General features: G+C 39.0%; 6 protein-coding genes across 10 annotated transcripts; 3 read left to right on the forward strand and 3 right to left on the reverse strand.

The window, feature by feature from the left end:
- Nucleotides 1-1,097: 1,097 nt before the first annotated feature.
- Nucleotides 1,098-41,862, forward strand: LOC126379173 (scavenger receptor class B member 1-like). 5 transcript variants are annotated; one of them, XM_050027836.1, is made up of 13 exons: nucleotides 1,105-1,235; nucleotides 1,568-1,672; nucleotides 23,412-23,632; nucleotides 26,813-26,923; nucleotides 27,706-27,850; nucleotides 32,155-32,296; nucleotides 34,110-34,310; nucleotides 35,127-35,246; nucleotides 35,726-35,849; nucleotides 38,998-39,141; nucleotides 39,773-39,891; nucleotides 40,933-41,061; nucleotides 41,385-41,862. In XM_050027836.1, the coding sequence occupies exons 3-13, from the start codon at nucleotides 23,425-23,427 to the stop codon at nucleotides 41,640-41,642; spliced, it is 1,701 nt and encodes a 566-aa protein (XP_049883793.1). In that variant the 5' UTR covers nucleotides 1,105-1,235; nucleotides 1,568-1,672; nucleotides 23,412-23,424; the 3' UTR covers nucleotides 41,643-41,862. The 5 variants fall into 5 exon arrangements, with proteins under 5 accessions (XP_049883797.1, XP_049883793.1, XP_049883795.1 ...); XM_050027838.1 differs by having other exon boundaries at nucleotides 1,139-1,195; XM_050027839.1 differs by having other exon boundaries at nucleotides 1,177-1,195; nucleotides 1,578-1,672.
- A 367-nt stretch (nucleotides 41,863-42,229) lies between these two features.
- LOC126379107 (uncharacterized) lies at nucleotides 42,230-60,610 on the forward strand. The gene is made up of 15 exons (XM_050027712.1): nucleotides 42,230-42,458; nucleotides 42,738-43,896; nucleotides 44,408-44,547; nucleotides 45,303-45,435; nucleotides 46,314-46,457; nucleotides 47,132-47,226; nucleotides 47,770-48,495; nucleotides 49,574-49,733; nucleotides 50,778-50,857; nucleotides 51,710-51,860; nucleotides 53,383-53,483; nucleotides 54,149-55,179; nucleotides 55,969-56,091; nucleotides 56,915-57,013; nucleotides 57,900-60,610. The coding sequence occupies exons 1-15, from the start codon at nucleotides 42,336-42,338 to the stop codon at nucleotides 58,042-58,044; spliced, it is 4,410 nt and encodes a 1,469-aa protein (XP_049883669.1). The 5' UTR covers nucleotides 42,230-42,335; the 3' UTR covers nucleotides 58,045-60,610.
- Nucleotides 60,602-67,344, reverse strand: LOC126379134 (coatomer subunit gamma-like). Its single transcript, XM_050027770.1, has 2 exons — nucleotides 66,732-67,344; nucleotides 60,602-64,710 (listed from the first exon to the last, which is right to left on the reverse strand). Exons 1-2 carry the CDS (start codon nucleotides 67,275-67,277, stop codon nucleotides 62,662-62,664), a joined length of 2,595 nt encoding a protein of 864 aa, XP_049883727.1. The 5' UTR covers nucleotides 67,278-67,344; the 3' UTR covers nucleotides 60,602-62,661.
- A 4,754-nt stretch (nucleotides 67,345-72,098) lies between these two features.
- LOC126379226 (transcriptional repressor protein YY1-like) lies at nucleotides 72,099-85,585 on the reverse strand. The gene is made up of 12 exons (XM_050027917.1): nucleotides 85,326-85,585; nucleotides 82,597-82,699; nucleotides 81,571-81,673; nucleotides 80,884-80,989; nucleotides 79,533-79,600; nucleotides 77,824-77,961; nucleotides 76,900-76,986; nucleotides 75,718-75,819; nucleotides 75,167-75,268; nucleotides 74,630-74,750; nucleotides 73,579-73,698; nucleotides 72,099-72,787 (listed from the first exon to the last, which is right to left on the reverse strand). The coding sequence occupies exons 2-12, from the start codon at nucleotides 82,684-82,686 to the stop codon at nucleotides 72,658-72,660; spliced, it is 1,167 nt and encodes a 388-aa protein (XP_049883874.1). The 5' UTR covers nucleotides 82,687-82,699; nucleotides 85,326-85,585; the 3' UTR covers nucleotides 72,099-72,657.
- Nucleotides 85,586-85,935: 350 nt separating this feature from the next.
- On the forward strand, nucleotides 85,936-98,484 carry LOC126379224 (isocitrate dehydrogenase [NAD] subunit gamma, mitochondrial). The gene is made up of 8 exons (XM_050027916.1): nucleotides 85,936-86,281; nucleotides 86,941-87,055; nucleotides 87,772-87,923; nucleotides 89,558-89,702; nucleotides 90,551-90,693; nucleotides 91,952-92,103; nucleotides 93,023-93,161; nucleotides 94,182-98,484. Exons 1-8 carry the CDS (start codon nucleotides 86,043-86,045, stop codon nucleotides 94,261-94,263), a joined length of 1,167 nt encoding a protein of 388 aa, XP_049883873.1. The 5' UTR covers nucleotides 85,936-86,042; the 3' UTR covers nucleotides 94,264-98,484.
- A 13,769-nt stretch (nucleotides 98,485-112,253) lies between these two features.
- On the reverse strand, nucleotides 112,254-126,158 carry LOC126379249 (CUE domain-containing protein 2). Its single transcript, XM_050027944.1, has 7 exons — nucleotides 125,786-126,158; nucleotides 120,554-120,685; nucleotides 119,923-120,004; nucleotides 118,213-118,339; nucleotides 116,075-116,238; nucleotides 114,975-115,104; nucleotides 112,254-113,455 (listed from the first exon to the last, which is right to left on the reverse strand). Exons 1-7 carry the CDS (start codon nucleotides 125,949-125,951, stop codon nucleotides 113,393-113,395), a joined length of 864 nt encoding a protein of 287 aa, XP_049883901.1. The 5' UTR covers nucleotides 125,952-126,158; the 3' UTR covers nucleotides 112,254-113,392.
- Nucleotides 126,159-130,937: the final 4,779 nt, after the last annotated feature.

Here is a 130,937-nt window from a genome sequence, read left to right on the forward strand (position 1 = left end):
TATCCGCCTAAAAGGAAAGGGACGGGTAATCGACAAGCATAAAATTTATGGAACACACGTCAATGTAAGCACAAATCTAAACCAACCGTCTAAAAATTTTACACCCGTCAATAACCCGACATAGTTAAGTAGACAGCACGTCAAACGGATTGCATACCCGCGACGTACCTTTTGATTCGCCCGGGTATTCATTCAATTACTCATTCTTCCTAAAATTAAGAGCTGTGAATCATCCGTCCCTTTCCTTTTCGACGGATATGAAAATGACGGATATAACTTAAAATAAAATTAGGCGGTGTCTGCAGGAATCGGGGTCATTGACGTTAAGATTAGAAATAAATAATACTCATAGGGTTTTATTAGGGGTTTTTTAGTGATATCGTAACGAATACTTAGGGGGATGATTCAGACCATGATTCTGAGTTGATATCATTTGAAATTCCTTTTGAAAAATTTATGTAAATTTTTGTGTTTTAAATTATTTTCAGTTCTATACATGGCTACACATTGAAGTTATCGTACTTACACGTGCAACTGTGTGTGTGTCGTCTGACGCCATACGATTGAAGACTAAAGTACTCGTAAGACCGAGGGGGTGAGGTAAACCAAGCTCAGACGCTGGTGGGGAACGGAGAGTTGCCGTTTTATACGTAGTTAGTATTATTCCTTATTCTATGCCTCAGCGCTCCCCATTTGTCCGGTTAAGTAGTAAATGCCATTTGCGGGAAATATACAATAAGTCACGTTAAAAAAATAAGATAAAAACTACCTTATGATCTTCCCCAAGGTCTAATCTGTCTCTGTGCCAAGTTTTATCAAAATCGGTTAAGTAGTTTTGGCGTGAAGTGCAACAGACTGACAGACAGAGTTACTTTCGCATTGATAATCATTTATAATATCAAAAGTACTTACCTAGAGATGTAAATGGTCCTGCGTTTTGTTTCTTTATTATATTCCTGTCATTTTTTTAACGTCTTTATCTGTCTGTCTATCGATCTATTCATAGACTGACAAATGCATCGTATGGAGACGAAATCATGGATTAGTTATAATGTATTATTGAGAGGCAAAGGTCGTCTACGAGTACGGTAAAGTAAGGTTACATGTAGTTTCGCAATCGTGCGCGGCGCGCGTCTTTAGCGCGCGTATCCGAATTTAAAAATAAAATATTCGAATAAAAGAATAAGTTTAAAAAGTTAGTAATAACTTTTTAAATGCATTTGGCGGGATTTTAGGTTAGTTTTGACGTGATTTACCTATTTGTTAAGTATTTTTTGTAAGTAATAAGTTTATTTGGAAAGGAATGAAAATATTGTAATAATAATGAATTATTATTTTTGGAATATTAATTTAAAAGTAATAAAAAGTTTTTTTTTTAAACTAAATTTAATGAAAGAAAACGTAAAGAAATTTTTTGAAATTTAAAATGAGTCATTTCGAATAATTAATTAAAATTATTGATTTTCTTAAAGTTTTTAGGTAAAGTTTTTACTAGGTAATGTTTATTTATTTTAATAGTGATTTTAGTTTAATATTTCATTATTATTACTATTTTTAATAAAATAAGTGAAATGTAGATAATCAAATTTATTTTGGACTGTTTTAAAAAGACTGTTTTTTAATAAGTGAATGAAGTTTGAATACATTTTTTGGAAGATTGGGAACACAACAGGTATGTCAACTTTTTTAATTAATTTAAACTGTAGGTACCAAAAAAAATATTTTGCTTACTAATTTTTAATTTTCTCAAATGACTACTGGGCCGGACAAATGGGGAGCGCAGAGGGATCTCACCCGGTATAAAATTTAAGACAACAGAACATAATTCTACTCGTATACATAATGTGATCCAAATATCAAACAACAATTATTTTTATATAGTAATTAATATTTTTCTGAAATTGCATTATAATGGCAGAGGCATATTACTTATTATAAAAAAAATTGTTGCCTGATATTTGGATCACATTATGTATAGAATTATGTTGCTACCTATATTGCTTCTCTTTGTTTTATGTACCAAGGAATGAGAATATTGGTGCTAATTCCTGCAGACGCCATCTAATTTTATTTCAAGTTACCTATACCTGTCATTTTCTTATCCGTTGAAAAAGAAAGGGACGGGTAATCGACAGGCATAAAATTTATGGAATACACGTCAGTTTTAAGCAGAAATCTAAAACAACCGTCTCAAAAATTTACACCGGCCAATAACCCGACAGAATTAAGTTGACAGCACGGCAAATGGATTGCATAACAGCGAGATGCCTATTTTATTCGCACTGGTTATTCATTCATTTTAAAAATAATTGTTGACAATCATCCGTCCCTTTCCTTTTCGGCGGATAAGAAAATGACAGGTATAACTTAAAATAAAATTAGGAGGTGTTTGCAGGAATCGGGGCCATTAACACATTAAGTCTATACAGCGCCATCTATATTGCTTTTGGGGAACGTAGCCTAGAAAGTCACTCATTAAGACGTTTAGATTCGCTATGTTACGTTTAAATAGATTGGTACGTGCTTCGGAAGTTACTAAAGAATGTACTTAACGCTACACTTACTTGTATGTGAACATCAATTCCGAACGTTTAATTTTCCGTTTTTGTGGCTTAATTAGCAGTTCGAACTAATTACAAGCGTTTAGGTTACACGGAGGTTACACGGTCGCGGGAAGCCGCTGGATGCAGGCAGCGCAGGACCGATTGTCGTGGAGATCCTTGGGGGAGGCCTATGCCCAGCAGGGGGCGTCGTACGGCTGATGATGATGAGGTTACACGGAATAGAAGAAAGAGGTTGGAAAGACCTTTTTTTGACGTGACTTATTGTAGATTGCCGCAGATGGCATTAACTACTTGGCTGGACAAATGGGGAGCGCTGAAGGCTCTCACCCGGTACAGTCATGAGCAATATAATGTACCCACTTTAGGACTCTGTCGCACTAACATATTTGACATTAGTGAGACTTGACAGTTCAATTTGTCAAAAAAGTTAATGTGACATGGTACCAAAGTGTATACATATTAATGCTCGTGACCGTACAACGTTTAAGACAACAGGCCTGAGGGTGCCCAGTTGGGCGCGTACCTCGGCTCAGAGCGTCTGAGAGGAAAGAAATAATCGACCCTAGTGGGTCGATAGCGATAAGCGCTGATTGAGGGAAATCTTCGACCACACCTGCGGGGTCGGTATCGGGGTAATGAAGTGTTTGGTGTCGCGAGCTGATTGGCTGCCTCTATGGCTAGAGTAATCGAGTCGTCGGGAGTTGGAAAAGCCCTAACGCGCATTTTGTATGAGAACTGCTGTCGCCTATTCAACCCCACTCTCTTTTGCTACTACTCCTGCAAACAGATAACTACGATAGCTCTACTGCTTCTCAAATTCCATAGCCACTTTACCAGCAAAATATATTTTATGTGATTTATCATCACTTTTCGTAAAATAATGCATACTTACTAGAGTATTTTTAGCTTTCCTGTGATAAGGAGAGATCTCCTTGCACGATAGTCGATATTAGATTGTTTGCTCTGCAGGTTAAAATGCACACAAGACGACCTTTTAATATACTATCGCGGAGCTCCGTGCGTCGTAAATTTTGCGGACGAGCGGAGTGTAATATTAACTATTTGCTCATTATTTGTATTGCTATTTGTCCATCTTTTTTTGAAGTCGGTTAAAAATTTCGAATGTGATTTTTCAAAAAGGCGGTTACGTCGTTTTGACTATAAGGCGACGAAATAGTGCTAATGACTGAGAATTTACATCTCTGTCCACCCCGCTAGGGATTCATAACAAGAGTCTATAAATACATGTACGCGCTTACCTAATTTGTAGAACCGATAGCTCAGTTGCAAGTGTACTTGGCTCGCAAGTCAAAGGTCCAGAGTTCATTCCGCGCACGTATAAATGGTCGTAATTTTCGTAGTGTGCCGAAATGGACGAGAACACGTCTTGCATTCAGATGGCCTCAGCTTCGTGTCCCGGTGAGGCCTCATGTTTTAGTCAAATCAAAATCAAATCAAACCAAATATACTTTATTGCACAGAACTAAAATTTCAACAAGCAGACAAAACTTATATTTTTATATTTATATACGTAATTATTATTATATCACGTGGTTTCCAGAATTTGTGTCCGGTTAATGGTAATACGCTCGCTACCTACTACATACTTATACTATAACATAACATAAACAGCCTATACATGTCCCACTGCTGGGCACAGGCTTCCCCTCAATCAACCGAAGGGGGTATGGAGCATACTCCACCACGTTACATACCCTACATCTCTATTACATGGGACTAAAAAAAATTAAATTAATAATAATTAGTGTCTAATTAAATTGTACGGATTCGAACCCAGGACCTCCAGATCGTGAGCGCTCAACCACTGAATCACGGAGGCCGTTAATTATCTCTGAACGCCGAAATGTGTATTTTTTTTGTCGAGACTTATTGTAGATTTGCCGCAGATGGCATTAGCTTGGCCGGAAAGTAACGTGTATCAAACGTTGATTGAAATGTACGTAATTTTAAAATTACTGTCTGTCTACACCGGAAGGAACAGACGAAAAGCAATCATACTAAGACCGGGTTTCCACTGACGCGGAGATGGGCGGAGAAGAGCGGAGGTGTGCGGATTTGACCAATCACAGCGTTCGAGAGAGCGAAAACGAAGACGCTCTGTCACCCTCTCCCTCACGGTGATTGGTCGCTTCCTGCACATCTCCGCTCAGCTCCGCACAGCTCCGCGTCAATGGAAACGCAGCTTTACTTAGTCACTGCTTAGCACCCGTACTAATATTATAAATGACAAAGTGTATGTGTCTGTCTGTCTGTTTGTCCGTCTTTCACGGCGAAATGAGGGTGCGACGAATTGACGTGATTTTTAAATGGAGATAGTCGAAAAGTTGGAGAGTGATAAAGGCTACATTTTTGTCTCTTTCTAACCCCTCCTACCTAATACCCTACCTACTACCCACTTCCCAAAAATGGAGGGTGGAAATTTGTATGGAGCATTCAAGGTAGAAAGCTAAAAATTGGTACGAGGTACATTTGTGACTAACAAAAAAATCGTACATCATTTTTTTTTTGGAAACATGCCCCCAACCCCTTCAAAGAGAGGGTGAAATTTTATATAGGAGTTACCCCGAATTCAAAGCGAGCGAAGCCGCGGGCAAAAAAGCTAGTTATTAATTTATTTATACGTATTAACCCTTTCACGGGCAGAGACCATGGGACATAGATAGTTCATAATAGATGGGACATCGATGGTTCATAATAGATGGGACATAGATGGTTCATAATAGATGGGACATCGATGGTTCATAATAGATGGGACATCGATGGTTCATAATAGATCGGACATCGATGGTTCATAATAGATGGGACATCGATGGTTCATAATAGATCGGACATTGATGGTTCATAATAGATAGTATGACACCTTGGAATCGGAACGTCATTAGACGTTCTGTCCTTGAAAGTGTTAAAGAGAATCCGTCAGCCCGCCAGAACGCTTGCCTCTCACTTTGAGGTCGCAGGTTCGAATCCAGCTCAGGCCTAAACCATTTGTCGAATTTTTTCGCATACGTTTGGATCATAAATGATTATCACGTGCTCAGCGGTGAAGGCAAACATCGTGAAACACATTCCCGAGAAATGCATTTTCGGAGGTATGTGCCCTTAGGCTGGTTTTCCCTTCTACTTGAAAAGTCAGACAGGCAGTTGCTTCTGTAAAAAACCGGACCTGTCAAATCTTCAGGTTAGGTAAGCGGACCGTGTGAAAAACGTGATAATGCTAGGGAGATTTTTTTTTGACGTGACTTATTGTAGATTTGCCGCAGATGGCATTAACTACTTGGCCGGACAAATGGGGAGCGCTGAAGGCTCTCACCCGGTGTAATGCTAGGGAGATTATTATTATTGCGTATGGCAATAGGCTAGTTTCCAACTAGTCAAATCAGTTACTTTTTACTAAACGTCAAAACACGAAATTACTATGGAATTTGTATGAAAAAGCACTCTGTGACGTCATAGAAAAACGTGACAAAATGTCGGACTTATTATTACGTTTTTCTTGATTAAAATTCATAAATAAGTTTAATAGAAAAAAGAAAATGTTTTTCGTTAGTTTTAGATGTGTCTTTATTTAGTAATCAGAATTTCATAATTTATCTTGAACCTAGTACACGACCCAATTGTCAAGAACTGTGTGGGGTGGGAATTGGTCAAGAACTACCTCCTCGCGGTCCACCCTGGGCAACGGCTTAGCCGGCTAAACGTACTCGACTGAAATGGCTCACCGGACTGTTCCTTGCGAATCTCCCGGTGCTTTATCCTGCGATTACATCATGGATCCCCAAAACAGTCCTTTTCAGGACTCGACCACAAACAGCTAGGGACATAATGAGAGAGAATCCGTCGAAAACTGATGGAGCTATTTTGTAAAATGGCGGATTCCTGCGACCTCTGTGATGTCACAGTCGGCCAAGGTTGATGCCGTCACGAAGCGATGCGTTTTAAATATTAAAATAATAAGTATCACGCCTGTCTCCCCGAAGGGGTAGGCAAATACCTATACAGTGTTAGTGACATCGTAACGAAAACCTTGAGGGATGATTCAGACCGTGATTCTGAGTTGTATCAAGTGGGATTTTCCATCGCAAAAGTTTCATGAATTTAGCAACGGAAAGTTCCACTTGATATTAACTCAGAATCGTGGTCTGAATCATCCCCCTCAGTATTCGTTTTACGGTGTCTCTAACACCCTGTACTACGAGTATAACTAGGTACTTAAGTTAGAATATGCAACGTTAACATCTAATATAAACATCCTAACAACATATTGACAGAATAAATATTAGTGTATACCTTATTAACATCAATATAAACGAATGTACAAATATTATATTTGTATTTCTTGCTTTAATTCACACACACACACACACGCACCTCCTGAGCATTATCCCGTTTTTCACAGGGTCCGCTTACCTATTATAATCATTTATAATACAAACATGAATTCGAAAACAAATTCGAAAATTATAAACACACACTTATGTGTGTAATAAGTAGGGGCTCAGGGCTAGAAGTACAGGGAGCCTTGTTCTTCTTGCCGAGCCCCTACTCATTTTAGGGTAATAATTAAAATACAATACGTTTTTTCTCAAATCTCTATAAAATTGGTTTCACATTTATTAAGGACATAGCCGCATAGTCAGTCTCAATAGGTACCATTAGGCCTGAGGGTGCCCAGTTGGGCGCGAACCTCGGCTCAGGGCGTCGTCTGAGAGGGGAAATATTTGAAAGAATTAATCGACCCTAGTGGGTCAATAGCGATAAGCGCTGATTGAGGGAAATCGTCGACTACGCTGGCGGGGTCAGTATCGGGGTCCTGAAATGTTTGGTGTCGCGAGCTGGTTGGCTGCCTCTATGGCTAGAGTAATCGGGTCGTCGGGATCGTATATTACGTCCTTCGGACGCCGATACTATTCAGTACCGTCCCTAAGCGGGCTGTATTCGGAAGCCGCAACTACCAGGGGAGTTAGGTGGTGCGGAGCAGAATGGAAAAAACGTTTTGAAGCTAATTTGAGCCATTGGGCAATGGTTGGCAGACCTAGGTCAATGTGCAGATTTTCATTGTGAAGGAACCACGGAGCTCCCGTGGTTTTCCGCGTGAAACGATTTTGTATTAAGTACCTGTAGACGATGGATTTGAGAGGGACTCGCATGAGCGAAAACTACCCCTGCATAGGTCATGATCGGACGGTATATAGGTCACGGTTGAATCAAATCAAATCAAATATACTTTATTAGAACTAAAATTTCAACAATCAGACAAAACACATGAATACAGTACAATTTGGGCGGCCTTATTTCTTCCAGGGAACCAACAAAAGGAAACAAACATTTACAACTTGGATGTGGGATGGTGCACCAGCGACAGCGGTTCCGATAAGTACAAAATGCGCGTTAGGGCCTTTCCGAACTCTTTCTTCCATTCTGTGGGGCTAAGGGCAGTGTTGAAATTATGGTGTAATATTAAGTTGTGTTTTCCTCAAAGCAATGTATCTTTTGCAAGAATATTTAAAGTAAAATATTATGCATTTGTGAGTACGTACATACAATACATATTTAACTATGTTGTAACGGCGTAAGTAGACACGATTGGCGATTTCTGAGGTATTGTGAACTAACCTGCAATTGGGTTGGTTTTCCCTTCGGTTTGGAAGGTTGGTAGTTACGACGTACAATAAGTACTTTACTTATACGAGTGCTTCTATGCTGTTCTTGGAGCAAATAAAAAACATAGAACACGTTCAGCTGCTTGTCTTCCCGGGCATGTCGTAAAATCCGACAGAGGGATTGTGTCCTCTAAATGACGAGCTAATGTTATGGGCGATAGGCTGATCCCTTATCACCATAAGGTTCATCATAATCCATCTTAGGACTTCGTATCAACAGTGGCTGCAAAGTTGTCTTTGAATACTTTGAGTACTTGGGGCGTGAGTTTATGTATGTATGTATGTATGTATACGAGTTTTTTTTTAAAAGACTTGACTGCGATGTGGTCTAAAGGTGGAGACGAAACTCAAATACTGCATATTCATTCTTGCCTTGAAAATCCCCAAATTATACAGGGTGTCAGTGACATTGTAACGGAAACTTTGAGGTACGATTCAGACCATAATTCTGAGTTTGTCAAGTGGAATTTTCCGTCGCAAAATTATGAAACTGCCAATATTTTAAAAAAAATTTTCGTCACGAAATTCCACTTGATATCAATCCAGAATCATGATCTGAATCATACCTCAAAGCTTTCGTTACAGTCTCACTAACACCCATACGTACTCTTATGGCTACCTGTACGTACTTGTACGGGGTGTGAGGAGTGTAATGAGGGGATGAATCAACTCATTATTTTGAGTTAATATCAAGTTGAATTTTCCATCGCTAAAGTATGGAATTGAAAATATATAAAAAAAAACATAAGTAAGTACATACAAAAACTCACGCCTATTTCCCACCAAGGTAAGCAGAGTCTATGGAATTCCATTTGCTTCAATCCTAACACACTTCTCTTGCTTCCTCCACATTCATCAATCGTTTAACGACCTATGTAGTACAGTGGTTAAGTGTTATGTTCACGATCCGGAGGTCCCGGATTGGATTCCCGGTGGGGACATATCACAAAAATCACTTTGTGATCCTTAGTTTAGTTAGGACATTACAGGCTGATCACCTGATTGCCCGAAAGTAAGATTATCCGTGCTTCGGGAGGCACGTTAAGCCGTTGGTCCCGGTTACTACTTACTGATGTAAGTAAGTAGTCGTTACATGAGCCATCCTTTGGCGGCTCAATTGTAACCCTGACACCAGGGTTGATGAGGTTGGTATTCCACCTCACAACCCACACGATAGAAGAAGATCAATCGTTTCATACATGCGCGTTACAAATTGACTTCTGATATCTGATCTCTTGTGTCTGCCTGCCTCGGTAGAGACGTTAGGCGTGAATCTTTGTACGTTTCCTGTTTGATCTAAATCAATATTGGCCATACCTTTTAATAACAATTGGGTACTAGTCACTAATCATTTTGTATTGGTGCCAATGCTTTATTTAGGTCACAACAATGAATGATCATTATAATAATTGACTTCTTAGTCTGTCTGTACGTAATTCTGTATATAAGCACGTGTGTGCACTTACATACTATTTCGGATATAAATTATATAGTTCCACTCAATGATAATTTTAAATAACTGTAAAAACTGAACACTGCCTCTCAAGATACAGGTCTCCTAGTTTGAGAGACAGGGTTACCTTCTGCTTTTAAATAGCCACCAACAAAATTATATTTTATTGTAAATGTAATGTTTAATAATATGTAAATTGTTGTTGTTGTGTGAAATAATTTATTTATTATTTATTTATACGCTCACGCCCGTATCCCTTAAAGGGGTGGCCAGAGACAAGTAATTTGGTATTATATTATAATTTATGCATGGTGTAAGAAGATCAGGCGTGCTCAGTCTTATTATTGAAAATCAAGTGAATTACTTACTGACTAATTGTATTGTATAACAGCCGTCGTGGTCTAGTGGTTAGAGCGTTAGGCTCACGATCTGGAGGTCCGAGTTCGATTCCCGATGGGCACATTGTCGAAATCACTTTGTGAGACTGTCCTTTGTTTGGTAAGGACTTTTCAGGCTTGAATCACCTGATTGTCCGGAAAAGTAAGATGATTCCGTGCTTCGGAGGGCACGTTAAGCCGTTGAACCCGACTATTAGCCGTGAAAACACCTTCACTAACCCGCAGTGGAGCAGCGTACCATACCCCCTCCGGTTGATTGAGGGGAGGCCTGTGCCCATCAGTGTTATGTGTATGTAATATATTTAATTACTATCACTTGTCACATATAAAAATCATTAAAACAGTAAGTACGTAAACTCTCATTAATATCATTAAGAGTGTACTTTTACTAAAAGTGCAAAATTTCCTTCGAAAGTAAATTAAAAATATTGGTCGTGGGTAATTTATTTATTAAGAAATGGCAATACAGGGCGGGATGAAGTCAGCTGGGCTAACCTTGAAATGTTAGCTGTCACTTTTGAGCATACCTGTAGGTTCTGCACAGCAACCGCGCCAAGCGCCGCGCGAATTATATCGAGGCCTACGACCAATAGCCGTTTGACGTCCATCGTAGACAGCATTCGTATCGTTTATTGATCGAAGCGCTCAATATAATTCGCGCCGCGCGCGGCGCGGTTGTCATGCAGACCCGGCTGAGGGGTTAAAATGGCCACATCGAAACAATTCATCTAAGAAAGCAATATTGCAATTTTGCATTGCGCACTTACTTTTATATGCGCAAATGTCAAATTGCAATATTAAAAAATAAAAAAATAAAATCTTTATTCGTTTTAGACAATATTTTCTTTTAAATGCTAGTTGACCCAAGCCCCCCTTTAAACTGGGAAAGTCTGTGTTAGGAGGCTTGGCTCTTCCTTATCTTAACTTACTTAATTAGTGACTTATTATACCAAATATGTATGTATTATATCTATGTCTTTCCTTAATGTATATTTTTATCATTGTTTTATATTTTTATTTCTGTACTTAGGAGTGCAGATGGATGTGTGTGTGTGTGTGCGTGTGTGTGTGTGTGTGCATGTAGGCAATGTGTGCAGTGCATGCATACGTGTGCGCGCTTATGTATATTTACAATAAAATTAAATAGAATTCATTAACAAATAATACTAATTATTGACCGACGATCTGGTGAAGGTCGCGGGTAGCCGCTGGATGCGGGCAGCGCAGGACCGATCGTAGTGGAGATCCTTGGGGGAGGCCTATGCCCAACAGTGGGCGTCGTACGGCTGATGATGATGATGTATATATATATATATGCATGCATGTACATGTACACACCTGCACCCATACATATATATACATAAGTACAAGCGCACACACACACACACACACACACACACACACCCACACTACTCCAAAACAGAAACTAGTGTAACCAATGTATGACTGAAACATTTTATGCTTGGCATTGTAAAATCTTTTCAGTTTCATCATAGTTTTTCGATTTTAGTAGTTTAGTAGTTAGTATTTTACATTCCCGGTGTATCATTGAGTATATAGGTATGGACGAGTTTATTCCATTGTATATAAAAGCCGATAGCCAGTTGTACTGATGTCTAGCAAAAGTTGTGCGTACAATGGGTACATCTGCTACCAAATTAATTCGCCTCTTCTTTGTTTTATTGGGGTCGTATTCTAAGGTTGAGTGTTTTCTTAGTACAGAATTTAAAATATATAGTTGACGTACAGTAAGTAGGTTACATTCTGAATACAGTTGTTCAGTAGGGTACCTTTTATTTTTAAAATACATGAGCTTTATCAAAGCACGTTGAGTTCGCTCTAGGTGAAGAAACTGGGTTTTAGCAGCCCCACCCCACGCGGGGATGCAATACGTTAGTATGGATTGCGCCAGAGCAAAGTAGATTTCATTAAGAAGATTTCTTGTAGAGTTATGGTCACCCAAGGCCCGTCGGGGCACCACATACCTAAGCGATTTAAAAATGTAAGTTATTTTTCGAAGCCTGTTAATGACATGATCGATATGCGGGTACCAGGACAGACGTTGGTCGACCAGAACTCCCAGGTATTTCATCACACTAACTTTTTGAATCACAGGGCAGTTACAGTTATCAAGTTGACAGAATTTGTGTATTTTAATGTTAAAATCAATTGATGGCTGAGCATTTGCATATGTACTAAAACAGACGTAATTCGATTTAGTGGTATTTAAAGTAAGGAGATTGTAATCTAGCCATTGTGCCACAAGTGATAATCCATGTTCAGTATTTGACTTAACATCGTTCCAGGTTTTACCAGTGAACACTACAGCGGTGTCATCGGCGTACGCAAAGATGTTGGAGTTTGGTATATTGAGATTACACAGGTCGTTGATATATATTAAAAACAGAGTAGGCCCCAACACACTGCCCTGGGGAACTCCGTATGTCACCACTGACTCATCACTAACAATATCCCCAAGTTTCACTCGTTGTTTCCTATGAGATAGGTAATCTGTAAACAAGGATAAAGCCCTTTCCCTTATGCCAATCTTCTCTAATTTACGCATAAGGATAGGAACAGACACAGTGTCAAAAGCTTTTTTAAGGTCAAGGAAAGCTGCCAAACATTTATTAGACTTATCTATTTGGTCCACTACCACAGAAGTTAGAGCTAGTACCGCATCTTCTGTAGACCTACCCTGTCTAAAACCAAATTGTGACTGTGACAATATATTAAACCGAGTCAAGTAATTTAAAAGTCTTTTATTTAGGAGCTTTTCCACAATTTTTGAGATACCAGTTAGTACAGATATAGGTCTGTAGTTGCTGACTTCGTCTCTGTCCCCACCCTTGTGCACTGGTGTTATGATAGCTTGTTTGAGGACAGATGGAAAAACACCTTTCTCAAAACAAAGGTTAGCAAGATGCGTTATGACCGGTATAATTTCGTCTTTTGCATATTTTAGGAATGAGGTAGATACATTGTCCCAACCCGGGGCACTAGTAGATTTTAAATTGCATACAATATGATTTACTTCATCATTGTCGGTTGGTAGTAAAACAAAGGAGTGAGACAAGGCAGGGAGGTTTTGAATATACTTTTTGGATTCACCTGTAACACAGATTTCCTCAGCAAGATTCTTCCCAACATTAGCGAAAAAATTATTAATGAAATTGGCTGAAGCAAAGGGTGAACTTTTAATGTGCATTAAATCAGAATTGCAAGTACTGGTTTTACTGGTATACGTAATATTTTTTATGTTATTCCATAACAATTTTGTATTATTAATAGATTTGGCTAGTAATTCCCGTTCATAATTTCTTTTAAGTTTTTTTATCAAATTGTTACAATAATTTCTGTAGCGACGATAAGTGATTTTGAGTGTCTCATTAAATGGATCTTTACGAAGATTTTTCTGAAGATTATTCCTATTACGTATACAGCGAAGAATGCCATGGGTAATCCAGGGTTTCAAAATTATTTTCTTATTTGGAATCCGGGTGACAACAGTGCTAGCTAATATCGAGTCTAGTATTTGTTGTGTCAGATTTTCGATCACATATGATGGATCGTTATTGAGCAAGAGAGTACCGATATTTTTTGTCATCAAAAGTTGAAGAGCTTCTTCGAAGTTTACGGTCTTTTTGGATTTAATCACTTCTGAGCGGGTTTTGATTTTGGCTAAGGAAAGTAGTATAGTGTTATGGTCAGTAACAGTAGTGGACAAAATTGCAATAGTTGCATTGAATTTCCGTTTGTTAAGGCGAAGCATGAAATGGTCGAGGCAATTTTTATCTCTCGTTGGAATAGTATGACCTGATATAATTCCATGAGCAGAGAGAGCACCCAAGTAGCTAATCCTATTTCTATGTTCATGGTAGGGTTCATTCTGTTTCAGATGAATATTAATGTTGATGTCACCAGTGATGATAATATTATTTTTAGATTTATTCAGTTTGTCTAGATGTTCGCTTAGGCTCTCCACAAAACCGTCAGCATAGGTATGGGAGGGGGATCGGTATATACACAAAATTATGTTGTTCATAACCTCAAGTTGTAAGCAGGATGCCTGTGATAAATTTACTTCAGAAACTTTATGTTTTAAGTTACTTTTAATATATACCACAACTCCATCATTTTGGTTCAGGCAGCGCGTACTACAATATGAAGAGTAGTTATTGAGTTGCGGAATCTGTTTATTTACGTTAAGCCTACACTCACTTAAAACGATTATATCCGTGTCGAAAGTAAAACCAGAAAGGGTGAGCAAGAAGTCATCAAAATTTGCATAAATACTACGAATATTTTGGGATATTATAGTTAAGTCACTCTTGTTTACCTGCAAGTATTGTTTGAGTTCATTGCAGTCAGATTCTAACACACGCGCCACCTCAAAATTATCTATTTCATTTGCTGTGTGCAGGATGTCATCCATAATAATTACGAGTATGTGTTATATATAAGGGTGGCTATGAACGAGTAGTTGTATGTGAAAGGTAAAACGGATGATCCTAATGTAAAGTTAGTGTTTGTATGGGTGAACGCTTTGTAGTCGAAAACGCGTAACCGACGCGTTTGGCATGGCGGATAGTACCTTTTGGGCGCGGCGTTATACAGTGCGATATCGGAGGCGGCGTAAATTTGAATAATTGGAATTGAAGGTGGCTTAAAATCAACTTCGCAGTAATGTTGATGGATTATTAAGTATGTTGCATATTTGTGAGTATTAAAGTTAGTATGTAAAACAAAGGTGGATAATAAACAAATAATTCGTATATATAGGTAATAGGAGGTGTAAATATTATATTGAGTGTGTGTTGAATTGTGTGTAGAAGCTATATTTGCAAGTATATTGTGTGTCGCGTGTAAAGATATACAATCATCCATTTTAACTTCTTGTTTATACAGCCATAAGTACGCACAAACGAATGAATAACGAACTATTGTGTAATATAAACTCGAGGGAACATATTTTTCTAACATTTTGGTAGTTAAGCGAATACAGAATGCCATAAAATAATAAAGGTTAACAATACATAACGATCCAGGTAGTCAATTTTCCATAAGTAGGTGATGCACCTGATCAGCGTTCTTTATCATAATAATAGGGGTTTGCTCAGTCTTTCTGACATACACCTTTCCATATGCTGTCCAGCAGAAGCGGTAGTTTTTAGACTTAGCCAAATCACGGGCCAAAAAGTGCAAACGGGCTCCTCTTACTGTCAGATTTTCTGACAGAAAAACAGGGGTGTCTTCGTTTGTTTTCATACCCAGATGCTTAGCACATAGTTTGGTCTTGTTTTTTATGTTGTATGATTTGGCCATCCTTAGAAAGTCAGTCTTGAGGAGACCAGAGTTTGTTTCCACAATAATTGGCGTGTTTTTGTGATCAGGTTTTTTCCCTCTAACACGATAAATATCTTTGATATCCTTTATGGACATCTTGCAGTCGATAGTTTCGGAGAGGTGAGTAACCATCTCAATAAGGTCGTTTTTTGTCTCGTTATCTTTTTTAGGAACATTCTTAATCTCAAAGTTTGTCTTGCGGATTCCCAACTGCACATCCTCAAGTTTATCCTCAAGGTACGTTATGTATTCCCGATCTTCCCTAATTTTATTCTCCAGGTCCACTATTCTTTTATTAAATTCTTCATTTTGGGCCGCCAGGTTAGAAATTGAGGCGATTATACTTTGATTGGATTGGACGACATCCTTAAGTGTGGCTTTCAGTTCTTTAAGTTCACTCTTATGCGAATTGGAAATATAGGTCATGTATTTCCTCATTTCTTCCTTGAAGCTTTCGAATTCACCAGATTGCTGGGTCTCATGCATGCCTCGTCGTCTAGTCGTAACAAAGCTTGGATTTGGAGGCGTATCATCATCACCTGCAGAGAGGCAGATTGACATTTCCGGGTCTGGTGAATTTCCGCCCAACATCGTGTCTCGTAACGTAAGACAGTGGAACCAGTTACACAGCTATACGGAACAAATGTAGGTATGCCTTGTGACTTGCGCGTGCTTACTCAAAGCTACTCGGCGTGCATAAGCGTAGTACCCACCAAAGATTTGAAGTACTTGAGTGTGCGTGAAAACTGCTACACAGGATGTGTACGATGTGCTCACAGTCGAAGATTGAAGACACGCACTTCTTTAACTTATGCACTCCTAATTTTTAAGTTGATTTTTTGACAAATAATTGAATTTAAATGGTTTAAAAATACAGTGACGCGGATTCAGACACGTTTACTCGCAAGCGAGGTCCGAAGCGAAGAGGATATTTCTTTCTTATATGAATTGCTTCGATGTGGCAATTTTAACCCCTCTGGTCTTCTTATACTATGCAGTAACCTAAGTTCAGCGTCATCTATACCTTTTGTTTCGCCGTCCGAGAGACCTCCGCCAGGTCTTGATTTGCCTTGGCTTACCTGGAAGTCTCTAAATAGACTTCGGACTCAGGTGGGCCGAAGTGAGAACAATTTGTTCAGGTGGGGTTTCTCGGATGGCTCGGACGTAAAGTGCAAGTGCGGCACTGTTCCCCAAACGATGGAACATCTTACGTCGTGTCCTGCGTGCCCGAACACCTGTACGCAGGAGGATCTGATGAGCGCTGCAGATAGCGCCATACTTTCCCAAGTTTTGGGCCGATACAATTTAGTTTGCCATCGACACGATAAGAAGAAGCGTCATCTATCCAGCAGTTAGGACAAAATTAAAAAAATAAAAAGGAAATCCTTCATTTAATGTCATGTGCGGCAAATCTACGATATAATGAAACTGTAATGTAATTTACGAGTTACTCCATCGTATTAACATACTACATTGAACTATTTAATGAATAATTAAGTTAGTCTGACCTTAGAGCGTTTCAACATTTTAAGGATCTAGTGAAAATAAAATATGATAGATTTCGGAAATAAGATCTAGGCCAGGGTAAAGTTGATTTGTGAAACGGAGAATATCAAAAAGAGATAAAAAAATACATACATACATAAACTCATACCATCATATCCATCTTTGGACTTCGTATCAACAGTGGCTGCAAGTTGTCTTTGATTACTTGTGGCTCTGCCCACCCCATTAGGGATTACGGGCGTGAGTTTATGTATGTATGTATGTACATACTTAAACTCACGCCTATTTCCCGTCGCAGTAAGCAGAGACAATGGAATTCCATTCGCTTAGATCCTGACACACTTCTCTTGCTTCCTCCACATTCATCAATCGTTTAACTTCCTCCGTGGTCCAGTGGTTGAGTGGTCGGTTCACGATCCGGAGGTCCCGGGTTCGATTCCCGACATATCACAAAAATCACTTTGTGATCCATAGTTTGGTTAGGACATTACAGGCTGATCACCTGATTGTCCGAAAGTAATATGATTCGTGCTTGGGAAGGCACGTTAAGCCGTTGGTCCCGGAAAAGTAAGTAGTCGGGAATCTCAATTCCTGATTTAAACGCAGTAAGAACCCGTTATTATGTGTTTTAATGTTGTTTTTATTAAAAGAATACAATATATTATGTAAGATATAAACAATAAACCTACTTTTTTAATTACGAGTAATCACAACAGAAGAAGAATTAATCACTTGACCCTTATTTTTATCTTTTATAATAGCAATAAAGTATTATTTATTTACTTATTTATTACGTATAACGACATATTTAATGATCAATATAATGAAGAGACAATAGCAAATAAATAATATAAGAATATCAACAGAATACTCTAACCACCTCCGTGGTCCAGTGGTTGAGCGTTGGGCTAACGATCCGGAGGTCCCGGGCTCGAATCCCGGTGGGGACATATCACAAAAATGACTTTGTGATCCCTAGTCTTCTTCTTCTTCTATCGTGTGGGTTGTGAGGTGGATTACCAACCGCATCAACCCTGGTGTCAGGGTTATTATTGAGCCGCCATAGGCCCCTGACATGACTCATGTGACGACTACGTACTTACATCAGTAAGTAGTAACCGGGACCAACGGCTTAACGTGCCTTCCGAAGCACGGATCATCTTACTTTTTGGACAATCAGGTGATCAGCCACAAAGTGATTTTTGTGATCCCTAGTTTGGTTAGGACATTACAGGCTGATCAGCTGATGGTCCAAAAATAAGATGATCCGTGCTTCGGAAGGCACTTTAAGATAGATAAAATACTTTATTGAGCACAATGGACACAAAATACAGAGATAAGGACAACATATACAGAAAAGCACAACAGGCGGCCATATTGCTCAAAATAAGCTTACTTGCTTGTTTGTTAACCCGTTGGTCCCGGTAATTACTTACTGATGTAAGTACGTAGTCGTTACATGAGTCATGTCAGGGGCCTATGGCGGCTCAGCGACCCTGACACCAGGGTTGATGGGGTTGGTAATCCACCTCACAACCCACACGATAGAAGAACAGATCGCTGTGTTTTTCTGTGAAAGACAAACATGTTTATTTGTTTTTTTTTTAAAGAACGTCTAGGGCCCTGTGCCGAGGTTTTTCTTGCAGCTTCTTTTCCCCGGCTATACAGGTTGTGAGAAGCTGCAGTAGTTTTAGGCGGATGAGTGTTAGAAATTGACCGTGTATGCATCACCCTTATAAGAATTTTTATACGGCTTTTTATGTGGACGTATTGTCTTTGCTCTCTACTGTCATTCCTTCTTTGCTCAATGTCCGAACTCACTAATCGACTCTTACGCCAATTTGGTTTACGTGATTGTATCGTGAAATATCGTACAAGCAATATTGTAATCTCCAGTGCCCTAAACGTTTATTACACGCAGATCAGCTTCATCAGCATATTTGTATTTTTATTTCATCAAACCAATCGCCGGTCCACGATTTACCTCGCCACAATGAGACGTTCGTTATGTAAAAATTGACGATTCAAAGTGTAACTATGTTACCTACTGAATAAAGATATTTTTGAATTTGAATTTGAACAAACAAACAAACAGTCACACACACTTTCCCATTTATAATATTAGTCTGGTTTGTAGTGGCTGTTCTTTTAGTAAATAAACGCCCCAATTTTATGTTTGATGTATCACGGTCAAGCTATAGTAACCTGACCCAACGTAACCTAACACATCACAGTGAGAGGGGACCTTGAGACTGCGGTTACTCAGTGGAGACACCTAGAGCCAAGTGCTAAATTGCTTCTATACTGGACCGAGCCTTTTTTTAACGTGACTTTTTGTAGATTTGCCGCAAACAGAAAGAAGGAAACCTTCTTCTTCTTCTATCGTGTGGGTTATGAGGTGGATTACCAACCCCATCAACCCTGGTCTCAGGGTTATTAGTGACATTTATTATACAGGTTGTTAGAGACATCGTACCGAAAACTTTAACGGATAATTCAGGCCATGATTCTGAGTTGATATCAAGTGGAATTTTCCGTCGCAAAAGTCATCATCACGGGGTCCGCTTACCTAACCTGTAGATTTGACAAAATTTTCGTATGAACCTAAAAATAATTGAAAAAAAAAAAACACTAAAACTTTACACTGTTATGGCGAAACATGTATTGTACCTACCTCTAATACCCATTTGTCACCTTATTCACCATGTTTGACGCAAATAAAGTTTCTATTCTATTCTATTCACTAAAATTTTCATGAATTTTCCGACAAAAAAAAGTAGTAGAAGTAGTACATAGTTTTCATGTTATATATTCGTTTTGTGTGCTGTTTGTTTGAATAAACGTTTTCTCTCTCTCTCTCTCTCTCTCAAAAAGCCGCGATGCGATTTTCTGAAAGTTTTTCTAGCGATTTTATTTTTCGCACGTTGACTCTTTGACCACAAATTATGAGAGGCGAGCTCTACTGAATTCTGTTAGGTAATCTGTGGTTAGGACTGTCTGATCCAAATCGACCATACTGTTCTGTGGTCTGATGTCATAGACCGGTGAATACATAAGCAGCCTATACACGTCCCACTGCTGGGCACAGGCCTCCCCTAAATCAACCGGTGAATATAAAAAAAAAAGGTGTGAGGTATGGAGCATACTATACCACGCTGCTCCACTGGGGGTTGGTGGAGATATTTTTAACGACATACATAATAATAATAACCTTTATTGCACAAAATAAAAGGAATACAAAGTGCAACACGTTTTTACATTAACTTTTGTAATGCATTAGATTGAGAAACTTAATGACTGGCTGTATAGCTGTATTGACATCATCAGTTGGTCGGTAGTACTTCCCAAATCTATTACATTTGCACGATTCTGCACTTGCTTAATACTTTATATCTTAGACAAAAAGTAATTTGTAATAATTATTTCAAAACTCTATTATAAGTATTACATTATCAATTTCATTATAGAATAGAATAAGTAATAGAATTCTTCTATCGTGTGGGTTCTGAGGTGGAGTACCAATCCCATCAATCCTGGTTTCAGGGTTACTATTGAGCCGCCAAAGGACCCTGACATGGCTCATGTAACGACTACTTACTTACATCAGTAAGTAGTAACCGGGACCAACGGCTTGACGTGCCTTCCGAAGCACGGATCATCTTAATTTTTGGACTATCAGGTGATCAGCCTGTAATGTCCTAACCAAACTAGGGACCAAAAAGTATTTTTTGTGATATGTCCCCACCGGGAATCGAACCCGGAACCTCCGGATCGTGAGCCCAACGCTCAACAAGACCACGGAGGTCGTTAATAGAACAGAAATAATTAACACAAAAACAAGACAATCAGCTAACGACACCAAATACTTCAGGACCCCGATACCGACCCCGCCGGCGTGGTCGACGATTTCCGTCAATCAGCGCTTATCGCTATCGGCCCACTAGGGTCGATTAATTCTTTCAAATATTTTTCCTCTCAGACGACGCCCTGAACCGAGGTTCGCGCCCAACTGGGCACCCTCAGGCCTATTGTCTTAAACGTTCATGAGAAATATAATGTACCCACTTTAGGACTCTGTCGCACTAACATATTTGACATTTAGTGAGACTTACAGTTCAATTTGTCAAAAAAGTTAATGTGACATGGTATCAAAGTGTATACATATTAATGCTCGTGGCCGTACCGGGTGAGGGCCTTCAGCGCACCCCATTTGTCCGGCCAAGTAGTTAATGCCATCTGCGGCAAATCTACAATAAGTCACGTCAAAAAAAGCTTAAATCGGACATGTCGCTGGCAAATTAGAAGTGAAACTTTTTTATTGGCTTCACTAAATATGAAAAAACCGGTTGGTATATTGGTACTTAGTATAATATATCGTATAATATCCTTGGCCATCTGGGTCGACCGTTCACCTCACTCACGCTTGTATTATACAATAATCTTAGATGAAAAAGTGCATCTAAATCTATTGTTTAAAAAATGTATACAAGTGTTAGTGGCATCGTAACGTATACTGGATGTGTAGTAACTAAAATTTATTTTATATTATGGCAACACCGAATTTCATTCTTCCTTCTACCCTTTAACCATCATGGCGATGTGTGTTGCATTTTCCATATTTGTACATTTTATTTAAATACAGTCCGTTTCTAAATATTCAAGCATGTGTTTTTACTTATATTTAACACCAGCGACGCACACTGGAGATGTTTCAGACCACGATTCTGAGTTAGTATCAAGTGGAATTTTCTCTCGGAAAATTCATGAAATTGTTTGTGTTTTTATTATTTTCAGTTCCATAGTTTTGCGACGGAAAATTTCACTTGATATCTACTCAAAATCATGGGCTCAATCATCCCTCAAAGTTTTCGTAACCATAGTTTTTTTCGTTGGTCTAACAGAAAGCTCGGTGAGGCGTGGGTATTTTCGAAGGACGTAATATACGATCCCGACGACCCGATTACTCTAGCCATAGAGGCAGCCAATCAGCTCGCGACACCAAACACTTCAGGTGCCCGATACCGACCCCGCCGGCGTGGTCGACGTTTTCCCTCATTCAGCGCTTATCGCTATCGACCCACTAGAGTCGATTAATTCTTTCAAATATTTTTCCTCTCAGACGACGCCCTGAGCCGAGGTTCGCGCCCAACTGGGCACCCTCAGGCCTGTTTGTTGTCTTAAACGTTGTACCGGGTGAGAGCCTTCAGCGCTCCCCATTTGTCCGGCCAAGTAGTTAATGCCATCTGCGGCAAATCTACAATAAGTCACGTCAAAAAAAAAAAATGTGGCTATTTAGTTCATCTTGCGACGGATGTACCTCTGACAATTGAATTAGTAGCGATTGATGAATGTGGAGGAAGCAAGAGAAGTGTGTCAGGATCGAAGCAAATGGAATTCTATAGTCTCTGCTTACCCCGGTGGGAAATAGGTGTGAGTTTATGTATGTATGTATGTATACAATATAGGTTGCAACATAATTCTATACATCATCATCATCATCAGCCCATTAACGTCCCCACTGCTGGGGCACGGGCCTTCCCTATGGATGGATAGGGAGATCGGGCCTTAAACCACCACGCGGGCCCAGTGCGGATTGGTGGTTATTAACGACTGCTAATGCAGCCGGGACCAACGGCTTAACGTGCCTTCCGAAGCACGGAGGAGCTCGAGATGAAAACTTTTTTTTTTGTGGTCACCCATCCTATGACCGGCCTCTGCGAAAGTTGCTTTACTTCAACAATCGCAAACCGAGCTATATCGACGTGACTTACGATAATTCTATACATATTTTTTTCCAAATATCAAGCAACAATTATTTTTTGCTTCTGCCATTACATTATATTTTTGAATAATTATGTACCCGAATAATGGGAAATGGGTAATTATCACATTAGTGCCATCTATATAGTTTTTTGGAGAACGTAGTCCGGAAAATCTCTTATTCTGGATTTATAAAAAAAAGAAAAGAAAGGAAAACATGAAACAGTAGGACTAGGGCTCTGTGCTGGGAGGTTTTCTGGCCACGTCTTTCCCTCAGCGTTATAGATTCCGACGTGGTAGTAGTTTTACAGCTAGTTACATAATAACATACATAAACATAAACTGCCTATATACGTCCCAATGCTGGGCACAGGCCTCCCCTCAATCAACCGGAGGGGGTATGGAGCATACTCCACCACGCTGCTCCAGTGCGGGTTGGTGGAGGTGTTTTTACGGCTAATAGCCGGGACCAACGGCTTAACGTGCCCTCCGAAGCACGGAATCATCTTACTTTTTCAGACAATCAGGTGACACAATATGTAACAACAACACAATATGTATGTATGTATGTATGTAGTTATATGTAATTTAATTTTTTTGACGTTCTAAAAGCGCTAACTTTGTTTGTAAGCCAATTTTGGTATATAAATATTTTTTTAATTGTTTTTTTTTTTTAATTCTTATTGTTCCCGCTTTTCCACAGATAAAACCAAAGAATGATGGCGTCGAGCGAATCCAATTCGGCTAGCGAATCCGATACCGCCGACACGCAGACGACAGCAAGCGATTCGCTAAACAGCCTTATTGCTAGTACGTCAGACAAGGCTGAATGCGCTGATGTCCAGTGCTCGCTCGCCAGCCAGTGTGCCATGTCCTGTGAGGATGGGGAATTGAAAATGGAACAACGGAAGTCCGTTTGTTGCAGTAAGTTTATTACTTTAGTTTTTTATTGCTTTTTTTTTAATTTGGCAAGGGATGTGAGCTGTTCAGGCTGTTTTATTGCCAACAATACGCTCATATAAGATCACGACGATATATCCCAATTGGGGTAGTCAGAGGTACATCTGTCGCAAGATGATCTAAGTACCCGCACCTCACCGAGTTTTCTGTTAGACCAACAGCACGGTTGACAACAAAAAATTGGATTCAAACCTTTGCAATGCAAAAGTTACCTACTTACTTTGTAAGCATATACCTACATGTAAATAATAGCATACATAAGCTCGCGACTATATCCTAATCGGGGTAGTCAGAGGTAATCCATCGCGAGATGTGTGCCAAGTACCCACACCTCACCGAGCTTTCTGTTAGACCAACGTGGTAGGTGGTGAGTCGTATCGCCGTCTATACTGGTCGAGACAACTTTATTAGGTAAATAAAAACTATTTTTTGTTTTTATTTTCATATGATGAAGTGCCTACTGAAACAAAGTAAGTATGGAAAATTTGCTTCTAAAATAAATCATTCAATTATGCGTTGATGTCTTTTGTATCAAAAATATCTTTATTCAGTAGGTAACATAGTTACACTTTGAATCGTCAATTTTTACATAACGAACGTCTCATCCGCCTAAAACTACTGCAGCTTCTCACAACCTGTATAGCCGGGGAAAAGAAGCTGCAAGAAAAACCTCGGCATAGGGCACTAGACGTTCTTAAAAAAAAACCAACGCCAAGGTCTTACATAATAGTTATAGATTAAAATCTATAACAAATCGTGATCAATTCCAATCCGTTATGACAAAAGCATCACTGACATACAGCCAGGTGACCAGGTCTTTTATAGTACCAACAGCTGTCTATGACGCTTTGACAATAAGCACGAAAAACGCGTTGAGAATACTAAATCTTATCCTAACTACATGAACGGAATGTTAAATTATATGTGATGTCTTGAGCTATTTAAATAATTATTAAATACTTATGTTTATTTTTAATTTCCTGGTATGATCTGGAATGTGGGACTTTCCAGGCTAAGTTCCTTAAGACAAAATATTGATGGCGTTGAACAGATTTTGTATGTAATTATACAAAAATATAATGTAAGTATTGGAAGAGGCATTAAAAAAATAACTGTCGTTTCGCCGCCAAATTTGGATCAGATATGGTAGATTTTGAGGAGCTCGGTGGCGCAGCGGTAAACGCGCTCGATCTGCAATTGTTAAAGTTAAGCAACATTCGCAAAGGCCGGCCATAGGATGGGTGATCAGATCACAAAAAAAATAAATTATCTCGAGCTCCTCCGTGCTTCGGAAGGCACGTTAAGCCGTTGGTCCCGGCTGCATTAGCAGTCGTTAATAACCATCAATCCGCACTGGGCACGCGTGATGGTTTAAGGCCCGATCTCCCAATCCATCCATTGCCCTGGGAAGGCCCGTGCCCCAGCAGTGGGGACGTTAATGGGCTGATGATGATGATGGTAGATTCTCTTTAATTCTGATTTTTTTTTCTATTGACGTGACTTATTGTAGATTTGCCGCAGATAGCATTGACTACTTGGCCGGACAAATGGGGAGCGTTGAAGGCTCTCACCCGGTACGCGTTTAAGACAACAGACCTGAGGGTGCCCAGTTGGGCGCGAACCTCGGCTCAGGGCGTCGTCTGAGAGGAAAAATATTTGAAACAATTAATCGACCCTAGTGGATCGATAGCGATAAGCGCTGATTAAGGTAAATCCTCGACCACGGCGGCGGGGTCGGTATCGGGGAACACAATGAAATCATTCATACAATATCTTTTACTGACGTTTAATAATATATTATCTACGTCATTTCCATTGTTGTATGTAGGTATGCATGTTTCTATTGTTCTAAGTTCAACCTCAAATCTACTAGACCAAATATGACGTGCTGTCGTTACCTGCGTATGTTGACATGAAATATATTTACACAGAACATAGAAACCAGGGAGATCTTTTATGATGACCCTTGTTATTATACAGAAAAAAAAAGTTTATTTACGTAAAACCTACGACACACATATAGAAAGAAAGAAAGAAAGAAAGAAAATATTTATTTCCATATTGGACGCCACATTTACAAACTTACATTACAGAAATAAAAAAAAATAGAAAAAAAAAAACAAAGACAAAATACAAATAATACAGACATTAAATACACAATGGAGGCGCCCAAATTAAAAAAAGGATCTCCCTCAGCATAATGCCGTGACACGTGCTTAGCACGGGCCGCGGCGCTGGTATTATACATTTACAACATTACACACACAGGACCCCGATACCGACCCCGCCGGCGTGGTCGACGATTTCCCTCATTCAGCACTTATCGCTATCGACCCACTAGGGTCGATTTTAATCTTTCCAATATTCTTCCTCTCAGACGATGCCCTGACCCGAGGTTCGCGCCCAACTGGACACCCTCAGGCCTGTTGTCTTAAATTTTGTACCGGGTGAGAGCCCTCAGCGCTCCCCATTTGTCCGGCCAAGTAGTTAATGCCATCTGCTTCGGAAGGCACGTTAAGCCGTTGGTCCCGGTTACTACTTACTGATGTAAGTATGTAGTCGTTATATGTCATGTCAGGGGCCTTTGGCGGCTCAATAGTAACCCTGACACCAGGGTTGATGAGGCTGGTATTGCACCTCGTAACCCACACGATAGAAGAACTGACTTTATACGTACGGTCACGAGCATTAATATGTATACACTTTGGTACCATGTCACATTAACGTTTTTGACAAATTGAACTGTACTTAAGTAAGTCTCACTAAATGTCAAATATGTTAGTGCGACAGAGTTCTAAAGTGGGTACATTATATTGCTCATGACTGTACCTATGTATGTTTGAGGAGCTCGGTGGCGCAGCGGTAACGCGCTCGGTCTGCGATTGTTGAAGTTAAGCAACATTCGCAAAGGCCGGTCATAGGATGGGTGACCACAAAAAAAAATGTTCACCTCGAGCTCCTCCGTGCTTCGGAAGGCACGTTAAGCCGTTGGTCCCGGCTGCATTAGCAGTCGTTAATAACCATCAATCCGCACTGGGCCCGCGTGATGGTTTAGGGCCAGATCTCCCAATCCATCCATTGGGAAGGCCCGTGCCCCAGCAGTGGGGACGTTAATGGGCTGATGATGATGATGTTTGCCACCAGATGCAGTAGCTCAGTGCGTGTGGGGATGTCTTCTGCTGGTGGTGTCGATCGGGGGATTCCTGTTCACCCCCCTAGACGTCATGTTGAAGGAGAAGCTAAACATGAGGCCTGGTGAGTATATATAAAATGTTTCGGCACGTTAAGTAACAGAAAACGATGCATCAAAACTTTCGTATGGAAATAGAATAGAATAACTCTTACTACATTATAGAACACGACGACCCGATTACTCTAGCCATAGAGGCAGCCAATCAGCTCGCGACACCAAACACTTCAGGACCCCGATACCGACCCCTCAATCAGCGCTTATCGCTATCGACCCACTAGAGTCGAATAATTCTTTCAAATTTTCCTCTCAGGCGACGCCCTGAGCCGAGGTTCGCGCCCAAGTGGGCACTCTCAGGCCTGTTGTCTTAAAAGTTGTACCGGGTGAGAGCCTTCAGCGCTCCCCATTTGTCCGACGCCATACGATTCAAGTCTAAACCATGGTATAAGAACACAAAGTATGCTCAATCCTATGACAAGCCGCCATTGCTAGCCACGTCCAATGTTTTTAATTTAATTTACTTTGCAAGGAAATTATGTAAGTACTTTTAGTAGAAGATTTACGTACAGTGTCAGTCACCCATTTTTATATATGTGACAAATAATAGTAATTAAATACATTAGTCAGTAATTCACTTATTTTTCAATAATAAAATTTACGTCCTTGGAAAGTTGGAGATACCAATTTAATGGTAACACTTACGTTATCAATGGCCTAGCTATGGCGGCTTGTCATAGGATTGAGCATAATCATCTTAAGATGATTCCGTGCTTCGGAGGACACATTAAGCCGTTGGTGACGGCTATTAGGTCAGAAACAAAATCTTACATGAACTTTTCTGTTCTAGGGTTCCCCCCCTTCGAGTGGTGGGCTGACCCCCCCGACGAGGTGAAGCTCAGGGTCTACGTCTTCAACGTGACCAACCACGAGCGGTTCATGAAGGGTCTGGACTCCAAGATGCATATCAGCGAGATAGGACCTATAGTTTACTTGTAAGTATTAGATTAGTTCTTCTATCGTGTAGGTTGTGAGGTGGATTACCAACCCCATTAACCCTGGTGTCAGGGTTACTATTGAGCCGCCAAAGACCTCTAAGACGACGCCCAGAGCCGAGGTTCGCGCCCAACTGGGCACCCTCAGGCCTGTTGTCTTAAATTTTGCACCGGGTGAGAGCCGCAGCACTCCCCATTTGTCCGGTCAAGTAGTTAATGCCATTTACAGCAAATATACAATGTCACGTTAAAAAAACTTCTTCATTATAATAGTTTGGATGTAAAAATAAGCTTGTTATGTCTATGACTTCATAATCAATTATTCCAACATGTAATATTGAGGAAGGTTTGTTTATTACCTCTGTGTGAAGGACAGAGGCTTTACACTGTTTTGTAAAGTGAACTTTTTGCTTGTTTCTTATTTAGGGTTCCGTAACCAAATGGTACAAACGGGACCCTATTACATACTAAGGCCTTTGCCACACTAGACGCAAGGCAAGAGTGAACAGGCACCTTCTGGGCGAGCTCCATCTTAGGTCTCATCAATGCCTTCTTTGACGCCCTGAGCCGAGGTTCGCGCCCAACTGGGCACCCTCAGGCCTGTTGTCTTAAACGTTGTACCGGGTGAGAGCCTTCATTTGTCCGGCCAAGCAGTTAATGCCATCTGCGGCTAATCTACAATAAGTCACGTCAAAAAAAAAAACAAGTCTGGGGCCAAGAGCAAACCCATCAAAGGTAAAAAATATGTATTCCTTTTGCCGTTTCTTGTCCTGTTTTGCTCGGTTTCAATAATGACAACAGGTGGGCCATATGAAATTTCTGTACTTACCTACTCTTGTTTACCTAGCCAATGGTACGCAACCCTTCGTATGCGAGTCCAACTCGCACTTGGCCAGTTTTTTTATAAATGCTACCAAATACACCTTCACTACCGGCTTTGTTCTTAATCCAATTTGACCGGACTTGCACCAATGAGTTATAAATTTATCTTAAGTGCAGTTTTCACTAACACAGTCGGCTCGACCATTATAGACGGCGATGAGTGAATATCAGAATGTGTCAAGTTTGGTGGCGACTGTCATATAATTTTTTCGTGAAAAATTGGGGAAATTGGGAATTGAAAAATTCCTTTTTCATGTCGGAACCGAGGATCCTTTTGGATCTTTTTCATGTCGGAACCCAATTTTTCACGAAAAAATAATATGAAATTTCGCCACCAAACTTGAAATATTGAGATTCACCCCGATACGGCTTACCTATCACAATAGAATAAGGAATAATACTACGTAAAGAACGACAGGAGGAGCTCGGTGGCGCAGAGGTAAACGCGCTCGGTCTGCGATTGTTGAAGTTAAGCAACTTTCGCAAAGGCCGGTCAAAGGATGGGTGACCACAAAAAAAAGTTTTCATCTCGAGCTCCTCCGTGCTTCGGAAGGCACGTTAAGCCGTTGGTCCCGGCTGCATTAGCAGTCGTTAATAACCATCAATCCGCACTGAGCCCGCGTGATGGTTTAAGGCACGATCTCCCTATCCATCCATAGGGAAGGCCCGTGCCCCAGTTGTGGGGACGTTAATGACGAAAGAACTGCAACTCTACGCCCCCCACCACCGTCTGAGCTAGGTTTACCTCACACCCCTCAAACACAGTTTAGACTTGAATCGTATGGCGTCAGACGTCACGCACACAGATGCGCGTGTACGATAACGTCAGTGTGTGGTGTCTGTGTAAAACGAGGTGTTTTGTATGAAATGTCCAGGGTGTGTGTTGTTGGTCTCACAGAAGGCTCGGTGAGGTGTGGGTACTTAGTTCATCTTGCAATGGATTTACCTCTGACTACCCCAATCGGTTCTCTTGTCGGTGGAGTAACCGCCATTCCTGTCTTCTTCCCGCCAAAACCTGCACCTCCCGATACGACACGACCTGCACCTTCTCTTTTATTTGTTTCATAAATGTTATCCTAGGTCTACCCCTTCCTCTCTTCCCTTCAAATTTTCCTTCTATAATGTTTGTTATAAATGAATCGTGTCGTATCAGGTGGCCAATCATATTTCCTCTCCGGTTCTCTATAGTCTTCAGTATGGTTCTCACTAAACTATTAACAAGAAGCTATTTAAAGTACCTGTTATGTATGTTAAATACTTGTAATAAGTACTTTTTTCCTTACTTTATAAGACGGCTAAATACAAATATTGTCTGTGTAACACATTTTATTTGATCATAACTTATTTTTAAATAAGTACGTAAGTATTAGAAAAAGCTGGTCAAATGCGAATGGGACCTGCGCACTTACGCTTCCGTACAGTTCTATCACTTTGCTTTATGTAATTATGACTTTCAACATCATGCGGGATCTCGCAAACACCAGGATCCCGCGGGACCGAGGACCCTTAGTCCCGCAAATACCGGGATTGAAAGTTTGGTGCGGGATTGCGTTCCCTAGACATGCCCGTGTCTTTATTGCCTCATATTGTATACATGAATTAAAGTAACGACAAGAAAACAAAAAATAGGTACAAAAGGTGGAGTTATCTCTAAAAGAGATCTTTTCCAAGCGACCCCGCATGGCGTGAGAGATCATATGTGGTTCATATGCAGTGAACGTGTTAAGTCCCATGTGATAGGGGGCGAATCTATTGTCATTAACCGGGCGCGAATCGTGAAAACCACGCGATATATATTATGTATTAAGTATCTATAATCCAAACATGAATTTAAATTCAAAGTTTATAGTCCGAGCCCAGATTCAAACCCGTGAAAACACGCATTTTCCGAACAGGGCAACCACGGATTTTATGTATGTATGTATTGTTCTTCTTCTATCGTGAGGGTTGTGAGGTGGAGTACCAACCTCATCAACCCTGGTGTCAAGGTTACTATTGAGCCGCCAAAGGCCCCTGACATGGCTCATGTAACGACTAACTTAACGCTTAACGTGCCTTCCGAAGCATGGATCATCTTACTTCCGGACATTCGGGCGATCAGCCTGTAATAAATAAATAAATAAATAAAATCTTTATTTCAAGTAACCATTGACTCATATGTAATGTCCTAACCAAACTAGGGACCACAAAGTAATTTTTGTGATATGTCCCCACCGGGAATCGAACCCAGGACCTCCGGAGGTCGTTATGTATTGTTTATACACAGTTATTCATTGACCATGAACTGCAGACCTTAACACGGCATATAGTTATGATTATCTAACCAAGCTTAACGTAACACAAAAGATGGTGATGTGTTGGAATCAACGTTTAAGTAATAACGTCGCCTAACCTTTCATTCTGATGTCACGTGACCGAAAAGTTCCCGGAAATGTACATTCTGGGAAAAATAATGGGATCTTAAGATAAATCCAGTTATTTTGTGTAATTTCTTTAATTTTGATTTTATTTACAATTTCTTGCGTTGGACGCGTCTTGCTTGGCCGAATGATGAAGTAAGAGAGAGATTATTGAGGTAGTTGCACAAACATAATAAAAATGAAACGCCTGACAAAACTTTTTTAGCATGGGCAATGTAAAATGCTTGCTATTAAAATACTCGTAGGCGCTTGAGCCGGAACAAATATATTATATTTTTTTATTATTTATAATTAGGCAATAATAAGTGTCTGTTCTGGTTGGACTCAATAAGGATTCAACTAGAATAGACTACATATAAATATGTATACTTACTTTTAAGAATACATGTAATTGTTTAATTTAATTCGATGAGCCCTGTCAGGGGCCTTTGGCGGCTCAATAGTAACCCTGTCACCAGGGTTGATGAGGTTGGTAACCTTACAAGCCACTCGATAGAAGATTTAATTTGTTACTTACTTTAAAATCTTCAGGTTACGTAAGCGGTAACTAGGAATTGCCGGGTACAGGTCCGATTTTGATGATAAAAAAAAACAAATCAAAAATATTTATTTGCACCACTCTATGTTTCTGATTTTAAATAATATAAAAAATTACATTTACAAAAGAAGAAATCATCAAAATCGGTCCTGTCCCTGGCAAGTTAGTTAGGAAACTTCTACTTTATTGACTCGACTAAGTAATTATATCTTCTTAGACGCCCTGAGCCGAGGTTCGCGCCGAACCAGGCACCCACAGGCTTGTTGTCTTAAATTTTGTACCGGGTGAGAGCCATTTGCCGCAAATATACAATCTTCTTCTATCGTATGGGTTGTGAGGTGAATTACCAACCTCATCAACCCTGGTGTCAGAGTTACTATTGAGCCGCCAAAGGCCCCTGACATGACTCATGTAACGACTACAATAAGCCATAATGAAAAAAAAACTTTCTTTTATAATTCCAGAGAGAAACTTCTACACTCCAACATTCGTTTCAATGATAACAGCACAATGAGCTACACGGCGAAGCGCTTCCCCATCTTCCTGCCTGATGAGAACACCGTCGACCTCAACTCTACCATCATAGTGCCAAATTTAGCTGTACTGGTGAGTAGTTGTTTAAAACTAAAACTGTTTTTGACGTAACTACTTGGCCGGACAAATGGGGACTGGAAAATTGGGGAACGGGGGGGGGGGGTCAAATTCAATTCAAATTCAAAAATATCTTTATTCAGTAGGTAACATAGTTACACTTTGAATTGTCAATCTTTACATAACGAACGTCTCATCCGCCTAAAACTACTGCCCAGTTGGGCGCGAACCTCGGCTCAGGGCGTCGTCTGAGAGGAAGAATATTTGAAAGAATTAATCGACCCTAGTGGGTTGTTGGCGATGGCAATGAGGGAAATCGTCGACCACGCCGGCGGGGTCCGTATCGGAGTAAACCGAGATGCCTACCTATCTTGGGTATTCGCCCGGGTCTTCCATTCATCATCACCAGCCCATTAACGTCCCCACTGCTGGGGCACGGGCCTTCCCTATGGATGGATAGGGAGATCGGGCCTTAAACCACCACGCGGGTCCAGTGCGGATTGGTGGTTATTAACGACTACTAATGCAGCCGGGACCAACGGCTTAACGTGCCTTCCGAAGCACGGAGGAGCACGAGATGAAAACTTTTTTTTTATGGTCACCCATCCTATGACCGGCCTTTGCGAAAATTGCTTAACTTGAACAATCGCAGACCGAGCGCGTTTACCGCTGCGCCACCGAGCTCCTCAAAGTCTAGTTAGTAACATACCCAGTTTTAATCAGTAAATGTTAAGTAGCACCAATATCACTCTTATTACGGAAACCAAATATTATTACTACAAATTATAATAAGAAATATTATACAAAAGAATACAGCAACTAGTCTTTCAGTTTTCGCTTCTCTCGACAAATATCGTCTTCACTTGTTTTTTTCTTCGTAGTCCCAGACGGAACACCCGCCAAAACGTTTTTCTCTTAAAATGTGACGTGACGTTCCTTTTTTGAAATTTCCAACAGATGTGTCTACAGGAATCGGGGCCAAATTTACTTATTGTTAATTCTTTGGCTTAACTATGAGAATGTCAACCGTAATGGCTGTATGCAAAAATTGTGTGTCAAGGGCGGTCCTACTATTTGTAGTAATTGTGTTGTTTACAATGTACGCTGATGTTATCGCGGAGATAAAATCAGGGTGAGAAACTTGACAGGCGCATCTTTGGCTTTGACACAGAATAAATAATAATAACTACGTGCAGAGCGGTAACTGCAGGCTGAATCATCTGATTGTCTGTTCTATTGTTGACGGCCCCGATTTCTGCAGACACCTAATTTTATTTCAAGTTATACCTGTCATTTTCTTACCCGCCGAAAAGGAAAGGGACGAATGATTGACAGCTCTTAATTTTAGGAGGAATGAGTAAATTAATGAATAACCCGGGCGAATCAAAAAGGTTGCTCGCTGGTATGCAAACCGTTTGACGTGTGCTGTCAACATAATTCTGTCGTGTTATTGGCCAATGTAAAATTTTTAGACGTTTGTTTAGATTTCTGCTTAAAATTGACGTATGTTCCATAAATGTAATGCATACATGTATGCTTGTCGATTACCCGTCCCTTTCGTTTTCGGCGGATAAGAAAATGACAGAAATAACTTAAAATTAGATGGTGTTTACAGGAATTAGCACCAATATAAGATAGGTACCTTTATAAAAATATTTACGACAAATAAAACAAAAAAAAATGTTCATAAAAAAAAATGTTGCCAGCATAATAATAACAATTACCCCAAAACATTTGAAAAATTGTATATTTTATAAGTAATTTATTTCCCTTTCCTTAATATTTTGATTTTATTTACATAATTTCACGGTTTATGTTTTAATTACAGGGCATGGCGTCCTTCCTGTATGACGCCAACTACATAGTGCGGACTGGTTTTCGCTTCTTAGTAAATTCACATGGTAGTGACTTGTTTTTGAAGAAGACTATCTATGAATATCTCTGGGATTATAAGGAGCCAGTTTTGGATACTTCTAAGCATTTGGTGCCTGGAATGGTACCTGTCAATAACATGGGGATGCTTGCGCGAGTAAGTTTACACACACACACACACACACACACACACACACACAGCCACACCTCACACATTTTAGTTTTTAGATTTTTTTTACAAAAAAGTACGTACGTAACGTAATTAGTAAGTAATTCTGAGGCCAAGAGCTTTTTTTTTGACGTGACTTATGGAGATTTGCCGCAGATGGCATTAACTGCTTGGCCAGACAAATGGAGGTTGGGGGAGGGGGGGGGGGGGGGGGCAAGAGCAAACCCGTCATAGGTAAAAAAAATGATTGTTTTTATTTTTATTCTATCGTGACGGTTGTGAGTTTCATGACCAACATGATCAACACTAATTTTATAGCGTAACAGAGCATCACGCCTGTATACCCCAAGGGATAGGCAGTAGTGTATATACTAATATGCCCACTTCTCGCCAGCTGTGTTTAAGTCTTAAGTAACAGGGGCGCTATTGCATTATTGTTACTATCGACCCACTAGGGTTGATTAATTTTTTCAAATATTTTTCCTCTCAGACGACGCCCTGAGCCGAGGTTCGCGCCCAACTGGGCACCCTCAGGCCTGTTGTCTTAAACGTTGTACCGGGTGAGAGCCTTCAGCGCTCCCCATTTGTCCGGCCAAGTAGTTAATGCCATCTGCGGCAAATCTACAATAAGTCACGTCAAAACAAAAAAAGCATTATTGTTATTGTGTTACATTATTTGTTTGTTTTTTGTATTATTATTTTATAATGTAATCACACGGACGGACTCACATTGTCAGGATCGAAGCCAATGGAATTACAGTGCCTCCGCTTACCCAAGTCAGTAATTGATAACTTGATTTGCAGATCTATTCTGACTTCACGGATGAAGTCACAGTGAAAATTGGGCAGCAGTGGGGCCATAGTCAGTTCTTCCACATCGATCGCTTCCGAGGACAGCCCCAGTTACCCGGATACGATCCTGATGTGAGTGATTTTAACTCATTACATAACATAAACAACCTATATACGTTCCACTGCTGGGCACAGGCCTCCACTCAAGCAACCGAAGGGGTTTCTTGTAAGTTTTCTTTTAAATTATTTTGTTTAATTTATTTTGAATCATTCAAAATGTAAAAAACGAAACCCTCTGCAGTTTGAGGTGTCTACACCTTGGCTATCAAACCAAAGGGACCTATTTCAATTCCCGGCCCAGTCAATTTAGAAAAAAAGTATCTTTTAACTACATTTTAGCAGCAAGTTGTAGTGAAGTATACTTCTTATTCTCTACGACTTGGAAATCACCGATCTTTAAAGTGTTGCACTTCCTACTATCTTTTGATGCTTAGTTGATTTATTGCTCATAAAACCAAAGTATTGGTGACCTTACTGCTTACACCTTGTGGTGAAAGAAGGTATTATTATAGTTAATGGTTTACACATCCGACTATATCTCTGTGTTCCAGCGCTGTCCAGACAGGATCTTCGGCTCGACAGAAGGTGTGATGTATCATCAGCATTTGACCAAAGAAGACATCCTCATGTATTGGAGGAAGACTGTCTGCAAGTCCATGCCGCTTTATTTTGATAGTAAGTTTTGCAAATAGATCAAACACACAAAGATAGTCCCGGAAGGTTTTAATTGGCAAGAGTTTTTTAATATCATTGATATAACACAGCTTTATCTCTTACTGCGTGAACCCTTAACTTTTAATATCTTCCATCATGCAGGAAATCTCTTTTAGAGATAAGCCCACGTTTTGTTACGAATTTTCATTGGTTTGTGTTATTTTATTATGTATACATATAATAAGGAATTTAAGATCCTTATTTGTTATTTGTTATTATAAATATGATAGTTACTTTTATCTGACTGTTACCTTTTCATCCATAAACAACTGTTTCGATTTTTATGATTTGCACATAATATATTGAAACTTAACAAAACAGAGGGATAACAGGTCACGCGGTCACGCCTGACAGTAGAAACTGCCTCTCACGTCATACTGGAATGCGTGGGAGTTGCAGCACATCGGACACAAATCCTACAGCAAACAAGGTCGCTTCGTGAAGCCTGTGAACGCCCCAGGAGGCTTCTGAGCTTCTGGAAGAAGCTAGGTTGGCTAGTATAGCCAAGACTTATTACACGCATAATGGGCCATCCATGTGTCTAAATGAGGAAAATAGAGTCCACTACCATACTACCATACCATAGGGCACGCCTGAGAGACTGACCTAGGTTCCTAGTTACCAAGATATTATACTTAATTTTATTTACTTACTAACCGAAGTCCCGGAAAACAGATACATACACATACATACATAAACTCACGCCCGTAATCCCTAATGGGGTGGGCAGAGCCACAAGTAATCAAAGACAACTTGCAGCCACTGTTGATACGAATTCCAAAGATGGATATGATGAACCTTATGGTGATAAGGGATCAGCCTATCGCCCATAACATTAGTCCATCATGTTAGAGGACACAGATACACAGATACCGGAAAACAGATAGCTACTTATAATTTCAACACAAATCTATAAAAGACAAAGTCGTGGTCAATAATTAGTAATAACTGTACTTAGTATTCACATTACAATGTTCAGCAAGGTTTATTACCCTGGCCTTGACTTAATACGCCAATGAGATTAATAGATAAACTTTATTGCTCAAAAGTAATTATATTAAATCGTCATGAATTAAAAACGTTGCTGAGGAATGCCAAGTAACGGGTAAATTTAAATTACCGTCTTGTTTATATTTATATTTTTTTATCCATCATGTGACCTACGCGGGCTCACGCTGTTATATAAATATGACTTTTTAAAAGCATAATTTTTTTTTTTTGTTTTGGTTTTCCCCGAAGGGTAAGGCAAAGGGAACTATGCCCATACAGCCATGTCTGACGTATTTTTTTTCTTGATGATTAATGAAATGATGAAAGGTGATGATGATGAAACCTAAGCCCCCACCCTCGGAGTAGACTCCTACTCCGAACCCCAAACGAATTAACTCAAAAGTCCGCATAAACTTTTGAGTTATGAAGCGGCTTCCCAGCACGAAGCGAAAATAGGCAGATACACTTTGTTTATTGAATACTCCAATATAATAACACTCGCGAATGTCTTCCGACTAACTTAATGCGATCATTAACCACAAAACACCACTTCGTATTAATTATTTAGATTACTCAATGAAGAAAGCAACTGTCCCGTTCCCGTTTCCCGCCGAAAAGCCTTTAAAAGCATAAGCCTGACCTAGGACAAACGTACACTATTCTTGTTTTTTATTATTGTTATTTTAAAAAAATAACAATTGAAAGACCAGTTGATTGTCGTGTGTGTATTCTCTGGAAAAACAGTAATGTTGTTTTAAGTTTACTCGGTTACTATCCCTGTTTTAAATATAAAAGCTGGTTGATGGAGACAGAGGGTGCAAGCATTAAAACAGCAGGGCTTCACAGACGAGCACTACGTATATTGTCTTTGTAAACACTTGTTGTTAATACGTCACATATATAAAAGGAATTGTACTGAGATCCAGGATTACATTGAGAGAGAATATAAATTATCGATGTATGAACGGCAGACATAATTGCAGAGAGATAATAGGAAGAAGTAAAACGTCACCTAGTTTGACATTATGGTAAAGGGTTGCCATATTTAACATTAAACGCGGTAAGAACCCGTTATTAAAACAGTAATGATCTTATGGGGATTAGACAGAGCAGGAGGAAAAACATGAGGGTGGGCTTTGCCCAGCATTGGAATCAAATGAGCTATGCGATAGAAACTATACCCTTTTAACATAGCATGACTAGATTGACTTTCGTACTAAGCTGTTATACCCTTAGTGCGAAAGAGATGTTATCTCGTCCCTTCGCGCTAGATGCTATATCTCTGTCCTTCTGCCGCAATTCTCTCTCTGTCAAGGACAAATGAATAAGTAGAATTATACTTGTATGCGGGGCGGTTGATGCCGGTGCCGGGCAGCAGCGGCATCAATACTGGTTGGAGGCCAAGGAAATGGATCCTGGTAGAGCTCTAGCTAGAACATCACCGATTGAGAAATTGGTCGGTGTACTGCGGAACGGAAGGCGATTGGGGCAACCACCGTTCTACACGCCCTATCTATGGAGTAATGGCGATTACTCCACCGACAAGAGCGCAGCTCGTAAATAAAGAGAGAGATACTTATATAGTATTACATTTTTGACCGATATTTCTTCACGATATCTCAGACTCCATTAAAGTGGTGTACTAACACCTTTCGTCAATCATCGTAGTCGTGATCGTGGTTGGAATAATCCAACGTGTAATTACATTATATCTTACAACTTTGAGATATAAAGACGTGCTTTTCGGTTACTAAACCAATACGTCACTTTATTCTTTTTACTTAAGGAGCTCGTTGGCGCAGCGGTTAGTGCGCTTGGTCTACGATTGTTGAAGTTAAGAAACTTTCGCAAAGGCCGGTCATATGATGGGTGACCACAAAAAAAAGTTTTCATCTCGAGCTCCTCCGTGCTTCGGTAGGCACGTTAAGCCGTTGATCCCGGCTGCATTAGCAGTCGTTAATAACCATCAATCCGCACTGGGCTCGCGTGATGGTTTAAGCCCCGATCTCCCTATCCATCCATAGGGAAGGCCCGTGCCCCAGCAGTGGGGACGTTAATGGGCTGATGATGATGATGATGATTCTTTTTACTTATAATAATCAAAATTATCAAATTCCAGGTGAGATGATGCTTGACAGCGTGCCGGTGTACAGGTATAACTTGTCAGAAATTGCCTTCGAGAGGGTGAAAAACGGGACCGACTGCTATGACACTGTGCCCGGTTTGCCGTCTGGGCTCAGCGATGGGTCTAAATGCTATTTTGGTCAGTACCTATATACTTGTTTATTAAAGTTGTAAAATTGCGTTATCTGCTTATTAATCATTATCGTCCCTTCCGGAAATGTTGTAAAAGTTTATAGTTAAAGATCGTGTTTATCGTTCTATCACTCGCTACTTAAATATAATTAATTACAGTTTGAATCATACATTTTTGTATGTCATGTCTTAAGCTCACGTCTATCCTAATTGGGGTAGTCAGAGGTACATCCATAGCAAGATGAGCTTAGCACCCATAGCTCACCGAGCTTTCTGTTCCAACGTGATAGGTGGTGAACCGTATCGCCGTCTATAATAGTTGAGCCCACTGAAATGTTTATATGAATATTAAATATATTTTTGTCGAACGTTAGTGTTTTTTCCGCCTAAATCTACTGCAGCTTCTTAACCTGTATATTGTCTGAAAGTATCTTCTGATTACTTGTAGCTCTGTCCATCCCATTATGTAACATTGGCGTGATTATATATATGTATGTCAACAACAAGTAAGTTGGTAAACAAGTAAGGCAGTAAGTTGGTAAGTCTTCTGGTTCTGTCTACCCTGATAGAGATAACGCGAGGGTGATGTCTATCTAACTGTAGGCAACCGCAAGTTATTTATTTTAATTTACTTACAGACTTCCCAATGGTGATATCGTATCCGCACTTCTACACCGGCTCGCCGCCTAAAGACATGTACGTCACTGGCCTAGTACCCGACCGTGAGAAGCATAGTTCGCATGTTATAGTGGAACCTGTAAGTAACTTCTAGTTTTATTCGTAACATAGCATCATACATGTAGGCATAGGTACACCTATGGTGTATACAGTACATTGTATACACCCACTCTTCGCGAGCTATGTTTAAGTTCCATATAATAATAGGCGGAGGACAGAAGTCCTAGTATGGCTTTCAAATAGACTACTCTGGGCGCCATCCTACTCGCGTCAGACAGAGTACCACGGCGGAAGACAAGAGGGAAACCACTGCCCTGTTTCCCTAAGAAGTAGCATTAAGTATGCTACCCCGACACGAGCGTGGCTCTTAGATTAAGTAGTGATGATAATAATAGGGGGCGAGGCTATTGCCATCGACCAGATACAAATCTTCGAAATTACGTGATATCAATTATCCAAATTCATTAAGTCGAATTCAGTGGTTTAGAGACCGAGGCGAGATTCGAACCCGTTACACTACAATGTAAGTCGAACAGGGCGATGACGAATTTATATTCGTGATCTATTTAGAACAAAACATGGGATTACTCATCCTTTGTTTGAACGCATGTAATTAACTTGAACGAAATATAACTCATAGATGAAGATTAATAAACGTTCCAGCTTTACACTTAGTTAAAAAATCACTTTGTAATCCCTAGTTTGGTTATACATTACAGGCTGATCACCTGATTGTCCGAAAGTAAGATGATCCGTGCTTCGGAAGGCACGTTAGGCCGTTGGTCCCGGTTACTACTTAAGTAGTCGTTACATGAGCCATGTCAGGGGCCTTTGGCGGCTTAATAGTAACCCTGATACCAGGGTTGATGAGGCTGGTATTCCACCTCAAAATCCACATGATAAGAAAAGAAGACTTAGTTAAATTGGAAAAATGGTACATACATACTCTTACTATACGAGTATGCCGTTTAAACTTACATTGAAGTGAAGTGTGTTCAAGTGATTTGCTGTTAATTCCTTAACCATACAAATTTTATGTTTCCTGTGTCACATTCTGTTTACAATGACGTTAAATAAAACCTAACTGAATGCCTAAAATACGTGTCTATTTGATTTTCAGATGACCGGGATCCCATTTCAGTCTGTAGCGAGGATGCAGAGCAATTTACGAGTGAACGACATGTCGGGATTCGCCGGAGAATACACGCGTTTCTCCAACCTGGTCGTGCCATTGTTTTGGGCTGAATATGTAAGTACCACCCTAATTATTATACGTTGCATCTGCAAACAGTAAAAAGAAGAAATAGATTTGCGAATCCGAATTTTTTATAACGTCTTTTTATTGTTTATATAGTAGTTATTATTTTTTATTATTATGTGTATTTTATTTAGGGTTTTAGGGCCTGTTATTTATATTTCTCTCATCTTATAATCGTATCTCATCTTATGATAAGATGAGAGAAATATAAATAACAGGCCCTAGGCCATTTGTTAGATTATAATCTAACAAATGTTGGTAGATCAATTGCATACACTTGCTTAATAAAATGTTTTTTTTTTATCTTGTTACAGAATCAAGAAGGCCTACCACTGCACATCAGTTGGACAATATACTTCATGATAGTAATCCTGCCTCCGTTATCTTCAGTAATGCTTACATTTACCCTTCTCTTAGGCTGCTATTTTATAACCAAACAGATTTATATACACAAACTTAGGAACGATAGCCTAGATTCCATTTTACATTTTAAGAGCAAAAATGTTAATACATTAGCCAAAAATAAAATATTTTTATATGAAAAGGAGGCCTTTATAAAAATGCCTAGCTAATTATAGTATAATTGTACGCATATTTAATGAAAAGTACCAAAAAGACTGACCGTATTTGATGAATTTATGCGTGGAGGTATAAAATGGTGTATGTAATCCAGTGTAAAGGGTAGATTTAGCTGTGATCGTTCCTATATAAACTATTAATTAGCATTTTATAACGTTTTGCTCACAATATAGCTCTAAGGTATTTGTAATAAAGATATTCTAAAATGATTAATTTGTGTTTATTTTCCATCACTCTAGGGAAAACAATTTTAACTGGCAACATTACAACGTTTTGTTACTGCAGTTCATTACAGTCACACTTTACTAAATAAGTTAGTTTTGCCTTTATAAAAAAATATTGATAAATCTCGACGAAAATATGCTAATATGCTTTCTAATTATTATTAATAATAATAAGTAGTAAACATATTCTTTCTATTGTGATATTTAATGTAAAAAATGACAAAACATTGCAAATTGTCAACAGTGATGAATGCAACATCGAAACGCAGCTCAGAAGTTCAGAAAAGTTTTCGCGCGGTACCTACCGGCCATTTTTTTCTTTAGCAAGTACTTTTGTTTATCGTTGTGAACTTGAGAATACTTTTGAGTCAGCGTTAGTTTCGAGTTACCCACCTCGTGGCTACGTAAACAATTCATGGAAAGTTATAAATATTATATGATGTGATTGTGAACAGCTACGAAATGAATCCTAATAAACGCGACTATAATGGATGGATATTGTGTCCATCCACTAGATTCCCTGGTAAATTCTATTATTTTAACGTCGTAACTGGCGAGGCAGCTTGGAGTTTATCCAATGTCGAGGTTAGTAATTGTTTTTATTAGAAAATCGTGGAATAAATCGTATTTATTGCAAGCGTGAAGACACGTGCGTTAATCAAAATTATAGGACTCCGATGAATGAGACACCCTCTGCCTACCCTGTATAGACACTATAAACATTATGATTATTTTATTCATATCGTTATGAAATGGATAAACCTTTGAACTTTTGTAAAATAAAGATTATATTATGCACACTATATTATTTTAGTTACAGAACTTATGTTATCACCAAGTCAGTTCCTTGTTGCTCCTTTTCAGAGAAGAATGGTGTCCAGACCTAGCTTTCCGCAATCTGACAAATGGCAAACTTACCCTGAGCCTGAGAGTCCACCAGAAGAGACCAGTCAACTCTGGAACTACCAACCAGAGCCCAGAATGTACCACCAACCAATGCCAGTATTTGGCCAACCTGCATTCCCAAACTATGGGCCAAGCATGGTAGAGCCAATGTCTCCAAACATTGGCTGGACTCCTGTACAAATACCAACATCAATTTACAGGCCAATGAATGTCCAAACATTTGATCCATCGCCACAAAGCTGGCCCAACTTTGGCCAACATAAATTCATGTACCGAGATCCTATGAAAAGAGATTTCCAAGAACACAAATATTTTGACAGTAACAACAGATATTTTGATGTCAACAACAAGTTTCCAAACTTCAACAGCCAAAGACAGGTATTCAGTCAAAAACCAATGAATTATCCAGTCCATCCAGGACCTTTCATGCATCCAAAAGACATGTTCAATGCAAAAGGCACTATGCCTTATCCTGACCAGAGAAATACTTTCAAACCACACTTTAGAGCTCCGAATGAACAATTTAATGAAAACATGTTCAGCCAAAATTCACTAGCAGCTCAAGAATTGAACAGGCAAAGGATTTTAAACCAGAAATTCATAAGTAACTCACAAACATTTGGCCATTCTCTGTCAAAATCACAGGAAAATTTGGCAATGTTTAACAGTTACAACAACTTTAATACCATTCAGAAACCAGATGCTGCTAGACCTAAGATAGGCCTTGGACTCCTGAGGTCAAAATCTATGAGCGACTTGAAACAAGCACCTAAACATGATAACCCATTTTTGAGCCCTAAGAAAAACATTCCATTTCCGCACTTGGCTAATCAAAATTTCTCAACTTCAAAGTCTTTTGACAACCTGTTGAATGTCCATTCTACTACAGAACCAGCATTTAGTCCGGAGAAAAAGGTTCAGAAGGTATCGAGGCAAAATGTATCTTTTAGACCAGCTGCATTGAAAAATAGGCTTGTTTTCGTAGACAATAAGGGTACTAATGAAAAGGACAGTCAGGATTCAGAGCAAAATTTAAGTGAAACTGACTTGCGATACGTTCTGATGGCTCGGCGACGCAAGTCTTCTCTGAGCGAGCATGAGGATGGACATAATGAAGGTAAGTTACGTAAAGTTTCCTATACAGGCTGTTAGTGACACCATAACAGTAACTTTGGGGGATGATTCAGACCTTTTATAATAAGTTTTTTTTTTATTAGATATATGGTTAGTAAGTAGATTTATATTAGTTAATTTAGTACCTACCTACTTACCTCCTAAAATGTGATACTTAGAACATAAAACCTACCAACTGTTTACAAAACCATGAATCCTATGCAAATAAATGATTTGATTTGATTCTGAGCTGATATCAAGTGGAATTTCCTAGTGTTTTTTAAATTATTTTACAGTGCATAACATACATATCTATAACATAAATAGCCTAAAATATATGTCCTATTGGGCAGAGGCCTCCCCTCAACGAGTGGTTATGTGGCATACCCCACCACACTCCAGTGTGGGTTGGTGGACTTGGTGGGCTAAAAGCCCGGGACCAAAGGTGTAACCAAAGGATTAACGTGCCTTCTGAACCACAGAATCAGCTTAATTTTCCGGTCAATCTTTTGCAGTAAAGAAGATAAAAACAACTTACTCAGAAGAATATATGCAACCCCAACCAGCTAAGAAGAAGAGAGTTACATTCAACCTCGGTGTTGAAGACGACCGAGAGATCAGTGTTGCTGAAGATTGCCAGAATCATATGGATATTGTGAGTAAACATTTACGCACGCACTCACAAACAATCGCACTCTCAAACACGCACGCAGAAACAGACGTTCGCACATACACACGCACGCACAAACACTCACGCACATACACACGCACGCACGCACGCACAAACACACGCACTCACAGACACTCACGCACATACACACGCACGCACGCACAAACACACGCGTTCAAAAACACTCACGCACATACACACGCACGCACGCACAAACACACGCACTCACAGACACTCACGCACATACACACGCACGCACGCACAAACACACGCATTCAAAAACACTCGCGCACATACATACGCACGCACACACAAACACACGCACTCACAGACACTCACGCACATACACACGCACGCACGCACATACACACGCACGCACTCACAAACACACACGCACATACGCACGCACGCACGCACAAACACACGCACTCACAGACACTCACGCACATACACACGCACGCACGCACAAACACACGCACTCACAGAGACTCACGCACATACACACGCACACACGCACAAACACATGCACTCACAGACACTCACGCACATACACACGCACGCACGCACATACACACGCACGCACTCACAAACACACACGCACATACGCACGCACGCACAAACACACGCACGCACATAGAGCGCTACTACGTTGCTTGATAACGTTTGGGCTAGTAACTTGTACAATCAACAACGGCTTAACCTGCCTTTCGAAGCACAGAAACGTCTTTTTTTTTCTTTAGGTGGATACTACAGAAGACAATTGTGAAGCTGAGACTGACACCGCACCTGAGGAGCAGGTTCCTGTGTGTGTGATAGCTGATGCTGATGTTCTTCTGGCGGAGTTTGAGCTCATTGACGAGTTCGTGCAGTCTGGTGAGATATTAATCAGTTACTTTTTACTAAACGTCAAAACACGAAATTACTATGGAATTTGTATGAAAAAGCACACTGCGACGTCATAGGAAAACGTGATAAAATGTCGGACATATTACGTTTTTCTTGATTAAAATTCGTAAATAAGTTAAAAAGAAAATGCTTTTCGTTAGTCTTAGATCTGTCTTTATTAAATAACCAGAATTGCCCATATAATATTGCCCATATATGAGGAGCTCGATGGCGCAGCGGTAAACGCGCTCGGTCCGCGATTGTTGAAGTAAAGCAACTTTCGCAGAGGCCGGTCATAGGATGGGTGACCACAAAAATAAAAGTTTTCATCTCGAGCTCCTCCGTGCTTCGGAAGGCACGTTAAGCCGTTGGTCCCGGCTGCATTAGCAGTCGTTAATAACCACCAATCCGCACTGGGCCCGCGTGGTGGTTTAAGGCCCGATCTCCCTATCCATCCATAGGGAAGGCCCGTGCCCCAGCAGTGGGGACGTTTATGGGCTGATGATGATGCCCATATAATACACTTAATAGGGGGCGAGCAAGTCCTATCCTTTCGGATAATACGGGGCGTAACATCGTAACGAAAACATTGAGGGACGATTCAGACCACGATTCTGAGTTGATATCAAGTGGAATTATAATGACAATTTTAGTTGTTTTTAAAATTATTTTCAGTTCCGTACTTTTGCAATGGAAAGTTCCACTTGATATTAACTCAGAATTACGAGCTGAAACATTCTCCAAAGTTTTCGTTACGATGTCATTAACACCCTGTATATAAGATTTATGACACTAAGTAATAAAGTCATATTATAGTCAGTGGTATTATTCCTTAATCTATGTTATAGTGTCAATATTGGTTTCAGATGAGACCTACACACTACTGGTGCCGCAATCAGTAAAAACCGAAGTGGAGGCCTTAGGACAAGGTCTATGCAATGGTAGACATCTAGTGCTGAGCGCCAGACATATAGTGAGGAAGCTGGCTGACCCACCGACCCATATCACTGGTGAGTCACTGTTACTGATTACTTCATATCTCGGTACTGGTGACTCACTATCACTAGTCACTATTATATCACTGGTGAGTGAATGTCACTGGTTACTAAATATCACTGGTGAGTTATTGTCACTATTCACTACATAACTGGTGAGTCACTGTCACTAATTACTACATCAGTTCTCAGACAGTTAATCCCATGCATTCATATCTTCTAAATAATCACTAACTTTCTTCCAGGCAACCAGTGGCGAGAAAACATTTATCACAATACAAAGAAGATATAATAAAGATAAATATAATTATTTTTATCTTAACAGTCTCCGTGGTCTAGTGGTTAGAGCGTTAGGCTAACGGTCTGGAGGTCCGGGTTCGATTCCCGATGGGGACATTGTCGAAATCACTTTGTGAGACTGTCCTTTGTTTGGTAAGGACCTTCAGGCTTGAATCACCTGATTGTCCGAAAAAGTAAGATGATTCCGTGCTTCGGAGGGCACTTTAAGCCGTTAGTCCCGGCTATTAGCCGTAAAACACCTCCACCAACTAGCAGTGGAGCAGCATGGTGGAGTATGCTCCATACCCCCTCCGGTTGATTGAAAGGAGGCCTGTGCCTAGCAGTGAGACGTATATAGGCAGTTTATGTATGTATTGAATTGTATTATTCTTTCCTTTTTTTATTTTCAGTTGAACCCAGAGACTCTTCATTTAAATGTGAGGAATTGACAAAAAATCCGATACTGAAATGCTGTCTACAAATGTACGATGACGGAAATTATGTGGTATGTATATATGTTTAACATAACATAACGGCTTCCGTGGTCCCCGGTTCGAACCACACACAATAATCACTACTTCTATCGTGTGGGTTGTGAGGTGGAGTACCGACCTCATCAACCCTGGTGTCAGGGTTACTATTGAGCCGCCAAAGGCCCCTGACATGGCTCCGAAAACCGAGAAAATACCGAGCATAGCTCTCTCCATGATGGGAGGAATGGGGTATAGAATATAGATAATATATTTTAATATTTTTATTTTAAATATAATATTTACATGACAATAGTCCCGCCAAACTGCAGAGGCAGGTTACTATTGAGCCGCCAAATTAATTAATAAACGAATATCAACTGAGACTGCCCTCAAGATCATGTCAATGTGACAGTTCTCACATAAAAACAGAGACTTGAGCATTAACTTGAGAGCAGTCTCAGCTGAGATTCGTTTATTAATATCACCCTACATACTTAAGTAAACAGCCGGGATCGACTACTTAACGTGCTCTCCGAAGCACGGTCGTCACACTAAATTCATTTTTTAATTTTCAGATTTTAGTTACTGACAACGAAGAATTGTACAAAAACGCAACAGAATTAGAATTAGAATGTTACACGTCACAACAAATCAAAGAATATATGGCAACACCAAAAACAGAGGTCTCTTTTGACTTGAAGAAAGTCGAAAATGGCGGTTATAAGCTTAAAGAAAATCTAGGAAAAATCCCTTTTGCTTTAACAAAAGATGATAACGAAGTTACATTTTCGAAAAAGGAAAAAATCCAACAGAATTTAGCAAAAAAGATTGATTTCGAAGAAGACGACGCGTTTGATATTCAATCTAAAACAATTAACCAATCGAATGATAACTCGTTTTTTCACGAGAATGACACAATTATAGCAACACAAATAAGTAACGACATAGAAAACTTAAACTTGAAAGAAATCGATGAAAAAATCGACTCACGAAAGCCGAAAGGAAAACAATTGAATAAAGAAAAAGAAATACCGAGTTCTTATTTTAAAAATGACAGTTCGGAGAATGTAAATTTTCAAAATGGCGGCCTGTCTAGTTTCTCCGACAGGCCGCAGGCAGCGGACTCCGGTGTGGCCAGTAAGAAGAAAATAAAAGATATAAATGTTTATAATCTCAGCGAGCATCTAAGGAGTTTTTATGTGAGGAATAATGTTGTTGAGGAGAGAATTGCTACTAGAATGGACGAGTGGCTGTGTTTGTTTGTACAAATTATGGAAGCCACTCTGTTGGATGCTTTGAGTGTAAGTATTATTATTTGCTTCTATGCTGGAGTCACAGAATGCGTTTAATGACGCCCTTTCCAGACTATGTTCTTAAAAAAAATATAGATGGCCCTGCAGATTTAACGGCGGGGATTTTGTTTTTTTAGGCACGTTAAGCCGTTGGTTCCGGTTACTACTTACTGATGCAAGTTAGTAGTTGTTACATGAGCCATGTCATCATGTGTCATGCCATGGGCCTTTGGCGGTTCAATAGTAACCCTGACACTCGGGTTGATGGGGTTGGTAATCCATCTCACAACCCACACGATAGAAGATTTAACGTGATAATCGCCTATTTTCTTATTACTCGGGTGCATAAATTAATCAAAAATACAATGTAATAGCAGATTATAAAAATAATTGTTGCGTGATATTTGCACGCTGTTACATAGCTGCCCGCGGCTTCGGTGATTCGGGCCGGTCTCGTGTAGTTTATTTTTATGTTGTCGTCTTTCGAATAAGCTTTTTAATAAGCTTTTTGTTACTTATTTATTTATTTATTTATTATGGACAACTTACAAGCTACACTCTGCACATGCAAAGTTACAGACAATAAAAAAAAGATTAAGAGCTAGCTCAATTACAAGTAGTCACAAAATATGAACTAGTTTCCGAAATAAATATTTTGAATTTGAATTTGGATCACATTATGGATACAATTATGTTGCTACCTATATTGCTCCTGTTTATTTTGATCACAATAATAATGGGTAGAAGATGTGTCTGGGTGTATTAAAAACGGTCATCATTTATACCCAAAAACAAAAATAATAGATGCATATGTCTGTTATCCATGAAATTAAAAGGTAAACGAAGGCAAATCTGTACAGCGCCATCTATATATTTTTTGGGAAAGTAGCCTGGAAAGTCGCTAATTTCTTATAATACGGTATTTTTTTTTTATTAGATTGGTACACACCTATAACTCACATAACTCTCACACTCATTGACCTTCCGTTCTCCAGTATTCTAAGATACCCACACACCAGGGTTGATGAGGTTGGTAATCCACCTCACAACCCACACCCATAAAAACATCATCATACTATTCTTTCAGATCATCAAATCGCCGCAAATAGAGGACTGTACAAATTTCCCCTTACGCGATTTGCTACAGAGAACACGGGACGTGTACGCCGACCACAGGACTGTTAGGGTCCTGATAGACAAACTGTGTGCCGCCCTGGATTATGGTTTTAAGAACGCTGGGAAAAACAGTAAGTGTACCCATTGATATACAGGATTGTAGCAGAGTACAAACTCTGCACATACTGGCCTTTCGTTCTGACCGTCAATCATTTTAAATTATGAAATTCTCATTCCATTCCGCATTTCCTTTCATTTTACACTGACTCATTGCATCCCCGACCTTCAAATAATTAATTAATTATTTATGTTGTTCTTATGCCTTCCCTATGGATAGGGAGATCGGGCCTACCATCACGCGGGCCCAGTGCGGATTGATGGTTATTAACGACTGCTAATGCAGCCGGGACCAACGGCTTAACGTGCCTTCCGAAGCACGGAGGAGCTCGAGATGAAAACTTTTTCTTTGTGGTCACCCATCCTATGACTGGCCTTTGCGAAAGTTGCTTAACTTCAGCAATCGCAGACCGAGCGCATTTACCGCTGCGCCACCGAGCTCCTCAAATCGACCCACTAGGGTCGATTAATTCTTTCAAATATTTTTCCTCTCAGACGACGCCCTGAGCCGAGGTTCGCGCCCAACTGGGCACCCTCAGGCCTGTTGTCTTAAACGTTGTACCGGGTGAGAGCCTTCAGCGCTCCCCATTTGTCCGGCCAAGTAGTTAATGCCATCTGCGGCAAATCTACAATAAGTCACGTCAAACAAAAAGAAAAAAAAAGGCGGTCGCCCTCTTCCACACGGTCGATCAGGTATGTTTAAGCCCTTCTTGACGGAGTGGTCGTCTTCGTGTATCAGGATATGGCTTTTATTATTTGAAAATTGTGAGGGTCGGACTGAAAAACAGTCCGAGAGATCACTGCGACCCTGACAGATCTATTGTGACCTTAATCCCTACATTTAAATATCCTCCTCTAGACCGATCCGTTCGAATAGATCCAACATCTTTTTGGGAGAAAGCTCCATGACTACCTGGGGGTCCATTATGTGGCCCTCAAGTGTACGGCTTCTACTATGTATAATCTGCATAAAGGAGGATATGGCTTTACCGGATAAAGAATTTGAATTGAAATAAAAAAATAAATGTTTATGTTATGTATGTTTTTTTTTATTGCAGATTGTCCTACATTTTCAATGAAGCCAAATGAATTCATGCAGATGTTTGGATTTGGTGTACTGCTTATTAAAAGTCTCAAGGTAAGTCTGAATGCCATGCCCAGTTGGTAGAACTCTTGCCTCTCACTTTGAGGTTGCAAGTTCGACTCCAGCACAGGCCTAAACCAATGATTGTCGAATTTGTTTTCGAATTCACGTTTGGATCATAAATGATTATCGCGTGCTCAGCGGTGAAGGAAAACATCGTGAGGAAGTCCACATTCCCGAGAAATGCAATTCAGAGGTATGTGACCTAACCTGTATTGGGCTGGCTTTCCCTTCGCTTCGAAGGTCAGACAGCCAGTGGCTTCTGTAAAAAACGGGACCTGTCAAATCTTCAGGTTAGGTAAGCGGACCCTGTGAGAAACAGGATAATGCTAGGAAGATGATGAAGGTTAGTCGGTTCTCCTTCGAATATAGCTTTAGAATAAAATCATCGCTCAAAATTTTCGTTACGGTGTTAGTTAATGACACCTGGCTGGTTTTGAGGCGGAGGACAGGAGTCCTAGTATGGCTTTGTAATAGACTACTCTGGGCGCCATCCCACTTGCGTGAGACCGCACTGCGGGGCGGAAGGCAAGACGGAAACCACTGCCCTATTTTTACCGACTTCAAAAAAGGAGGAGGTTCTCACTTCACTTCACTTTTTAAAGTTTATGGCTGCATCGTTTAGAAACGATGATTCTGCCAACGTCAAGGTACCGAAGAAAAAAAAAATCATAAAAAAAATAGTCGGTAGGTTAATTTCGGTCGGTAGGTTAAATTCGACCGTATATTTTTTTTTTTTTACCTAAAAAAGTAGCATGGAAAATGCTGCACCGACAAGAGCGTGGCTCTTAAATTGATGATGATGGTGATGTGTCGTTAACTCTCTGTATACTTGACGCATTCCAGAACATTCTACAAGAGAACCCAGCACTGTCGGACGGGGAGGAGCTGCTGGAGAACTTGCACCGCGACGTGCTGGAGGGCCGGCCGGAGCCCGAGGGCGCTCCGCCCCCGCCCGCGCCGCCCGCAGCGAGGGACCTGTGCCCCCGGCCCGACTGTGAGGCTAACACCCGTATAACATGATAACTCCAACCTTCCTCGACTCATCCTCATGTCGCGACAAACACTTCAGGACCCCGCCAGCGTGGTCGACGATTTCCCTCATTTGACAAAGTGAACAAAGTGAAGTGGTTTGAAAGTGAGGACTTTTCAGACTTGAATCACTTGATTGACCGAAAAAGTAAGATGATTCCGTGCTTCGGAGGGCACGTTAAGCCGTTGGTCCCGGCTATTAGCCGTAGATACACCTCCACCAACCCGCAGTGGAGCAGCATGGTGGAGTATGCTCCATACCCCCTCCGGGGAGGCCTGTGCCCAGCAGTGAGACGTATATAGGCTGTTTATGTTGTTATGTTATGACAAAGTGAAAGCCCAGAACTAGAAATCGGCTGTAAAGGTTGGTGAGAAGCTGCAGTAGTTTTAGGCGGATGAGACGTTCGTTATGTAAAAATGATCCAAAATCAAATAATTTATTGTGACACACAGGTACAGTGGGTAGATGTTGATGTGGGTAGACCGCTGTGATCTGCCGGTAGGCGTACAATTAAATTAAATTTGGTGAGACGAGAATTTACTCCCAAGCGTGTCTCCTTTCCAAAGTGTGTTACCTATTGAGTTTAGATAGTATTGAATTTGATCACTGTGAGCTACGATGGTAGCTGATCAAATCAAATCAATTTATTTGCGAGAACGCAGAATACAAAAAAGGTGGCAAAATATCAACTGATGTATATGATGTGGACTGTATTACTATAATATGAAGGAATAACAAATACTTAGCTTATGAGAGAGTTATTTAATGTATTTTCACGAACAAGAACAAGACGTAAGCAAGAAAACAAGATACAAAAACGTTATCAAAAAAGAAGAAATATAAAAAAATATGTAAAAAGATTATAAAATCTGCGAAGAGTTCGCAACAACCACAATGTAATTTTTGTGATATTTCTCCACCGGGATTCGAACCCGGGACCCGGAGGTCACGATCCCGAGATCGTGAGCCTGAAGTGGCTGGAACCACCACTCTTTTTTTTCTTCTTCACTTCTTTTCTCTTTTTCTTCTTATTTTCTTCTCTTCTCTTTTGTGTCTTGTTATTGTTATAATTTGTTAATCTGTTACCTATTATAATCGACGAATCTGCAGTGCACGGTAAAACTTTAAGTTTGTGATGTACAGTCATGAGCAATATAATGTACCCACTATAGGACTCTGTCGCACTAACATATTTGACATTTAGTGAGACTTACAGTTCAATTTGTCAAAAAAGTTAATGTGACAAGGTACCAAAGTGTATACATATTAATGCTCGTGACCGTACTGTACTAAACATGATAATGTACTTAGCAATTGTTTATACATAACATACATACATAAACAGCCTATATACGTCCCACTGCTGGGCACAGGCCTCCCCTCAATCAGCCGGAGGGGGAATTGTTTATAACAAATAAAAAAAAACCACTGGATCACTGAAGCTGTAGTCGTAGTAAATGAACTTTACCTTATTTCTCCATTACAGTTGTCAAGAAACCGTCTGAGATCCTGCAGTATCTGAGGGAGCATTACCCGGAGTGGAACTCTTACAGGACCCCGGAGGACAACCCTGAGGAAGCACCACCGGTAAGTTACACATTATATAGTTAGTTACTCATTAGTATTTACTATTTAATTATTTGCCGTCAACTAATGCCCACACAATAGTATATATTATACAATATAATACATATTATACAATATAGGTTGTTAGTGACTTCGTAACGGATACTGAGGGGGATGATTCATTATTCTAAGTTACTATCAAGTGGATTTTTTGTCGCAAAATTCATGTTTTTAAATATATTCAATTCCGTACAATTGCGACGTAAATTCCACTTGATATCAACTCAGAATCATGGTCTGAATCATCCCCCTCAGTATTCGTTACGATGTCACTAAAACCTAATTTTAATCTTAACATATAGCGAAAGAGGTGTGTCTCCGTGGTCTCTGCCTACCCCAACGGGGAATAGGCGTGATCTTATGTATGTATGTGAAACTGGCGTGTACCTGCGCATACGCGTCGCACCCCACCTTTAACTCAGTAACTAACAGGTTACTAAGCTAAACGGTTGTTTGTTTATCGAATGATTCAGCTCATTATTCTGAGTTAATAATATCAAGCGGAAATTTCATCGCAAAATTAAAAATTAAGAATAATTTTAAAAAAAGCGACGAAAAATTCCACTTGATATTAACTCGGCAATGGTTAATGATATTTAATTTTAACTACTATTTCATGTTTCAAGGTTCAACCGAAATCGACCAAAATCGCCCGAACTTTCGGAAAACATCTCGGCCTACTAAAATTTGATTCATCCAAAAACATGACGCTAGCCAAACACAATCAGAAAGACACGAAACACCTTAAAGAACACAACAATGATACTCTAAACGCGAATAAAGAATTTGAAAACTCTGAACTGTTCAAAGAAGAACTTACTGGGCCGAAAATGATAAAAAAGTTAGCTTTACATCCGTTTTTACCGCCGAAAATGAAAGAGATAGACGTCGAAAAGAGGGAAACCATAAACAATGAGCTAATAAACATGATTGAAACTATGACAGACAAGAAACCAGCGAAATGTGTGACGAAATATTACGATTTAAACACAATTATAGTCAATAAAAACGCAGACAACAATCCGAAGAGTGATCCTTGCGTCAAAAATTTGAAAGATTTCCAAAAGAGCTTGGAAGCACTCGCGAAAATTTTACCGCACAATTCTGATGATGCTAAGAGAAATAAGGACAGTAATACAGCAAAAAACGTACAAAAAACATCAAAAGATACTGAAGTAGAATTAGAAGATAAATTAAGTACAAAAACTGATGTAAACCTTAAACAGTCATTAGATTTGGACATGTTAGATTATTCTGATATACAAAGCACACCAGACACGATATCCGAGAGGACATTAGTCATTGACACTTCATTTGAAGCAACATCTCCCAATGATAAGGAAGTCGAAGAAACTATTTTCAATGACAGACAGAAAGAGAATTTTGATAACGCTGATGAAAATACTGAAAATGATGAACGAAATCATGATGATGAGGAAAATAATGATGTCGCTAAGGACGATGATGCTCAACAGAATGATGCCAGTAATGTTAATGATGAAACGAATGCAGAAGCGGCATTAAATGGCATTAATCATGATTCTAACGAAGTTACTGATGACAGCGGCATTGAAAGCGAAAGTCAGCATGCTTATTCGTTTTGCCAGAACTTTTTGTGTGAACTTAGCTGTACATATAAAACTGTTTATTACTTCATGTAAGTTATCTTCCTAGCATTATCCCGTTTTTCACAGGGTCCGCTTACCTAACGTGAAGATTTGACAGGTCCGGTTTTTAAAACGACTGCCTGTCTGATCTTCCAACCCGCGAAAGTAAAACCAGCCCAATACAGGTGGTGACATACCTCCGAAAATGCATTTCTCGGGAATGTGGGTTTCCTCACGATGTTTTCCTTCACCGCCGAGCACGTGATAATAATTTATGATCCAAACATGAATTCGAAAACAAATTCGACAATCATTAGTTTAGGCCTGTGCTGGATTCGAACCTGCGACCTCAAAGTGAGAGGCAAGCGTTTTTCCAACTGGGCTACCACGGTTTATTATTTTATGGAAGTATTTTTGAATATTGGCCCCGATTCCTGCAGACACCTTCTAATTTTATTTTAAGTTATATCTGTCATTTTCTTATCCGCCGAAAAGGAAAGGGACAGATGATTGACAACTGTTTTGTTTTTTGGAGAACGTAACCTGGAAAGTCCCTAATTGAGAATACAGGGTGTTGCTGACATTGTAAGGAAAACTTTAAGGGATGATTCAGACCATAATTCTGAGTTGATATCAAGTGGAATTTTCCGTCGCAAAAGATTGGAACTGAAAATAATTTTGAAAATCACAAACATTTTCATGAATTTTCCGACACGAAATTCCACTTGATATCAACTCGGAATCATAGTCTGAATTATTCCCCTCAGTATTCGTTACGATGTCACTAACACCCTGTATAGTCGAGGCTTTTTTTATTTATGGATAACATTTTCTTTCAGCAAATCAAGTTTGAGCGAACTAAAACATAAGAATAATATTAGAAGTGGCAGAAAAAAATTTTTGCACGAGAACGCAGCGAGTACCTATACTATTATGGCCACCATTATTAGGAATCTAAAATTGTAAGTATACATATACAGGCTGTACACTAACTGTGTTAGTTAGTGACAACGTAACGAAAACTTTGAGGGATGATTCAGATCATAATTCTGAGTTGATATCAAGTGGAATTTTCCATCGCAAAAGTACGAAACCTTTAAATAATTTTAAATAACACTATTTTCATGAATTTTCCGACAAAAAAATCCACTTGATATCAACTCAGAAACACGGTCTGACCCATCCCCCTCAGTATTCGTTACGGTGTCACTAACACCCATACGTACTTGTATGGCTACCTGTATGTACTTGCACGGGGTGTAAGTGACATCGTAACAAATGCTGAAAGGGATGATTCAGCTCATTATCAGAATAATACTTGATATTAATTAATTCAGAAGTTAATATCAAGTGGAATTTTCCTTCTCAAAAATAATCGAAAACAATTTTAAAAAACTAAAAAATCTTGATTTTATGTGACGGAAAATTCCACTTGATATTAACTCAGAGTCATGGTCTGAATCATCCCCCTCAGTATTCGTTACGGTGTCACTAACACTCATACCTACTTGTATGGCTACCTGTACGTACTTGTACGGGGTGTAAGTGACATCGTAACGAATACTGAGGGGGATGATTCAGACCATGACTCTGAGTTAACATCAAGTGGAATTTTCCATCGCAAAAATATAGAATCTAAAACAATTTTAAAAAACTAAAAAAAATCTTGATTTTTTGCGACGAAAAATTCCACTTGATATTAACACAGAATAATGGCCTGAATCATCCCAGTATTCGTTACGATGTCACTAGCACCCTGTATATTTTATCTTTTTTTTCTTTCAGCATTATTGAAAGAGAGACAAATGATGGAACGAAAGTAATTCAGTTGATGTTCAAAGAAGGAACTGAACCTTGTAAAGATAAAAGGATTTCTAGGTACAGGTATGTGACAGTTCAATAGAAGGGTGGATCTTGAAACACATTACCGCTCGCGACTATATCTCAATAGGGTAGTCAGAGGTACATCCAATTTATGTACACCATTAACACGTTTATGGAACACGATGTTTGTGCGTCACCCAACAGGGTCCACTTAATACCAGCGTCGTGGTTCACGCCGCGACTTGTGCTGAGTGAGGCCCTTTTATCTCGGGACGTCCACCACCACCTTATGGTCATTTCGACAAACATCCGTCTTGCTTTTTTGTTTTAGTGGAAATTTTATGTGATGTTGTTGTCTTTTTTTTTGTGTGGCGCTTTTGTATAATAAACTGTGTATTTCTATTCTATAAGATGAATTAAGTACCCACACCTCACCGAGCTTTCTGTTAGACCAACGTGATAGGTGGTGAGCCGTATCGCCGTGGTGGAGTATGCTCCGTACCCTCTCCGGTGGATTGAGGGGAGGCTTGTGCCCAACAATAGGATATAAAGCATGAATTTCTCATAAACATACATAAAAATCATAAACAGCTTATAACTTTATGTAACACTGTCCCACTGCTGGACACAAGCCTCCCCTCAGTCAGCCGGAGGGGGTATCGAGCATATTCTACCACGCTGCTCCACTGCGGGTTGCTGGAGGCATTTTTATGGCTAATAGCCGGGTCCAACGGCTGACGTACCCTCTGAAGCACGGAATCATCTTACTATGTTCTTATCAAACAAAGGACAGTCTCACATAATATTTTTTTATTGACCACAATGGACAAAAGATACTGCATTATTGAATGTGGCGCCATCTGTTGCATGTGGGCGGAACTAGCTGGCCAACTATTTGGGTCCGCCACACCTAAACAAGTAAATAACACGTAACTTTATTTTTCAGACAGGTCATAGTGAAATGTTTGGAACAGGCCAGGATACTGCAGAATGCGTTGAAATTGCTGCAGCGGGCGACTGGGGATGAAGATGTAGACTCCGTGTCCTGCAGTTCCATGACTCCTAACGAGTATTACAACGTTTTTGAATAATTCGCTAATAGGGTTGGCAGGCTCGAAATACAAAAATTCATACATACATAAACTGCCTATATACGTCCCAATGGGCACAGGCCTCCTCTCAATCAACCGGAGGGGTGTATGGAGCATACTCCACCACGCTGCTCCAATGCGGGTTGGTGGGGGTGTTTTACGGCTAATAGCCGGGACCAATGGCTTAACGTGCCCTCCGGAGCACGGAATCATCTTACTTTTTGAAAAGTCCTTAACAAACAAAGGACAGTCTCACAAAGTAATTTCAACAATGTCCCCATCGGAAATCGAACCCGGACCTCCAGATCGTGAGCCTAACGCTCTAACCACTAGACCACGGAGGCTGTTCAACAAAAATTCAAATATCTTTATTTTCAGACTTGTCCAACATAACGAGTAGTGAGGGGGATGATTCTGAATTGATATCAAGTGGAAATTTTCCATCGGAGAAGTATGAAATGAAAATAATTAAAAAAAAACACTATTTTAATTAATTTTCCGACAGAAAAATCCACTTGATATCAACTCAGAAACATGGTCTGACTCATCCCCCTCAGTATTAGTTACGGTGTCACTAACACCCATACCTCATTGTATGGCTACCTGTATGTACTTGTGTGGGGTGTGACATCGTAACAAATACTGAGAGAGATGATTCAGCTCTATTCTGAGTTAATATCAAATGGAATTTTCCATCGCAAAAGTATAGAATTGAAAAAAAAAAATGAATTTAATGACGGAAAATTCCACTTGATATTAACTCAGAATAATGACTTGAATCATCCCCCTTAGTATTCGTTACGATTATTGTCCAGTCATGACCAATATAATGTACCCACTTTAGGACTCTGTCGCACTAACATATTTGACATTTAGTGAGACTTACAGTTCAATTTGTCAAAAAATGCTAATGTGACATGGTACCAAAGTGTATACATATTAATGCTCGTGACCGTCCATAGATGTTAGTAACGTAAAAGGACGTAAATTTTATTATTGAAACTTAAGTGAATTACTGACTAATGCATTTAATTACTTATATTTGTCACGTACACAAAAATAATTAAAACTGTACGTACTTTTACTTTTTTTTGACGTGACTTATTGTAGATTTGCCGCAGATGGCATTAACTACTTGGCTGGACAAATGGGGAGCGCTGAGGGCTCTCACCCGGTACAACGTTTAAGACAACAGGCCTGAGGGTGCCCAGTTGGGCGCGAACCTCGGCTCAGGGCGTCGTCTGAGAGGAAAAATATTTGAAAGAATTAATCGACCCTAGTGGGTCGATAGTGATAAGCGCAGGCTGTTAGCGAAACCGTAACGAAAACTTTGAGGCACGGACGAACGGGAGTTACCGGTCTATACGTAGTATAAGTCTAATGAAGAACTAATGAGAACAAACACCAATAAACTGTCTGATAAGTTCTGGATAAAATATCAGACAGTTATCAAGTGGTGCAATAGACCCCAAGTGCACGGCGCATCGCCTATTGAGGTAGGCAGCGCAATATGTTGACATTTAAAATATTTTCTGTTGATAATTTAATTTTTGAGTCGAACTGTGTTAAAATCAATAAATATTAGAATTAAGCATTAATCTTAGGTTTAAGTAGACATTTTTGTATAGCGTTAGTGACACCGTAACGAATACTGAGGGTGATCATCAGGCTATGATTCTGAGTTGATATCAAGTGGTAATTCCTGTAGAAAAATTGTAGTCTTCTTATCGTGTGGGTTGTGAGGTAGAATACCAACCTCATCAACCCTGGTGTCAGGGTTATTACTGGTTTGGCGGCTCAGTAAAATTTTAGTGTTTTTTGTGTAAAACTTGGGTTTTTGTTACGGTATCACTAACACATTATACAGTCATGAGCAATATAATGTACCCACTTTAGGACTCTGTCGCACTAACATATTTGACATTTAGTGAGACTTACAGTTCAATTTGTCAAAAAAGTTAATGTGACATGATACCAAAGTGTATACATACATATTAATGCTCGTGACCGTACCTGTGTAAGCGCTGAAGAAGTACATAATCCCACTCGTTTTTCTAGTTATTTTTTTTTTAAATATTTTTTATTCTATGTTTCAGTGACATGTCATTTCATATAAGTTAACTCTCAGGGTGGTATTAATAAACTAATCTCAGCTTCGAGACTGCCCTCAGGATCATATCAATGTGACAGTTAATCAAATCAAATATACTTTATTGCACAGAACTACATTTAAACAATCAGACATTAACACATGAATACAGTACAATTTGGGCGGCCTTATTGCTCTAGAGCAATTTCTTCCAGGCAACCACCAAAAGGAAATAAACTTGGATGCGTTCTCAGTTGCGTTTACAGTTCTCATATAAGAACAGAGACTTGAGCATGATCTTGAGGGCAGTCTCAGCTGAGATTCGTTTATTAATACCACCCTAAGGGCCCTTTGATACTAGCGATTGTTGCTCGGCGCGATACTGGGTAAAACTTAGAACACGGGTGTTCTATCTCATTTTATATCTGTTGATTTTGTCCTAAAAGATTATAAATAAACCATAGAAAATATACTTAATAGTTTTATTTAATCTTAATTTAAAATTGATTACATAAATAACAAAATAATAAGAAAAAAATCTAAAGGGCGAAAATGGCCACAAAACAGCATAAAATAGAGCCCATAGACCTTGTTCAGAAGGCGCGATTTACTCGCGTTTTCATACCACAGAGTAATTTGATTACTTTATAGATTCCTGCATGCTTGGATATGGGCGTCTGTATCGTTACGATATTAAGTACTCTGTAGTTTGACAACGCGCGTAAAACGCCTCATCTGGACAGGCTCATAGAGTTCATACGTAATTTTTTTTTTATTATTATTTAAAACAATCCACTCTTTTGCCGTTCTTTTCATTTATTATAACTTTATTTTAGATACAATCAAACTTATGTACATACATCAGTTATAAATAATATTTTGTAGAAAATGAGAGTGTATAAGACCTGGCGGGTTAAAAATGCCACATCGAAGCAATTCATCTAAAAAAAGCAATATTGCTATTTGACATTTGTTTGCATTGCGCACTTTACTTCTATATGCGCAAATGTCAAATTGCAATAATGCTTTTTTAGATGAATTGCTTCCATGTGGCCTTTTTAACCCTGTTCTTGTCTATGGAATGGCAAAAGCTTGATCAAGACTAAAGTTGATAAGCGAAGGGCCTAGTCAAGTTGTAAGTTTCTACACTTGCAAACGTATAATGTCACCTTACAGTGAAAACCTAAGAGCCTTTTGAAAAATCGCATTCGGATGTTTTTGGTTAACAAATCCTCGAAATAGACAAAGCTAGTTTCAATCCAGCAGGTCTAAAATGCGCAACGTGATAAAATAATCGGTCGATTAAGATAACTTTAGGAGCTCGGTGGCGCAGCGGTAAACGCGCTCGGTCTGCGATTGTTGAAGTTAAGCAACTTTCGCAAAGGCCGGTCATAGGATGGGTGACCACAAAAATAAAAGTTTTCATCTCGAGCTCATCCGTGCTTCGGAAGGCACGTTAACCCGTTGGTCCCGGCTGCATTAGCAGTCGTGTTAATAACCATCAATCCGCACTGGGCCCGCGTGATGGTTTAAGGCCGATCTCCCTATCCATCCATAGGGAAGGCCCGTGCCCCAGCAGTGGGGACGTTAATAGGCTGATGATGATGAAGATAACTTTGTTTTTTTCCCTAAAACGCGCGCCATGTGATTTTGTTCGTATTTTGACAGAACGACATGACTTATTCGGGTTCACATATTAGCAAAGAATCGACAAAATTATATCGTCAGAATTGATAAATTTACCGTGACAAAATTGTATGACACATAAACTGCCTATATACGTCCCACTGCTGGGCACAGGCGTCCCCTCAATCAACCGGAGGAGGGACCGAACCGGGGGGGTTCGGGGGGACAAAATAGTATCATGTTGCGCATATTAGCAGTACTGTAGGCTCTGCACGGTAACCGAAAATAAAATTAGGTGTGTGCAGGAATCGGGGCCGTTACTATATTGTAGTTTTTAGTAGAATATATGTAAATTATCAAATAAGTAAGGAGATTGCCTTGATCTAGCTATAGTTAACTGCATGTCCACTTGAGCTGAATTTCTTATTTTTATACTGCGTACTGCGGCGAAGCATAAAGTAGGGTTGTGTTTAACCGCTATGTATGTATTTATATGTCTATAAAAACGACCTAAAAGGCCACTGAGGGATTTACTCATCACGAAATCTCAGAAACTACAAATGCTAGGAGTCTCAAATTTTAGGACGTAGGTGCTCACTAAGACGGGATTTCGCGAAATTCGTCCCCTAAGGGGGTAAAGTAAGGTGGCTTAGTCTGTATGAGAGAAATGCAAAAGCTCGGTGAGGTGTGGGTACTTGATTCATCTTGCGATGGATGTATTTTTGACTACCCCAATTGGGATAGTCGTGAGTTTATGTTTATTTATTTATGATCTTATATTGTTGTTTCTCTCTGATCAATAAAGTATATTTGTATTCCATTGTATTGGCGTTGGAGCTTGACACTCCTAATTCGGCTCAAATAGACTTGTAGCTTTAAAATGCTCTTAATGGAATACTGGTTTATCCAACAGCGGCTAACAGCAGTTGCGCGACATCCTCCCTTGGCGATCGAGCGACCAAATTCATGGTCACCCCACCGGAGCTTATCGCAAGACGAGCCCTAACCAACACCGGGGCACCCCCTCTAAATATACCCCCTCCTCTTATTTCCTTCACCGCTTCACCTACTATCGCGTTCTTCGGCAACCCTAAATGCTCGCAAACCGCCTTAGCCGCATCGTTGATATCGTTCTGAGACAATACGAAAGTATCGCTAGCTTCTGGCGCGTTCGACGCTCTCTCCCAAGTCTGCTCCCAATCGTCAGTCGCAGCTCTTGCTCTGATCTGGTCTGCGCAACCCATTTCGAACTCCTCCAAGGGATACGAATCTGCGTAACCCTCTCCAGGGTCTGGGAGACCAGAAGTCGGATCACAATCTTTGACGGTGAACTCCAAAGTCGCCCCAAAAGTGCCTAAACTGTCCAGAAACGCGCAAGGATACTCGACCAAGACGAATACGCTGCCAGGCTTGTCGTACTGAAGTTTCGGGCACGTGATCACAGTTTTGATCTCGTATTCTGGAGGCACCTCCAGTTTTACATGAACCTGTTCCAAAAGCTGGTCGCTTAAGGTGTTGACGCATTCGAATTGTAGCACAACATGACGCCCGTAGACGTGTTTTAGAAGACGCACCCTGTATTCTGTCTCGGCTTCTGTCAAATCCACCGGTTGTGTGGTCTTGAAGAGAGGTCCCAAGCGTTCAATTCCAGGGATCTTCGCCAATTGCTCGGAATACAACTCTTCCAAGGACATCTGTACCGGTTTACGTACTTCAATTTCCACTACAGGTTCTTTCGATTCCTTCTGTTCTTCTTCAGTAGGCACAGTCATAATATCGAAAGGTTCATCAGGGTTTGTCGCGAGGTGATCGCGCAAAGCTTTCTCGAGCAATACAGGGTTCGGTTTGGGAATATTCACTATGAAATCGTTGATCAGCTGTTGGTCTCCTGTGTCCAGTATCGCGCTGTAGTATATAGCCCTGTCTCTTACTTCATCTTCATCGTCTAACTGGCAACGGGCGAGTAGAACTCTAATATTTGGAAGTAGTTCAGGTCTTTGCGCCCCGAACTGAGCGACAGCGGACACAGCCGCGGCACGAACCGGCCCTGACTCTAAAATAACCCTGTTGTAAATGAACCTTATATAACGCGATGGTTGCCGGGATTTTGGCCCTTCACGACCAAGCAAGTGAAGAATCCTAACCGCCAAAGCGGTATGCTCACAATCTTCGATGAACTCGCAAAGATGCGCCAACCCCGTTTCTTTCGCGTCAGGATTTTCCTCGACCAAGGCTATTATCGCATCTGCGATGGCTGCTTTGTACTCCAAACCTCCTTCGTCCCTTAGCATACCAGCGAGGAACGCGGCTAATGATTGGTGCTTCCTCGGGAACTTGGTGCAAAGCCGCCTAATAGCTTTGACAACTACGATTTTGAACTCATCAGATATCTCAGATACGAAGCTTGATATCTGCTTCATGAGGCGATCAACAGAGCTCTCCGCGCCTGTGGCCAGTAACGTCGTCACTGCTAAAGTGGCAACGGACCTGTTTGGATCCGAGATTAAATTCTCCAAGTCCACAGCGCAGGCTGCCACCGCAGTAGGATGCTTCGCTGTCAATCTTGCTAACGTCCTGGCCCCGGCAAGGCGCAGCGCTGCTTTTGAAGATCCACAGAACAGCTGCAAGACGGAAACAGCAGGCGCCAAGTCTCTAGCGGTCTTCCTGAGGTTGACAATCGCGTGGGCAGCTTCGTAGATAACCATTTCTGACTTGTGTCGGAGGCAACATTCGATGAACTCGATGTAAGGCTGAGAGGCTTCTGAATCGTCGTCTTCTACCAGCTGGGCTGCTAGGCGGATGAGCATGCAGAGTGCGTAGGGGGACTTCAAGTTAGCCCGCCCAAGACGTGACACTAGTTTGACAGTGGATAGCTTGTCGTTCTTTCTGGAGCAAGCGACGACGCCCAGGGCGTGGTACGACACCATTGCGTTGTCCGAGCTGATCGCCTCCTGGAATTGGAAAAGTTACTTTAGTCATGCTATCTTCTCTTCTATCGTGTGGGTTGAGAGGTCGAGTACCAACCTTGATTATATCATTATAGATTATTTAACAGTTATAGTCATGAGCTTATGTGATGTAAAAATGATTATAATTCTTGTTATTGTAAAACAACTGACACCAGACCCAGGTATTGTAATCTAGAAACTGACAGAGGGCAGTAGTAACAGTAAGTACTATTCAGAGGCGGAGGACAGGAGTCCTAGTACGACTTTGAAATATACTACTCTGGGCGCCATCACATTCGCGTCAAACGGAGTACTGCGGGGCAGAAGGCAAGAGGGAAACCACCGCCCTATTCTTCCCTAAAAAAGTAGCATGGAGAATGCTACACTGACAAGAATGTGGCTCTTAAATTAGATAGATAGATAAAATACTTTATTGAGCACCATCATCATCAGCCGTATGACGCCCACTGCTGGGCATAGGCCTCCCCCAAGGATCTCCACGACGATCGGTCCTGCGCTGCCCGCATCCAGCACAATTGAGCATTGAGCACAATGGACACAAAATACAGAGGACAACATATACAGAAAAGCACAACAGGACGCCTTATTGCTAATGCAGCAATTTCTTCCAGGCAACCTAAACCAAACCTAAATTAGTGAACTTTATATTTTTACTTGAAAATGACATAAGTTTATATTTAAATAATGAACAAGGACATACTCCACACTGCTCCATACTTGTTAGTAGAGTGGAGCCATATTCAACTATTTATTTATTTATTTGACGAAGCCTGTGGTGGGTTTACATTCTGTTTATTTATTATTGGTTATTGAAATATATTTTATTTTTTTATTTATTATTTATTTATATTTTGCTTATATGCTGTTCTGGGAGCAAATAAAAAACATAGAACACGTTCAGCTGCTTGTCTTCCCGGGCATGTCGTAAAAACCGACAGAGGGATTGCGTCCTCTAACATGATGGACCAATGTTATGGGCGACAGGCTGATCCCTTATCACCATAAGGTTCATCATATCCATCTTAGGACTTCGTATCAACAGTGGCTGCAAGTTGTCTTTGATTACTTGTGGCTCTGCCCACCCCATTTGGGATTACGGGCGTGAGTTTATGTATGTATGTATGTTATTATTTATTTATTTGTACACAATAAAACAGACTACTATACAAATACAGACACAGACAGACACAAACAGACACAGACTACCACAGACTATTATACTTACTATACAAATAAACTGAAATGTTTTAAAGTAAAAGTGTAATTAATACTTATTTTTTGGCAAATTATATGATGCCTATAACGTGAAGAAATATAAATCACTGAAACAATAAATTACATAATATATATTGTAAAATAACATAAGCTCACAACTATATCCCAATTGGGGTAGTCAGAGGTACATCCATAAAGATAAAATGTTATGTGTGTATATTGTAATGTGTTAATAATAGTTAAGAGAAAGCTTTTTTGGAATGGACTACTTGGCCAGACTAATGGAGTGCGCAGGGCTCTCTACAAAATTTAAGAAAGCTCAAAGAAAGCATAGATTAACATTGACTAAGGAATAAACACATACACATTTCATACTCACTTGTAATTTTTTTGTCATGAAAATGATTACATATTGTGCAATTTCTTATAAGAAAATGTAGTATGACTGATGGACACCTAAGCATAGTATTTTAAATATAATAACTATAATGATAGGTGTAATGAAGTGTCCCCCCCCCCAATCCCTAACCAATATTTAGCAAGTTTTTCACCATAAGGTTGCCTGGAAGGAACTGCTGTTTAGCAATAAGGCCGCCGATGGTGCTTCTCTTGTTTTATTTAAATTTATTTTATTCTTATTCTTCTTATTCTTGTGACTATTGCAGTTGTATTTATTGTTGTGTTTATATGTGCAATAACGCGAATAAATACCACTATAATTATTCAAAAAATAATGTTTCTGAGATTCAGATCACACAAAAATGAAATTATAATTATAAACTACTAACCTGAGCTTCATTAGCCCATCGCCGGACCAAGTCCGGAGCAGTAGACGAGAGATGCAACGCTGAAACCAGCGCCGCGGAGCTAACAGCCGAATTCTTGTCAACTATCGCCTGTTTCATATATCTCTCGATGGCCTGGAGCATTGTACTGTCTGTAATGCTGCACAGGGCCCTTATAGCCGCCGCGCGGTACAGATCCTCCTTCCCGGTCATGTCTTTAGTCAGAGAAGATGTCACTATAATCACATCTTGGGCCATAGTACTGAGCTCCTTAATGCAAAGGTAAACCATCCTTCTAAGCATCACATCTTTAGATTGAAACAGCTTTGTGGTCGCAAAAAACGCATCTGTAGCCTCCTGTGTCGTCAATTTTTCGCCTTGGTTGAGTAAATATAGGATTTTCGTCAAAATATGTGTGCATTTCCTCGGGTTGACTGGTGTCTCGTTAAAGTACCGGGATTCTTGTAATACGATGGTTTTGTCGAGGTTCTGGAAGGGGTTTCCTCCGCTGTCCTCTTCTTCTTTCTTGTCACGTTTAAAGGAGCTCATTTTGAGCTTCTTCTTTTGAGAAATTAGAAAATTGTGGGGCGCCGACGAATACACTTTACACGTCAGCTGTCAATTTTTTTTTTAATATTCGTTTTTGTGACTTTAGACCGAATGATTTTAGGCATTGGTTACTTTTTATTACAAGGCTTGGATACGCGCGTTTTGTCTATAAAGTTTCATGTTCGTTAAATAAATATACATCGGCTTTGTTGAAAGGGACCGAATTTTCCATTATTTTTGTCGATATGCCTATATATACTTTATTGTAGCTATTTATATTGATTATCTATTTATTATACATAGTACTACGATAGTGGAAAAATTAATAAATATTCAAACTACTGTGGGCAGTTTGGGTAAACAATATTAAAGCTTCTGAAATTAACGAAAGTTTCATGTTTAATCTGCTCTAGTGAAAGAAGGGGTATATTAAAGGGGGCAAAATTTCATTAGTTTTGCCGTAAAACGCTCCGTTCTCGAGACATTTTGATTTATTGCTTTGAACTGCTATTAAAAATCTAAGGTGAAGATGGTGAAGGATCAAATTAAACACAAAGTCTTAGTAAATTTTTACGTACATCTAGGTATTGTTTGTACGGGTTCTGTTTGATTGATCAAACCAGTCGTTTCGCGGACACACTGGTAGCATAGAATAAATAATGGTAGCATAGAAAAAACCGGAGAGCCGAATACATTATTTGAAGCGAATATTCGGCACATCCCTAACGAGCGACTATCCAGGCTACGTTCACCAAAGACAATATATACGTAGATGGCGCTGTACAGATTTTCCTTCCTTTAACTTTCTAATTTAATGGATAACATATGCATCTTTATCTTGGGGTGAAATCAAAAGGATAAAAAATAAAAAAGTATTTTTATATAAATATTTACACTTTATTCGTCTCAACATTTGAGAACAAATTATTTAATATTGCAATATTCGAAAATAACAATTTGAAGCCCCTAAAATACTATTACTAATTACAATTTTACAGTAAAAAAATGACAACATTGCAAAATCGTGTTTCGTAATTGGTCGGTTTTGGCCAATGTTGCCAGTTTTAGAAAATCGGGCCAAATTCCTTTTGAATTTTATTTCTAATTTAACTATTTATATTTTCGAATACAGCAATATGTGTATACTTGGACCTTGACAAAGAAATTAGTTATTTACAATCAGTCATTACAAAAACCTTAGATGACAACTTGAATGGTCACTAGAGCATATTTTTACATAGATTTTGGAGCAAGATGCAAGAAATATGATAAAATTTTTTATTGCATAATAAAAAAGTAATAGCATTTCGCGGCCTAATCGCTTCAAGCGATCGCTTCCATGACCAATGACAAATTATCCTTCAATGACCAAACGTAGAAAGCAGTTACAAACTGCGGTTATTCACTTAATAGTTTTAAATTGAAAATAAATCTACTTTAGCAACATACATGTAAAAGTGCCATTGTTAAATTATCAAAATTAATTCATATTAAAAAAAAACATTTTATCAACTTTTTGATAGGTTTAAAATGGCAACATTTTACATGTAGATTTTTATACCCGTATTCTAAGATGTTTACTCGAGACTTTCATTCAACTCGGCCTCTGAGCATGGTTTTTGGTATTTGGCATTGGTATTCTAAGTTGACATTTTTTTCCCTCATTCAGCGCTTATCGCTATCGACCCACTAGGGTCGATTAATTCTTTCAAATATTTTTCCTCTCAGACGACGCCCTGAGCCGAGGTTCGCGCCCAACCGGGCACCCTCAGGCCTGTTGTCTTAAACGTTGTACCGGGTGAGAGAGAGCCTTCAGCGCTCCCCATTTGTCCGGCCAAGTAGTTAATGCCATCTGCGGCAAATCTACAATAAGTCACGTCAAAAAAAAAAAAACATACTGCCAACATGATAACACGAAAGTAATGACGTCATGCCATGCTGGAGTAAACTCGAGATACGGTTGAGACGCCATCTAAGGATACCGATTTGAGGTGAGTTCGAGGTCTTCCTTAAAGTCTCCTCATCTAAGGACGGGAGTCGAGGAAGATTCGAGTTAACATGTCAGAATATGGGTGTAAGGTGTAAGTCGCAGTTTCGGACAGCGGGAGGCGGGGAAACGCTATGAAAAACTTAAGGAGCGAGTAAAAAACAACTCATTCAGCTGCTTATCTTCCCGGGCATGTCGTAAAAACCGACAAAATCTGCTGTAGTGTACTGGCGATGTGATGATCACCCCTGACACTGTTCATCATACCATGTTTGGTCCCTTCCATACATATTAAAAATAGCATCACGCCATTAATCATGTGATGTTTTTTTTGGCGTTTTTAAGCCCATTGCCATTAACCGGACACAGATCCTGGAAACCACGCTATATCAATTATCTACGATTCAAACATTTTAAACTCATTTCAATTTTCAATTTAAACTCATAAAGTCGAATTCAGTGGGCCCAAATCGGAATTCAAAATTGATTCCTTATAATTAAAACACATAATAACCCGGGAAGAACCCGTTCTTCCCGTGTTTAAATCAGGGATATGAGACTCCCGATATTTCGACACTGTTGCAAGTGCCATGATCACGGGATGACTGGTGAGATTGGAGTGGAGTAGGTAGATCCATAATTTTCTTTAAACGCGGTAAGAACCCGTTATTATGTGTTTTAAAACAATTGATTCCTTATGTATAAATAAATAAACCGTTCCGCTCCACTGCCCTCTGTCGTCACGATCTTAGAACGAATGACGTTGTACAAAAAAAATATTTTTTTTCTTACTATCGCTCACTGCGTGTTTATGAAGAATGCATACTTTTTGGAAATAAAATTAGGCAAATAGGTACTTTAAAATTTTATATACTTTTAGATAATTTTAAACGTCTAATGTGGCAACACTGATAAATCCTCATTTATGATTGGACATCTGTGAACAGGGTTAGCAACTTAAAAATTTTCGGCTCGTTTCTGTAGTTAGTATGCATTCTTCTTTTATTATAATTATAAAAATTACATAACTATGATACATTTTTTGGCATATAGTACAAAATGTACAAGAATAGTTTTCAAGCGTATTTTGAGACAATAATTGCCTTTTTAATTTAATACCTACCACTCGTACACATATTCGTAAATAAAATTCAGTGTTAGGCTTATTAGAACTTATATTGGGTACCTCTATGGAGAACTGGCAGCAAAGAAATACATATATGTATAAGGGTGAATATCAAAATTTCAAGTTTGGTGGCGAAATTTCATATAATTTTTTCGTGAAAAATTGGGTTCCGATATGAAAAAGATCCAAAAGGATCCTGGGTTCCGACATGAAAATGGATGTCGGAACCCAATTTTTCACGAAAAAATTATATGAAAGTTCGCCACCAAACTCGGCACATTTTGATATTCACCCATAACACTGTTCAGCTGCTTATTTTGGGACCAATTTGCGAAAATTTCGGGATCTCGCAAGACTAATATTTCCCGCGGGATTTCGAATTTGCGATCTCCAGTTGGGACTGCATTCTCTAGTGACAGAGCGTCAATATAAACCTCTATTTCGGACAAACTTCCTCTGTCTCTGAGATTGAAGACTTACACAATATTTAACACATTTGCTCAGGCCCAATTTTGTATAAAAACTAAAACATTTCTACATGTAATTAAGTTTATTATTATCAATTCATTGATTTTTACACTAATATTTCCTGTTTCGTATCCTTTCTGTTAACATTTCTAGAGTTTGCAAGTGACTTCTGCCCCTAAGGCTATGTTCGCACCGAATTATATATTCCCATAAACAGCCTCCGTGGTCTAGTGGTTAGAGCGTTAGGCTCACGATCTGTCCGGGTTCGATTCCCGATGGGGACATTGTCGAAATCACTTTGTGAGACTGTCCTTTGTTTGGTAAGGACTTTTCAGGCTTGAATCACCTGATTGTCCGAAAAAGTAAGATGATTCCGTGTTTCGGAGGGCACGTTAAGCCGTTGGTCCCGGCTATTAGCCGTAAAAACACCTCCACCAACCCGCAGTGGAGCAGCGTGGTGGAGTATGCTCCTTACCCCCTCCGGTTGATTGAGGGGAGGCCTGTGCCCAGCAGTGGGACGTATATAGGCTGTTTATGTTATATATTCCCATATGATGTATTCAAGATTTTATCGAATTTGCTCTCGTGTGGGTTATGAGATCAATGACCTGAAGGGGGGAGCCCGCCCCCTTACTCTTTAGCGGCTTGCGGGCATTTAAAACTAAAATAAAACCACGAAACAGAAGAAAGAGTATGGAAAGGCCCTAACGCGCATTTTGCATGAGAACCGCTGTCGCCGGTTCAACTCCACTCTCTTTTACTACTACTCCTGCAAACAGATAACTACGACAGCTGTAAGGTCACGAGCATTAATATGTATACACTTTGGTACCATGTCACATTGACTTTTTTGACAAATTCAACTGTAAGTCTCACTAAATGTCAAATATGTTAGTGCGACAGAGTCCTAAAGTGGGTACATTATATTTGCTCATGACTGCACTGCTTGTCAAATTCCATAGCCACTTTACCGGCAATGTATCCTCCTAAGACCGAATGTTCTTTATAAATCCAAACCCCATTGTTTAACTATTGTGTCTGGAAATCTCGGTCTTAAGAGGATGTGTGATAGGCTGCAATTTTATCATGACTTTGGTTTTTAGCATTCCTGCGATAAGGAGGAATCTCCTTGCATGATAGTCGATATTAGATTGTTTGCCTTGCAAGTTATAATGCACAAGACGACCTTTTAATATACTATCGCGGAGCTCCGTGCGTCGTAAAGTTTGCGGACGAGTGGAGTGCAAAGTTGAAGTATGAACTATTTGCTCATACTTGTATGGCGCGCGTTTCGCGTTCACTTGGCCCTGCCAAACTCTTTCTTCTATTCTGTGAATAAAACCCAGAGGGAGTGAGGTCTGCTCCCGATACGAATTAACAATGTATACGAAAGATTCGATATTTCCAAATACCATTGTTGATGATACCCTTATAACATAATTTTAAGCTTGTTTTTAAAACCACATTAAAAATAACTGCTGTCATTTCTAAACTTAAACCGAATTATCTTATAGACTTTTTTCTACACCAATTTCTTTCCCATACAAGTCACTTGCACTAAACATTTTAAAATCAGTCCATTTAAAAATCTCCCAACATTTCCATTTTTAACACTAAAAGCGCCACTTTGTCACAAACTGCGCCACTTCGTCACAAACTGGGCCACTTGGTCACACACAGGGCCACTTCGTCACAAACTGGGCCACTTCGTCACAAACTGGGCCACTTCGTCACAAACTGCGCCACTTTAGTCACAAATCACTGTCACAATGTTCGGTCCGCTCGGACGCGATTCCCTCTCACTCGTGCGTGTAGAAGATGAGTTGTGGATTAGAGTCGTCCGGGGACATCTCCAGCTGGACGTACTGTGGGGTCGTCCGAGCTGACTCGTAGGAACTGCCACCGTTCCGGGACAGGGAGTTTCTTGATCTGAAAGTATACAATACAATACAAATACACTTTATTGCACCAAAATAAAAAGAAATAATTACAAAAAGTCTCTTAACTAAGTAGTTTTCAACAATTCAAGATCGTACAGTCATGAGCAATAAAATGTACCAACTTTAGGATTCTGTCGCACTAACATATTTGACATTTAGTGAGACTTAGTTCGATTTTGTCAAAAAAGTTAATGTGACAGGGTACCAAAGTGTATACATATTAATGCTCGTGACCGTACCTTGTGCAACGCATATTGCTGGCTATTCAACGTGGAAACGCAGCCAGCATTATGGGTACATTTGCGCCAGGTACGATTGGAGGCGGGCTTTTTAAGTTTAAGTGTTAATTGGTGCAAATTCCTGCAGACGACATCTAATTTCATTTTATGTTATACCTGTCATTTTCTTATCAATTGAAAAAGAAAGGGACGGGTAATCGACAGGCATAAAATTTATGGAATACACGTCAATTTTAAGCAGAAATCTAAACGAACCATCTAAAAAATTTCGGCCATCTAAAAAACGGATTCCATACAAGCGAAATGCCTATTTTATTCGCACAGGTTATTCATTCATTTTAAAATTAACTTGTTGGTAATCATCCCTTTTCGGCGGATAAGAAAGTGACGGGTATAATTTAAAATAAAATTAGGAGGTATCTGCAGGAATCGGGGCCATTGTATATAATTTGTTTTGGATTTTGGACTGGACCATGGAGGCCGTTAACTGAACTGAACATTATAGACGGAGATAAGGGTCAAAAGTATAATATATACTAACTTCGCCTTGGCGTGTGTGAGTATGTGCGACTTGAGGTTGGTGCTCTGCGCGAACTTCTTGTTACACCCGTCGAACGGACACACGTACGGCCGGTCGCCCGTGTGTATACGGACGTGCGTTCTGTAACACACAAGTTTAAAGTTCAATTGGGTCGTGCGTGTACTAGCATCATCATCATCATCATCAGCCGTACGACGCCCACTGCTGGGCATAGGCCTCCCCCAAGGATCTCCACGACGATCGGTCCTGCGCTGCGGTTTCCCGCGACCTTCACCAGATCGTCGGTCCACCTTGTAGCGGGCCTACCCACTGAGCGTCGTCCGACACGTGGTCGCCACTCCAGAACCTTTCCGCCCCAGCGGCCATCGGTTCTCCTCGCTATGTGTCCTGCCCACTGCCACTTCAGCTTTGCAATTCTCCGAGCTATGTCGGTGACTTTAGTTCTCCTGCGGATCTCCTCATTTCGCTGTCGTGTACGATAGATAAATTATGGATAATTATGGATAAGATAAATTATGGAATTCTTATTACTAAATAAACTTGAGTGTCCCATTGCTAACCATTGGATGGTGGTGTTAGTAGGCTAGTTAATGCTCCATACCCCCTCCGGTTGATTGAGGGGAGGCCTGTGCCCAGCAGTGGGACATATATAGGCTGTTTATGTATGTTATGTATAAGTCATATTACTAACAACTATGGAATTTATATTTTCTGAAATAAATTATTTGAATTTGAATAAAGACAGACCTAATACACCCATACCTACTTGTATGGCTACCTGTATGTACTGGTAAGGGGTGTAAGTGACATCGTAACGAATACTGAGGGCAGTATTCGATTTTGGCTGATTTGGTTCATTATTCTGAGTTAATATCAAGTGGAATTTTCAATCGCAAGAGTATAGAATTGAAAATAATTTAAAAAAACTAAAAAAAGAAACATGAATTTTGCGACGGAAAATTCCACTTGATATCAACTCAGAATCATGGTCTGAATCATCCCCCTCAGTATTCGTTACGATGTCACTAACAACCTGTATTTGTATTTTTACCTTAGGTTAAAGTCTAATGAGAACCGTTTCCCGCACCCCTCGAAGGTGCATTGAAAGGGCTTCTCTCCAGTGTGCACCAGCTGATGTCTCTTCAGCTTCGAACTCTCCACGAACGCTTTTCCTGCAATATAATGACGTAAACATAACATAAGCTCAACACATCCCAATTGGGTCGTGTCATCATCATCACCAGCCCATTAACGTCCCCACTGCTGGGGCACGGGCCTTCCCTATGGATGGATAGGGAGATCGGGCCTTAAACCATCACGCGGGCCCAGTGCGGATTGATGGTTATTAACAACTGCTAATGCAGCCGGGACCAACGGCTTAACGTGCCTTCCGAAGCACGGAGGAGCTCGAGATGAAAACTTTTTTTTTGTGGTCACCCATCTTATGACCGGCCTTTGCGAAGAGTTGCTTAACTTCAACAGTCGCAGACCGAGCGCGTTTACCGCTGCACCACTGAGCTCCTTAAGGTAAGTAATAAATGTTATCTAAAGAAAAAAAAGAAAAGAAAGAAAGAAACATTTATCTCACCGCATTCAGCGCACACGTGCACGCGCGGCCCGTGCGTATGGAGATGCTTCCTCATGGCGGAGTTATCACGGAACATCTTCGTGCAGCCCTTGTGGGGACACGCTGGGGAACCAAACAATGTATCAGGGTGTTAGTGTCATCGCAACGAAAACTTTGGGCAATGATTCAGACCATGATTCTGAGTAGATATCAAATAGAATTTCCTGTCGGAAAATTCGTGAAAATTTTAGTGTTTTTTTTACTCATCAAGCAATACTTAGAACTTAACACAAGTTAAACTATGTTTTTGAATTGTTGAATGATAATATAACAAACAATGTATTTTAAGTAAGCAATCCTGTGTGAGTGTGTGTGTGTGTCAAATACAAGTATGTGAAGAGATTATTATATAATAAATTATTATTTTTTATTTTCAGTTCCGTAATTTGGCGACGGAAAATTCAACTTGACTTCTTGGTGTCTTTATTTTCTTTAGATTTTATTTGTGATCATTTTGAGACTGGTTTCTATTTCTAGATTAGCATTTTATATATAAAAGCGGTCAAACATACCTATAGTCCGGTCGGAAGACTCCGGAGATGGTTTCTTTAGTCGGATCTTGTGTCCTGGCCGCGCGAACTCCGCCAGCTGCTTGGGGTCAGACAGGTCCAGCCCTGGAATAAACACAGTTACAAATTAGCCGCTGCCTTTATCAAGTTTTTCAGGTATAGCATTAAATAATAAAAGATAAGTGTTCTTCTTATATCGTGTGGGTTGTGAGGTGAATTACCAACTTCATCAACCCTGGTGTCAGGGTTACTATTGAGCCACCAAAGGCCCCTGACATGGTTCATATAACGACTACGTACTTACATCAGTAAGTAGTAACCGGGACCAACGGCTTAACGTGCCTTCCGAAGCACGGTTCGTCTTACTTTCGGACAACCAGGTGATCAGCTTGTAATGTCCTAACCAAACTAGGAACCACAAAGTAATTTTTGTGATATGTCCCCACTGGGATTCGAACCCAGGGACCTCCGGATTGCGAGCCCAACGCTCAACCACTGGACTACGGAGGCCGTTAAAAAAAGATAAGTAACTAGGGTCATGTGGTGTACCACAACGTTTGAGAAGTAAGCCGTTGTAACGTTGTCTAACGACTGTCGTTGTAACGACTGTTGTGTCTTGGGGTGTTTCACCAAGTAGCAGACAGCCTGCCAGCCAGACCTAACCTGTCCTTTGTCCTTTCACCCTTGACTTGCACCGGTGCGTTATTAATTTATCTTAAGTGCAGCTCCACCATTATAGACGGCGATACGGCTCACCTATCACGTTGGTCTAACAGAAAGCTCGGTGAGGTGTGGGTACTTAGTTCATCTTGCGATGGTTGTACGGAGGTACATCCACTATCCCCAACAGGGGTATGTTAGTGAAAAGTGCACTTGAGGTAAATTCGTCCGAAGCGTACGGCCACGAGCATTAATATGTATACACTTTGGTACCATGTCACATTAACTTTTTTGACAAATTAATTATTAGTAAGTCTCACTAAATGTCAAATATGTTAGTGCGACAGAGTCCAAAGTGGGTACATTATATTGCTCATGACTGTACTTGACTGTGTGTGTGACTGTGTGTATTTTTTTTTATTTGTACCGCTTAGATAAATAGCCTATATACGTCCCACTGCTGGCCACAAGCCTCAATCAACCGGAGGGGGATGTTGATACATTATTTTTTTTTTTATGACTCACCAGGCATGGTCTCGTTACCGAGTATGTTCTTCTTGCCGGTCATGTACTCCGTGTAGTCGGGGTCTGGTTCAGGGTTCGAACCATCATCTGCGATATCAAAACTTTGTATTAACAATAAAATATATCTTTTTTTTTGACGTTGGGAAATGCGTTACGCATACCACGCCGCCCGGGGGGACGACGTGGTTATGTGGGACTCCCCGGGTGTCGCCACCCGGTATACCCACTAAAACTCAACGGTGTTCCTCTTTGACAATAAAATATATCTGCCTGTAATGTATACAGGGTGTTAGTGACATCGTAACTAATACTGAGGGGGATGATTCAGACCATGATTCTGGGTTGATATCAAATGGAATTTTCCATCGCAAACTCTTTTTTATTAGATTTAAGATTTTTTTTTATTAAAAAAAAAATAAAATAATACAGGGTGTTAGTGACATCGTAACGAAAATTTTGAGGGATGATTTGGGCCATGATTCTGACTTTATATCAAGTGGAATTTTCCGTCGCAAAAGTATGGAACGGAAAATAATTTTAATAAACACAAAATATTTCAAAAAATTTTCGACATGAAATTTCACTTGATATTAACTCAGAATCATGGTCTGAACCATCCCCCTCAGTATTCGTTACGGTGTCACTAACACCCATACCTAATTGTATGGCTACCTGTATATACTTGTACGAGGTGTAAGTGACATCGTAACGAATACTGAGAGGGCTGATTCAGTTCATTATTCTGAGTTAATGTCAAGTGGAATTTTCGATGTATAAAACTGAAAATAATTAAAAGAAAAACAAATATAAACATGAATTTTGCGACGGAAAATTCCACTTGATTTTAACTGAGAATCATGGTCTGAATCAACCCCCTCAGTATTCGTTACGATGTCACTAACACCCAGTATAATGATTACTGACCGTCGTCCTCTCCTGTGGCCCACATGGTGACGGAGAACTCCCCCTCCATGGTCTTGATCTGCACCTGCTTCTGCTCCCAGCGGCGCGCCGTGCCGCGCCCGCCGGCCACGCCCTCCATCAGCCCCATCGGGACTTCACCTGGCCATGCAAACATATTAGAATCCTGTATCGTGAGTTGTGAGATCTGAATAATATATATAATACATAATTAAAAATGTATCTCTCCTTCCGAGAAACTGTGAAAGGCATACTTACAATACAAGGAATAAAAATAAAATTGTTGTTCAAAATTCTAGATTAAGTAAATTAAATTCATCTTTTATGGGGTTATGTATACGTTTTTACAATTAAATACCAGATAATATTTTAAATTTGTCAGAGAATAAATTTAAAGCTCACGTGAAGCTTACTTTATGTAAAAAAGCTTATTATAAGATTAATGATTACCTAAATGATAAAAATGTCTGGTATTGAATTGAATGTGTTCCTCTAGTTATTAAATAACTTGTAATGTACCCTCATTGATTTAAAAGATGTGTTGCTGTTACAGTTTCTTGTCATTTCTTCTCCTCAGCCATAACACCTTGCGAAATGACGTAAATTCAAAAATGTTACATTGACCTTTAAGAAGTTTATCCATGATAATTACGTTGAATAAATGATTCTGATTTCTGATTCTGATTTCAATATGGAAAACGTATAAATTAACTTCAAAAAGTTTTTATCTCCGGATTGTGAGCCCAATGCTCAAACCACTGGACCGCGGAGGCCGTTGCTGATGAGCGCTGCAGATAGCGCCATACTTGTTGCCAAGTTTTGGGCCGACTATTTAGTTTGCCATTTATTTATTTATTTGTTGCATGTCACATGGTGGCTTACAGTTCTTAAACATACACATACATAAACTCACGCCCGTAATCCCTAATGGGGTGGGCAGAGCCACAAGTAATCAAAGACAACTTGCAGCCACTGTTGATACGAAGTCCAAAGATGGATATGATGAACCTTACAGTTCTTAAAGTAAATAATGTACAAGCATGTGACACCCTGTAAGGGCACCGCAAAAGTATTCCAACAATAACTTAAAAATAAAAAAATATAAACTATTTTTATATAACTAAACTTACTTTAGAATTTAGAAATTATATAATATATACTACCTACTTATACTATTATTATTTTTAAGTAATTATCAGTAACTAAGCTTTATTTTATATATATATATATATATATATATATATATATATATATATATATATATATAACAATAAAATTATATTATTTATTTAACTTATTACAATAATTAAATAATAATAATAATAAAAGATCTTTTTATTTGTTCTCCACAATGTACATAAATGGGTTTCACAAAATAATGCACAATTGAAGGGTATGTACGAGTGGAGACTGGCGCCCGAGATAAGCCAGAGCCTGTGTTTCGGGATCACCAGTGCTCCAGATGTACTTCCCGGATGTCTTAACATTAGTTACCTATATGTATGCATGTTTAAGTTTTAAACTAAGAAATTTAATTGATGAGTGTGTGTGTGTGTGTATGTGTGTGTGCGCGTGCGTGAGTGCATGCGTGTGTGTGTGTGCCTGTGTGTGTGTGTTTGTGTGTATAACTCCAGACTAACCTGGTGGTGTTAAGAGAGAGTATAGCTCTTCTATCTTATAACCATCAACACGATAAGAGTGAATCTACTTACCAATAGGCATCAAGTGATGGATGTTGCTTGTAGTGTTCTGGTTGGCTCGAGGTCTGCCGCGCCCTCTCCTGAAACGCAGTCGTAGAGATAAAAACTATACTAATATTATTAATATTGTTTGTCCGTCTTTCACGGCAAAAACGAAGCGACGAATAGACGTGAGTTTTAAGTGGACAATGGCCCCGATTCCTGCAGACACCGCCTAATTTTATTTTAAGTTATATCCGTCATTTTCATATCCGTCGAAAAGGAAAGGGACGGATGATTCACAGCTCTTAATTTTAGGAAGAATGAGTAAATGAACCCGGGCGAATCAAAAAGGTACGTCGTTGGTATGCAATCCGTTTGACGTGCTGTCTACTTACCTGTGTCGGGTTATTGACTGATGTAAAATTTTTAGACGGTTGTTTTAGATTTGTCCTTAAAATTGACGTGTGTTCCATAAATTTTATGCTTGTCGATTACCCGTCCCTTTCCTTTTCGGCGGATAAGAAAATGACAGATATAACTTAAAATAAAATTAGATTGTATTTACAGGAATTAGCACCAATGACTACTTTGTCTTTTTCTATTTTTCTAACCACTGCCCTAAAATGGAGGGGGGGGGGGGGGTTTACTAACGGGTAAAACATTTTTTTTTTTCTATTTAAATTATTTATGAATTTTAATCAAGAAAAACTAGGTCCGACATTTTATCACCTTTTTCCATGACGTCACAGTGTGCTTTTTCATACAAATTCCATAGTTTGTTTGTTCGTGTTTTGACGTTTAGTAAAAAGTAACTGAATTGACTAGTTGGAAATTAAAAAATAATAAAAAAGTTTATTTAGGTAAAATCTACGACACACATATACATTAATTAGCCTATTAGTGATGACTATAAACAGAAAAAATATTTTTTAACTATATTTTTAATAATAATCCTGACACCAGGGTTGATGAGGTTGGTCATCAACCTCATATCCCACACGATAGGAAGATTTTTACATTGTTTTAGTTTAGTTATTATCATAATTAAAACACATAATAACGGGTTCTTACCGCGTTTAAATCAGGGATATGAGACTCCCGATATTTCGACCCTGCTGCAAGTTTCATGAACGTGAGGACACAGTGAGTGCGGTTTGTCGTAGTGAGTTTGGTGCGAGTTCAGATGGTACCGAACATTCCGATATCAAAAACATAAACAAGCGGCAAAGAAAGAGGGTAGACAGATATGTCTGCCCGTAGAAAATTATGGATCTACCTACTCCACTGCAATCTCATCAGTCATCCCGTGATCATGGCATTTGCAACAGTGTCGAAATATCAGGAGTCTCATATCCCTGATTTAAGAAGATTTTTAACTAACCTGCTCGTGGATGGCGGAGTGGGGTAGACAGGGTCATAGGGGCTGTCGGTGGTGGCCAGGCCCTCCTCCCCAGATATGCCCGGGAGGATCACCTCTTCACTTCCAACTGGAAACAACATACACCTACATAACATAAACAGCCTATATACCTCCCACTGCTGGGCACAGGCCTCCCCTCAATCAACCGGAGGGGGTATGGAGCATACTCCACCACGCTGCAACATCACATGTTGTTAATTGAAACAAATCAATTTATTCACAACAACAATAACAAAAACAATAACAATTCGTTTTAACCTCTTAAGCCCGAGGTTTCCAGTTCCAATTTTTTCTTTATTTTTGTACGTAAATTTATATTTTATACAAAATATTTTTTTGAACAAACATTCTATCTAACGAGCGTAAAGAAAGCTATAAAATTTTGAATCATTGTTACGTTTTATAATCAATTATACATCTTGGGCGTTAAAATGGCCACATCGAAGCGATTCATCTAAGAAAGCAATATTGCTATTTGACATTTGATTGCATTACGAACTTACTTTTATATGCGCAACTGTCAAAGCGATATTGCTTTTTGAGATGAATTGCTTCGATGTGGCGTTTTTAACCCGTCTTTTCTTTGGAAAATTCTTTCTTCTTCTGTGAACAGTCTTAATGTCTTATCACTGATGATGCATCACTGACCTTCCTCAAGATGCTGCATGCCCCCGATGACTTGTTCCTCCACCTCCTCGTATTGGTCATCTGTGATGTATTCCTCGTACTGCCCAGCCTCTATCTCCTCATACTGTTGGATACAAATACAATAAGTTCTTCTATCACGAGGGTTGCGAGGTGGATGACCAACCTCATCGACCCTGGTGTCAGGGTTGCTATTGAGCTGCTAAAGGCTCCTGACATGGCTCATGTAACGACTACTTACATCAGTAAATAGTACCGGGACCAACGGCTTAGCGTGCCTTCCGAAGCACGGAGGAGCTCGAGAAACTATTTTTTTGTGGTCACCCATCCTATGACCGGCCTTTGCGGAAGTTGCTTAACTTCAACAATCGCAGACCGAGCGCGTGAACCGCTGCGCCACCGAGCTCTTCGCTATACGTAGTATTATTCCTTATTCTATGCTTACGGCCCCATTGTTCGTACAGTCATGAGCAATAGCATGTACTAACTTTAGAACCCTGTCGCAGTATCATATTTGACATTTAATGAGACTTGCGGTTTATCTAATCTAAATCTAAATATATAAAAGGAGAAACTGACTGACTGACATATCAACGCACAGCCTAAACGGCTAAACGTAGGCACTTGAAATTTGGAAGGGACGTAGCTTAGGTACCGTAGAGGTGCACTAAGAAAGGAATTCCCGAAATTCCCACGGGAACGGGAATTAGCGGGAAAATCCTTTTGTATCAAAAATCTAAACCGCTTAAGTTAGACGCTTGAAATTTGGCATGCAGGTACCTTAGTAAACCTAAAGCTTATTTGCAACAGGATATTGCAAAATTCCCACGGGAACGGGGGTTAGTGGGAAAAAACATTTGTATGAAAAAATCTAAACCGCGTAATATAGATACACGCTACGCGAAGTCGCGGGCAAAAGCTAGTTTGTCAATAAAGTTAATGTGACATGGTTTCAAAGTGTATACATATTAGTACTCGTGACCGTACGTTTTAGAGTGATGCGCTCATATTCCTAAAACCAATACTCGCCTTGACTCCGACCTGGTCGTCCCCATCTATCTCCACCATGGACCCGTGGGTGCCTATCTCCACCTCGCACATTATCTCCTGGTTCATCATCGTGAACCAGTATCTGAAAAGATACATAGACCTCATATAGTAAATAGACAACCACACACAACGGCGAGTAGCGACACTGTACAACCGATATTGCACTTTATTTTAACAGCCATAACATCTTAATTTGAGGGAACGAACTTTTATACGTCCCACTGCCGGGCACAGGCCTCCCCTCAATCAACCGGAGAGGGTATGGAGCATACTCCACCACGCTGCTCCACTGCGGGTTGGTGGAGGTATTTTTACGGCTAATAGCCGGGACCAGCGGCTTAACGTGCCCTCTGAAGCACGGAATGAACTTATTTTTTCAGACAATCAGGTGATTCAAGCCTGTAAAGTCCTTACCAAACAAAGGACAGTCTCACAAAGTGATTTCGACAATGTCCTCATCGGGAATCGAACCCGGGCCTCCAGATCGTGAGCCTAACGCTCTAACCACTAGACCACGAAGGCTGTTACTATCTACATAACTTAATATTTACAACACACTTTTGACGCTTTTGTAGAAAAACTCCTTAATGAATGTGAGTCTATTTGCTTAAACTTTATAGGATGACCATTCTTTTTTTCTTCTTTTTTGGCGTTATTGTAGACTTGCCGCAGATAGTATTCTCTACCTACTTGGCCGAACAAGTGGGGAGCGTTGACGGCTCACCACACACACACACTCACTTACGGTGTGCACTTATCACACTGTATGAGAACTTTAGCGGAATTGTGAATAAATTAAAATAAGGTGAAGATAAATTAAAATTAACACAAAGTTACCTATATATACTACGTCAATCAAAAATATTACACTGAGCAAAATACTTAATAATAAAGTAGGTACAGGCATGAGCAATATCATGTACCCTCTTTAGAACCCTGTCGCACTATCATATTTGAAATTTAATGAGACTTACGGTTTAATTTGTCTAAAAAGGTAATGTGACATGGTATCAAAGTGTATACATATTAGTACCCATACCTACCTGTACCTACATGTTTTTAATGTGATTTTTGTGAAAAAGGATCTTTAATTACTCAATTCTAATGTGAAAAACATTAATTACATAGAAATTAATTTAAAAATTGCTTCATTAAATAATGATGGATAGTTAATTAATATTAATTATATCTATTATCAAAGTATGTATTATTTTCTAGATAAAAGCTTACTTTCTTTGTTTTATAAGTACTAGCAAGCTAGCAACTCAATATGGCTTTGCCTGAGTAACATTTTTAAGCTATCTAATACAAAATAAAAATAAGCTTTTATTCACTGTCAATATTACAAAGTTTTATTACATGCATACGTACATTACCAATAGCAGATTACACAAAGAGTTGGGTATCCCAACAGTAAGTGAAGAGTTAAAAAATGTAAGCTGCTCTTACAAAAACAGAATAACAGCCCATCCTAATATACTGGCCAGGCCGCTCATGGATGAGCACACACAACTAAGACTAAGAAGGAGGCTGCCGCAGGATCTAGCCAACTAAGGCCCAAAATAGGAAGCGACACTGGTCGCTTACCTAAAATGATACCTATACACCACAAGAAGTGCTTATTATCCAAGGGTGATAGATTGCGCGCAAAAAGGGGGTTAAAAAAAAAAAAAAAACATGCATACATAAACTCACGCCTATTTCCCACAGGGGTAAGCAGACTATAGAATTCCATTTGCTTCGATTCTGACACAATTCTCTTGCTTTCTCCACATTTATCAATCGCTTCATACACGCACAACGGTTCAGAGTAGATCATACTAAACCCTTTCTAAGGACATCTCCAATTTGGTCAATGTAAGTCCTTCTAGGTCTTCCTCTGCCAGCTTAAGCAGAATTTACTCAATTTATTATACATTTATACAGGGTGTTAGTGATGCCATACCAAATACTGAGTGGGACGATTCAGCTCATGATTCTGAGTTAATAACAAGTGGAATTTTCCATTTACTGTTTTTGAGGAGAAAATTTAAGTATGGTGTATTGAAATCCTTTTAAATATATAAGGCGGAATTGTATGTGTGTTAATTTTTTAAGTTCAATAATATACCAAGCTTCATTGTAGCTTCATAATAAAGATAACAGTCTCAATAGGATTAAATGAAAAAAAAAAAAAAAAACCATTTGCCAAGTTTGATTTACTTACTTCTACAGTTTAGGATGAATACATCCATTGTTCTAGAATCAAAAGTGACTCATTTTCGACATTTACGAAAAAAATAAAGTCACAGAATGTAAATAAACATTTTTTATCGCAGTATGTGGCGATAGCTACATTTATGTACACGCGAATTAATGTCATACGATCAAATTACAGCCTTATGCGTGTAATTAAAGTTTCAAAACGCAAAATAGGTGTTTCCTCGACCAGTGTTGCAAGTAAAATGAGGAGTAGGGGCGAGAAAAACAGTCTACAGTGCAGCGGTAGACTGTCGTATCGACGGAGCCGTCGCCGGCCGGTCGCACAAACTCAATTTTTTAGATAAATATAAAACGACCACACCAATGCTTCGTCACACGAAATCCTCTACAAATGACCTCTATTCATCCACCACCAGACCTCTCATTAAACAAGTAATTTCACAGAAAATAAGAAACACTTGTTACAAAGTGTCAAAAAGTACGAATGTTTTTAGAATATAGTTTACCTTTATTTATCTTCTAACAAAAGCTGCTCGGCCCCCTGGAGACTATTATGGACTGCTGCGTAGGCACAAGTATTTCCACCGCAATTTTCACCGAAAACAATGCACCAAGCTTCAGTGAAAAAAAGTTCGATATTTAGGCTCAAAAATATTTGAAATTTACGCGAAAATGTTTATAAAATATGTCCGACTAAACATGGCGTCCAAAGATGTCCGACCAAATTCAATATGGCGAAGCAAAATGGACGCCCGTTCTTCGGCCGCTCGAGGTGGAAAGAACAAGAATTATAAAGCTTCCATACATGAACAAAGAATACTTTGACAGTTGTTAATGTTGCCATTTAAAACTTGTTTACGACTGTCAAATTCGTAAAATTTTGTTTAAATCAGACAAATCAAGCACATAAATTATTTTTAGAATAAAACAACATACAGGTAAATATTGCAGTGTTGTTGGCTAATAAATAGTTGCAAACTTTAAAAACTAATTGTATTTTTTTAACATATTTTTGTTAACATGTATTGATGCTTTATAATCTATTGTTCTGCCATCTATTGGTAAATTGACGCAACTTTGCGAAAGCAGCGCTACCTAGCGATGTATCTTTCGTCAGCTGTCACGATTTTCTCGTCTTCCACTTCCTGTGATTATCCAACATCTGTCAATTGGGTATTTGGGGGTTTGTGCTTATTTTAGGGGGATTTTGATAAAAAAATACGATGGCTGTGAGGTTGTTGGCCAAGATGAGGGTGCTGCCGGAGCTCCGCACCGCGGGGTACTCCAGTTCCGCTGCGGCTCCTGCCCAACTGTCCGATTTTGACTTGCAACACAAGACTCCGGTTATCAGAAAACAGAAGCTGATCCCGAAGGCCCATTACGGCGGGAGGCACGCAGTAACCATGCTCCCTGGCGGAGGCATCGGCCCCGAGTGTATGGGTTACGTCAAAGACATCTTCAAGTAAGTTTATGCGTTTCAATTTTCAGGCTATTTTTGGTTATAAACCGCACGTTTCGTACTGTTTTTGAAAATCTAGATGATTTCTGAAGATAAATAAATTGCTTAGACACGTCCCTCTGGTGGGCATAGGCCTCCCCTCAATCAATTGGAGGGGATGTGGAGCATACTCCACACTGCTCCACGGGTTGGTGGAGGCTAGTAGCCCGAAACCAACGGATTTCAGTGCCTTCCAAAGCACTGAATACTTTTTCGGACGATCAAATGATTCAGCCTGCAATGTCCTAGCCAAACCCTTTGCTTTACTTGAGCCCAAAGGCTTTGACCAAATTTTGAATATCATTTTTCTGTTATTTAATTTGTAGTTAACTTGTAAAAATACTATTTATATCTATTATTTTAAAAACAATATTTTTTTAAATCATAATTATGTTGATTTATGTTAGTAACAATTTCTGGTAACATAATGTACATTAAATTATCTAAGCAAAAGTATTTGAATCATCTTCATTTCCTATAACCAGTCAAAGACTACACAAAATATATTACAAAGTTGAGAGGAGTGCAATGTTTGTATGAAAAGTTAAAAGTTTTAATAGGAAGGTTTTACGGTCGCGAGGAACTGCTAGTCTGAAATAAAATTATTGAATTTAAAATTGCAGATATATTGGTGCTCCTGTGGACTTTGAATGGGTGAACATTGACCCCAATGTTGACAACGATGAGGATGTCCAGTACGCCATCACTACTATCAAGAGGAACGGCGTTGGTCTTAAGGTATTATACACATAATGCTCTGGGATTGTCGAGGACCTTATGTATTTCTTTGTGGAGTGTGATAAGAAAAAGAGATTAGAAGGAAATTATTCCACCAAAATCTACAGAGAAGAGTTGCCTCTTCCAGATCCAGTATGTAACAGCAACAGTCCCTGAACAATGTGGTGTAGTAGTAAGATGACCACCAAGGGTGGCAAATATTGGACTAACAATTGGAATTTCCATTAGGGTTTTCAACTTACTTATCTTTGACATGTCTGTCAGAAGACCTTATAGCCGCTGTAGCCCAGTTGGTAGAATGCTTGCCTCTCATTTTGAGGTCGCAGTTTCGAATCCAGCACAGGCCTAAATCAATGATTGTCGAATTTGTTTTCGAATTCATGTTTGGATCATAATTGATTATCACGTGCTCAGCGGTGAAGGAAAACATCGTGAGGAAACTCGTAACGCTGGGCTTCAAAACGCAAGCAAAGGCTTCCATGTTTATGTTTTGAATTGATCTTATTTATTTATAGCCTTTTTTCAGATATTGAAGTTACGTTTTAAAGTTATTCCTTAATATAATATCTACGATAACCGATCTGTGTGCCTTCGGGCAAAGGCCTCCCCATTACTCTCCATTCTTTTTTGTTTTATACGAATCTTGTCCAGGTCTTAGTGTTTTCAGCCATTGACATTATTTCGTTGGCCCACCTTTTGAATTGATCTGATTCAAGGGCAACATTGAGACGAAGAGCGAGGCAGCCTACGTGACGTCACGAAACGTGGCCCTTCGTAATGAGTTGGACATGTACGCATATGTCCTCAACTGCAAGTCCTACCCCGGAGTGAAGACCAGGCACAACAACATTGATGTCATCATTATCAGGTAATAAATATATAAAAATAGCCTTAAATCACCGACATTTGTCTTTTGACCCGTTTTGTTTGTTTTTTGGCCTGTTGACCTTCTCCAACCTTGTGGTAGATTGTCTTCCCACCTTTTGTTTGGTCTCCCTTTTCGCCTTTCACCATATCTGGGGTACCATTCTGTGATGTCTTTAGTCCACTTTGTCATCCTTATCAGGTATAGTAGACGACAGGTCGACATGGCAATTCTCTAGTGACGTGACGTTTTCAATATATATCGATATATTTTTATTATGTATGTAACAAAATGTGAATAAAATAATACCACGTTTTTATTTAAGTTAATATTTATTCATCTGAATCATCTAACGTATCGCTACAAAAACTTAAAGAATCTTCGTCACTGGTATCTTCTTTTATGTTTTTCGAAATTGCTCCAGTTTTCGGCCGTGACTGACAAAATTGCATTCGTTGTTATCTCTTTAAGCTTTGTCAAACACAAATCGCTCTTTATGTTGTGTTCCCTGACGAAGCGTTTAACACGCGACGAAGATGCAACCGTAGCCATTTTTAAAACACAATAGTAATAAATTATGTGAGCAAGATTATAATCGATAAACGCGGTCGATACGGACTCGTGCGACACTAAGACTAAGACGCCGCGGGGACTGTGCGGGTGTGCAGGGCGACCCCGCCTCCGCGGCTCACCTCATGCCCCGATTGCCATGTCGACCTGTCGTCAACTATACTTCCTATTGTGTGGGTTGTGAGGTGGAATACCAACCACATCAACCCTGGTGTCAGGGTTATTACTGAGCCGCCAAATGCATGACATGGCTCGTGTAACAACTATAATGCTTAAATCAGTAAGTAGTACCAAAAGAAACATCTAGAGAGACTAGCTGATCATCCGAATCCCCTCGCATTAATTAAGCTTATTGACCTCGTAAATGTGGTGAAACGACTGAAGAGAAGCCATGTTGTATAAAGTGGGAGGCTGTGACTCTGGTTGTAGCTCCGGACACGTCATATATCCACTCAACGAAACTGCTTATAGTCTAGAGGACTGATTGTAGTTTAAAGCAAGAAAAAAAAAAAGAAAAAAGTAACCAATGTCGGGACCAATGGCTTAACGTGCCTTCCGAAGCACGGAACAGACTACAAGGATCAGTTACTGTTATTTAGTAACATAATACACAATGTTAGTGACATTGTAACAATAACTTTGATTGCTGATTCAGACCATGATTAAAAACTGAAGTGAAGTGAAGTACAAAATGCAAAAATATTTATTCAAAAGACACGGTACAGAAAACTGTTTACTAGGACTATACCTGTCACAGAACTACACACACACACACACACACACACACGCACGCACGCACGCACGCACGCACGCACGCACGCACGCACGCGCTCGCGCGCACACACAACAGCCTATATACGTCCCACTGCTGGGCACAGGCCTCCCCTCAATCAACCGGAGGGGGTATGGAGCAACCCCCTCACAGAACTACATACAAATAAATGAAAATAAACGAGAAAAAAAAGAAAACGCAAACAAATTAAACTAATTAGAAACAAAATTAGAACAAAATATTGTGCGTGTGTGTTTGAGTGAAACCTTATTTTACTTTTTAACATTTGTTGCAGACAAAACACAGAAGGGGAGTACGCCATGTTGGAGCATGAGTCCGTGCAGGGTGTGGTGGAGTCCATGAAGGTGGTAACCGACAGCAACTCGGAGCGGGTCGCCAGGTTCGCTTTTGAGTTCGCCAAGAGAAATAACCGCAAGAAGGTGAGAGGTTTAAACTTTTTTTTGTCGTAACTTATTGTAGATTTGCAGCAAATGGCATTAACTACTTGGTAGCCGTTGTAGCCCAGTTGGTAGAACGCTCGACTCTCACTGTAAGGTCGCAGGTTGGAATCCAGCACGGGCCTAAACCTATATTTTTTTAAATCATTTTTAAAATTCATGTTTGTATCATAAATGATTATCACGTGCTCAGCGGTGAAGGAAAACATCGTGAGGAAACCCACTTAACCAAAAAATGCGTTTCGGAGGTATGTAACCTAACTTTATTTTGCGAGGGAGTGGGTTTGAGGGTCCGCTTACCTAACCTGAAGAATAGACAGGTCCAGTTTTTTACAGAAGAAGAAATAATAATATAATAATAATATAAGCCTTTATTACTGACTTTTATTATTATATTTTATTTAGTTATTACTATGTCTGTTATTATTGTGTCTGTGTATGGTAACCCTGACACCATGGTTGGTGGGGTTGGTAAATCACCTCACAACCCACACGATAGAAGAAGATTATCTCAAAAAATTCAAAATTCAATAATATTTATTATTCAAAATTGGCTTACACAGTCAGCGCTTTTTGAACGTCAAAAATTAAATTACATATTATGTAACTGGCTGTAAAACTACTACCACATCGGAATCTGTAACGCTGAGGAGAAGATTGCTGCTTAGCAATAAGGCCGCCTATTGTGCTTATGTTTTATTCGTATGTTTATATCCTTTGTATATGTTGTTGTGTAATATTGTTGATTGATTGATTGAAAAACGTGGCTAAAAAACCACCCAGCACAGGGCCCTAGTCCTACTGTTTCATGTTTTCCTTTCCGGTGCCAGGTAACGACGGTCCACAAGGCAAACATAATGAAGCTGTCGGACGGTCTGTTTCTGGAGACGTCGCGCCGCGTTGCCGCTGAGTACCCCGACATCGAGCACAACGACATGATCATTGACAACTGTTGCATGCAGCTCGTCGCCAAGTACGTAAAAATCCCGCAATCTTTTCATTTTCACATATTTCCTCGCCTTATTACGTCTGGAAGAAATCGCTTTAAGCGTTAAGCCATATATACAAGGTGTTAGTGACATCGTAACGAAAACTTTGAGGGATGATTCAGACTATAATACTGAGTTGATATCAAGTGGATATTTCCGTCGCAAAAGTATGGATAGGAAACTAAAAAAAAATGAATTTTTGACAGGAAATTCCACTTGATATAAACTCAGAATCATGGTCTGAATCATCCCCCTCAGTATTCGTTACGGTGTCATACCTACTTGTATGGCTACCATATGTACTTGTACGGGGTGTAAGTGACATCGTAACGAATACTGAGAGGGATGATTCAGCTGATTATTCCGAGAATATTTTCCATCGCAAAAGTATAGGATTGAAAATAATTTAAAAAAACTTTAAAATAATCATGAAGTGTGCGACGGAAAATTCTACTTGATATTAACCCAGAATCATGGTCTGAATCATCCCCCTGAGTATTCGTTACGATGTCACTAACACCCTGTATTATAAACGTGATTAAATAATGCAATCCTGAAACGCGCTATAAAAGTTTACACAGCGTGACGCTTATATACAACTTCCAACAACTTCAAGCAGATCGTCGATCCCTAGCCACACTACCAACTTGTGGCTAGCGGGGTACTATGCTCTGTAGCAGCACAGCCTCGCCGCTAAAGCTCAACCGCTGGACCACGTAGGCCGATTAAAATGGATATGACGAATAGAATAGAATAATTTTATTTGCTTGGATACACGGTTGTTACAAGATGGTCACAATTTTATGTATAAGGATCTCATGATCCACCAAGTGTATGGCATGCAAAAACTTACAAGAAATGAGATAATCATAAATTATTACAATAATTATTACAATGAACGACATAATTAACAAAATAATGTCAAAGAAATTAATATACAATATTACAATTATTTAAATTGATAACATTCAATGTCAATTATTACGGAATGTCAACGTGATTAAATAAATATATCAATTAATTATTATATTACATTTATAGTCAAAATAATCTTTAAGGCTATAAAAAATCATTTCTACTAGCCACTTATGCAGCGTTACGCTAAAACACTTTGCCGGAAGTTCTCTAATGTGACTGAGAATATGGTTGTAAACCGTAATGCTCATAATGTGAAAATTTTTCTGGCTAAGTTTACTTTTGCATAGTGGAACCAACTAACGTACGATCCTTCTCACCTTCCAGTCCTCACCAGTTCGACGTGATGCTGATGACCAACCTGTACGGGTCGATCGTGTCCAACGTGGTGTGTGGGCTGCTGGGCGGCGCGGGGCTGCTGTCCGGCCGCAACTACGGAGACCACTACGCTGTGTTCGAGCCCGGCACCAGGAACACCGGTATGTAAAAAGCGGGATGGATGGGTAAAAAAGCGGGATGGATGGGTAAGTAAGCGGGATGGATGGGTAAGAAAGCGGGATGGATGGGTAAGTAAGCGGGATGGATGGGTAAGTAAGCGGGATGGATGGGTTTGTAAGCGGGATGGATGGGTAAGAAAGCGGGATGGATGGGTAAGTAAGCGGGATGGATGGGTAAGAAAGCGGGATGGATGGGTAAGTAAGCGGGATGGATGGGTAAGAAAGCGGGATGGATGGGTAAGAAAGCGGGATGGATGGGTACTTACCGCTTACTTAAGCGGGATGGATGGGTAAGAAAGCGGGATGGACGGGTAAGTAAGCGGGATGGATGGGTAAGAAAGCGGAACAGAGGGGTAAAGTAGAACGAAGGGGTAAAGTGCGGGAAATTCGACGTGATGTTGATGAAAATGTACGGTTCGATCCTGTCCAACGTGTGCGGGCTGCTGGGCGATGCAGGGCTGCTGTGGGGGACCTAACAGTAGTGGCCAGGGAAAAGTTGACAAAGAGGTAAAAAAAAGCGGGATGTGGGGTAAAAATTTTGAAATGAATTTCTAACTATATTGATGGAGCGAATTGCTGTACTTTATTACAACGCGCGAACGTATTTATTGCAGAAAAACAGACAGAATGACAGGTGGAAAGTATTTCCAACATAATTACTGACTAGCAGATTAGCCAACATACTAGGCTAACAATAATGGGTGCGTTCACAATATTGTCGTGTACTAAGTTCGAGATTGTCACAACGACAATCGAAGCGCGTCGCTGGTTTAACCCTTTCATGGACAGAGATCATGGGTCATGGATGGTTCATAATAGGTAATATGACGCCTTGGGATCGGAACGTCATTAGACGTTCTGTCCTTGAAAGTGTTAATCAGGAACTTGCCATCTTCACCAGGCACGGCGATCGCGGGCAAGAACATAGCCAACCCTGTTGCCATGATCAACGCGTCAGTAGACATGCTGGAGCACCTTGGACACTTCTTCCACGCCGACCTCATCAGCCGCGCCGTACACAAGACCATCAATATTGACAAGTAATAAAAAAAACATATTTGCTAGAATATGGTAGGTACAGGGTGTTAGTGACATCGCAACGAAAACTTCTAGGGATGATTCAGACCATGATTCTGAGTTAATATCAAGTGAAATTTTTCATACTTGTATAGCTACCATATGTACTTGTACGGGGTGTAAGTGACATCGTAACGAATACTGAGAGGGATGATTCAGCTGATTATTCTGAGATTATTTTCTATCGCAAAAGTATAGGATTGAAAATAAATAAAAAAAAATCATGAATTTTGCGACGGAAAATTCCTCTTGATATTAACTCGGAATCATGGTCTGAATCATCCCCCTCAGTATTCGTTACGATGTCACTTATTATATTATTTACATCATTGATTTATTCATTTTTAGGTCTCTGTAACTGAATTTCGTATTATGTTATTTTGAGATTCGGAACTTCGAAATCAGTTTCGAAGTTTTTGCCTGAATCTCGCTTCTTCCACTCTCATCAAAGACTAAAAACAAGAAGTAAGAGAACTAAAAGTAAGAGAATTTCCAATTGATTTTAGTGACATCATAAAGAAAACTTCAGACCATTATTCTGAGTTGAAATCAACAAAAAAAAAATTATTTGTACTGTTTCTTCAAGTTATATTCAGTTCCATATTTTTGAGACGGAAAATTCCACTTGGTATTAACTCAGTATCTATTACGGTGTCACTAACTGTTCACTGTAGTGTAACTGAAAATTAGATGTCGACCCCTCACGTGAAATGTTAATTTTTCCCCTATTCCCAGTAGTCTTACAGAGTAGTAGATAAACACATTGGATTTTATGTACATAGACACACTATGACAAGATTGTTTATCTGAAAAGCCTCCTCTCGGATTTTCCTATCTCCTTTCCTTTTTCTCGGATTATGTGACCCACATATGGGACATGCACGTATGAGTTACAAATGTGCCTCATATGTGGTTCATACGCAGTGAACGAATTAATATATTATTTTATACTAATCTATTTTCTATGTATTTGTCTGTTCCAGGGTCATGACCCCGGACTTGGGCGGCACCGCGTCTTCCACCGACGTCGTCAACGCCATCATAGGTAACATCGGCAAAAAGTAGACCAGGCACAAGTTGACACTGGTGCTTATTCGGGCGCCCACAAACTTAACACGTTCATTGTGTAACTGAAAATTTTACTGAGCCGCCAAAGGCCCCTGACACGACTCATGTGACCGGGACCAACGGCTTAACGTGCCTTCCGAAGCACGGATCGTCTTCGGGCAATCAGGTGATCAGCCTGTAATGTCCTAACCAAATTAGGGAATATATCGACCTCTCACGTGCAATGTTATTTTTCGAACACATTGGCATTTATGTACGATAAGCTGTAAAAGTCCAATCAGTTTCTTGCAAAGTAATAAATTAACTGGTTGCACTTAAGATCTCCGTTTCTGTAATAGACCAAAATCACCTACAAAAATATAAATTTTATAATTATGTCAACTAATGATTCATAATTTCACTACTGTTTACAAATAATTCGCTGGGCTCACTGACTGCAGTTTTGATTGTAGATAGACACACCAGGGCAAGAAAAATTGTGGCCCACATATGGGCCATGCACGTATTAGTTACAAATTTATTGCCCCATATGTGGTTCATACACAGTGAACGTGTTGACTTTATTTTTGTTTGACGGCTTTTGAACTATTGCTGTCCATCACTTACAATAAGCGAAAGAAAGAGCTAGAGTTATTCTTGTCAAATCAAGTTGGTGGTTGCCCGAATGACGCCATTGTAGAGCTAAACACCCGCCATAGTGGAGACATTTACAGTATGTTAAAAAAAAATGGGATTTTCATAATCATTAATTTAAGAGCCATATTCATATTCGACGATCGGTCCCGCGCTGCCCGCATCCAACGGCTGGAGATCCTTGGGGGAGGCCTATGCCCAGCAGTGGGCGTCGTACGGCTGATGATGATGATGATTCATATTCATTTATTCCTTACAACAACTTTACATTGTGTTGGAAATTGGAAACTGTAAATATCTTTACTATGGCCAGTGACAGCATTGCTTGAGATCCTTTTATTTTTTGTTTTTATTCTCATAGAGATGTACCCGAACTTAGTATACACGGTATAGACAAAAAATGAATGGAAAAAAGAACTTAACTAAAAAGTTTAACAATCTTTACAGAAGTTACCAAAATGTAGTTAATGTAATTCCCGTTGTATATTAGAATAATGAAAATTTATAAAATCGCATTATGTACAGTCATGAGCAATATAATGTACCCACTTTAGGACTCTGTCGCACTAACATATTTGACATTTAGTGAGACTTACAGTTCAATTTGTCAACAAAGTTAATGTGACATGGTACCAAAGTGTATACATATTAATGCTCGTGACCGTACATCCCAGTATACTGTATTGCTCTAAAACAATGAAACAGTTACAAAAAAAAAAAACAAGGAAATTGGCGGTCTTATCCCCTAAAGTAATTACTCATATTTTATGTATGAATGCTTATGACTTCGCGATGTGTCATTGAGAAATGCAATTTTCATTATTCTAAAATGTAAACACTTCTTACTTTTACCCGTTTATTTATTTTATTTAGAAAAAATAAGTAAAAACAGTTATAGTATTAATTTATTAAGTAGATCTGTTTTTTTTAGTTCACATTCATACATTATGTATCGCTATATTTAAATTGTTGACAATAATAAAATCAATCACTGTAAAATGGTAGAATACTTTTTTTATTAATGGCAAGTTTTACTAATGTCACTAGATTTTAGTCAGAAGCAAATATTAAAAAGTAAATGTGGTTTAAAAAACCCTTAAGAGTTAAGACTAGGCAGTATGTGCTGATGACCTTTGCCTGTTCTATAATCATGGACAAATTTAAAAAGAAAACAAAACTATATGTTTATTTTTATGGCTTTTATTATAATTTTATATACAATAAAAAAAATATCATTTTATAAAGTAACAAAATATGTCCAGTGAAAAAAACAAAGACCTTGTATAGAATAGACGGAGCATATTTAAGACGAAAGAAAAACATAGGTTTTGTCTTTCGCACTCATGTGAGCCGTCATAAGTTAAAAAGAGATAAATATACTATCGTCGTAACGTCTTTTGTACTCGTGTAGCGGGTTTGTTATAGAAACGTACCTATAGTATATGTTTTTGTATCAGAACCACTAGTGCCGTTCCATGTCTTTATCGACATTATTATTGGCTAAATATTTCATGTTAGTCCAAGATCTAAAAAAATATACATTACAAATTGAATGATTAATTAAATACAGAAATAACGACCTAGTATCCATACCTGGGTGGGTAGAACCACAAGTAAATTAGTTAAAACGATACCTATTTGTACCCTGATAGAAAGATACCTAAGAAGAACCGTACGTTGCGGTGACAGATTCAGAACCACTTATTCAACGTAATTATCATGGACAAACTTGTTAAAGGTCAATTTATCATTTTTGAATCTATGTCATTTCGCAAGGTGTTATGACCGAGGAGGTCGAGGACGGTCCGTCTAGTCCACATATACTATAGTATCATTTTAATACGACATTGCGGCCACCCTTTGGTTGCTATAAATCACATACCTACCCTTTTATAAAAATTAAATACACGTTTTTCATTGACTTGACCGGAAATCGAATCGGCTCTCGATACAAGAAGTAGACGACCTTCTAGTATATTTCGGGGATTATCTCAATGCGATTAAAGAATAAAAGCAAATACTTCTTTATAAGATTTTTATTCAATATAGTTAGAATACAATGACTACGAAGCACTGAACAATTCCGACTTTTGGTGATAAAAAAAAATATTTCCTCTTGTTCACTTTCTTTAGAAGTGTATAGTGTCGGCTCTGGTCGTTATAACTTTACCTGCAAGAATGGCACATATTAACGTGGAGCACACAAATACACAAGCATTGCATGTTTACACATTGCACATAGAAGGAATAATCACAGGTAATTACAAAAATAGTTATTCATACTAATTATTTATAGAAGGAATAATCACAGGTAATTACCAAAATAGTTATTCATACTAATTATTTTGTGCAATAGAGAATATTTGTATTGTATTGAAATATTTTTTCCATGCTAATGTAGAATACAAAAACGAAATAGCTGCAAATTTATCTATAAACTTATAACTAAACTTAAACTCACCTTATGTGAGATATGTGAGTGAATATTGTTGGTACTGCATCTCTATGTAATATTTTTGTTTGGTATCCTGCTCGATAGAAAGCAAGATACATCGAAATGTAATTAGCATAGGCTTAAATAAGGAGAAGGCGTCCTTCAGAAGAGAGAATTATCTCGTTTCATGGTCTGAATCTAATTGTTTCTTAATTTCTTGTTTCGTAAATTAGGATATTTAGGAAATGTGGAAAATACAATATCTTTATGTAATCTTCATCCAAATCGGAAACAGGTCGAAAAATAAATTAAACGTGAATAGAATAACGCAACATGTAGATGTTACATTCAAACATAATATTATGTTATCGATATCAAAGGACAACACTACTTATAATACTTTGGGTACATGATCTGTCAAAGCTGATTAACGTAAAATGTGAAATCAATTATTTGTACAAATGTGACGGCTTTGCTGAAAATATGCGTCTGCATCGTGTTTAGGGCTCAATAAACTTTACAAAAACCAGACCAGGTAATGTATTTCTTGCACACAAACATGTATTATGTGGTCGATAACTTACCCATGGTGAGACATTGTTTGATCGTTCTCCATTATAACACCCATTCTACTCTCACAACCAATAGCTACGCAAGCCATGGTTCATAATGAATAACTATTTCACAGATTGTTTATATAAAAAGTTAAAATAATGTCCCAAAACACCAAAAAACTAACGGCAGGTTTGGTATCCAGCTGACTACCACAACATCTCAAAACGGTAAACACTGACGTTCTAGACAGCGGTGTTTGTCTATGTTTGTTTCTTTTTTCCACAGAGATTGTTGCCATAGGGAAGAAAGAGAGCTGTGATAGTTTGATCGTCACTCTAAAATATTATCCGTCTATTCTATACAAGGTCTTTGGAAAAAAAAAATCGCAAATGGCAGTGTTGCTATTTTAAGAAATTAATTTTGACCAGTATTTTTATTGTGATCAAGGTATTTTTTTTTAATTCTTGCTTCTGATTATTACAGAATAGATTGTAAACGATGAATTTTGTTATTTATTATGAAATAGCTCGCAAATACATGTACTTTAGTAGTTATTTCTAGTTTAAATTTGGGAATAAAACGCCATTGTAATATTATTTGTAGTTTTATTGCTTATTTTAGATTTAGATGTTTTAGTATCGATTTTTTTATGAAGTCCCTGTGGTATACTGGGTTGCTTCTCAATTCAAATTCAAAAATATCTTTATTCAGTAGGTAACATAGTTACACTTTGAATCGTCAATTTTTACATAACGAACGTCTCATCCGCCTAAAACTACTGCAGCTTCTCACAACCTGTATAGCCGGGGAAAAGAAGCTGCAAGAAAAACCTCGGCACAGGGCCCTAGACGTTCTTTTAAAATATATATATATATATATATATATATATGTTAATCGGGAAGCGAACCCCGGTTACGGGCTTACACCAATGAGTAATTTATCTTAAGTGCAGTTTTCACTAACACAGTTGCCTCGACCATTATAGACGGCGATACGGCTCACCTATCACGTTGGTCTATCAGAAAGCTCTTTGAGGTGTGGGTACTTAGTTCATCTTGCGATGGATGTACTGTAGACGACAGGTCGACATGGCAATTCTCTAGTGACGAGACGTTTTCAATATCGATATATTTTTATTATGTAAGTATGTAACAAAATGTGAATAAAATAATACCACGTTTTCATTTAAGTTAATATTTATTCATCTGAATCATCTAACGTATCGCTACAAAAACTTAAAGAATCTTCGTCACTGGTATCTGCGACTTTTATAATAAAATATTCCATTTCATTTTCCATTCGCATGTCTTTTTCCCAATATTCATAAAAACACAATAGTAATAAATTATGGGAGCGAGATTATAATCGATAAACGCGGGCGATACGGACTCGTGCGACACTAAGACTAAGACGCCGCGGGGACTGTGCGGGTGTGCGGGGCGACCCCGCCTCCGCGGCTCACCTCATGCCCCGATTGCCATGTCGACCTGTCGTCAACTATACTGACAGTAGCAACAGGCTCGCCCCGTATTACACGGGCATTAAACATAGCAGGTGAGGAGAGGGTGTAGAAAGGGACGGATGATTGACGGCTGTTAATTTAAAATGAATGGGTGAATAACTCAGGGGAGATAGGGGATAGGGCGGCAATAAGGCCGCCAGATAGTACTGTATCTATCATCGTCTGTGTTAATTTATTTTGTATGTTGTGTGCAATAAAGTATATTTGATTTGATTTGAGATAAAGGTATCTCGCTGGTATGCAACCCGTTTGACGTGTGTTCCATATATTTTATGCCTGTCGATTACCCGTCCCTTTCTTTTTCAAGTGATAAGAAAATGACAGGTATAACTTAAAATACGATTACGATTGGGAAATTGGTCTATGTACTGCGGAACGGAAGGCGACAGGGGCAACCACCGTTCTAAACGCCCTATCTATGGAGTAATGGCGATTACTCCACCGACAAGAGCGCAGCTCTTAAATAAAGAGATAACTTAAAATTTGATGGTGTGTTCAGGAATTAGCACCACTTATTGTTTTTAAGTACAGAATTACACTTGTTTCATGTCGCCACGTGCGGTGTTTGCATCGGTAATTGGTAACAGGAAACACGAGAAAAATTGTCGCTATTTCAACGAAGAAAAAGAAGAAATAATACTTTACGAGAAGAATTTACAGTTTATTGGCGTAAGATATACAAATTAAACATAAACATAAATAGCCTATATACGTCCCACTCCTGGGCACAGCTCAATCAACCGGAGAGGGTATGGAGCATACTCCACCACGCTGCTCCACTGCGGGTTGGTGGAGGTGTTTTTACGGCTAATAGCCGGGACCAACGGCTTAACGTGCCCTCCGAAGCACGGAATCAACTTACTTTTTCGGACAATCAGGTGATTCAAGCCTGAAAAGTCCTTACCAAACAAAGGACAGTCTCACAAAGTGATTTCGACAATGTCCCCATCGGGAATCGAACCCGGACCTCCAGATCGTGAGCCTAACGCTCACCATATAATACAAATTAATTATCCAAAAAAAAACATAACTTACATAGTGTTTCGGGTTCAAATCCCGACTCCGGCTCTGTTGGCAACATCCAACAAATTATTATTTTTTACTTTTTAATACGGGAGGAGCTCGGTGGCGCAGCGGTAAACGCGCTCGGTCTGCGACTGTTGAAGTTAAGCAACTTTCGCAAAGGCCGGTCATAGGATGGGTGACCACAAAAAAGTTTTCATCTCGAGCTCCTCCGTGCTTCGGAAGGCACGTTAAGCCGTTGGTCCCGGCTGCATTAGCAGTCGTTAATAACCATCAATCCGCACTGGGCCCGCGTGATGGTTTAAGGCCCGATCTCGCTATCCATCCATAGGGAAGGCCCGTGCCCCAGCAGTGGGGACGTTTATGGGCTGATGATGATGACTTTTTAATACATAAAATGGGAATACTTTTTTTTTCTTCTACGATCAACGAACTAAAATAACGTATAATAATTTTGTGTGCGTAATTAATTAATAATATAACGTGGTCAACTCATAGTCGCTGTATTTTTTACCATCTACACACCAGGCAGAGCATAACAACATCTGTGTACGACAGTCTGTAAACCACTGAATTCGAATTATGGGTTAATAGGACAGGCAGAGGAAGACCTAGATAGAAGGACGTATATTGACCAAATTGGAAATGTTCTTAGTAAAGGTTAAGTATGAAGCGATTGATGAATGTGGAGGAATCAAGAGAAGTGTGTCAGAATTCCATAGTCTCTGCTTACCCCGGTGGAAAATAGGCGTGAATTCATGTATGTGTGTAGTAGTTTCACGTGAACGTAGTAAGTAATATAAATAAAAAAACGGTGTGTTCACGTGCCTTCACTGTGCGCGGGAGTTCACTGTAAAGATAGGCTACTTAAGCCATCTTCGGGTGCATCAGCGTCGTGCCGACTAGGAGTCGAATTGGTCGCCATGGCCGAAATCTGTCGGAGATCATCATACATACATACATAAACTCACGCCCGTTATCCCTAATGGGGTGGGCAGAGCCACAAGTAATCAAAGACAACTTGCAGCCACTGTTGATACGAAGTCCTAAGATGGATTATGATGAACCTTATGGTGATAAGGGATCAGCCTATCGCCCATAACATTAGCCCGTCATTTAGAGGACACAATCCCTCTGTCGGTTTTTACGACATGCCCGGGAAGACAAGCAGCTGAACGTGTTCTATGTTTTTTATTTGCTCCCAGAACAACATAGAAGCGAGAAGAAGCGTATGAAATCATCATCATCATCATCATAAATAAATAATAAAAATATAAAGGTTTTATTATTTTTTTCAGATACCGCATTGATGCTTGTGGACAAAAAGCGCGACCCCCGTTCTTAAATTATTATCATTTTCTTCAGGGACATTAATTACGGTGAAATAGCTTCCACTTGATTTTTGATAGTACGGTTACGAGCATTAATATGTATACACTTTGGTACCATGTTACGTTAACTTTTTTGACAAATTGAACTGTAAGTCTCACTAAATGTCAAATATGTTAGTGCGAAAGAGTCCTAAAGTGGGTACATTAGGGGAAGGGGGCCTAAAGCGGGCACCGTAAGATAAAATAAGAGCAAAATGGTAACAAAATGATACTTTTAAGCAACTGTTATTGCTAACAGATGGTAAATTTATTGTAGTTTGATAGTTTATATTAAAATTTTTCGCTTTGAAAATACTAAAACCGGAAACCAAATGTGAAACCCTTACAAATGCCCGCTTTGCCCGAGGGGTGGCCTAAAGTGGGCATGGGCTTATGGGCAAAACGGGCACCCAATGGGTAAAGTGAGCATACATCATTTTTTTATTATATCATGAAACACTGAGGAATCATAAATTTATAAAAATACAAAAGAAAAATACAAAAGATAAAAATACAAATACATATGAATGTGCACTTTATTAAGTGAAAAAGAAATTCTTCTGTCGTTGACGTGTTTGTTTGCAAACAATCAAGTGACTAGTATGGACTATTGGACTAGTAGTTGGAAGGCGTGGGTGGGGTGAGGGGTGTATCAACGCGAGCCGACGTCTTGACTGGCGCAAACCTTTTTGTACTTGTTTACGCGCGCAAAATGCGAATTTGATTGAACCGAGTAGCTCGGCCGAGTACTCGGTTGAAAAACAATTGAGCCGAGTAAAACTCGGTACTCGTTACTCGGCAAAAGTGTTACTCGGCATCTCTAATAATTATGTACTCGACTAGTGAGAAAATAGGTAATTATCCCGTTAAAGCTGTACAACGCTATCTACATTGTTTTTAGGGAACTTTCTAAGTCCCTCTTTATGTTGAAATAGGTTCTTAGTAGATTTTTGATGGTATGTATTTGTCGTTTTATATTTTACTGTAAATAAAACATAGTTTAGCTGTTTTCCATAGTGTCCTCATTGTTAAAAAAAAAAGTAAAATTCAGTCAACAATGGTGCTGATTCCTGTAGACACCATCTAATTTTATTTTGTCATTTACTTATCCGCCGAAAAGGATAGGGACGGGTAATCGACAGGCATAAAATGTATTGAACACACGTCAATTTTATGCAAAAAATTACAAATTCATTAATTTTAAAATTAACAGTTTTCAATCACCCGTTCCTTTTCTTTTTAGTAGATAAGAAAAATACGGGTATAAATAAAAATTAAATTATGATGTGTACAGGAATTAGCACCAATAAACGTGACAATATTTGTCTAAAAAAGGTAGATCTATTAGTTAGTGATTTAGACAGTAATTAAGACAAATTGTTAGTGAATTTAATATACTTACAAAATCTTTTACTAAATTTCACAGACCGTTTATTAAGTAATATGATAATAAAGTCATATACAGGATGTTAGTGACATCGTAACGAAAACTTTGAGGGATGATTCAGACCATGATTCTGAGTTGATATTAAGTGGAATTTGCCGTCGCAAAAGTATGGAACTGAAAATAATAATAAAAAACACACATACATTTTTCGACAGGAAATTTCACTTGATATCAACTCAGAATCATGGTCTGAATCATCCCCCTGAGTATTTGCGTTACGGTGTCACTAACACCCCTACCTACTTGTATGGCTACCGTATGTTCAAGAACATAATAAATAAATAAATAAATAAATCAACATACAAGCACAAGTGCGGGGTGTAAGTGACATCGTAACGAATACTGAGGGGGATGATTCAGCTGATTATTTTGAGTTAATATCAAGTGAAAAGTCATTTTCTTTTCGACTCCATCGCAAAAGTATAGAATTGAAAAAAATTAAAAAAACTAAAAAAAAATAAGAATTTTGCGACGGAAAATTCTACTTGATATTAACTCAGAATCATGGTCTGAATTATCCCCCTGAGTATTCGTTACGATGTCACTAACATCCTGTATATAGCTGCATTGCGAAGAAAATTATAAATTGTTTTGACGATAATTCGGCTGCAGCTGAAAATCAGCGCTATAATCTAACTACAGCTAGGCTATGCCATTTTCTGAGCTGCAGCCGTTTCGGAATAATTTATAATTCAATTGGTATTTACAATTGAATTATATCACTAAACAATGTGTACATTTAAATTAATCAAATCAAATCAAATCAAATCAAATATACTTTATTGCACAGAACTAGAATTTCAACAATCAGACATAACACATGAATACAGTACAATAATTAATAATTCAAATTCAAAAATATCTTTATTCAGTAGGTAACATAGTTACACTTTGAATCGTCAATTTTTACATAACGAACGTCTCATCCGCCTAAACTACTGCAGCTTCTCACAACCTGTATAGTCGGGGAAAAGAAGCTGCAAGAAAAACCTCGGCACAGGGCCCTAGACGTTCTTTGAAAAAATAAAATATTGGTATACAATTGAGTAATTTAGCTGCCTAATATCAGTTCTCTTAATATCTATTAAATCTGTTAGTAAGAACTTGTGTTTCATTTTACATACCTACACAGTTGGCGTTGGTCTAACAGAAAGCTCGGTGAAGCGTAGGTACTTAGTTCATCTTGCGAGGGATGTACCTTAGGCTTCTGACTACCCTAATTGGGATAAAGTCGTCAGGTTATGTTATGTTGTTATTAATCCGCACGAATCCAAATCCACATTTCTTAACGGCAAAGGATATTCATTAATTAAAGGATATTCATTAATTAACTTGGAATCTTAAAATTTTGAGTAAATGAATTTACTAGTTAAACTTGTTCCATATTCGACATTTTTTTTTGAGTGACTTATTGATTTGCCGCAGATGGCATTAACTACCTACTTGGCCGGACAAATGGGGAGCGCTGAAGGCTCTCACCCGGTACAAAATTTAAGACAACATGCCTGAGTGTGCCAGTTGGGCGCGAACCTCGGCTCAGGGCGTTGTCTGAGAGGAAAAATATTTGAAATAATTAATCGATCCTAGTGGGTCGATATCGATAAGCGCTGATTGAGGGAAATCGTAGACCACGCCGGCGGGGTCGGTATCGGGGTGAGCTATATTCGACCACATTTTCAGTTAACATCAGGTGAGGTTGTGGTCAAAATGGAACCTATTTGAAATTTAAAAAAAAAGTAGCTATGCAAGCAGCACTTATTGTATTGGTGCAATAAAATACAGCACAGTACACTTATTGTATTGCAATACTTAGGCGTTATCCATCTTTTCAAATGATTTAAACAGTGTCTAGGAGGTACTTTTTTCATGACTATATATAATATATCCGGGGTGGGCTTCTGGAGTAGGTAGTTTTGGACGAAGCCAATTGTGGTTTTGTTTTTGTATTTTGACGAAGCTTGTGCGGATTTTATTATGTATGAATTGGATATGCTTTCCCTTATTTTTTTTTAATATGAATGTTGGTACTGACGAAGCCTGTGGTGGATTTACATTCTGTTTTTTTTTATTATTATTGTATCTGAATAAATATTAACATGATGGGTTGGGTATATATATATAAATATTTGGTTTTATTGCAAAAAAACTTCAATAAATGGGGTAATTTATTTATTTGATTGAATGCATTGTTTCACACTGGGATATGACATTGCGCGATCGTCGACACTACAAATCTTAAATTACATCAATAACTTTAACTTAGCACTATACAAATACAATAAAAAATAATTTATATAGTTACAAAATAATATTAATACCGAAAGTAGAAAATAAATGCGGCATAGATCTTTTTGACACACTGTGATTTTGACGCCATCTGCCTGGCAAGAGGTAGCGATGGGAGGATTAAATTTACTTTTGAAAAACTTTATTCACTTTATTCACCTGGGTGCATTAATTTTTTTAAGTTTATTCACCGAAGTATTGAACCTTTTTATCAGTAAAAATCCCTTCGTAAACGTGCCGAAGTTTGGCATTATTGCCGCTTGAAAAAAATTCTGCAGGTTGGGACTATATTACGGATCAGTTCAAAGAACACGCTCGTTTTCAACCCATTCTCAGATATTTTAAAAAAATGTGGCTGAACCCAGAAAACATACTTTCATGGTCGGTAATTTATACTTGAGGCCCAATTGCAAGCCTATTACATGAAAATATTACTGTAGGTCATTTTCTGGAAATGGTATTACCATTACTATGACTGGGTGAATAAAGTTTACTATTTATTTATATTACATGTCTTTTGTTTTACCACGAGCGATGCAGGTGATTAAAGATTACTAAAAGTTTGTTTAATGCACCTAGGTGAATTAAGTTTACGAAAGGGAGGATTTTGATGTGACTTATTGTAGATTTGCCGCAAAAGACATTGGCTACATGACCGTACAAATGGTTAGCGCTCAGCTTTCTTCATTCATAATCATATAAGTATACCTACTTGTCATAGTTCAAACATATTATTATATAAATGAGATTCTAAAATCACTAAATTAGAAAATCACTTTTCTGGTTCAGACAATATACTAGACAAATAGATAAATCTTATGTTAATAGCTTAATCCAAGCTTAATCATTTATAGGTTAACAATTTTTTTTTCTTCGCTCAATCAAGGGACAGGCTAAGATCATGAAGCCATGCTGCCTAGTCATTAGTAAATTCCCATCGCTACCTCTCCGGGACCGTTTTTACTTTTTGTTATCAGGCACTGTGTTGGCAAGGGAAATAACGTGTTATGCCTTCCTTAAAGAAATTGGAAAACATAACACGATTACTAATAAATAACAAGATTAAAAATAATATTCTGATTCTGACACATCAATAGAAGTTACGTCCATAATCGCGCCTAGTTCCCATTAGGGTAGGCAGATACTATGTGGTATCTTTCACTTCAACTTGTTATTATGGTCCTGGCGCGGCATTTTCGCGTCTTTCATTCTCATACAAATCTTCATACAGGATTTATACATGGTTAATTAACGTGATGTATGTAGATGTGTATTTTTATAATCCAAAAAGACTGATGGAACTACTTGGCAAGTCATAGCAATGAGGATAAAAACTGCCCATTTCTCCCATCTGGGGCCTGTTTAATAAAACTTACAATTGTAAATTACAACGACAATTTGATGTTCATTGCTTAGCTAATATGAAACTGCAAAATATTCGTGATCACACACCCCGCAATGTACATCAAATTGTCATTGTAATTTACAATTGTAAGTTTTATTAAACAGGCCCCAGGTGTCGCTTTTGAGTTTTCTTAAATTTTGACAGTTCCCGCTTGCTTCTATGCTGTTCTGGGAGCAAATAAAAAACATAGAAAACGTTCAGCTGCTTGTCTTCCCGGGCATGTCGTAAAAACCGACAGAGGGATTGTGTCCTCTAACATTACGCATACCCGGCGGCGTGGTATGCGTAATGAATTTACCAACGTTAAAAAAAAAAGTTGCTAACACTAAATAGTTGACATGAAAAAAAAAAAACAACACACATACATTACACATTTGAGCTTCTAGTTTCTATCCTCATTCCACGCAGAATCTGCGACAGCAGCAGGACTGCGGGACTTCTTACGTGGCGTGCACTCATTAGTATTTTAACTTTGATGTGTCAATTTAAATACTTCTTTTTAATCTTGTTCCTTTTTGGTTTCATCATATCGGAATGTAACATTTTAATGTACAATTTCATATCGTATGTCGTATCAGCAGTATCCGAAGATGGTCCTTCTGTTTAGGTCAATGACCGAACTCATCAACCCTGGTGTCAGGGTTACTATTGAGCCGCCAAAGACCTTTGACGTGGCTCATTTAACGACTATATACTTAAGTAAATAGTAGCCGGGACCGACTGCTTAAGAGAAGAGCGTTGGTCTTTCGGTCTGAAGGTCTCGCGATCACAAAAAAAAACTTTGTGGTCCTTGGTTTGGTTAGGACATTACACCTGATTGCCCGAAAGTAAGATGATCCGTGCTTCGGAAGGCACGTTAAGTCGTTGGTCCCGGTTACTACTTACTGATGTAAGTAAGTAGTCGTTACATGAGCCATGTCAGGGGCCTATGGGGGCGCAATAGTAACCCTGACACCAGGGCCGATGAGGTTGGTACTCCACCTCACAACCCACACGATAGAAGATCGTTTCGGGTAGAGAATAGAGTTGGGACGAAGCCTGTCAAATTACCGGAGCTATATTTAACGTAACAGTTTATAGCGTGCAAAAAAAAAAGAAAAAAGAAACGTCAAAATACAAGAACAGAGTAACGAGAAATATAGTTTTTTTGATAATGTAAACATTATCTATGCTTTTGGCATTTGAATTACCAGCACCGCATTTGGCAGAGAATTGCTTTTGTTTTCCTTATAAGTAAATTATTTTGAAAAACGATTGGGCTCCCCTGCACTTTAAAGTATATAAATTTCAATGTAAGTATGTATAATCCGTTTTTTATACTTTTATTTATTTAAAAAAAAAAAACTTCGAGTGGGTGTTTATGCTATACAGGGTGCTAGAGACATCGTAACGAAAACTTTGAGGGATGATTCAGGCCATGATTCTGAGTTGATATCAAGTGGAATTTTCCGTCGCAAAAGTATAGAATTTAAAAAAAAAAAACTAAAGAAGACATGAATTTTGCTACGGAAAATTCCACTTGATATCAACTCAGAATCATGGTCTGAGTCATCCCCCTTAGTATTCGTTATGATGACACTAACACCCTGTATACCTCTGCCCAACTAGGGATATAGAATGATACTATGTATATTTGTTCCCTTACTTTTTATTTTGTGTACAGGAGAAATTTGGAAACATTCGAAAATCTGGGTTTTTAGGAACATTCAAAAAAAATATTAAAAAAAAATTACAAGCCTTGCAACATAAGTAAATCATTTACAAAACTATTTATTTAAATACTTCTTTTCGAAAAAATAAAAAAATATCAAATAGTATTTATTGCCTAAAATAAAAATCTGATAACAAAGTAAAATGATGCAAATAAATAAATGAATGAATGAATGAATGAAATTTCTTTAAACTGAAAAAATATATTGATGTCGATTTTAGCGGATCAAACGTTTATTTTATTTTAATTTGACAGTTAATGCTATCTTTTTCTCGCGGTAAACATTAGTAACTCTGCACCCCGCACCGAGCGCCAAGCTCAATGCTCAAGCCAAATGACACCTTTCGGAGCCCAAGCCAACCTCGTCTGCACGCGGTACATCCTGCTGTTCAACGAAAGAGGCTCTGGCAACCCACCAACACGCACTGGACCAGCGCGTTGGGCTTATGGTCCAAATCCCCCCTCCGCCCATATTACCTCAACACATAAAAAACGGCCCCCAGTCCCCGGCAGCCCCGCTGTCCGTAGCTACGGTAGCGGCTACGGTAACGGCGGAGCAGGGGGTGCGAAGAATCTCCGTACTGGATTCGGCTACCACCAACGACGTGAAAAATAAATTGAGTATCCGGGATGTGGCATAACTGACCGACGGCACAATTTTAACACAGTTGGCTCGATCATTATAGACGGCGGTACGGCTAACCACAGCCTAACAGAAAGCTCGATGAGGCGCGGGTTAGTTCATATTGCGATGGATGTATCTCTGACTATCCCAATTGGGATATAGTCGTGAGTATAAGCAGGGACAATTTTCAGAGTTGTCAAACTAAAAAAAAAATAAAGCGTGGTCCAATCGACATCAGTTACATATTACAGAATATAAAATTCCCTTAATTTTTCCAAAATACTTCCAATTTCACCCTTTTAGTATTGTAATAGGGATCTAGTACAACAAACGGAAGCGAAGCGATATGGATATGCGGCTCTCACACAGTACAAAATTTGAGACAACAGGCATGAGGGTGTCCAGTTGGGCGCGAACCTCGGCTCAGGGCGTCGTCTGAGAGGATAATATTTGAAAGAATTAAACGACCCTAGTAGGTCGATAGCGATAAGCGCTGAATGAGCGAAATCGTGGACTACGCCGACGGGGTCGGTATCGGGGTGAAGTGTCTGAATCAGAATCATTTATTCAACGTAATTATCATGGATAAACTTGTTGAAGGTCAATGTAACATTTCTGAATTTACGTCATTTCGCAAGGTGTTATGGCTGAGGAGAAGAAATGACAAGAAACTGCAACAGCAACATATCTTTTAAATCAATGAGGATACATTACAAGTTATTTAATAACTAGAGAAACACATTCAATACCAGACATTTTTATCATTTAGGTAATCATTAATCTTAGTCTGTTGTAGCAAGCTTATTGGCCGCAGCTATGAGTTGCGTCATCTTTTTTTTTGACGTGACTTATTGTAGATTTGCCGCAGATGGCATTAACTACTTGGCCGGACAAATGGGGAGCGCTGAAGGCTCTCACCCGGTGCAACGTTTACGACAACAGGCCTGAGGGTGCCCAGTTGGGCGCGAACCTCGGCTCAAGGCGTCATCTGAGAGGAAGAATATTTGAAAGGATTAATCCTTGTGGGTGAAATGCGTAATCGCTTCCATTCGTTAAGTATGAAATATCCCTAAAATAGAACATAGCTTTATAGATCTTTAGAATTAGAAGTAAAGATAAGATAAGATAGAGTTTAATAAATAATATCATAGTTTTAATATTTTTATCCCCATTTCATGAGATCTCACGTTATAAGGTCAGTCGGTATAATGGTGCGACCACACTGGAGTTTGTTTGAAGAGCAACGTTGTCAGCCAGGTAGCCAGAAGATATTGCTACTTAGCAATCATCATCATCAGCCCATTAACGTCCCCATTGCTGGGGTACGGGCCTTCCGTATGGATGGATAGGGAGAACGGGCCTTAAACCATCACGCGGGCCCAGTGCGGATTGATGGTTATTAACGACTGCTAATGCAGCCGGGACCAACGGCTTAACGTGCCTTCCGAAGCATGGAGGAGCTCTCAGAACTTTTTTTGTGGTCACCCATCCTATGACCGGCCATTGCAAAAGTTGCTTAACTTCAACAATCGCAGACCGAGCGCGTTTACCGCTGCGCCGCCGAGCTCCTCAACTTCAACTACTTAGCAATATACTTTACTAATTAATAACAATCTTCGTGGTCTTTTTTTTTTAAACCCTTTAATTTTTTTTAAGCCCTTTAGGGCGTAAGTGTATATTTGTATGTTTTTTAAAGTCGCTCAGCAAAAGTAACTCCAGTGTGGAAGCACTTGTAAGAATATTTTGTGTAAAATCCATTAAAATTTTGTTACCTAGAAATTGTGTTAGTAATTCGGTTTTAAATCCTAAAATTGATAAATTTTATAGTTATATTGATGCCGATTTTGACTGGAATAACTTAACTTTATTTTAGTTTAAGACAGTACTAAAAATAGTACCATCCTTCACAAGAAAGAGACAGATCTAGTTTTATAACTGTAAAACTAAATTAAAGTTTAAATTAAATTTAAGTTTTGGTCTTAACTTGGTTAAGTGAAAGTGTCGACCTTCAGTTACAATTAGAGTAAGAAAGAGACAGATATAGTTTTAAAACTGTCAAACTAAATTAAATTAAATTTAAGTTTTAGGTTTAAGTTGGTTAAGTTTGCTTTTGCCATAATCGGATACTTATTTGGCAGATAGGCTAGGTATCAAACAGTTTATCAGCAAGAGTCGAGCAAGCCCTAAGAGAATCCCTGTAGATTTAGATATATATATCTATGTATACCTAAGTATATTAAGTATACTACAGCAAATAAAAAAAAAACAGTCTTTTTAAGGACGAGAAATGTACTGAACACTTGATTATGGTCCATATTTGTATAGATTTACGGATTTAATGGTTCTGAAGTTGACTCATTCGTTCACTCATTTCCATTAACACAGTTGCCTCGACCATTATAGACGGCGATACGGCTCACCTATCACGTTGGTCTAACAGAAAGCTCAGTGACGTGTGGGTACTTAGTTCATCTTGCAGTGGATGTACCTCTGACTACCCCAATTGGGTAGTCGCGTGAGCTTTACCTACCAAACCTACAATATTTTAAAAGTTATAAACACCTCCCATATTACCTGTCCATCCCGTGCTCAGCGGTGAAGGAAAACATCGTGAGGAAACCCACATTCCCGAGAAATACATTTTCGGAGGTATGTGACCTAATATTGGCCCGGTATTTCCTTCGCGGGTTGGAAGGTCAGACAGGCAGTCGCTTCTGTAAAAAATCGGACCTGTCAGATTGGGTAAGCGGACCCTGTGAGAAACGGGATAATGCTATGGAGATGATGATGATTACCTGCCCATCCCGTTAAAGGTCGTAGCGTGAATTCACCGAACCACTAACACAATTCCTTTCAACTAAATAACATTTCCATCACAAAAACCATCGCATGTCCGCGTTGTAATAAAAATAAATATTATTAATAATAATAATGAATAATAATATTAAAAAATCTAAACTTAAACTTACATATGGCATCAAAATCACAGATTTGTGTAAAAACAGTAAATCTATAGGAATCACTTTGTCAATAATAAAATAACAGTAAAAAATCACAGGTCGATACACACTTACCACTAAAGAGAAAAACGCGGCGGTTACACGCACGGCGTCTTTTAGACGCCACGTGACGCCTCCATGCTTCTGAACACATCTTAATATACCAGTCGTGATAAACATAATACTGCACAGCTGCCTAAGGATTACACAACTAAGGATAAATAAGCAAATTAAATTACACTTAAAAACTATTCGTGGCAAATGAAAATTCAACAAATCAGTACAGAAAAGAAGCGGTTTCATAAACGCCGCGTTTAAAACGTTCGAGTCACGCGCCTTTAATATTCTAAATCTAAAATCACGAGACACAAACGCACGCCCCATTCTAAAATCGGAATAAATTACACTAATACAATTGTAAATTACAATTACTAACATACAAGTCGAAATTACATTTATGCAAGTCGAAATTACGGTTTTGCAAGTCACAATTACATGCTTGCAAGTAGACGCGCGACGCGCGGTAAGTGAATTCATTATAGGATTTATATTTTCGAATTCATTTTTTACGTTCACGCATCCAAAATGCTGCGAATTTAATTTTATATTTGCGCATAGGTTCCTAGATAATAATAATAAGTTTTCACAATTCAAATACTTCTTTGAAGTCGCCTTAACGATTTCACTTAATTTAGAATCCTTGTAATACAATATTACAGGTTTGCAAGTAAAAATTACACATGTAACATTCCAAATTATACGTGTAACAATAAATATTACACCGTTACTAATCACAATTGTGCGCGTGCGAGTCAGTACTGAGCACGCGCAAGTCAACAACATGTAAGTTAAATATTTGCAAGTCATTTTGAACATGCAATATAAAATTTTGCTCACGCAAGTCAATTTTCCGCTTGCGCAAGTCAGTATTCCGCTTGCGCAAGTCAGTACTACGCTTATGCAAGTCACGATTACAGTGATGCAAGTTAAAATTACGCTTATACAAGTATAAATTACGCTAGAGGGGCGTGCGGGGAATACGACGTCTAGGGAGGACAAGGTTAGTGCGGGGAGCGCGGAGTTCGCTTGTTCGCCGTACTGATGTGAATTTAATGGTTAAGGGCAATGCTGCTTTTTCGGTTTCTTCAAATGTTCCTCATCGATGCCGGATTTCGGGACCTTTTGAGAAAATTGTTACGTTACTCCTCGAGATTTTAAAGCTAGATTTAATCGGGTTTTTTAAAGCTAGATTTGATCAGCTTTTTTAAATACTAGACGAAGTCAGCGTTTTTAAAGCTAGATTTAATCAGGTTTTTAAAAGCTAGATTTAATCAGCTTTTTTAAAGCTAGATTTGTTTAACTTTTTTAAAGTTAGATTTAGTCAACTTTTTTAAAACTAGATTTAGTCAGCTTATATACGTCTCACTGCTGGGCACAAACTTGAAGTAAATAGGAAGGATTTATAATATATTTTATTGTTTGTAGGTTCTCGAGACCTTCAAGTATGGCAAAAAGATGTAGAGCTCATTTGGCTTAGTTTATCTATGACAAAAATAATAATTTCGATCACCGAATGGCGTGGCTACACTTACACCATCTATTGTCGCCGAACTAATGTCCCAGCACCCTTAACTGGCGCTATGCGTCCTCCACATAGGTCCTGTTACCTTGGGATTACAGTTCTCTATTCTTGTTCTACTTTTAGAATATATACTAAAATACCGACTGATATTAAAATGCTAAAATTTACATTATTTAAGACAAAATTATATAAATGGTTTAATGAACGTAATTTTTATTCTGTCAGGGAATTTCTGCAGTAATGTAATTTTTTGTTATCATATAAAAGTTTAGTGTAAATAAGTGTACCTTTGTCTACATATCATGACATTTGCATGCCAATATTGTTATGGCGAAACGTGTATTGTTACGTTACTCTTCGAGATTTTAAAGCTAGATTTAATCGGGTTTTTTAAATACTAGACGAAGTCAGCTTTTTTAAAGCTAGATTTAATCAGCTTTTTAAAAGCTAGATTTAATCGGGTTTTTTAAATACTAGACGAAGTCAGCTTCTTTAAAGCTAGATTTAATCGGGTTTTTTAAATACTAGACGAAGTCAGCTTTTTTTAAAGCTAGATTTAATCAGCTTTTTAAAAGCTAGATTTAATCGGGTTTTTTAAAGCTGACTTCGTCTAGTATTTAAAAAAGCTGATCAAATCTAGCTTTAAAATCTCGAAGAGTAACGTAACGATACATGTTTCGCCATAACAATGTTGGCATGCAAATGTCATTATATGTAGACAAAGATACACTTACAAACCCGTACATGTATTGTACCTACTTCTAATACCCACTTGTCACCTTAGGGTGCTACCAGACCAATCGATCGATCATCGATCGACAGCATCGATCGATGGTAGAATAGAATAGTCGACGTCGATCGATAGTTTCTACCAGACCAATCGATCGACCATCGATCGACGGCATCGATCGATGGTAGAATGAAATAGTCGACGTCGATCGATAGTTTCTACCAGACCGACGGATCGATTATTGTCATCGCCCGGCAATCGATCGATTGCTTAATCGAACAGTATCTGTCGATCGATGATCTATCGATTGGTCTGGTAGCACCCTTATTCACCATGTTTGACGCAAATAAAGTTTCTATTCTATTTTATTCTAACAAGTGTCTTACCTCAGTGTAGCGCTCGCCTTTAAGGGAGACAATCTTGTTGTCTCTGTACCGAACCAGCTTTTTTGGCTCAATCTTGGGCGCTAGAGGTCGGTGTTCCTTGGTGTCAGAATTCTTGTCCACGTACGAATACCTGTAACGATATTCAAATTCAAATTCAAATTCAAAAATATCTTTATTCAGTAGGTAACATAGTTACACTTTGAATCGTCAATTTTACATAACGAACGTCTCATCCGCCTAAAACTACTGCAGCTTCTCACAACCTGTATAGCCGGGGAAAAGAAGCTGCAAGAAAAACCTCGGCACAGGGCCCTAGACGTTCTTTAAAAAAATAAAAATAAACATAAAACATAAAATATTGGTATACAATTGAGTAATTTATATTTATTATTATTATTGTTATTTGTATGTCGTTTCCATATCTCGGGCCTATGGAGTCTCGGACTTTTAGAAGGCGTGCGTGGGGCCGAAGCCAACACGTAGAGTAGATACTATACGTACATATATTTCAATGGTGCTAATTCCTGTAAACACCATCAAATTTTATTTTAAGTTATATCTGTCATTTTCTTATCCGCCGAAAAGGAAAAGGACGGGTAATCGACAAGCATAAAAATTACGGAATACACGTCAATTTTAAGCACAAATGTAAAACAACCGTTTAAAAATTTTTTGATTCGCCCGGGTTATCCATTCATTTACTCATTCTTTCTAAAATTGAGAGCTGTCAATCATCCGTCCCTTTCCATTTCGGCGGATAAGAATATGACAGGTATAACTTAAAGTAAAATTAGGAGGTGTCTGCAGGAATCGGGGCCATTAGGCGGCTAAATTACTTAATTGTGTAACAATATTTTATGTTTTTTTTTAAAGAGCGTCTAGGGCCCTGTGCCGAAGGTTTGTCTTGCAGCTTCTTTTCGCCGGCTATACAGGTTGTGAGAAGCTGCAGTAGTTTTAGGCGGATGAGACGTTCGTTATGTAAAAATTGACGATGCAAAGTGTAACTATGTTACCTACTGAATAAAGATATTTTTGAATTTGAATATTAGGCAGGTAAATTACTCAATTGTATAAAAATGTATATAGTGATGGTGTAGTACCTGGCGATGATTCTGGACTTGAGCTCGGAGTCGTCGCAGGTGGGCGTGCGCGCGGCGGCGGTCAGCGCGGCGGGCGCCAGCGCCTGGCCGTGCTCGCGTCGGTGCAGCAGCGTGCCCGCCGCGCGCTCCACGTCGCCCTGCGCGATGGACACGCAGTGCTTGATCTGCGGCACGGCCGGACGGTGGAAAAAAATATATTAAAAAGATTGTAAAAATAAGCAGTCTCCGACCAAACAGCGACAGGATTAGCTCACTGGGACGGGCTAACCTATAAAATGCTACTTAGGTTCTATGACGATCTTGTGACGTAGCGAGTAGGCGCCGCTACTTCAAAAGCGCACCCCTGATGCCGGGCAGCAGCGGTATCAGTACTGGTTGGAGGCCGAGGAAATGGATTCTGGTAGGGCTCTAGCTCCATCACCGATTGAGAAATTGGTCGGTGTACTGCGGAGCGGAAGGCGATTGGGGCAACCACCGTTCTACACGCCCTATCTATGGAGTGATGGCGATTACTCCACCGACAAGAGCGCAGCTCTTAAATAAAGAGAGAAAGAAACCGCCTATATACGTCTCACTTTTTTTTTATTGACGTGACTTATTGTAGATTTGCCGCAGATGGCATTGACTACTTGGCCGGACAAATGGGGAGCGCTGAAGGCTCTCACCCGGTACAACGTTTAAGACAGGCTTGAGGGTGCCCAGTTGGCTGCTGGGCACAGGCCTCCCTTAATCAAGCGAAAGGAGAAGCCTATTCGGAAGGCACGCTAAGCCATTGGAGGCACGGCATTATCTTACTTTTTAGACAATCAGGTGATTCAAGGCTGCAATGTCCTTAGCGAAGGATTTCGACAATGCAGTAATTCACTTAATTTTCAATAATAAAATTTACGTCCATGGAATGTTGGAGATACCAATTTAATGGTAACACTTACCTCATAGAGAAACAATGATAAAGTGAGAAACAGTGTGATAAGACAGAGATGTGGTGTAAAAGACGATATAGTGACTAGGATTGAGAAAGGAATGTTAGGTTGGTTTGGACACGTAGAGCGGATGAAGGATAATAGAATTGCAAAAGCGGTATATAAAGCGAAAGTTGATGGTAGGGCTGGCAGAGGAAGACCGAGAAGGACTTACGACGACCAAATTGGAGATGTCCTTAGAAAAGGTTCAATACGATCTACTCTGAACCGGCGTGCGTGTATGAAGCGATTGATGAATGTGGAGGAAGCAAGAGAAGTGTGTCAGGATCGAAGCAAATGGAATTCTATAGTCTCTGCTTACCCCGGTGGGAAATAGGCGTGAGTTTATGTATGTACTTACCTCATCAACCGGCTAGCAATGGCGGCTTGTCATAGGATTGATCATACCTGGTGTTCTTATGCCATGATTGCACGTACTGTTGACGACAGGTCGACATGGCAATCGGGGCATGAGGTGAGCCGCGGAGGCGGGGTCGCCCCGCACACCCGCACAGTCCCCGCGGCGTCTTAGTCTTAGTGTCGCACGAGTCCGTATCGACCGCGTTTATCGATTATAATCTCGCTCACATAATTTATTACTATTGTGTTTTAAAAATGGCTACGGTTGCATCTTTGTCGCGTGTTAAACGCTTCGTTAGGGAACACAACATAAAGAGCGATTTGTGTTTGACAAAGCTTAAAGAGATAACAACGAATGCAATTTTGTCAGTCACGGCAGAAAACTGGAGCAATTTCGAAAAACATGTCCAGAACCTTGAAAATGAATATTGGGAAAAAGACATGGGAATGGAAAATGAAATGGAAGATTTTATTATAAAAGTCGGAGATACCAGTGACGAAGATTCTTTAAGTTTTTGTAGCGATACGTTAGATGATTCAGATGAATAAATATTAACTTAAATGAAAACGTGGTATTATTTTATTCACATTTTGTTATATACATAATAAAAATATATCGATATTGAAAACGTCTCGTCACTAGAGAATTGCCATGTCGACCTGTCGTCTCGTCACTAGAGAATTACCATGTCGACCTGTCGTCTCGTCACTAGAGAATTACCATGTCGACCTGTCGTCTCGTCACTAGAGAATTGCCGTGTCGACCTGTCGTCTCGTCACTAGAGAATTGCCGTGTCGACCTGTCGTCTACATTACCTCCATGACGGGAGTGTTGGGGAACATCTCTGATAGCGCCCGACACTGGCTGGCGTACTCATCTCCTTCAAGCAGCGCCCGACGAACGCTCTCTCCACCTTCAGAGCTCTCCGAGTTCGAATGAGAACTGCGGACGACAAATAGACATTTATGGAAAACCTGTCCCCTATTTGGACTGAACGCTTTTTTTTTGTAGATTTGCCGCAGATGGCATTAACTACTTGGCCGGACAAATGGGGAGCGCTGAGGGCTCTCACCCGGTACAACGTGTAAGACAACAGGCCTGAGGGTGCCCAGTTGGTCGCGAACCTCGGCTCAGGGCGTCGTCTGAGAGGGGAAATATTTGAAAGAATTAATCGACTCTAGCGGGTCGATAGCGATAAGTGCTGATTGAGGGAAATCGTCGATCACGCCGGCGGGGTCGGTATCGGGGTCCTGAAGTGTTTGGTGTCGCGAGCTGATTGGCTGCCTCTATGGCTAGAGTAATCGGGTCGTCGGGATCGTATATTACTTCCTTCTGGGCTGAAAGCACAGCCACAACACTTCATACAAAACACCTCGTTTTACACAGACACTTCTTTCGTGACGATGACAATTCGATCAATGTAATCTATAATGCTCGCGTTTCACCGATCGGCGTGGGTTGAAAATCAGTGTTGCCCTCTGGGTAAATTTCCACTGAACCCTGGCCTTTTTGGTGAGCTGCGGCACCCATATACCTTTATGTTTTCCAACTAAATATTAATGTGTGTCGTAGGTTTTACTTAAATAAACTTTTTTATTAACATAAACTGCCTATATACGTCCCACTGCTGGGCACAGGCCTCCCCTCAATCAACCGGAGCGGGTATGGAGCATACTCCACCACGCTGCTCCAATGCGGATTGGTGGAGGTGTTTTTACGGCTAATAGCCGAGACCAACGGCTTAACGTGCCCTCCGAAGCACGTAATCATCTTACTTTTTCGGACAATCAGGTGATTCAAGCCTGAAAAGTCCTTATCAAATAAAGGACAGTCTCACAAAGTGACTTCGACAATGTCCCCATGGGGAATCGAACCCGGACCTCCAGATCGTGAGGCTAACGCTCTAACCACTAGACCACGGAGGCTGTCAAACTTTTTTATTATTATTAATACATCAGCCCAAAATGCTGCCACGGCAATAGCATATAATAAGGTATAATACTACGTATAGAACGGCAACTCTCCGCTCCCCACCAGCTTCTGAGCTAGGTTTACCTCACCCCCTCGGTCTTACTTTAGTCTTCAATCGTATGGCGTCAGACGTCACACACACAGATGCGCGTGTAAAACGAGGTTGATTGTATGAAGTGTCCGGGGTGTGGCGTTGGCCAGCTTGGTGCTACATCTATGACAAACATTTCTCCTTCAAAGAACGTCTAGGGCCCTGCGCCGAGGTTTTTCTTGCAGCTTCTTTTCCCCGGCTATACAGGTTGTGAGAAGCTGCAGCAGTTTTAGGCGGATGAGACGTTCGTTATGTGAAAATTGATGATTCAAAGTGTACAGTCATGAGCAATATAATGAGCACTTTAGGACTCTGTCGCACTAACATATTTGACATTTAGTGAGACTTACAGTTCAATTTGTCAAAAAAATTAATGTGACATGGTACCAAAGTGTATACATATTAATGCTCGCGACCGTATATTACCTACTGAATAAAGATATTTTTGAATTTCATTCCTTACCGATTATTTTTGGTGACAGAAGGTAACATTTCACTCAGACTTTGTAGTGTGAGGCTCACTTTATCACTTCCCGCGGAGTCGTCTGAAACAAGAATGATAGGTTAGCTTTGTGGTTTGCGAGGTCGACTCGGTTTTACGGATGACCAAACTACATAAACAGCCTATATACGTCCCACTGCTGGGCACAAGCCTCCCCTCAATCGACCGGAGGGGGTATGGAGCATACTCCACCACGCTGCTCCATGCGGGTTGGTGGAGGTGTTTTTACGGCTAATAGCCGGGACCAACGGCTTAACCAAACCTGAACCTGGATGACCAAACTAAGTGGTTTTTAATCAAATCAAATATACTTTATTGCACACAACACATAAAACAAATTTACACTAATGGACGAAAGATACAGCACAATCTGGCGGCCTTATTGCTAAGCAGCAATTTCTTCCAGGCAACCAGTGTAAAGGAAACATTTATTCCAACTTGGTGCGGGACAGTGCAACATCTTGTAGAAAATTATAAAATACCAACATAAAAAAAAACAAATGAAAATAATAAAAGTAAAATTTTAAAAAATAAATAAAGAATAAAATTTATTTTAACAGAAACCGAAACCTCTAGATCATGAGCCACTCACCGTGGTTAGACAGCGAGTCACTTTCTCCGCCCCTGGACAGCTCAGCTTCCAATTGGAGTGCCCACGAGCACACCAGTCCAGGGTCGATGTTAGAAAACTCTGGCACGTAAGCTGACATCATCTCGATGAAGCCTGCAATAGAAAAAAAAGTTTTAAAATAATTTTAAAAAATAACCCCGACCAGAAATCACTTTGTGAGACTGTCCTTTGTTTGGTAAGGAATTTTCAGGCTTGAATCACCTGATTGTCAGAAAAAGTAAGTTGATTCCGTGCTTCGGAGGGCACGTTAAGCCGTTGGTCCCGGCTATTAGCCGTAAGAACACCTTCACCAACCCGCATTGGAGCAGCGTGGTGGAGTATGCTCCATACCCTCTCTGGTTGATTGAGAGGAGGCCTGTGCCCAGCAGTGGGACGTATATAGGCTATTTATGTTATGTAACCCCGACCAGAAAAAAGTACGCTAACAGCAGACCCGCTCAATGGTTCCAGAAGACATTAGTGTTTCAAATGTCAGATCCCACATATGCTTGCAAGCAAACTGAGCGTGTAACATTCCTATCACACCAAACAAACGACCTGATGACCTTGAAGACCTGAACCGATTTCCACCAAACATAGCTAAGAACACTCTCGACTGATATACCTTTCAAACAAAAAAAACCGCATTAAAATCGGATCATCCGTTTGGGAGCTACGATGCCACAGACAGACACATACACATTTACACACACAGACACGTCAAACTTATAACACCCCGTCGTTTTTGCGTCGGGGGTTAAAAACTACCTACGACTACAAAAGGTCTTTGCGTAGCATCTGCGGCGTTGAGTGATAGAGTGAGAAACAATGGGATAAGAGAGAGATGTGGTGTAAAAGACGATATAGTGACTAAGATTGAGAAGGGAATGTTAGGTTGGTAAAGGAAAAGTTGTTAATGGTTCTGTTTTTATAATAAAGTGTGTTGTAGTGCTCATATTCTGAAGCTCTTGAGTTGCTTATTATTAGGTATTTTGTGTGTACTATTTATATAAGTAGGTATATATGTTAGGTTATGTATATAGGTTAGGTATATATTATATTTGTAAGTATGTTATACATATATTTATTTGCATGTATTTATTGGTAAGTTGTACTTATAGTTTGTACCCGCAATCTTTAAATATTTTTTTTATATTTTTACCTCACCTTATGGTTGTCTGGAAGAAATCGCTTTAAGCTATAAGGCCGCCATTTGCCATGTACTTAGTTAAGAGACTTTTTGTAATTATTTCTTTTTATTTTGGTGCAATAAAGTGTATTTCTATTGTACTGTATTGTTGGTTTGGACCAAAAACCAACCCAATCCATCCATAGGGAAGGCCCGTGCCCCAGCAGTGGGGACGTTAATGGGCTGATGATGATGAAGATGTATTGTTGGTTTGGACACGTAGAGCGGATGAAGGATAATAGAATTGCGAAAGCGGTATACTTATAAAGCGAAAATTTATGGTAGTGCTGGCAGAGGAAGACCTAGAAGGACTTACATTGACCAAATTGGAGATGTCCTTAGAAAAGGTTTAGTACGGTCTTCTCTGAACCGGCGTGTGTGCATGAAACGATTGATGAATGTGGAGGAAGCAAGAGAAGTGTGTCAGGATCGAAGCAAATGGAATTCTATAGTCTCTGCTTACCCCGGTGGGAAATAGGTGTGAGTTTATGTGTGTACTACAGGAAAATGACTTTCAAAAAAGTATCATCTACCTAGCGCTATCCCGTTGTTCACGAGGTCTGCTTACCTAACCTGAAGATTTGACAGGTCCGGTTTTTTTATAGAAGCGTCTGCCTGTCTGACCTTCCAACCCGCGAAGGGAAAACCAGCCCAATACAGGTTACGTCAGGTACCTCCGAAACGCATTTCTCGAGAACGTGGGTTTCCTCACGATGTTTTCCTTGGCCGCTGAGCACGTGATAATCATTTATGATCCAAACATAACATTGAAAAAGAATCGAAAATCATTTAAGCCCGGGATTTAAACCTGTTTGTTGCATTGGGCAATTACTTTTTATATGCGCAAATGTCAAATTGGAATATTGCTTTTTTAGCTTCGAATAATTTAGCTGTGGCTTTTTTAACCGCCCAGTAGGCTCTGCACAGTAACCGCGCCGCGCGCGGCGCGAATTATATCGAGGCCTCCGACCAATAGCCGTTTGACGTCCATCTACGTAGATAGCATTCGTATCGTTTATTGGTCAAAGCGCTCAATATAATTCGCGCCGCGGCGCGGTTGTCATGCAGACCCGGCAGGTATATTTTGTTTACTCTTCTATACTGTGTACCTATCTACTTTTTATGAAATATGTTTTTCTTTTCTTTCTTTTCTTTCTTTTTTTCTTTGGCGTCATGCGACTTGCATATTTGCCATTAATGTAGATTTGAATGTAGAAGATAAAAACTTATTAGTAAGGGTAAAGATGTCTCATAAAATAAAAATAATGGGCCCTTTTTTACTGTTTACTTTTGTTTTTTGGACTTATGTATTTGTGAAATAAACTTTGCGAAGTTTTTATTAACTTGCTTACGCACTTTGGGGATCCTATACGGCAGAAACGGCGGTAGCTACGCCCATGCTGTCCACCCTGTAAAATCCTACAGCGTGAAGGCTAGTATGATTTTCATTTAATAATAGAATAATAAACCAGTTCTTTACCATTGTTATAAAATCTATTGTTTTCAAAATGTTTGTATTTTCAGTTGCTTACCTTGACTGAGTTCATACCTAAATGCATGGCATAATATAAACAAGGTATGCTCAAGTCTTTTTTGAGTCTTATTGTAATTATTATTTTTATTTTTATTTTGGTGCAATAAAGTGCATTTGTATTGTATTGTATTGTAAAAGTGACAGATAACACTTCACTTCACTTTTTTTTTAATTTATGGCTGCATCATTTAGAAACGTCAAACATGGTCTCTTACAAAAGTTCAAGCCAAAAAAATCAAGTTTGTCAGAACAGTATGGAGAGGAGCATCCTAAAAGTTAGAAGAAAAGACAGAGTGAGACTGACCGATATAAGGAAAAAGACGAAGGTCAAAGACATAACAGAACACATAAGAAAAATTAAATGGCGTTGGACTGGACATATGATGCGAGAAAAAATTGAGAAATGGACAAAAGACGTAACCGAGTGGTACCCCAGATACGGAACAAGAAAGCGAGGAAGACCAATTAAGAGATGGGAAGAAGAGATAAAAAATACAGCAGGAAATATGTGGAGAAGGCTGGCGAGAGACAGGGAAAAGTGGAAAGAGCTGGAGGAGGCCTTTGTCAAAAGACAAATGGACGAAGAGCATAATTAAACACATCTTTTTTTCTTTTTTAATATTATGTATAAGCTATAAAAAAAAAAAATGTTACAATAAGTCCATAGTAAAGGCTATATCTATCTATCATTTAGAAACAATGATTCTGCCAAGTCAAACAAACGTGGGATTTTTATTTATTTATTTTCAAAGTAACATACAGTATTATAGAGTAACCTAATGCACTGTATGGTAAGAAAACAATATGTGAACTAATATACAAAAAATAAATTTAAAAAAAATAAATAATTCAAATTCAAATATATTTATTTCAGACATTAACACATCCATAGGGGTTAGTATGAAAGGCAACTTAATAGCTAATGTTATCTTAACAATATACTTATAAATAAGAGCTGGGTTTTGGCAATATATGAGCCTTTGTCCAGTGCTCAAAAAATGAACCCTGAGCGCAGGCAGCTAAAATTTTTAGGAGGCTGTTGCCGCTGCCACGCACCCTGCACATCAAGGATGCTACTCTTTTTCTCATAATAGCAGCAAAGCCATCTACATGGGCATCTACGAACATCCCTGATGCACGGCAGAATAATAAAACTAAACAACATGAAAGTCGTACACAACAAAAAATAAATTAAAAGGCAAACTAACACCAGATTAGTTTGCCTAGTTTGGGAAGTTGGGAACCTCTGTTCATTTTGTAAGACTTACCATTTTACCATTGCTATTGCGAATAGATGATTATGAATTATAACTACAAACCCAACCCAACCCAACTTCAAACCTTCCTTTTATGCCTTGTTTCTTTTTTTTTATAAAATTTCTGATAATAAAAACATATTTGACTTCTTCTCTGGAGTCTGGAGCCTCTGGAGTCACTTAATCTATCATGTTAGGTTGTTCGTAGGGCTGGCAGATGAAGACGTAGAAAGACATACATTGACCAAATTGGAGATGTCCTTAGAAAAGGTTTAGTAAGATCCACACTGAACCGGCGTGCATGTAGGTATGAAACGATTGAAGAATGTAGAGGAAGCAAGAGAAATGTGTCAGGATCGAAGCAAATGGAATTCCATAGTCTCTGCTTACACCAGTGGGAAATAGGCGTGAGTTTATGTATGTATTAGGGAGTATGAGCCAGTGTTGTTCTAAATACTTTTTTTTGTCCCTTTTTTGCGCGCAATCTATCACCCTTGGATAATAAGCACTTCTTGTGGTGTATAGGTATCATTTTAGGTAAGCGACCAGTGTCGCTTCCTATTTTGGGCCTTAGTTGGCTAGATCCTGCGGCAGCCTCCTTCTTAGTCTTAGTTGTGTGTGCTCATCCATGAGCGGCCTGGCCAGTATATTAGGATGGGCTGTTATTCTGTTTTTGTAAGAGCAGCTTACATTTTTTAACTCTTCACTTACTGTTGGGATTCCCAACTCTTTGTCTAATCTTCTAAATACTAGTATCAATTTTATTGATATACAATCAACCTTATTGATTGATTGAGGCGTGGGTACTTAGTTCATTTTACAATGGATGTATCTCTGACTACCCCAATTGGGATATAGTCATAAGCTTATGTTATGTTATGTTTGGTGTAGAAAACGCAACAATCAATAATACGCAACGCAACGCAAGCATAAATTAAAATATTTGTGAATCTGGACATTTCATAGGTCAATGGTATCTTGTACAATTTATTGATTTTTCAGGACTGCAACTTATGAAGGGATAAAAATAGACACCCGACATCTTAGTTTAACGTTGTCAACCCTGGAAATGCTGTAGAATGTGCAGTATTGTTCCTGAAACTGTATAAATCTGATTGGAAAATATATAGCTTAAAATATGATCTTAATTTAAATCTCTTCCTGGCGCTTGACGGAAATAGAGGGTAAAGTGTAAAGAGGGAGAAATGAGGATATTTTTTTAAAGGTTTTCCTACCTTCAACATCGAAGCAGGGGTCCTGGGAAGCCTCCTCGAGGATGGAGATCACATACGACAGAACTATGTCGTCTATTACGTTTAGGTCCGCAGAAGGGATGTGTTTAGTGATGAATTGAAACAAACTCTCCTTCACGACCGACTCCTGTTGCGCTATAGCACTCATTTTGCTCAAAAACAGCGTAAAACACTTTTAAAATGGTAATTTTATTCACGCCTCGCTGCTTGCCTACTCGCGGAGTACAGCTACGACGTACAACCACGTTCAACAGCTTATCACGCGGCAGTTCAATTATTTTTCACGTTATTCCAAGAAAACAACAGTCTCAGTGATAATTTTTACAATTTTCCCGAGAAATACTGGGACAGGCGACAAAAATCAATACAAATGAGATTTTTTTTTCTAAACAACTTCTTGTTGTTTTTTAACTGAGCAGAGACGTTTGTTGATACAGCCGCTGGATGCATTATGCACAAACAAGCGCCAGTGACAGGGATGGGTAAATATACCGTCGAATAAGTCTGTCCCTTTCTAATAACTTGTGAAGCGCAACTGCGACGTTTTTGGGCATATAAAAGTGGGTTTCTGAACGAAACTGTCAGCGGAAAAAGTAAATGACAGATGACATCCAAAGTGGCGCGAATTTTAAGCCGACGTAAAATAAAAAAACTTATAAAAGTCGTAAAATAAAGATACATAATAATTTTAAATCAATATATTTATTTCAATTATTTTTTTAATGTAACGAACAGTCATTATCGTATTTTCAACTTCACCTAAAATGACTGAAACACAACGCCAATGTCACAACTTGGTTTTATAATAATAACATTTATTGTTATAATTTCAGAATCACATTGGGAATATTTGGCGTATTTATTACAAGTTGGAAATTATAATAACACTCAAAAGTCAATGGAATTTCAATATTAGCTTTTTTATTCAGTTCTTGGAATTCGAGCAAAATGGAGTAACTCATGTTTTTATACTTTCGGTTTTTTAACGTAGGTAATAAAGTTTATTTATTTATTATTATTATGCTGTTATTGAAATAACACCGACTTACACAAAAATAGAGACATATTTGAATATTTTATGTTACAGACTGAAGAATAAATTGTACAAAGTCACAATAACATTAAAATGAAAAATTTTACTTCCTACTAAGTAGTCAATTAAATTTATTTAATAACTTGCTTCATTTAACAAATATTATTGCAATATTTTTATTAATAACACATTATCTAAACATTTACATTGAATTTTAATTCGAATCTAAATAAACATGAAATAAGGAGAATCGAGTGACAGGATAGTAACGGACTTATTGTAAAAAACCATCTAGCATTATTATTTACTTATTATCTACGGACTCGTTTTGTCATCTAGAATATATTACACGGTCTTATCTGTCAAAGCGGTTTCTTCCAGCAAACGTGGGGCGTGGAAAGACAGAATTATTGACTACTAATCATTAGTTTGAGTCATTTGGTTTAATGGTTGGCGGGTTTACAGCTAATATTATACGACTTTAATTTAAAGTAAGTATTTGGCTTCGATTCCTGCAGACACCGCCTAATTTTATATTTTATTCGTCGAAAAGGAAAGGGACGAATAATTGACAACGGTTAATTTGTAAAATGAATGAATAACCCGGGCGAATTAATCTTGCTGATATTTAAGTCTGTCAATTACCCGTCCCTTTTCTTTTCGGCGGATAGAAATAGTAGATGGGGTATACTGGGATCGGGTGGGCTTAAAAAGGCCATATCTCATGTAAAAAAGCAATATTGCTATTTTCGACATTTGTTTATTTTTATATGCGCAAATGTCAAATTGAAATATGGTGACCTTTTTAACCCCCCAGCACTCATTTATTTAGTTTGCTAGTCTTATGCCAGATAGGTTTTTACAATAAGCGTCATAGTACCCTATAGACATATTTAGTGCAATACTACTTCGATAGCTAGTCATAAAGTGTGAGAAAGATTCTAGGTTTGTATTTTTTTTAATCGAATCAGATATCATTTTAGGTACTCTGTAATAAATAACATAGGGTATATAACATAAAAACCTACAGACTTTTATCTAAAAAAAAATATAGAAATGTTCATTTTGTATTCATTTAAGTTTAAACTACTTAAGTTTTAACTATTAATAAAAGTTACTGTATATTTTGGATCTTTGACCATTAAAAACAAAATCAAACAATATACACAATAGTTTCTCTCGTAATATTCAAATAGGAATATCAGTGTACTACTTAGTTATATTTTTCATATATAATATCATATAAGTAATAGTTTATAATATATTATAGATCTATGTGCAGGTACGTAAATAGAAGGGCACAACGTTTTATAATTAATATTTAATGTTATTACAGCCATCTTGAACTTTGTGTGAAAATAATTTTATGGAGCAACCAAGTTTTTGCTTTGAAATATACAAGCTGAGCGAATAAAAAAATCTGGTTTAAATGTGTGTTCATTGTAATAATAAATATGGCGTTTCACTCTTAATGTCAGTATCATCAGCTATAACTAAACAAAAGTTTAGATATTTTTTAATGAACTTATAAATGTAAGCATACGGGGTGTTAGTGACATCGTAACGAATACTGAGGGGGATGATCCATCTCATCATTCTGAGTTAATATCAAGTAGAATTTACCGTCGCAAAAAACATGCAAATTTTAGGGTATTTTAATTATTTTCAGTTCCATACTTTTGCAACCGAAAATGCCACTTGATATTAATTCAGAATCATAGTATGAATCATCCTTCAAAGTTCTCGTTACAATGTCGCTAACACCTTATTTAATAATGATACATTTTCACAAAATATAAAGGACACTTGGCTTTGTCTAATGTATCAAAAATATAATATTACACATATTTAAAAAAAAAAAACAAACAATAAACTCAGTTTTATTACGCTCAGTTGTATATTTGACTTGACAAACTTATCTAAAAATTTAAAACCTAACTATGTGCGGAAGAAGCAGATTTTTTTTATCCTATCTATAGTATGAAACTAAACTCACTATTTCGATTGTATTTAGACAAGGGACTATGCACCTTGTCGGCCTAAGATCATCAAATACATTCTTATTTTTTTAATAAGTACATCCTTCGTGGTGTACTGACCAAAAAATAAGAGGACCAGGGCACTATTCTGCGTCCATTTCGAAAATTCTCTAGGCACGTGTTTCTCTACCAAGCCGTAGTAGAGCAACGTGGTGGAGTAAGCTCAGGGGGGTTAAAAAGGCCATACAAAACTAGCAATATTGCAACTTTGACATTTGCGCATATAAAAATAAATGCGCGAAGTCAAAAGATGTCTAATAGCAATATTGCTTTTTAGATGAATTGCTTTATATGGCCTTTTTAATCCTTCTTATTCTCTCTTATTGTTTTTTAACTTTTTCCAGCTTTAACCGACAATGCACATCCCTTATAAGTTAAAATATATTTTCTATGTCATTTATGCCTAAATTAGTTTGTCTAGCCAAACTTTTCTATGCTAGATAAGATAATATATAATTTATGAAACAAACTCTACTATTTGAAACTAAATGCAGTTTCATTTTATTAACTTGTACTTACGACATGTGAGTAATCAGTGGTATGTAGGGTCAATGACCGACTGCACCAATGGTAAAGTATAATGGCGTAACCAGACAGTAACAAAATGGTGTTACACACAGTTAACATTTTTTACCTAAATGACACTATTTGGCATTGAAAGGTTTGGCGTAAATAAATAAGAAACAGTTTAGAATTAGACTCGTGAAAATAAACAATATGGATTCACAGTAACAGTTGATAGAATATTCAATAAATTTTACTATTATATTATTAACAGTGATTTAGAGTAAGTATACCTAGTATAGAGGAGCAGTGATATACTGATACCATTTATGTTAGCTGCACACTGAACCGGGAAATGGGTTATGAGGCTTGGGACGCGGGCATTTTACGTGAATTCTCAAACAAAATCTCATGCCTCAGGCCCTGGTCGCGTGTTACTGACTGTATGCATCACAACAGCTTTAATTTCTAGAAAATAATGGAGTGTGGATTTTGATGAGTGAATAAAATAAAAAGTTTTATGGAAATATTCTGAACAGAACAACAACAACATTATGGTGTACTTATGATTATATGTAGGAGTGTCTGTTTTCCATATTAACGTCGTGTTTATTTACAAAAATAAACCGAATTACCAACCCCGTGACCGTTTATAGATTATTTATGGCTTGGGACTTTATCGTAAGTGCAATTTTGACTAACACAGTTGGCTCGACCATTATAGACAGCGATACTCACTGCCTATCACGTTGGTCTAACAGAAGGCTCGGTGAGGTGTGGGTACGTAATTCATCTTGCGATGCATGTACCTCTGACTCTTGACTAATCTAGCCCTATTGGGAATATAGGTGTGAGCTTATGTTATCTTTTAGTTCATAAATTAATTGTGTAAGTATTAAATCATCTCTTTATCACTGCTCCTTTTATTAAAGTGCCGGCTGACTAAACCAGTGTTCGAATACTTTACAAACTTTTATATTATTGCGTCGTTATAATATTCAGATTTTAATTGACCATAATAAATGTATTTTAGTTTGAAATAGGTACCTTAAAAGTAAACTTTTCTGTCTTTAGCATGTTATTATATACATCCTTTTAATATTTTCTTCACGATACATACTTTAAATGCTTTTTTTATAATATACTACATCAAATATTTATACGCAACATACACATATGAGTTGGAGCAATATTATAATTTTATTTTTTTAAATACATACGTGGATTCCCGATTTATATGTAATACATATTATAATACTTTTTATGATTTATTATACATCAATAGGTACCGATTTAGTACACCTAATATTTAAAATTCGTACAAAAAGAAAGGATTTTTGTTAATAAAGCGTATGTTCAAAGGAATCGTATCCTATACACATTACGATAAAATACAATATAATACATTTATTTTTAAAAAGGATATGGACATTCGTTCTCTGCCATCGATTCCCATTTCGTTTTTCATATCACACCGAGGACCTTGCATTTCAGTTTCCCATATTATATTTTTCAATTTTAAGCACAATCAAAGATAATTATTGCTATAATCGCCTCC

The sequence above is a fragment of the Pectinophora gossypiella genome, chromosome 28 (assembly GCF_024362695.1).
Source record: "Pectinophora gossypiella chromosome 28, ilPecGoss1.1, whole genome shotgun sequence".
Lineage (NCBI taxonomy): Eukaryota > Metazoa > Arthropoda > Insecta > Lepidoptera > Gelechiidae > Pectinophora > Pectinophora gossypiella.

Coding starts and splice junctions, on each gene's coding strand:
- LOC126379226 (XM_050027917.1), bottom strand. CDS start 82,686: ATGATGAACCAGGAGATAATGTGCGAGGTGGAGATAGGCACCCACGGG. Junction 79,601..80,883: donor ACTCCGCCATCCACGAGCAG/GTTAGTTAAAAA, acceptor ACTGCGTTTCAG/GAGAGGGCGCGGCAGACCTC. Junction 75,820..76,899: donor CGGTAACGAGACCATGCCTG/GTGAGTCATAAA, acceptor TGTTTATTCCAG/GGCTGGACCTGTCTGACCCC.
- LOC126379224 (XM_050027916.1), top strand. CDS start 86,043: ATGGCTGTGAGGTTGTTGGCCAAGATGAGGGTGCTGCCGGAGCTCCGC. Junction 87,056..87,771: donor GGAACGGCGTTGGTCTTAAG/GTATTATACACA, acceptor ATCTGATTCAAG/GGCAACATTGAGACGAAGAG. Junction 89,703..90,550: donor AGAGAAATAACCGCAAGAAG/GTGAGAGGTTTA, acceptor TTCCGGTGCCAG/GTAACGACGGTCCACAAGGC.
- LOC126379134 (XM_050027770.1), bottom strand. CDS start 67,277: ATGAGCTCCTTTAAACGTGACAAGAAAGAAGAAGAGGACAGCGGAGGA. Junction 64,711..66,731: donor GATGGGCTAATGAAGCTCAG/GTTAGTAGTTTA, acceptor TTCCAATTCCAG/GAGGCGATCAGCTCGGACAA.
- LOC126379249 (XM_050027944.1), bottom strand. CDS start 125,951: ATGAGTGCTATAGCGCAACAGGAGTCGGTCGTGAAGGAGAGTTTGTTT. Junction 120,686..125,785: donor CCCCTGCTTCGATGTTGAAG/GTAGGAAAACCT, acceptor TTTCTATTGCAG/GCTTCATCGAGATGATGTCA. Junction 116,239..118,212: donor CCAACACTCCCGTCATGGAG/GTAATGTAGACG, acceptor GCCGTGCCGCAG/ATCAAGCACTGCGTGTCCAT.
- LOC126379173 (XM_050027840.1), top strand. CDS start 23,425: ATGATGGCGTCGAGCGAATCCAATTCGGCTAGCGAATCCGATACCGCC. Junction 34,311..35,126: donor ACATGGGGATGCTTGCGCGA/GTAAGTTTACAC, acceptor CTTGATTTGCAG/ATCTATTCTGACTTCACGGA. Junction 39,892..40,932: donor CGCATGTTATAGTGGAACCT/GTAAGTAACTTC, acceptor TTTGATTTTCAG/ATGACCGGGATCCCATTTCA.
- LOC126379107 (XM_050027712.1), top strand. CDS start 42,336: ATGAATCCTAATAAACGCGACTATAATGGATGGATATTGTGTCCATCC. Junction 44,548..45,302: donor GCCAGAATCATATGGATATT/GTGAGTAAACAT, acceptor TTTTTTCTTTAG/GTGGATACTACAGAAGACAA. Junction 55,180..55,968: donor AAAACTGTTTATTACTTCAT/GTAAGTTATCTT, acceptor ATTTTCTTTCAG/CAAATCAAGTTTGAGCGAAC.